This window comes from Erpetoichthys calabaricus, chromosome 15, assembly GCF_900747795.2.
Source record: "Erpetoichthys calabaricus chromosome 15, fErpCal1.3, whole genome shotgun sequence".
In the NCBI taxonomy this organism is placed as follows: domain Eukaryota; kingdom Metazoa; phylum Chordata; class Cladistia; order Polypteriformes; family Polypteridae; genus Erpetoichthys; species Erpetoichthys calabaricus.
Window position 1 is genome coordinate 55,932,084 of NC_041408.2, and position 112,092 is coordinate 56,044,175.

At 37.3% G+C, this 112,092-nt stretch overlaps 2 protein-coding genes across 3 annotated transcripts; one reads left to right on the forward strand and one right to left on the reverse strand.

Moving 5' to 3' along the window:
- Nucleotides 1-5,023: 5,023 nt before the first annotated feature.
- On the reverse strand, nt 5,024-82,515 carry spast (spastin). 2 transcript variants are annotated; one of them, XM_028821014.2, is made up of 17 exons: nt 81,976-82,514; nt 63,314-63,397; nt 52,967-53,050; nt 50,150-50,242; nt 39,350-39,531; nt 35,017-35,159; nt 32,661-32,754; nt 32,479-32,553; nt 32,080-32,151; nt 27,176-27,251; nt 26,602-26,693; nt 19,496-19,575; nt 18,788-18,830; nt 14,335-14,414; nt 13,087-13,157; nt 12,761-12,801; nt 5,024-12,101 (listed from the first exon to the last, which is right to left on the reverse strand). In XM_028821014.2, exons 1-17 carry the CDS (start codon nt 82,319-82,321, stop codon nt 11,976-11,978), a joined length of 1,782 nt encoding a protein of 593 aa, XP_028676847.2. In that variant the 5' UTR covers nt 82,322-82,514; the 3' UTR covers nt 5,024-11,975. The 2 variants fall into 2 exon arrangements, with proteins under 2 accessions (XP_028676847.2, XP_028676848.2); XM_028821015.2 differs by lacking the exon at nt 50,150-50,242 and having other exon boundaries at nt 81,976-82,515.
- A 16,334-nt stretch (nt 82,516-98,849) lies between these two features.
- Nucleotides 98,850-107,683, forward strand: dpy30 (dpy-30 histone methyltransferase complex regulatory subunit). Its single transcript, XM_028820563.2, has 5 exons — nt 98,850-99,023; nt 105,341-105,381; nt 105,621-105,668; nt 105,747-105,889; nt 106,921-107,683. Exons 1-5 carry the CDS (start codon nt 99,014-99,016, stop codon nt 106,991-106,993), a joined length of 315 nt encoding a protein of 104 aa, XP_028676396.1. The 5' UTR covers nt 98,850-99,013; the 3' UTR covers nt 106,994-107,683.
- Nucleotides 107,684-112,092: the final 4,409 nt, after the last annotated feature.

A 112,092-nucleotide genomic window follows, 5' to 3' on the forward strand; every position in this document is an offset into this window, starting at 1 on the left:
GGTAGCGTTAAACCACTGATAGTAATCAAAAAATACAATACCAGAACACTCTACATTGTAATGTGTTGGCAACCCTGAACTGGATAAAGCAGACATGGATGAATTTTGTTTTGAGGTTTGATGTACAGTTGTGCTGGAAAATTTGTGAACCCTTTAGAATTTTCTATATTTCTGCATAAATATGACCTAAAACATCATCAGATTTTCACTCAAGTCCTAAAAGCAGATAAAGAGAAACCAGTTAAACAAATGAGACAAAAATATTATACTTGGTCATTTATTAATTGAGCAAAATGATTGAATATTACATATTTGTGAGTGGCAAAAGTATGTGAACCTCTAGGATTAGCAGTTAGTTTGAAGGTGAAATTCGAGTCAGGTGTTTTCAATCAATGGGATGACAATCAGGTGTGAGTGGGACACCCGGTGTTATTTAAAGATCAGGGATCTATCAAAGTCTGCTCTTCACAACACATGTTTGTGGAAGTGTATCATGGCACGAACAAAGGAGATTTCTGAGGACCTCAGAAAAAGAGTTGTTGATGCTCATCAGGCTGGAAAAGGTTACAAAACCACCTCTAAAGAGTTTGGACTCCACCAATTCACAGTCAGACAGATTGTGTACAAATGGAGGAAATTCAAGACCATTGTTACCCTCCCCAGGAGTGGTCGACCAAAAAAGATCACTCCAAGAGCAAGGTGTGTAATAGTCGGTGAGGTCACAAAGGACCCCAGGGTAACTTCTAAGCAACTGAAGGCCTCTCTCACATTGGCTAATGTTCATGTTCATGAGTCCACCATCAGGAGAACACTGAACAACAATGGTGTGCATGGCAGGGTTGCAAGGAGAAAGCCACTGCTCTCCAAAAAAAATACTGCTGCTCATCTGCAGTTTGCGAAAGATCACGTGGACAAACCAGAAGGCTTTTGGAAGAATGTTTTGTGGATGGATGAGACCAAAATAGAACTTTTTGGTTTAAATGAAAAGCGTTATGTTTGGAGAAAGGAAAACACTGCATTCCAGAATAAGAACCTTATCCCATCTGTGAAATATGGTGGTGGTAGTATCATGGTTTGGGCCTGTTTTGCTGCATCTGGGCCAGGACGGCTTGCCTTCATTGATGGAACAATGAATTCTGAATTATATCAGAGAATTCTAAAGGAAAATGTCAGGACATTTGTCCATGAACTGAATCTCAAGAGAAGGTGGGTCATGCAGCAAGATAACGACCCTAAGCACTCAAGTCGTTCTACCAAAGAATGGTTAAAGAAGAATAAAGTTAATGTTTTTGAATGGCCAAGTCAAAGTCCTGACCTTAATCCAATCGAAATGTTGTGGAAGGACCTGAAGCGAGCAGTTAATGTGAGGAAACCCACCAACATCCCAGAGCTGAAGCTGTTCTGTACGGAGGAATGGGCTAAAATTCCTCCAAGCCGGTGTGCAGGACTGATCAACAGTTACCGGAAACGTTTAGTTGCAGTTATTGCTGCAAAGGGGGGTCACACCAGATACTGAAAGCAAAGGTTCACATACTATTGCCACTCACAAATATGTAATATTCGATCATTTTCCTCAATAAATAAATGACCAAGTATAATATTTTTGTCTCATTTGTTTAACTGGTTTCTTTATCTACTTTTAGGACTTGAGTGAAAATCTAATGATGTTTTAGGTCATATTTATGGAGAAATATAGAAAATTCTAAACGGTTCACAAACTTTCAAGCACAACTGTATTTCTGTTTGGGACTAACAGTAATTGATAGTTGTGTTGTCAAAACACTATATAGTTATGTTTACAATATATACTGTTGCAACTAACACAATTTTCCACACCATATATGTCTGTTAAGGATCCAGTGATAATGTTGCTGAATCTGGTAAAGAGGTGCTCAGTCAGCTACTGCAGAGAAGAACATTCAAACTTGTTCGACAGGTAGTGTCAATCAGGCCGAGTATTTATCCCTAGCCAGCGATGAACTGAGAACACAGAAATAGTGCAACTATGCACTTGTAGGGGTCTTTGGTTTAAGGGGGCTTGAGCACCTGCCCCTCTTGTTCCAACTGGTGCCTTCAAGCCATTTTTGCCCCTTGCTTTCAAAGGTGCTAACATCGACATAGTTTAATTCATTTTAATAGAGATTGTCTCCCATGTATTGTGTGCCTTGTTAACATGAATTCAGCACCTGCCTCTTTCAAACTCTCTACACAAATGACACCAAGATTCTACATACAAAAAAAAAAAGTGTCGGAATATTGACAGAGGCCATAATAAACTAGTGTTCAGGCCCGATATAACCGGCAGACCACAATCTGTTGATCCCAGTTGTAGCAAGTTCAGTTTAAGTATGCACATTAAAAGGATCATTACAAATTTGTAACAATTCAGGGGTCAACTGCCAAGCACATCCATATATTCTGCATTGTTTGTTTTTGTTATTACGAACACTGTGAAGGGTACTGGATTTTTTTATACCCCCCACCATGAGACCTGTGACTGAATGTGTGATTCCATTTACGTATAAAAACAAATAAAATTGCCTCTGAAATCTTCAAAAGCAATGCACGGTTTCATCCCATGGAATACCTTGTCTAATGATTACATGAATGCCTGATACAAGATCTTATAAAAAATTTTTGGGGAGGCAAAAATGAAAGGGCTTTAATTAGTTTCCTTAAACAGCCCCATGTCAGCCCCGCACCACCTCCTTCCTCATATTTAGTGAGCGACTGCACATACCAGTCTTGTATCACTCATGTTCATCAGTATCTTCTAATGATGTTTAGTGATGAGTCCTAGTTTTCATAATCTAGAGTCAGGTATGATAACTAGACTATGCATCATTATTATATGGTATCAAGTGTTCTATGTTGATAAAGAAATATGATAACCACCCATTTAAATGTCATGCACGCATAATGTAGCACAAATACATACATTTCAGTGTTACATTACATACCTGCTTCAAGAAGTTCAGATGTACTCAGTTATCTGATCTAAGCATGCTAGTCTATCATGAAGCTGTTATCAGACACAGGGCAGTGAGTAACATTTGCCGCTCAGCATTTAAGGGGCTGATACTGTTCGTCCACCGCCAAAGGAGGCTAAACCAATGCAACCACTTCATCCCATGTCATCTACAGTGGTCCAGACTGTTACAGGTGGGGTAAATTACAAAGAGAAGGTGAAACATTACAGCACAAATAACACAAATGAACACATATGTAAGCATAAACAAAAACTACGGAAAAGTTAATAGTTTACATTGTGTGAAATCTGTCTTGGCCAGAACACATTAAAAAGACGTTTTAAGATAAATAATGAAAAGTTTTATTTAAATACACTCATTATAGAAATGAAAGTGATGGTTTAAAATACAGAAGCATTACTTTCAAACATATATAATACATTTCAGGAACATTGTAAAAGCAGGGCCAACTTTTTTCATGTTAAACAGAGGAAAAAAAAGGTAAAAAGCACAAACATTCAACTTAGATTACAATAATTTCCTCTTTAAATAAAACTGCTCTTCTAACTTTGGTAGTTTTACAAACTTTTTTTCTCCCCCATTTCTAACTGAATTCGACTGTTCAGCTGCTTGCTGTGTTCACTTTGGCTAGATGTAAGATGCTAAGACACACAGGTTTCTCCCTGTGTAATACATTAACAACAGTGGTCCTTAAAACAGATGAGCCTCCATCAGCATTTGGCCACACATGCAATAATGGAAACCAGGATCCACAAAATCCATTCTGGAGGTCTGTAGTGGCTGCAGGTTTTTGTTCCAATACAAATTCTCAATGAGAAGCACTTGTTGCTCAAAAAAATTTTAATGCTTCATTTTAGATGGCTCACTGCCATCTCTTGCTTATTTTAGTGGTAGACAGATGAATGTATGGTTTTAAATTGCTCATTTTAAGCAACAAATGCAAATGACAAATCAGACTGCAGTTCTCCACCTTATTTGTTTCCTCTAATACCTGTGTGTATTCATTATTATCTACCTGGTTTAATAAAACCTTTGGATGGAAACACGAAAGAAAAAAAGTTAAGAACCCGCTTCAGGCTACAAATCATTTGGATGACATCCTTAGAAGGGAAACAATCTGTTATATAAAAATGACCTGATGTGGCAGAAAGTTAACACTAACAAGAAATACATTTTTTTTTAAAGATGTGCTATTGGCAGGAAGTACTTTCTAATTAAGATAAAACCTATAGTCACTATGGCTCTCCGATACCGAGTTTGCAGGCCCCTTATGTAAATTAATGATTAAGGCACCATGTTTAATTTTTCAAACAACTAGACAATCAAAAAAAAAATTCTACTTAAAGTTTTACTCCAATACAAAGTCAAGTGGAAACACAAAACATCTCTGAAATATCTAGGGTAAGACAGAAGCTGGCCCTGAATAAGAAGCCAATGAAGATAACACATCTTTCAGACAAGAGAAAAAGTGAGAGTAGCTTCTGAAAACTTTTAGACAAATGGAGAAATCAAAGCTTCAAACAGAAAGTGGTTGGAAGGGGAAGTGTAGTCAGGTCTGTACCGCTCTGAGGCAGCCACAGCAGCACTAACCACTGTGCAACAAAGCCATGCATCACTACACAGAACATTTTAAGTAATCTGAACAAAATGCTGCTTGTATACTGTAGCTATAAAGTGGTCAGGGATAATGTTCACTTGGTAAAGACAAATGCTGGAGATTTTGATGCTATTCTAAAAATCAGAAAGGCAGTAACACTGAACATTTTAGCAGGGGGAATGATGTAATCAAAAGGACAAATTATCATTTTTATATGTTAGTGTTGGGGGAGTTAAAACCTAACATGGGCATTATGACAAATTTTTTGAAATTTACAAACTAATTCTTCCTTGGAAAATTGGGAAACAGAAGCCAAAAATGTCAACTAGGGATGGCTTGGTGAATGTACACTTGCAAGGTTGTTGTGCCTATAGGTTTTATTGCAAACTTTATTCTGATCTGCTTGCTTAATTAGCTCTGTTATTTTTATTTCTAAATGGCAATTCTTCCCTATTTAATGCTTTGTAGGAACCGAGTGATCACACATCGGAATAAAGCACTTTTCAAAATTGCATATAAACTTAATTTTATAAAGATGTTTCCAAGTAAGAATACTCAAATATACAAACTGTCCACTTTGTCTAGACTTCATGCTTTATCCTTAACAAATGCCAGTTTCCTATGGTGTTAATTACACTGCAACAGGAGCAGAATGACACCTATGATCCTCTATAAAAGAACAGAAAAGGTGAGAAGAAATCTTTTTGCTAAAACTTAGACACCTTTGCTAATGCAATACCATCCCCAACATCTCAAAGAGACAAATATTAAAACAGAGCAAATGGTTGTTGACACAATAAAACAAAGAATGGAGGATTGTTTCTTCCCATTAAAGTAAATAGGGAACATAAACAAGTAAAATAAATCCTGTCACCCAGTAAGGAGTTGGAAAAGTGGGCAAAATCCTACATTTATAACAAAAAAATATGCCCTAAATCACATCCAAACTCTACAATCACTGAACCATGCCAAAGGCTGTAGCTACTAACATCCCTTTCAGACTATGTCCCAGAAAAATAAATACTAGTTTAATTAAGCACTCTTGAGTCCAATAAAGCTATTAAATGAATGTTTTTTTCAGGTACCTGGAACCTATAGTAAATGGGTAATTTAAATATTTCTCTCACAACGTGGGACTGTGCACCAACATTTTACAACTTGCAGGAGGACGACAGAAGAATGGGTATTAATACTGATGTCATGATTTGATTTGATTTCAATTCACAATGTCCCGATTCACTATCGATTCTATCTTGATTGAATTATGCGTGTTCTGATACATTGAAGTGCTGGCTTTTTTAGAGCATACTTAACCATGCACAAGGTACATTAATATACTGTGACAAATTTCAGTAACACTTTATTTGAAGGTGCCTACATACTGACTTCATAACATTCATAAGCATGGAATGACATTTTAGTAATGAACAGTTAACATCAGTATTTGCAAGATGGGGAAAAAAATATCATTGCTGTTTTATATATAAAAAAAAATTCAAAATTTATCATTATTTAATTAACGTGAACTCGCTTCACTCACATACCCCCGGGGTTTGGTTTACCGCATATACAATTTAAAGTGATTGTTATTTTCATGGGAATTGTTACATATGCATTATTTTCACTTTTACTTTAAAACTTTATAGTAAAAACAATACTTGGAATTAACTTTCCTTCAAGATTGCATTGAATTTTGACTTACATCGTGACTATGCAACGTACAACTGCCTGTGAGTGAATATCGTTTCTTTCTCTCTAATAAATAAAATGACTTTTTCGAATGTTTGTCAATGCTCTTTCTTCTTTGCTTTGTTGATGACGTGTCATCTAGAACGTATAAAATTATTGTCCTGATAAAATTTAGAAGAGCTAAGAGCGCAGGATGTGTGTCTGACAAAAGCATTCACACGACTGAGGTTAGATGACCGTGGTCTTGTTTGAAAATAGTTGTAAGTAGGGCGTGACTTGAAAGAATCTCATGTTAAAAGTCTCTGTCTCACGGGACTTCGTACCGCGCCAACATTTTTGGAATCTTTTAATTCTCGCTGGCAACACGAATTAGACGATCTACAAGTCTCTGACTTAAAGTTTAAATCCGAACAATACATTAAATCTCTTTTCACTGTTCCGTTATTTCACTGAGTAATAATTTGTTTGTTTGTGCTAATGTGATCTTTCCTATCCTTTTTATTTGAGACTTTCGAATTTTCTTACTTCCATTATCTCTAGCCTGATCTGCATGTGTTCTGTGCCAACATTTTGGAATTCTTTACGACATTCTACTTTCTCATCTACTCTTTGTCCTTTATTTCCAGCCACAGGCATGGTTAAATCACGCTACTTTATAGAGTCCACAAATAATATGGGGGCTCCTTGTTTTAATACAGTTCAATGGTATCTACTTTATAAAATATCTGTATAATCTTGTGAATAACAATGTTGTAAAACAATCAAATACTGCTTCTTAAATAATAAATAGGTTATTCAGTAACCCATTCTTATGTAATGAATCTCCATGTAGGCATCCTTCAACTGTTACTAAACTGCTTGCCAAATGTATTTACCTATTGAACGATTAAAAAATCTTGAATTAGTCAAAGATATAGCAGGAAGACTCATGCCTTTCTATAATTCTACAAGTTACACATATCTTCAGTTGCTCACATGTACTAGTCACGTTAATCAATCTCGAAATTGTGTCCATACAGTTCCTCCCTCAGACAAAAAGGAAATGTTTTAAAAAAGAGGATCTAGAACAGATGCTTGTTGACAGCAGTGTTGGATGAACGGAACATAAAAGACAAAGAACCAGCCATCATGACTGACAGCGCCGCTAGTATGATCCATGCAATACAGCTAAAGGAGCTACTTCAAGTGTGTTGCTTTGCACACACGCAGGCTTCACTGAAAACTAACAATTGTCTGCTTGCTAGGTTGGGTCAGGCACGATGAAAACTTTTTACCACCATGCAACATTTATTGGACTTGCCAAGACACAAACTTGTGATTGATGTGGTCATGTGATGTAAGAGCACATTAAAGATGCTAAAAAAGTTTTTGGAACAACAGCCAACTACCTTGGCAGCTTCGCAAATAGGCAGAGAGGTTACTCTTGGTGTGAGTGGCAAGCATCGCTCTTGTCTACAACACATCCACCACAGGTGCCCAGTTGTTTTTAATGTAGTGACATGTGATTGTTATGTTGCAAAGCTGCCCTGGATGTCCAGCTGTCATATGTTAAGGCTACTTTCTCTGCTCACCTGAGAGATGTGCCAATGCTTTGCTTAAGAACTTAATAAAGCCTTGGTACAATAACTTCACTCATTTGCTTTTTGGTTTGTCAGTTCCAAAACCTGTATTTATTTGTCGAAAGCCCTTATTTTCAACAAAGTTGTAGGGATTCTTTTTACAGATAAAAACTGCTATAGATTCTGTTTGTACAAGGTGAATTAAATAAAAGCTTGTAGCTAAATGCCATCTGCTGTGTAGATTTAGGCTCTACTCTTTTGGATGTCAACCGAGATTGTTTATGGGTGACATCCAGTTTTTCTTTACCGGCACACTGTTTAAATCCGTACTGTCCACACATCTGATTTAAGTGTCGAAGGCACCGATTTCAGTTGAGGATTGACACTCCATTTTATGTGAAGAAGTAAAGAGTTTTCTTCCACAGAAAAGTCTTAACAGGCGCACTAGTGACATTTGTTGGATTGTATTCCAAAAATGAAGAAACAAAAATCTACATGTAGTAATTGAGCATGATAGAGATTCACAATATCAAGACTTTAGACTTTAAGAATCAATATTAAATCATTTAAAGGTAACGATTAATCAGAAAAAAACTAATATTTTTGCCCAGGTCTAATCTCTATGAAATCTACATTATGTCTGGTACTCCCACAGAAATTACTTGCAAGGAATACACAGAATGCAGGGCCTATCTCCTAGCTGAGCTTCCCCTCTAATCAGCCGGGTGCCTGTGCTAGGCCCGAACCCTGCCCTGTGTTACCTCATAGCCATTATAACTCTGTTACTTGTTTAGCTAGTTTTACAAGGATTATCAAAGTTTAAAAACAAAGAAACATGAAACTTATTCCCCCAGACACAGAGTATAACCCAGCATTGAAACAATGTGCCAAAGCTTGGCAAAAATGGCACACTGATATAATGATCACCTGTTTCACAAATTGTTTTAAAACAGGTACAAAGAAAACAATTAAATATATCATCCAAATTAGTTGCTTCAACAGGTTCTATCTATTGAAAGATCTGAGCTGTTTATTTAAGTATTTCATCTGGCAGAACATTAAGTTAGCATTCTGTTTTTGATGTACATTAAATAAACATTTTCAACTAGAATAATCCATACAAATCATATACAAAAACAGTTCTCTTTTGAACAAGAATTTGTCAGACACATCTTCCATTTGCAACCTGCTTTGGCAGGGTGTATAAAAGAGCAGTTATTGAAAATATTTTTGAACACATTCTCATTGTAAATATACATACACAAGAGAACACATGCTACAAGTACATATGGAAAGTACAGCATCAGTTGGTATAAAAAGTGCACCTTTAGCATCATTTGTTTATTAGGGAAAGATAACTGTCAGTCACACTTTCAGTTAAACTTGGCTTATCAAACCCCAGAAAACCATCTGGTGAAAATGGATATTTATAACTGCTGTATCCCTTTACATTATATTAAGAAGTATGTAAGGTTTTAGATGAAGATGACAGTAATTTAAAAACTTTAAATTGCAAGCTTACACAAAATGACTTTTAATACCAACTGTTTTTTTAAACAAAGATGACATTTAATAATTACAAAACAAATAAATAAGTACAAATACAAAACCAAAAACAAACAAAAACTTGTTTTGCAGTAATGGCTCAGCTTTACCAAAAATTGGATGAAATATACAATAAAATGTTCCACATTTTAAGCTGTTGAAAAAAAGCCACATAAAAAAAATCTGGTAAACCTGAAAATTCTGTGTTACTCAAAATAGGAAGCAAAAACAAAAAAATTTACAGTTTGGCGTAAATTCGTAAGAAAAGCTAGTACCACGTTTTTGGTAATTCTGAAGGCAGGCTTTCAGGCAAACAAAAAAAAAATTAAAAAAAAAAAAAAAAAAGCTTCCAATTACTTTCTGTTAAATAAAAAAATACATTTAGGTGCAGAGATTTCAAAACACAAGTCACTCACTGAAAATGCACGACTGCTGGTGGTAGCAGCGAATGTCAGTAAAGTTAGTAAATGTATCAGAAGCTTAATTTACTTAAAACTTTAATGAAAAGTTAGTTCAAGTGGTAATTAATAAAAAAAAATTACAGGCAGCCAGACAGCTTGTGAACTGTCTGTTGTGCCTGTGGACACTGAATTGGAGACCTTTACTAATAGGATAAATACTGGGATAAACAAAATAATTTAACCCATTAAAGCTATAAGTAAACAAAGAAATAATCAGAAACAGTCTTGCCATTTACTGAGATGTGCATACCAAGTATCACAGAAAAAATATCTATATTTTTTAACTTCCATCATCAAAAGTATGGTTAAATGCATGTAGGCTTTCCCATAATTGTTGACCAACACTGCACAAGATCAACCGATATTAAATAATGATCAAATTATTATTTTTATGCTGCACTTCACACTTAACTTAAACTAATAAAATAATTTTATTTGTATTCAGTAGTAAAAAGCCTCAAGTGTACAAAACAAACCTCAATCTAAACATCATTAACATAAAATTACCAAATTACGTACTTCTCCATAATTATCCAATTTCCTTTATTTTTAAAGCTAAACATAATTATTGCCAGCATTTCGTTACAAAACTATTTACACAAACCTGAATTTGAACTTTGCAGGTATATGAAATGTGACATCAAAACAATAAAACCAGTTTGCTGTGCCTAAGTTCAAGAAACCCCCTTTTTTAATTAAGTAAAACACATACAAAACACTGCTAAGTTTTAAGGGTAATGAGTAACATCAACGGCACCAGATGACAAATCCAGAAATTTCTTTGAAAAATGTAAATTCTTCAACTGGTTATTCAGGTTTCTTCTGCATGTTATTACATGCCTCTAAACATTTTTTATCCAAAGCAATTAGCAACGTTACCATTACCCTAACTAGGCAATTTTGTGTCACAGAGAAGTAATGATATAAATTTTGCTTTTGTTGAGTCTTTATTATAAATTAGATTTAAAATAAGCTACAAAATCAAATGTTTCATTTTATGAAATTATTTTAAAAACTTTAAATGTATCCAAATGCAAGAAAGGCATGATCAAATGCATAGTTGGAAATCAATCTGAAATGATTAAGCATTTCAATCAAGAGCAAAGCACCAAAGGATTTAACCACTATTATGTACTTTGACACAAAAAGGCTGTTAAAAATAAGGCTACTTTTTAAAGACAATGAGCCAATAGAAAATTATGGATCTTTATGTTGAAGGGCACTTCTAGTCTTCATTACAAAATTCAAGTTTACGGTAATGCTCATCGTTTTATTATAAATATTCACACTACGGATCTAAAGTACAACACAAAAACTGTTTAATTAGCAGTGAGAAAATATAAATTTGCATTCTGCCAGAAATGGTCATCACTCACACCCGACCAACTTTATAATATATTGTTGACACCCTACTGTTCTGCCTAGAAGGCAGCAGCTTCACTCTTTTGACAGCTCAGTTGACTTCTCATTCAAAAACACAATGAGTACCTAAGCTGTAACACTGATAATAATGTGCATTAAAATAACCAATGGCAGGTGCGTTAAGGAGAATAAAGAAGACTTTAACAAGGAAAACCAAGCTAGTAAAACAGCCAAGATAAACAATTATCACCTCTTTATGTTCCTGTTTATTAGCTGACTGACATTAACTTACATAAATAAAGAAGGCAGTATGTTTGCAGATTTTATTTCTTCCCCTAACTTAAGGCACAGGTCTTCTTGTAACTGTGCTGGTGCATTTACTGCGTCAAGCTCAATGGAATGATCACGATAGGACCATAATATAATTCTTGACGTCAATATTTTACACTTATTTTTATTTGTTCTTCATTTATTGTGCTGTTTGCATTATTTAAAAGCCATTACTGGGAGATAAAAAAACATACACACAAGGATTTTGCCAAAAAAAAGAAAAAAAATGTAATCTTCTTCTTCCTTTTTGTAAAGACCACTGTAGGGAACATTATTCTGAATGTAAGTGTTTCTAGTGCACTTCATTGAATTAATTTCTTGTGTCAAAAAGTAGAATGTAGAAACCTTCTACAAACATATTTGACCTCAAATGTCCATGTTGTCCCCTTTATTCTCAAGTATGGCAGATGAGCCAACTGTTTTACTGAACTTCCATCATGTGTCAAAAAGTAGTGGTGTCTCCATAGTCCTTATTCCATTTCATATACGCATTTAGTGTCTGGGGACTAACGCTACGTTTAATCTTTTTCAAAGACTCTATAAAATCTCCAAAAGTAATATTTCTCATCTAAAAGCAAAAGGAAAATTGAATCATAAACAGTACATAAATGCAAGATACTTCATTTAAAATGTATGTTAGAATTTAAGCTCAAGAGGGAAAACATTTAAAACAGATGGAAAAAGGGACATGGTGTAATCATAGAAGTATTCAAAACACTAATTTCATATGAGTAAATAATTTCCTTGAATATGACCAAGCTAAAAAAATTAAAGTAGCATTATAGAGTAATTTAAACTGTCTGTTTACTATTATTAGGATTTAACTTTAGTTAAGATGTTTGTAATTATTCTTTAAAGGTAATAAAATCCTTTAGAGGAAAGGGAAAATATTTAGTGTCCCATTAAATTTTGACCCAGACCTACTTAACCTGGGTGCTGTCCTTAGGAACAGTGTTCATCAAATAACACCTGATAAACGGTCCACAAGAAAAACATTGTGCTTCTAACAACCTTCTTATTTTGTTTAGTTAAATGTTATTTTAAGGCTGCTTTTTTCCTTTTAAACAATGTTATATTCATCATCATTATTTACAGTAATAGGCCCCAAAAGGAGAAGTGATTAATGTTCTATCCATATAGAAATCAGCACCTAGTAATTAATGCCCTGATTAATAATTACATTGATCTTTCAAGTGCAGTAGAGAAAGATTACTAAAAACAGCATACCTCATTTGCAGACATGTTTTTAACTTGCTCAGGTTTGAGTTCTAAAAAAACAAATGAATAAATAAAGTTTATTTGTAATCAGAATTTACAGTTTTCATGTCAGAGGTTTCACTATTCACATGGTTTATGGAACATTAATCCACCCTAATAACTGATATTTCTCAGATGTCTACATTAAACCAAACAATGCATCATATCAAAGTGTAGCATAAGCATACACCAAGTAAAATCAATAATAAAATCATCCAGACATGATAAACTGCAAAATGTAAGAAACTATTTCATATAAATCCCAACTGGCAACAGTATTTTAAATAATTTCTTACCCCTAATTGGGCCTAAAGCGGCATCTTTAGCCAGTGCAGTCAGGTCACTCCCTGAATACCCATCAGTCATTCTGTAAAAACACATCAACCACAAAAAAGGCTATCACTATTTTAAATTTAAGAAAGTCTACAGAGTTAAAACCTACTTACATCTGAAAAAAATGTGAAAATGTTTAACATCAACTACGGGGGCATCAATGAAGATTTATCAGACAAATTACCAACTACTGACATACGCTTCCACATAACTAGCAAATGACCACTTTCTCATTAAAAGGTAATTTGGTATCATAAATAAATTCCCTACTCTGCGACCCCCACCTCAAATGAAACATATTATTAATCTATTTCTATTAGACATTGAAACAAAACTACAGGAGATTTTTTTACACCTTTAAATTGTTAGCCATCCCAATATCTCACCCAGATACATTTTAAAAATGGTCAAAGTTTCTATTGTGGATTTCAATATTCCTTTATGTTAAGAAATGTTTCTTGGCTTCCACCTTTAATGCACTTCCCTGTGATCTTCAAACCTGCCCCTGAGAATGTGATTCACTTTACAACTGAAATACTTGTCCTGTTCCACTTTATCAATGTTGTTAAGCATTCGTAAGACTTGGTTCAGCTCCCCCACATAACCACAGGATACAATGGCTTGTACTTTCTTCCCTGTACTACCATCTGGAGGTGTATCATTTGTAGAATGGTGACCAGAGCTGTGCATGGTATTCCAGATGCGGTGTTACTAACTCAATAGAGTTTAGGCATTAACACAAAGGTGTAAAGGGGTAAAACATGTCTCACATTATTTATAAGGATAATGTCAAGCTAACGAATTAAAAATGGGAGCAATTCAGAAGCATTTCATAACTGGGGATACATCATTATGACTTAAGACTCCAAACAACAACTGAAACAATATAAATATGGTGATTCTTCAATATCAAGCCGAAGTGCACAAAAAAATGAAAGCATTTTTCTGTATTGGAGGCGGAACTCCTATCAGCCAAAAGTAGTTTCCATAAAAAGTTATACTAAATTATTTATGTTGGAGACATTGTAAACACATAAAAAAAACTGCAAATGTAGGTTGATGCCGATTGCACAGCCACGAATCATCAGTCCTAATTGCAAAACCTGACAGGTTAAACGATGACACAAGTAAATCATATTATATACCAACGAAATGCAGTTACAAAGACAAGTTTACAATAAAATGCAAATTAGCAACGGGAGATGGAGTACCTGGCCAGCTCTTCCAGATTTTTCTGGCTTAATGGATTACCATGTTTCCCAAGGAGATTTTTCAATAGCCTCAAGCGTGTCTAAAAAGTCGAAGACAAAGACATAATTTATTTGCAACACAAAACTCCTTTTAGTCTCTCAAAAATGGAGTGCAGAGACAGAGTTTAAAACACAGGATCCTGTTCATAAATTTGTGCATCCCAATGAGGTCAGGTATTGCTTTTTTTTTTTTTTTTTTTAACTACTCTCAATCTATTAACACTAGAATTACCAGAGCCTACGAAAAAACTCGTAGATCTGGCCCACCTTAAATTGCTTCTTAAATCAGTTCACACCTCTCCACCACCATCCTTTGTCCTCTAAATGTGCTGATAAAAGGCAAGCTGCCAGCAGCCGGCTATTCCATCCCCCCACCGACTTAGAACGTGCGCAAACTTTTCCCAGCTCATGCCTTGATTGATTATCTGGGAGTGAAGTGGAGTTTTAGAGTGGAAATAATAGATCGTTATTTGGAACACACACATTTCATGTGTGTTCCGTTTCTACAGTAATCTGTGTAAACACATTGTTAAGACAGAAACTTTTTCATATTTTAGTAATGAATGTTACAAAATGTAGTAGGCATAAATTATAGAATGTGTAAAGCCTGAGTTCCAAAGATCAAATAAACACTTTCACAAAAGCTTCAAGGATGATACGACAGTTTCCGTGCCGTAGCGCGCTAAGATTGGCTTCTTAGAGCGCAGCAACTTTGCCGTGCCTCACAGACTTGAGTTCGATTCACCGCTGGGGATAAACTGTTGCTTTTTTTTTTTTTTTTCTTTTTAACCTCAAACGGACATAAAATTTATAAATTGGTATGCACGGTCAGTTAATGAGATCATTATATTTTCATGTGGGATGCTCCTTTTAAAATATTTTTTTAACAATTGAGACTGCAATTAACATGAACAACTGTCCCTATAACTGACAAAAACCAAGTGTAATCAAGAGTCCTGGTTCGATCCCCACTCACTCCTATATTTGCCGTTTTCAGAAGTAAGCTGCTCTTTGTTAATATTATACAGTACACACATGCACTTGATTTGCATCTGTACTTGCGCTGTTACTTAGAGAGTCAGATCAGGGGAGGGGTGATGTTAGAGCGGGTGAGCTTATTCAGTGCTGCAGGAACAACGCACATGTTGATTTTTTTTTTTCTTTCAGTACATGTGCCTTCCCTGTTTATTTGTATATCTCTGCCTGTCTGTCTCTGTATTACGCAGTGCTCTGTCTGTCTGTGTGTTATGGATCTTGAAAAAATAAGTTATAAGGACAGTTGTTCATGTTAATTGCAGTCTCAATTCTTAAAAAAATATTTTAAAAGGAGCATCCCACATGAAAATATAACGATCTCATTAACTGACAGTGCATACCAATTTACAAATTTTATGTCCGTTTGAGGTTAAAAAGAAAAAAAAGAAGTAACACTTTATCCCCAGCGGGGAATTGAACTCATGTTTGTGGGGCAGAGAAAAGCTACTCGCTCTGAGAGGCAAATCTTAGCGCGCTACGCCACGGAAGCTGTTGTATGGCGTGTGAAGCTTTTGTGGAAGTGTTTATTTGATCTTAGGAACTCGGGCTTTACGCATTCTATAGTTTATGCCTACATTTTGTAACATTTATTACTAAAATATGAAAAAGTTTTGGTTTTATCAATGTGTTTACACAGATTACTGTAGAAACGTTACACACATGGAATGCGTGTATTCCAAATAACGATGTATTATTTCAAGTCTAAAACTCCAGTTCACTCCCAGACAATCAATCAAGGCATGAGCTGGGAAAAGTGCGTTCACGTTCTAAGTCGGAGGGGGGATGGAATAGCCGGCTGCTGGCAGCTTGTCTTTTATCAGCACATTTAGAGGACAAAAGACACTGGCGGAGAGGTGTGAACGGATTTAAGAAGCGATTTAAGGTGGGCCGGATCTACGAGTTTTTTCGTAGACTCTGGTAATTCTAGTGTTAAAATGACACACCCAAATAATAATTGGTGCAGCCAGTTGGTATAGAAGTCACAGAATTAGTTAACTATAGATAGATCTGTAGACTTGTTGATGTCGATAGTTAATGGATTTCAACGGACTGTAGTATGAATCCACCTACAATATATCTGGGAGAGCCCTCTTATGGTGCGTCAGTATAGTAGCCTGGCCTACAAAAAGAAACACTCCCAAGCAACTCAGTGAAAATGTGATTGAAAAAGCACAGGTCAGGGGATTGAAACAAGAAAATATCTAAGTCACTAAACTCTCCCTATAGTACAGTTAAAATGGTTATTAAGAAATAAAGGTTATGGCACAGCTGTAAATATGCTTAGAGCAAGCCATCCACAAAAACTGAGCGAATGGTACAAGAAGACTACTAGTGAGGTAGACCGCCAAGTAACCTATAAGAACTCTGAAGGAATTACCAGATACAGTGGTTTAGACTGGAGAGACAATTGCTGCTGAAGAGCTTCAGCATTCATAGCTTTATGGGAGAGTGACAAAGCCTTTGTTTAAAAACACATATGAAGTCTTAGCTAGAGTTTGCAAGCAATCTTGTGGGAGACGGCAAATTCCGCTAGAAAATTGTTCCATTGTCTGATGAGAGCAATACTGAGTTTTTTTGGCCATCATATTAAAACTCATGCTTACTGTAGGTTCATAGCAGACTAGAACAAGTTTCCATGCAATATTGTGCAGTATTTGAATCCATCCATTGCCCCTTCAACTCTGACAAGATTCCCAGTCCCAACACATGAAAAATATCCTTATAGCACTGCCAACACTATATTTTATTGTAGGTATGGTGTTTCTTGAGGCATGGGCAGGTTCAGTTTTACGCCACAAATATCTCTTTGAAGTCTGGCTAGAAATGCTATTTTGGTTTCATCTGACCAACAAACATTTTACCACACCTTAACTGGGTCTCTCTCATGTTTTGTAGCAAATGCCAAAAATGCTTTAATGTGGAAACTCTTAAGGAATGGCTTTTGTCTTGCCACCATCCCGTAGAGGCCTATTTTATAGACAACACTTGAAATTGTGGGCCCATGCACCTTCACTCCAGTTACAGCCAAAGAGTATTGCAGATTTCCGAGACTGATGGTAGGATTTTTAGCAGCCTCTCTCATCAGTCAACATCTTGCTCCAATGTTTAGTTTTGAAGGATGGTCTGTTCCAATAAGAGTCTGTGTGCTGTGATGAATCTTTCCCTTTCAGATGATGTAACGATCAAACAGCGATTAACAGAACATTAAAACTCTTCAATATTTTTTTTTTGTAGCCATTTACTGTCTTGTCCAATTCAATGAGATGGTTTCAAACATCAGCAGAATGTTACTTTGTCTTTATTTTTGCAGTGATAGGCCAACAAAGACTATGGCACTTACAAAGGGTTTTTTATATCCAGAGAGATATAAAGGGCTCACAAGTATTATCTAATTATGTTTAATTAAGACCGTCAAATGACGGAGATCTTTGTGTCATTTGTGATTCATTTGTCATTTGTGTAAACCTGGAGCTTCCAAAGCACAAAGGTTTAAATACTTATGCAAACACTAACATTGTAGTTTTTTTTTCTTCAGTTAAATATCTACAGAAAATCATTTATTTTGACTTTGGAAATGTATTGTTACTGCATAAGAGTTCACATTAAACATACTGAAGGGATAAATGTGTACAAATCTATTGTCATGTAGAAAATTATGAAGACTTTCAAGGGGATTGCATACTTCTGCATGCCACTGTAAATGTTATTTATCAGTGAGTTGAATGCATAAGTTCAAATGAAAATTTCACAAACGCACATGTCAATGCTTGATAAAGTGCACGAAAAAGTGACTAGTTCACAAAACTGAGAAGAAAAGCCTCCCTAAAATTCAGCCTTAGAGAGAAGTTATAAATTAAATTATCCCGAATAATCTCTGTAATTTACTGTTTCATATGACATCAGTATTATGAGTTTAATGTTTAGATGCAGATTTTTGCAATTTAGATAAAACACCATTTTTGAATTACTGAAAAAGATGCAAATTAATAAATTTAATATGTTCACATATTAGGGCAAAATAAGTACTCTGAGATTACATTGTTCTTTTAAAAACCAAAAATTATTTTTATATACAGTGTATATATGAGGGACATTCAAAACGTTTCTGCACTTTTATATTTTCATTGTAAATGGTGAAGGCGGGAGGATAGTAACTGGGCATTAAAAAGTTTGTATGACACTGGGAAAATTGCATTGAAAATGAAGGTGACTATGTAGTGATGTAATTTGCTTTTAAAATTCTTAATAGAGTTAAAAAAGTGTGGAAACTTTCTGAACATCCCTCATGATAAATATATTTAATATATATTTATTATATAATTAGGCCTTATTATCGTAATACTAAAGTTTTTCCTTCAGTTTGTATTTTAAAACTTACTTCTTCAGAAGGCAGCGTTACATAAATTCTTTTGGTAAAACGCCTGCAAAATTCAAATATCAAAAATCAAAACATCATCTGATCAAAAAAATTCTAAGAAAAAATTGTTTAATACATTTTCTTTGCTTATAAAAACAAACATACCAGTCTTCAACTACAGTTCATAAAAGCTACATGAATGTAGAGGTTGCACTTGAAGAAGATGAAGTCTTGCAGTACACAAAAATATATATTTTAATTTATTAAAGATGAAAATATATGTTGCTAAAGAAATTATTTTAGATTGAAAATTAAAAAAACCATCTTTTGTGCTGTTCAACAAAGAAGCTCCTACTTCCAAAAAACTCTGTAAACTGACATTTTCCTTTACTAAAACTACCAATGAGTCATTCATGCAAAAAGTTATTGTGGGTATTTTTCTTACATACAAAAAAGACATTGATTTTCTTCAAAAACAATTAAAGCTTTTAGCTGCATCTGTTTAAAATAACTCATCTTGTCTTATCTTATTCTTTGAATTTCATTCTCAATAATATTGATATTAAAACTACCTGTATCAGTAAAATCAAATCCTGAAGACAAATTGTATTAAAATCTAGGGGTTTATGAATATTAGCAGTCTACTGTTACGGAGAGTTTAATGGAAAATAATACATCTTATTAAAAGAAAAAAGAAGGAAAGTCATGGTCAAAAATATGGTACTATACCTAAGTACTGCTTCATCCAGCTCTTGAGGTCTATTCGTTGCACCCATCACCAAAATTCTGTCATCTCCTGCAGACTGCACCTGAGATTAGATTTTAAATTATTACAATTTCAAGTGACTAAAGTTAGAACATCAAATTTATCTTTATTCGTTTAAACTGAAATGGATCAAGTCATTTAGTCTATTTTCATAGCTCATACTTCTCAGCCACAGAGTTGGCCCAACTGCTCTTCGCTGGACTTGTTCTCCAGAAGAACAACCTCCTTTGCCTTGTATTAACACATCGGGCTACATAACATTCTTTCAGCATTATTAATGGCTCGTGTACACTGTATGGATGTTGAAAGTGACAAGTCCACCATGACTACTAGGTCATTCTTATAAGGGGTACTTTCAACTTCCAGACGTTTCCAAATCTTGCATTTCTACTTCTTAGATGTAATTCTTTACATTTAATTAACATTAAAATTTCATCTGCCACAAATCTACCTAAGCCTACATGCTCTACAAGTCCTTTGTAATGATTCAATTGATTCTAGATTAGCTGCCATTCCACCTAGTTTGGTATCACCTGCAAACTTAACCAACTTGTTACTTACAGTATATTCCTATCCAGATCAGATCATTTATATGTATGTGTGCATGTACTGTATATATATATTTATTAGGTCCAGGCAATATAGCAAAAACAAAACCTCAATTTAAGAATAAAAAAACAAAAAAAACTTAAGGATGATTCATGATTTAAATACTTCACTACAAAAAAATAAATTAAAAACACAAGTGTATCTTTTAAAACCTTAGTTAATTGACAATGAAAAAAGGTGCAAAATAATAAAAGCTTCTTTCTGTGTAATTTGATTTTACATTTGCAGTTCCCATTCTTCTTCCCTTAAATATATAGTCGACCATCGATATGCGACCGGCCTGACATGCAAACAACTTGGTTTTGAATTACGACCAACATCTTGAGTTACGACCCGAATGTGGTCACATGTATCCGCTTGTGCGATTGTAAACAAACAGCCGGGAGCGTTCGTAAGCGTCAGTCGGAGCCCAGATACGTGTGCTTGTGTACATAATTTCGGTCAGTGCAGTGATTTATATAATTTACTTCGATAATTGCTATCAAAATGGCCCCAAAAAAATCTAGAAAAGAAGCCAAGGAAGGAAGAGAAGGTAATGAAGGTAAAGAAAGTGATCACAATCGAAACGAAGAAGGGAATTATGCGGAAATATGAGAGTGGCGTTCATGTGACCGATCTCGCTAATATGATAAGGTAAGACAAAATTTCTCCTGTTGCTAGAAGGAATCCCATAAAGTGCTCTTTAATCCTGGGTACTTCCTCAAGTGTGACAATTCTTATAACTGGTTATTTGCTCCTCATGGCTAGCATCAAGTGTGCAATGCAAAATATGAGAATAATACTTGGTCTGCTTGATGCGACTTACTATATGTGCTCAATTACCTTCTCACTTATGGAATTAATCAGCTCATGTTCAATTATTTTGCCAAGGTAGATTGTGTGGGTGTCACTCTCAAAATGTCCTACATGCTCATGTTCATAAATGCCTTTCAACTCATCAATGAACATGAAAAGCTTGCTGCTAGGGAAAATACAACAGACTTCACAAATGTTAGTGGGAGAACAATTTTTTTAACTGAAAAACAAGCACTAGAAGTCCAAGACATGTTTTGTTTCCCACAAGTCATGAGTTGTCCCTCATGGAGATTTTTACCTGATTATTTAATTATATAATTTGCAGATCAGGTCTCTTTCATGCAAAGAGAGACATTGCTTTTTCTTGTAGAGTATTCTGTCACATAAAGAAATCCCTCATGTGGATTACCTAACAAAATAATTTAATAGTTAGCAACAACAAGTTAGATATTATTAATCCAGCCCCACTATCCTAAGCATGTGCACTTTTTATTTTAACACAGCTACTTCTCTCATATAGGCAAGCACAAGGCACTAGCTGTCACTGAAGTGAGAATATCACTCTTTAAAAATGAACCAAACAAAAACCTTTCAACTAAATATAAATTCTTGTATTGTTCCACCCACCTGTGGCACCTTACTGGCTAAACAAAAGCAAATTGTGTATGAGGGTGGTTGGGGGGTGTACAGGGACTTTGAATGCAGCCAGTGCAGACCCACAAGATGCCCAGGGCCATAGGTGACTGCCTAGGTCATCTAAGCTAATTGGCTGGAAATTACTACAGGTTTTCAGAGTGACCTGCCCATATAGGAGTCACTTAGTTCAAGTGAGTTCTGATAGTCCTCTGACTGTCCATTTCAGACAGCTTACTCGTGCTTCTCTACCACCTCAGACTGGCCATCACTGCAGGGTAAGATAGTGTATACTTTTCCCCAGCCTCAATATTATCACAATGTCTAATGGGATAAATAATGGGAAGTGTCCCTTGTGTGTTGCATGCCAAAGCAGGGTGAAAAACATGCCGAAGCTAACAGAGACAAGCTTATTTTTGTCCTGTGTTTTCTGGCACTGGGTCCATTCTGCTGTTTCAGTTTTTAACTGCCGAAATAAATTATATGTTCTGCCAGTTTTAACTGCTATTGTCTTTTTGCAAACACTGCATTTTATATTATCTTGTTCGACATCCGATCTTTCATATCAAAACCAATTCCAGACAATGACTTTGGAGTTAGCTCATTTGAAAGAGATGTGCCATTTGTCATATTTTTTTGCATTAACATCTTGACTGTACACGTGATCGGTTAATGGAACAGTGTTTGTTGAACTGTTTAACTGTACCATTTGGTTTAAAAAAAAAAAAAAAATCACATGTGAACATCACTTTAAAACAATTAGAATTAAACAATTTAATCGAAAAAGTTGCCAAGCCCTTTTTAAGAATACTGTGCCTATAGAAAGTCCTCATACCCTGTAAAAATCTCTCTTGTCACATTACACCCTAGAAAATAAAATAAGTAAAATGTTTTTAGCTATATGTACACATTTGTTAATGTGAAAATAACATTCTAAAACATTTTGGACAATTATTGAAAATCAATTAATGAAATACCTGTTTTGGTAAAGTGATCATACCCTTAGAATGTACCATTCTAAACCTAATCAGATGCAACCAATCAGCTGCCAGATTAAACACTAGGCTAACTGCCCCTCAGACATCAACTGTATTGCTGTTGATTACCTAGGAATAAAACCAGCTCTTTCTTAAACTTATACTAGTAGTGTAAAGCACTGAAAAAGAAACCAACATGGTTGTGAAAGTTCTGTCAAAAGGCATCCAGGATAGAGTAGTAGAAAAGGATTTCAAAGGTTTCAGCTATCCTTCTGAGTACTGTTCAGAGCATCACTAAGAAGTGGAAGATGTATAGCACTACCAAAACATTGCCTAGACCAGGCTGTACATCCAAACTGGATGCCCAAGCAAGATGAGCATTGATTAGAAAGTCTACCAAGTGGCCAAAGGCAACTTTGAAGGACTTTCAAGGCTTCATGGCTGGGACTGGTTTATCTGCGCATGTGAGAAAAATCTCTCAAGCTTTATAGAAGATGACCTGTAGGGCAAGATAGCAACTAAAAATTCAGTCCTGTATGCTCTATGCAAAATATTCTGCTGCTATGTGGAAAAAGGTATTATGGCCAGATGAGACGAAAAATGAAGTTTTTGGATTGAACTCCAAGTGCAAAGTTTGGTGAAAAGCAAACACAGCACACCATCCCAAACTCACCATACCCATTGTAGAGCATGGTGGTGGCAGTATTATGTTGTGGGGGTATTTCTCTTCAGCAGAAACAGGGCGATTGGTTAGGATTAAAAGGAAAATGGATGCTGGCAAGTACTGTACATCTAAATTCTTGAAGAAGAAAACCTTCATCCCTCTGCTAGAGAGCTGAAGATGGGAAGATTATTCACCTTCCAATATGTTAAAGATCCTAAATATACCACCAAAAGAACAACACAGTGGCTTAAGGATAGGAAGGTGAATGTGGCCAAATGGCCAATTCAGAGCCCTGACTTAAATTCAATAGAAAATTTGTGGATGGACAAGAGAGCAGTCCACTGCTGCTCACCAAAAATTTGACTGAACTCAAATTCTGCAAGGAAGAATGGGCAATCATTCCCCAATCTAAGTGTGCAAAACTGGTAGAAACATTTCCAAAAAGTTTGGTGGCTATAATTACAGCAAAGGTTGGCTCTACTAAGTATTAAACCAAGGGACTGATGACTTGTCCACCACCGTCATTCTTGTTTTTCATTTTTTAATTAAATTTCTGAGCTGGTCACTTTCAATAGTTTCATGTTGCAAGGCAACATTTGTAAAAAATGCTGGTAAAAGTTATTTTGAGAATGGTTATTGATTTCAGGCTGTATGACAAAGTAACTATTTCAAAAGGGCATTGTGACTTTATATAACCACTGTATAACAGCAACTCCAGGACTGACCGCTGAAGGACACCGTTTTTACTACCTAATTCTGATAAGGTTCCTCATACTATATAACCTTCTGCTTCTTGTGTTTTAGACAGTTTTGCACCAATCTACATACTACATCTTAAATTCCCAGGGAAATTTCCCCAGTATGCAGTGACTTTCTAAAAATATGAACAAAAGGTTTTTATATGCATTCACTAAACTACTGAAGCACTCAAAGACAGACCTTATCTTTGTGATTAGTTAGATCTCAGCCTGTTTAATCTAAGCAGTATTTTTTTCTCTACAATTTCCAAATCACTAAGTACATTTAGCAGGCCCTATTATATCTGGGAGGTTATCTACTTCAAATTTGAAACCTTTAGAAAAATGCAAGTTTAGAGCATTAGCTATTTCACTACTTTTATGTTTTAATTTGCACTAAAAGGGCTTTTAAAGGCGGTGATCAGCATGAACTCAAGCGCGTGCAGAAGGAACTCCGAGTCCAGCTCAGGGCGGCGAAGGAGCAGTACAGGAGAAAGCTGGGGCAGAAGTTGCAGAATAACAGCATGAAGGAAGTGTGGGATGGGATGAAGATCATCACTGGCTGCAGTTGAAAGTGGGGTGCCACCATCGAGAGAGACTTGAAGAGAGCAAACCAAATGAACAACTTCTTTAACAGGTTTGACCACCCTAACCCATTCTCACCACGGAGTATTACACCATCCACCCATCCTTCTGCTGATACCAGCATAGGAGAGACATCCCCACCCACAATTACAGCAGCGCAGGTGAGCAGAGAGCTGAGGAGACTTCGTGCCAGCAAAGCAGCGGGTCTCGCTGTAAGGTCTGTGCGCTGGAGCTGGGGAGTCCTCTACAGCGCATCTTCAACCTGAGCCTGGAACAGGGGAGAGTCCCGAGGCTTTGGAAAACATCTTCTATCACCCCAATCCCAAAGGTATCACGTCCTAGTGAGCTGAATGACTTCCGGCCTGTCGCTCTGACGTCACATGTGATGAAGACCATAGAGCGGCTGCTGCTTCACCACCTGAGGCCACAGGTACACGCCCTCGACCCTCTGCAGTTCGCATACCAGGAGAAGGTGGGAGCGGAGGATGCCATCATCTACATGCTACACCGATCCCTCTCCCACTTGGACAGAGGCAGTGGTGCCGTAAGAGTTATGTTTCTGGACTTCTCATGCGCCTTCAACGCCATTCAACCTCTGCTCCTTAGGGACAAGCTGACAGAGATGGGAGTAGATTCATACCTAGTGGCATGGATCGTGGACTATCCTACAAACAGACCTCAGTATGTGTGTCTTGGGAACTGCAGGTCTGACATTGTGGTCAGCAATACAGGAGTGCCGCAGGGGACTGTACTTTCTCCAGTCCTGTTCAGCTTATATACATCGGTCTTCCAATACAACTCAGAGTCCTGCCACATGCAGAGGTTTGCTGACAACACTGCTATCGTGGGCTGCATCAGGAGTGGGCAGGAGGAGGAGTACAGGAACCTCATCAAGGACTTTGTTAAATGGTGTGACTCAAACCACCTACATCTGAACACCAGCAAAACCAAGGAGCTGGTGGTAGATTTTAGGAGGCTCAGGCCCCTCCTGGACCCCGTGATCATCAGAGGTGACTGTGTGCAGAGGGTACAGACCTATAAATACCTGGGAGTGCAGCTGGATGATAAATTGGACTGGACTGCCAATACTGATTCTCTGTGGAAGAAAGGACAGAGCCGACTATACTTGCTTAGAAGACTGGCATCCTTCAACATCTGTAATAAGATGCTGCAGATGTTCTATCAGACGGTTGTGGCGAGCGCCCTCTTCTACACGGTGGTGTGCTCGGGAGGCAGCATTAAGAAGGACACCTCACACCTGGACAAACTGGTGAGGAAAGCAGGATCTATTGTAGGCATGGAACTGGACAGTTTGACATCTGTGGCAGAGCGACGGGCACTCAGCAGGCTCCTATCAATTATGGAGAATCCACTGCATCCACTAAACAGTGTCATCTCCAGACAGAGGAGCAGCTTCAGCGACAGACTGTTGTCACTGTCCTGCTCCACTGACAGATTGAGGAGATCGTTCCTCCCCCAAACTATGCGACTCTCCAATTCCACCCGGGGGGGTAAGCGTTAACATTATTCAAAGTTATTGTCTGTCTATTTTTACCTGCATTTTTATTACTCTTTAATTTAATATTGTTTTTTGTATCAGTATGCTGCTGCTGGAGTATGTGAATTTCCCCCTGGGATTAATAAAGTATGTATGTATGTATGTATGTATGTATGTATGTATGCATGCATGCATGCATCTATCTATCTATCTATCTATCTATCTATCTATCTATCTATCTATCTATCTATCTATCTATCTATCTACCTACCTACCTACCTACCTACCTACCTACCTACCTACCTAAAGAGTTCCAGATATATTTCACTTCCTCTTTGACCAAAATGTTGTGAAATGTAACATACTGTTTATTAAATAAAATCTAGACAGGAATCCCCCTCTTGCTTGGTTTTAACATGCAGTGAAGAGAGAAAAAAAGAAAAACACACACTGATTATGTCCACACCTCGGGCACTGATGGGGAAAATAAAATACAGCATATATAAAATACTGATATGATGATTTATACATGCATAACAAATATTTTTATTAAAACATTAATATTACTTACTCCATCAAACTCTATTAGCATTTCTGTCTTTAATCGCCGACTGGCATCATGTTCACCTTCTCTTCTTTCACATAGGAGACTGTCAATTTCATCTGAAGAGGAAAAAAAACATTAAATTTACCATAATGAATTAATTGTTTTCACAAAATGAAAGATTTGAGCCATCCCAAAAGGTTGAAACCTTTAGCTATCATCTGCAAGAAATGGTATTCAGCATTTATTCATTGGCACCAGCAAAGCAAATATACAGTAAGATCCAAAAACTGACTTATGCCTTTCAGTCACAATCAGATTTTACATGGTCTGACAATTAATATTTTTAAGACCTATATTTATAGTTAAAGTAGAACATACAACTTATTTTAAAGATAAATAAAAACCATGTACCAAAAACAAAAAAACTTCAAATCCATTATTTTCCATTTATATTTTTCTTACATAGTTCTCTATGCTTCTTTTCAACAAATATACATTACAAAAATAATCAGTTATATCAAATTTCGGTCTTGGGCTGTTTTCAGTAGGTTTAAACATATATGGATAAATGGTTTCCAATATACAACTACTTACTTACCAATAAAAATAATGGAAGGTTGAAGTTCTCGTGCAACCGCAAACAGCGCTCTTACAAGTTTTTCTCCTTCTCCCACCTTAAAATGAAAAGCGAAAGGGATAGAAGTAAATAACTAAAGTTCATACAAAATAGCTTAAAAGACTTATAAACATCAGCTGTACTTCCTATTTGATAGGAAATACTGAACATGAAAATGTGTTCTTAAGAATTTTGACTGTATCATAATCCCACCCACCAAATTACAAATGTTCCTCTGCCCTTGTATGTTGAGCAAAAGCAATTTGAAGAGGTGTATGGAGTTGGAAATCATAATGTATTAATGATGGTAAACAATATTCATTTTATATTTTGAAGAAAACATCATGAAGGTGTTGTCCATTTCTCCGTACATATTCTGACAGCTTGTTATGGAAATCCTGCATTAATCAATGAAACACGCCAAGAGGAATGTCAGCAATTTCCTCTTCAATTCTCCTTTTTAGTTAAGCAGTATTTGCAGGATGTGTACATTACACTTGTCTTTTAAGATGTCCCTACAGAAGAAGGAGAGAATTTTTTTTTTTTTTTTTTTTTAATTAAAAATAAATCACAGCGAGATCTGGGGATCTCTGAGACCATGGAATGTCATCATTGTGTGAAATGACACGTGTTTCAAACAATCGTCGAATAGCTCCCATGGACTGTCTGGCAGTATGCCAGGTGTTCTGGTTATTTAATTGATTATTTACTAATTAGCAGGTTTGACACTGAAGTCTTTGCTGCTTTCATCATCCTGGGTATCTACTGTGCTGGCTGTTAATTGTCACTATTAGGGTTAAATGAAGGGAGCAAACTACACAGGGAAGGGGAAAATAATAGGAAAACAACAAAAGAGAGTTAAGCATTTACAGCTTTAGAAAAAAATAGAAATATTTCTAAATGTCCTATAAATGTAAAAAACCATACTGTTGTGTTTCTCTGAATGCAGAATAAGAGTAAAAAAAGACTAGCTAATTAAATGAGATCTGTTGTTATCAATTATAATCACTGATTGTGAATCTGGTTGGAACAAAAACCTGCAGCCGCAGTGGGTCCTCAGGACCGAGTTTGGGAACCACTGCATTATACAATTATGTTTGTTAAAAATATGAGCACATATTATCCTGTATATTAAAGATTGGATGGTGGATTTGTTGTTAAATATGGTACTAAGAATGAGGGAAGGATAGCACTGCCTAGAGTTGTGTAAAAAGTGATGCATGTAGTTTTAAAATCTATGAAAAGCTCTTTATCTGACTGAAACTGAATACTGAACAGAGAATGAAGACCCAAAAAAAAAAAAAAACGTTCCAAAAAACTTTGAACAATCTGATGACTGGAAATCCATCCTGATGCTAAAAGTTTTTTTTTTTTTTTTTAAATAACTCATTGTTTAAGCACCAGTGATCTACCTCTATTGTGTATACAAGCATTTTCTGTTTATTTCTTTGTTTTACAGCAAAGTAGCTTAGTGTCTTTCTAGGCCCCACATCAAGGACTGCAAAAGTAAAAAAAAAAAAAAAAAAAGGACTTTCAAGAGGAATTTGATGGAGTTACACAGTAGAATGGCTGAAACTGTGTGCATATAACTACTATTGCCCAGATGCTTCACCAATTGCAGCTTTATAGGAGAAGAGCAAAGCAGAAGCCACTGTTTAAAAAGAAAAGAGAAAACCCCAGCTAGAATTAGCCAGAAGGCACAGGACATGCTATGAAGTCAGCTAGAGCATGTCAGCTTTTTATCAAGCGTAAATGCCATATTTACCTTTAGCCAAACACTACACATTATCAAAAATACATCACCTCCATCATGAAGCATGGTGGTGGAAAATTGAAGCTGTGGAGTGCTTCCTTGCAGTAGCCACTGGAAGGCTTGTGAGGGCTGAATGTAAAATGAACAGGAAATCTTGGAGCAAAACCAGATGCTGTCTGTAAAAAACCTGTATCCTCAGAGAAAATGCATTTTCCAGCAAGACAATCACTCCAAGAATAAAGACAAAAGTAGACAGACATGGCTTAATCACAAAATGATACCGTCCTGGATTCCAGATTCTCAGAAGTCTACATCTCAATCTGAGAGTTTGTGACTGAACTTGAAAAATGCCATTACAGTACACCCCCAAAATTCACGGGGGTTACATTCCTAGAGCACCCACGAATTGTGAAAAACTGCAACTTTTGGATGTGGTTAAAAAATGCCTTTTAAATGCCTATTTTTATAGTTTCAACCCTAAATACAGTATGTCCCCAAAGCACTTTAATTTCGTTGCAAACTCAGCTTAATACATTACCTAAAAAATTACCTTAATACATTACCTAAAAACAGAATGTAAAGGTAAACCCATCTACTGTACAGTACTGTACTGCTTTGTCTCCCGCAGTGCTAGAATGTAAAATACCGATGTTACCGCTAATATACTGTAATTCATGTAAGCACGTTTTCTTTGGTATGCGCTGTCGTTTTCTTTGCTATAAGTAGTGTAAATACAGTAAAATGTACGGGTACTCACCAATGATGAATGATATTGATTATGATGATGATGAAGTAGCTGTGCAGTACGATGCAGAGGATTTAAAACTCCTCGGGTGGCGCCTCTTCTTTAGGCGCTTCAGGAGGAGTTCTATCTTTGGATGGGTCTTCTTCTGGTGGGGTTTCATGCCTGCTTTTCTTTATAGGTTTCAGGAATATTGTGATGGGAAGTTGCTACATTGTCTTCTGTAGGGAACTGCTGGTACAATTTCAGTGCTTTCTCATGGATGATGTTACCGTCCAAGGGGATGTTCTTCTTCTTGCAGTCGGTGATCCACAATGCCAAGGCAGATTCCATCCTGACGATATTTTTAGTCATTACGGTCGTTACCTTTTTGGCACTATCGCAAAAACTTACAGATACGGTACTCCAGATCACTGCTTCGTTCTTCTTTATGCAGCGTGAGGTGCTTTCATTAATGCCATAGTGGCGCGCTACTGCAGCATAACTTTTTAGTTCCCGGAGCAAATCCAGTAGTTCAACCTTCTCCTGGAGTGTTTTAAACTTCTGGCGCTTAGGCTCAGTGCTGGATGCCTTAGAAGGTGTAGGGCAATTCAGTGACATCTTGTGCGTTTAAGAATAACAAAATTAATACAATAACAAAATGGAAAACACGAGGACAGTCAGCTGGAGTCGCGTCACAGGGCAGCAATCAATCAGCAGCAAGGAGAAATGAATAACGCTCTCAACTTGGCTACTTTCACCATCTCAAACCGCGTTTCCCTCAGCGGTGGTAAACCCACTCACCTGGAGACGCGTCACAGGGCAGCAATCAATCAGTAGCAAGGAGAAATGAATAACACTCTCTGATTTGCGACTTTCACTATCCCAAACTGTGATTCCCTCAGCGGTTGCTTCATGTTCTCTCTACAGCACAGTATTGCCATGAAAAAAGCCATAAAAATTTGCAGAGGATATTTGTGCTTTCCGCTAACAATTAATAGTTCGGTTCTAAGGAAAAATCCGCAAACGACTGAATCCGCGAACCCTGAACCATGACTTCGCGGGGGTCTACTGTAATCTGATCGAGCATGAGGAGTTCTGGAAAGGAGAATGGAGGAAAACCTGCAGTGTGCAGATGAACAAAGCTGATAAGAGAGCGATGAGAGATCTGTTCACACTTTGACATTAAAGGGTTTTTTTCAGTTGATCAATGTCAAACAAGCCAAATTACATGCACTGTGATTCAATGTGGTATAGAAATAAAATGTGAAGTCATTGTTAGACACAGGTGAAGGTCAAAAACAGAAAAGGACAGAAGAAAAATTTTTACAGCTAATGGCACAATTCTGTCATGCTCCCAAAAAGCAGCTGGTCACAACAGTAAGGTTTCCCAGTAGTCAAAACAATAGGAAGGTTAATTTAAAAATAGTGTCAACAATTTTTGTTCAAGACACAAATAAAATACCCCAAACCCCAGAAATATTAAAGTATCACCCAGAAAAGTTATAGCACAATCAAACTGATTCAAAGAAATAACACCCTCGAAAAGAGTTAATCCAACTTAGGGCCACGGGAAGCCCAAGCCTGTCATGACAATGCTTGGCTTTAGATAGGAAAACATCCTTCAACAGGACACCAGTCTATTGAAAATCCAGCTCATCCACACAGCTGCATTCACACAGAGGGCAATTTATAATTGCATTTTAATCTAACCTGCAGGTACTTGAGAATATGGAGGAAGACCCAAATACCTGAAGGAAAACCTAGACAGACATTGACAGAATATGTAAAATCCATGCAGACATCATCTGGGTACAGGGTTCACTCCTAGGGATGGTGGACCTAGGAGGTGGTAGCACTACCCACTAAGTCAAAATGCCTCCCTTATTTAAAAAAAAGAAAAAAGCATTTTAAATATGAAATACTTTACATTACTGGGTAATATGACACCATGCTGAAAATGGTGGTGTCATTTCACAAGGCATTACATTGAGAGTTATGGATGCGTGTTATGCACAATAACTAAGTATTTCAATCTTAGAAATAATTGAGACACCTGAAGTCCATTTTGTTTAATAGTGAAAGGCTAAAGTTTTTTTGTCTTTAATAAATGAAAAAGTTCAACATACTTTTTACTCATAGGGATATTACTACAACTAATTTGGTAAAATAAAAATAGGAAAAAAATATCCTCTAGCCATGACGTGTGTGCCCTTACCCTTTTCATCTAACAACATCATTAAACTATAATCACTGTCCTTAATAGATTGGGCCACAGAAAACATTTCATAAAGCAAACCATACAATTACTTTGAAATATTCATTTAGACAGACTTTAAATACAACAAAATTACATAACAGAGCAAACTACTGAAAAAAGTTAGTTTTTTTAGATATCATAAAAAAACTTACATATTTGGAAGTCAAGCTGGCAGCACTTATATTGAAAAAGGTTGCATTGGACTCTGTGGCTACTGCCTTTGCCTGCAAAATTTAGAAAATGTTTTTGAGTGCACCAAAATATATTCGAAATCTTTACCAGTTATATAAAATACAACCCTCAAGAAACACCAAGTGTAAGCATAGTATGGCTGGGTCCTAAAAACTTGGTCAGGGAATTGTGGATTTGGGAGGTGAATGGAAGTAATTTTCTTCCTTTTCAAACTCACAGTAGTGAACTACTGATAATGACAGAACTGTATGCAACTTTAAATGGGGCTACTATCCAAAATAAATGACATGAAAAAGTGAAACAGCGTTGCAGGCATTGTAACATAATGCTTAAAAAAAAAAAAAAAAAAAAACACATACCAACATAGTTTTTCCATTGCCAGGAGGGCCAAAGAGAAGCAATCCACGTGCTGGTGCCCTCAGTCCTGTAAACAGCTACAAAAGAATATTTCAGTTAACAATATTTAACTGTGTTCACTATTCATTATTATTGCAGTTCTTTAGAGACAAAACTTGTTTTAGGTTTAACTTGTTCTGCTTACTTCAGGTCTAAGAGCAGGAAGAATCACAATCTCTTGAAGTGCTTGCTTAGCAAGATCTTGTCCAGCGACATCATCAAAGTGAACTGAAGGTCCACTGAAAAATCATTATTGCGAGATAAAAAAATTGAAGGTAAAACGGCAGAAGGCAAAAATGTTGAAAAGGCAGACAAAATAATATTTACTCACAGTACAGTAGCTTTCACTAGCTTGAATTAAACAACACATAAAATTGTATTCTACTTAGGATTATTATTATTATTTTTTTTTTTTTACCAACAATACAAAAATTTTGTTCCAAAACAACAACTAAAAAAATTCTAGAATTTCTGTCCATTACTCAATCAGGGGAGATATTTGATATGCAAGCTCTGTTTAATGTGGTTACTCATATACAGTGATGTAGCAAGGCTACATAACGGACATTCGGGTTAGCCTTCTGGATTGTTCATCACTTTATAATGTTGGCTGGGAGGGTGTTTTAAATAGCCCTTCAGGCACCTTTGGTGACGTCCCAGTCTGGGAGGATCCCGCCCAAGTAAACTTTCCAGCTGCCTGTTGCCGCGTCAGGTTGCCATAACAACCGAGAGGGGCAAGGATTTTCAGCGGGAAACTTTCTTTTTAAGGGGAATGGCGGAACAAGTAGAGGAGAAAAAAAAAAGGAAGAATAAGGCTGAAAGGAACGTAGCGACTATCCACGCTCAAAGAAGTTTTCAGGATCATATCTCACCCAGGGACGTCTGCTATTCATGGGTGGCCACCCCGAAGAAATATTCAAGTGACGAATCCCCGACAAGAGGCCAGGGTCTGGTGTTCTCCGGGTGCTCCCGTCTGGTGAGTCGGATACCTGAGTTTCATTCTTCGTGATAGTTTCCGCAGAGAAACCGTTTCGCCAAAGGACTGTTGTGCTTCCTCCTGACTTACAAGAGAAACTGAACTGCAGGGTTTCTTGTTTTCTTATATGGTGGACTAAGCTAAATCTTTCTTTTGCGTTCTCAAAGAACAGTTTTTCTTATTATTTACTTTTTTCTTTTTATTGTCTGTGTCAAACCAGGGGTTAGGATTTGGGCGCTAGGGAGGGTGTCTGGGGAAGGGGTTCACTAATGAGCACTAAGGCACCGGGCAAGTTAATGTAAACAGCATCTGTTAATATATTTTTTCCGTCCCACATCCTGTTGCGCTTTATTTTCTGCAAATTATTTAGAAGGGCATAGTGGCAAGAGGGGACAAGGACCGAATGTGGTTATGCTATTGTGCGTTCAAACATCGTCCACCCCCCTGTCGGGTTGTGAAGTGTAGAAATCGCATCCCGTATTTTGCGGTTGCTACAGTGAAACAACAAAAAAGGTCTGGCAACAACATGGCTTTTTTTATTTCAAATTGGCAATAATTAATTCTTTTCAATTCTTGAATTATTTTTCAAAGCCAGAGAGAGCACTGAATTATTCGCAGTTTAAGATAACGTTCAGACATCACTTTCCCTTGGAGCTCTGGCAGGTGGGTTACGATTCTTCCAATTGAACAAGGTAAGTCTGTACAAACAAAGAACACGGCACCACAACATTTTCAATGCATAATCTTATTCCACCATAATCAACTGTAAAACTGTCATCACAGTTTTAAATATTGTGTTTGCAGTTAGTCATAGCCTATCAAGATTTATTAATGCAAGAGCATCTGTCATGAATTCTTTATCATGTGCATATATATATTAGCCACAATCTACAGAATATTTAAACTTAGTCCTGATCGCCTTCTGTTGTTCATTCCAACAACAGTTAAGCCTGAAGTTCATCTACTGCTAGTACTGTACTATGTGGACTGGTCTTAATCTGCATTAGTATGGCACTATCTCAGGTACACTGTAACTGACCCTTTACATTTTCTTTTAGATACTAAATAGTCCTGTTTGCACTGTGCACACTTTATATAGCATACATGTACTCTGTTTCCACAACATTTCTGGTGCAAAATAATAATGTGGCAAAGGAAAAACTGGACAGTCTCCTTTGAATCAGGGAACTTCTATCAACTTTTAAACCAGTCCCAGTGATTGGGAGGTTTTTAAGTTTTTTTCAACAACTGTGCACTCAGAATATCACTTTTCAGTTTTGATTACTTCTTACTTATCACAGGCTATTTAGAGAGTATTTTCTTGATTTAAATATAACAAACAATAAATTTGCAAACTCTTACATAAGATGCAATGAACCTGGTACACAGGCTAACCACTTAATAAGAGTTTGAAATATAGCACTTAAAAATTGCATATGTGGGTATTGACAACATGCGTGTTACAGGGCCATGTTCATACATAACAATGGCAGTTACCTTCTTGATAATTTTGCCACACTCTTACCTGTCTACAATTTCATTAAGTATCAGGTGGGCAAGCCTAGAATCAACATTCTTGAAATTCTTTAAATCCTTCTTTTTTCGGGGAGCAGTTGTTGGAGTTGGAGGTCTGTTGATGGACCTGTTACTGGCTTTTGCTGCTGGGATCTTACAATTTTCAAACAAAACATATATTAGTTTATCATCAACATTTAAAAAATGTCACTATTAATAAACTGAATCAATCTCAAAAAAATAACATGTACAAACTCCAAAAACATTTACAGTAGTGGTCTTGGAAAAATGTTATTTTTTCTGTTATATTATCACTTACTTTAAAATTAGCTCTGAAAATACTTCTACACATACAGACAAAATGGTAATTTCAAATATAAACCATTGAAACTACAGGCATACCATATACTATCAGCTGGGATACACAAGGTGGGGTCACCTGTAAGTTGCAACTACTATATATTATATATACATATACTGTATGTACCACATTATAAAAGCTACAGTATATGCAAGTGTCTACAGTTTTATTATTATAGTTTCCTTGTTGAGTAAATTTAACAAAGATGTGAAATCTAGCCTCCTTTTTAAAGTACTGTATTTCTATTTTGATCTAGTCTGTAGTTTTCAGCATCAAAGGTTTCTCCAGTTTTTTGATAATCATTGAGTTCTATGATTATTCACAATGTTAATATTCAAATCTTACAGTAAATTCATCCCATTGTGAAACAAACCATTTTAAATCATTATTTGATTACTTTAGATTGTTGCTTTACTAAAACATCTTTCTATTATAAAAGGAAATGTTGGGATGAGACATTCTCGGAGATAATTTCAAGTCCCACGAGAGAAGACTTTATGCAAAGAGATTTTAAAAAGTCATGCCCTCCTCTCAAACATTTAGAACAGCGGTCCAATCACTTCTCATTCATGTGAATGCTACTGACAGACAGTTCCTGCGCTCTCGGCTCCAAGCGGGGTCGGAAATGAAAGAAAGAGTAGAAGACAAAGTACGACATCCTAAAGATGTTCAAAAACATTGGTGTGATACACATGCAGGGCAGGTTAGAGATTATGAAAAGTACTAAAATTCGAAAGTCTCAAAAAACTAATAGTAAAGATCACATTAGTGCTAACACATGGACATTATTACTTGGCGAAATAACCAAACAGCGAAAAGAGATCGAATATATGGACATTGGTGATATGACAGAAGTATGTAGATATTGTTTAGCTTTAAACTTTAAGTCGGAGATTTTTAGATCATCTAATTTGTGTTGCCATCAGGGAAAAGTAGTGTTTCTTCCCAATGAAGAGGTGTATCTGCGAGAATTAAAAGAAATGTTGTTTGGCAAAAGAGTAATCCACATACGAGATCGTGTGCAAGCAGGGGGGGTTGGTGAGTGAAGCAAGCAGGGGGCAAAGCCCTCTAGTAACCATTAAAGAAAAAACTATTAGCATTGTATTAGGCTAATGTCTATTTTGATGATTTCACACGTAATAACATCTGTAATGTATAGCCAGATTTACATAAAACAGCTCCTTTCAGGAAAAAAGAAACTAAAGTGAAGATCACAATAACAACTTACTTATAACTTCGGATTTTTCTAAGGGCACAAAGAGGGACTGAATGATTCGGTGGCTTTAGCAGATGGATTCTATTAAAATAGTCCTTTGCTTTTTTCAATTTTTGCTTTCCTTTTTCAATTTAGGTATTACCTTCCAAGCACATTAATAAATTACATTGTAATCAACGTAATTATATAGGTTTGCCATATTTTGAAATCACACTTGTGATTTTTTGACTAACATTATACATTTACTAGCCAACCTGTGGAGTAGCATACACCGCATAATTATGTATTGATGGGTGAACACTTCCTGAACGACACAGTTGTACAAATGGGGTGGGTTTGAGGATACCTCTGTGAGTGAATGAAAAGATGGACCTCTGGAGAGAGCAACATACAATTGTCCGTGACTGAAAGCAGGATCGTCTGTGACGATGGAGGCCACGCTGGTGAAAGTTACTTTGTCGGTAGGGATAAGTTTCAGCACTTGTTCATTAAGGTGTAGCAAGTCTTTGCTGTTGACACTTAACATAGCTTGCATACTGAGTTGTTCCGGAGTCACAGTTGAGAAACACTTTTTTAATGTCTTTTAAGCACAGGGAAAAAAATGAACATGTGAAACATCCGTAATGTAATTACCACCAAGAAAAGTAACATTGCAATAATGCACACTACGACCCGATTGCTGTAAACAGAAGTGAAAACAAAATCGAGCCCGGTGCATTATTTACCTGCCTTGTAACGCAGTGGTAGTGTTGCTACTTTGCAGTAAGGAGACTGTGGAAGATTTTGGGTTCGGTTCCCGGTTCCTCCCTGTGTGGATAGCACTTTGAATACTGAAAACACCGGTATATCAGTGTAATGAAGTATTATTATTCTTATGCATCCAGCGCTCTCTCGCACGCGCCTGTGTGTGTGTGTCTCTCGCTCGCTGCACGTGTTCCTGCAGGCATACGCCGTATAATTATGTATAGGCTCACCCGCCTTTTAAGGCGACTGACTTTTAAGTCGACCACTTCTTAAGGCAATTCAATATGTAGATCAATTTGATATTTTATACCCTGTACAGTGAAAAATAAAATTCATGTACCACAACTCATTCATTTGGTTACATTGAGTCTGAGCCGCATTACTTTAATACTCGTAGTTTCTGTTATTTTTTCGACGAAATTTAAACTTTTGTTCTATATAATTTCGAAAACTTCCTTGAATACTATATTCGGTGTGAAAACTCTATTAGTGCCTTTTATCAGTTTTCCCTGTTGTGGAGTATCCACTACATGGACAACGTCCTCAGAGCGCTTTGCTCTTGAAAATGTCATGTCGCAAAAGTCAGTGAATGACTGCTAATAAAGTGACCAAGTTAGAAGAAGTAAGGCAGGACAAAATTTCTTTGTATACAAATCTAAAAATAGCCTACCTAATCTCTAAGAATGCGCACAAAAGCAAGGAAACGATGGGAGCACCAGAACTCTGCTCACATCGCGTCGTACCACAAGCCGCACGTAGTAAGTCTGTGATAAGCGGAATACTGCTACACTTTGCACTCACGGGATGGAAGGACAATCCCGACCGCTTTTATATAGTGTTTTGATAATATACCAAATCTGTATATACATTTAGCTTTCTGGGTCTCTTTATGAAGTGTGATAAATCCAGAATTTACTATAAACTAAGGACTTTTTCCTGGTGGAAAGAGAACTGTTTGTAAACATCAGGAATACCAAGAACTGGTTACTAACTTTCACTATAGTCACTATTCAGTCACTTTACAAGTACATGGGGGCCCACATCAATGACTGGCTGGTCTAGTCTTGCAACAATGAGGAACTATATAAAACAATGCCTTCCTTCAACGTGCATAGTGACATCAATTACATCCTCTACAGCTCTATGACTGTCAGGGCAATTTTCTAGACTATGGTGTGCTAGGCTGGCATCAGTTTAAGACCAGCCCCCAGACCAACAAGCTAATTATGAAGGCTGGCTTATTTATGAGATGCACTCTTGATAACACTGGATGTAGTACCAAAGGAGAGAATGAAAACCAAATTGATGGCCATTATTCACAATGCTGCACATTAGGTACTTTCAGCCAACAAACTGTTCAGCAGACAATAATGGGGCTCCTTCATACCTAAGGCAATAGGATTTTATAATTCCAGACATTCTCTTTCTTTTTAGTAATTCTGGTATGTATTTGAGAATGGTTATAATATTTATTCAGCTTCTGTAAAAAGCTAAATTTCCTCCTTGGGACAAATAAAAGTACTACCTTTCAGAATAGCAGCATCATTTTTGGAAAAAATAATAAAAAGGTGTGATCAATAATCACTAAATATGTGCAATAAACTTTCCCAGACATGTTTATATTTTAACATATAAGCATACAAAAAAATTCTTAAAATAAGCATTTGCATCTAAATTATTTTTTTTTTAAAAATACTGTTTTAACCGTGTAACCTGAAAAAAAGAGCAGAGTTTACTCTGCTGCTTAATGTGTTAAAGAAGTATTTTTTCATACGATGTTTTTTTTGGTCAAAACCTTTATAAAATTTTAGCATTGTGTCACCATAAATAGCATCTACCTTGAAGATACGTCTCAAGGCAGATGTGCCTGGCAACTCATTTTTTTTTTTTTGGTCAGGATGTTGTTTTATTTTTAAAAAACTATAGCCTTGACTGTTCAATATAAAAACTGACAATCATAAAGAATATACAATGAGTAGATACACAAGAAAAACACAAGTGCAAGACCGCTTCAAACCTCACCTTGGTCGCTGAAGAAGACTGAGCAGGTGCCCTGGAACTGTTTGAAACAGAAGACCCACTATAGCTGGGTGAACGATGATGACCAGTAAGTCCTGTTGCATTTTTTGCTGCAGTTTTGGATCGTGGAAGAGAGTTGCTTGAGTGAGTTAAAGGGTCCTTCTTCTTTGGAACTGCACCACTCTCTGTAAATTGAACAAAAAAAGTGTTATTTACCTCATTAAAAACAAAACCAACAAAACATCTTCAGTAGAGCTTCTAAAACTATCACCTTACATCATTCCCAACTCCTGGAAAGAAATTTTAACCTTGATTATGGTGCTGTTGCATAAATGTGGACAAATGAATAAAGCCTACAGCTACACTATCCCTTCTCAGGCTTGAATTAACCTATTCCTTATATACATTATTTTGATAACTACATACAGCAGAAGAGAAGCCTTGACAACATAAACTAGAATAGGACATCTTTATACTCTCTCAGACTGCCACCTCAGAAAGTTGCTACATAAGATCAAGTAAAGGGAACAATAAAGGATCAAAACAAAGATGGTCTGCATACACAAGCCGATATGGGAATAAGCATTCTTCCAAATGTGGTATGTAAAGACACTTGGTTTTAATTTGACATATTAAAAAGTGTAAAATGGCAAACTGCAAGCGTCTTAGGCCGGATTTATACTTCACGCGACGCGATGCATGCTGCAGCGGACGCTCCTGCTACGCAAGCGTTGTAGTGTTCATACCTGCGCGCGTACTTTGTGTAAATCTGGAGGAATCCACCAGGTGGCAGTGCAAGATATGATCACGGTGAGAATAGGTTCGGCTTCGCTGTGTTGTGGATTGCCTGGAACACCCATTAAATTCCGATGATACCTTACCGCAATATCTCTGAAAAGGATGTTTAATGATTAAATCCATCAGTCCAGGGATTTGTCCATTTCAGCTAGCATTGGGCACGAGGCAGAAACAATCCCTGGACAAGGCATCAGCTCATCGCAAGGTGAATACAAGCACTCACATACACACTGGCATAATTTTAGTGTAACCAAATCTGCATATCTTTGGAAGGAAACCGGAGCACACTGAGGAAACCCAGCAGGAAAACATGTAAACTCCAGGCAGGGAATATCAGCGACGTGACTCCCTGCAAGACAGCATCGCTAACACTCCGTCACCGTGTAACCCCCATGTGTGTAATTATTAAAAGTATTCATTATTTAAACAAAATTACCGATTTATCTGTAACATATAACATACACACTTTAATTCATTTCATCATGAAAGTGATATCAAGTATAAATCTAAGGATTCTAAATGTGCAGAGAGTTAGAAAATCATACTTTTAATGTGCTCGATGTGGCGATCTATAGCTGCCGATCTGCTGCTGTCAAGACCGGATGGAAGCCCTAGAAAAAAAATGACGGCACAGAAGACGGTATGTGAGACTTTTAAAATGTATTGTGTCATTACGATCTGGAATATGCGACGCTTGAATATAAAAGCACCACGAATACATCTGTATGTCAGCATTTTGCTTCACCACATCGAACCATTCATCAAACATTGAAGCGCGCACAACAATCTCGTAGGATCCGCAAAGCTTTCTGTCACATGTAGATAGTAAACAGAGACTCTGACGTCACATTCCAACTTTTAGCACACTGCGCCCCCCGACTTTTTGCTGGTACTGCAACTTGCACATGCGTCACGTTAATTTTTGAGGACCTGCTCAGAGGACGCATCAAATAAATGCTGAGAACGCGTGGCAGCCATGATGCGGGCGCGTACGCGTTCTGAGCGTGAAGTATAAATGAGCCCTTATAGGCACATGTCAATTCTCAACCTATCAAAGGAGTTGATGTGTAAAACTAAGCATTGTAAGGATAAACAATACAAAAAGAATAATCCGATTAGAGGTGAAAAATTTAGGATTAAGAAACCATTATCAAGCTAAAAATAGATAGATTAAAAATGTCTAACAAACAAAAACAATCTTGACTAGATTTCATTTATACTACATTAACATACTAAATGCATTTGGAGCATAAATTCTTTATCTGCACAGATGCAGTCAAAGCAAAGTATTTGTAATCCAAAATCTGACATTTTTTGAGTACCACTTCCCTCTAATTTTTTAATTGCTGAGTGGATGTAAGCAACCCTACATGCAGATTTCAAACAGCTTTATTAATTCTGAGAGTAGGTAGTGTCCAGTCATCCATGAAGTATCAAGTGCCACAAAGCTACAACACAAAATTGATGCCCATGGATGGAGGTGGAGGTGTTGTCCACCAATTAAAGTCCTGTCCACATGGATGTTCAGATCTTGGTAAAATGAATGTGCTCTGAGTGACCTGAGCGACCTAAGCATTTAAGTTGCATTTTGTTGAGGCACGTAACTGATTTCAATCTGACGTTACATTTGCGTTCATTTGCCCCTAATAAACATTTGTCAGTTTCCCTGAGGGGGGGTTATCAGGCAGTCCAGAGTGTGCTGAACCTGTGCGATTCAAGGTTTATCCTTCATTGTATTCACGAAATATGGATCACTTAGCTTTATTAGACATGAACACTGACTGCCTCCTAAAATTCTTCCTGACACGTTGATGTAGGCAGAGAAAACATCGCCGCTGCTATTGGGTTAACCTTCTGACTGCCCAGCATGCATGTGTAATCTATGAAGACATGCAAGTAAGAAAAGCTGGTACGACACCATATTACACGACAGTCAACCAATGTGTGTGTTAAACCTGAAGAGCAGCCACTTGTTACTCTGAAGTACGCAAATATACAAGTATTACTCGCATATGCACTCACCCATCAGCATTAATAACTCATAGTAGCTAAAGTTACATCATTACCACAAACCTACAAACTGTTTCAAAAAAAAAAAAAAAAAAAGAAAAGCTGCATGCAAAGTTTTTTTTGATGGCATCCGACTGAACACAGTTCACAGAACACGGTGAAAGCTTCTGAGGGTCTGATTCACTGCAATAATCAGAAAAACATTTGCCGTTCATGCTCACCCGACACTATAGACAGCAGAAAAACGCTCAGTTCAGACAGCCGTGTGGACAGGGGCTAAGTGACATGAAGTCAGGATTCATGATCAATGACTGGGGTTGGGATCACCCATGAAGCAGCAAGTGGCATCATGTGATCAACTATCAAGGGGGGGAATCCCCAGGTAAGCATTGCAGAGCCAGTCACATCAGGTAGCCTTGGCGGTTATTTGAGGGGTGCCTTTTAGGTAAGCAAATGGTGGCGCACCTTGTACATCAAGTGGGATCCCCCATCCCCTACTCCTCATGTTTCATTGGACTAACTGCCCGGTCCGATCTCTAGCCATACGGTAAGGGGCATGCGCGCTCTAGACATCAAGGAGGATCAAAAGCCTAGGGCTCCTTATGGTCTTCTATCATCCATGACTGGGAGATAAGTAAAAAATGCGTGGCAGTTTCAATATGTTGTGTGAGGGACGAAGGAGAGAGAGACCATAACACCTGAACAGCAGATTTAAAAAAAAAAAAAAACCCACACACAAGATTTAGAAAACTGAAAGTTTCATCACATGTTGCATATGCATTAGTGGTGAGAAATGATTAAAAAAATGAATCAAAAGGTTGGAAAACACTATTCTATATAAACCTTTGCTCCTGGCACGCTAAAAATGATCTCCATAGCTTCTAGCTCGCTTAAAAATTGACACTGTGCATTACATGGTTGGTTATGTTACATTCAGTCATTTTCCAACCTGCTATATCCGAACAAGGTCACAGGGGCCTGCTGGAGCCAATCCCAGCCAGCACTGGGCACAAGGCAGGAATAAATCCCAGGCAGGGTGCCAGCTCACCGCAGGGCACACCCACACACCAAGCACACACTAGGGACAATTTAGGATCGCCAATGCACCTAACCTGCATGTCTTTGGACTGTGGAAGGAAACTGGAGCACCCAGAGGAAACCCACGCAGACACGGGGAAATATGTTACATTCTTTTTATAAGTTACTGAAGATGCTGCAAACTGGAATAATGGGTAGGGACAATCGTTTCACTTCTATTTCGTATGATTTTGTCATGATATTATAGCAGTCAGCACTGTAAGCTGCCTGGCAGATCAGCAAGTGAAGTACAGTGGTACTAGAGACTTATTTTGGTTTTAGTGCCACTCAAAGATAACTTATTTAGCACTTACGTGATAGGACATTGACTCGATCTTCTTACAGAAGCATTAAATGGGGGGAGGAGGAAAGAGTGCAATTTTTTAACTTCGCAACTTTTCTCTAACATTGCTCCAGGACTGCCATAAACTCCTCCTCCCTACTCCTTTTCCATCCACTCCCCTAAACCTATGTCAATATATATAATATTTATATACAGTATTAAGAAAATGAACACCAGTGCTACTGACATGTGGCATATCATCATTTCATAAAAAGAAGTATATAAATACAGTACTAGATGTGTATGTAATTCTTTAGGTTCACATTTAACTTTTTTGTTTTATTGTTTTGTAATCCATCCATCCATTTTCCAACCCGCTGAATCCAAACACAGGGTCACGGGGGTCTGCTGGAGCCAATCCCAGCCAACACAAGGCACAAGGCAAGAAACAATCCCGGGCAGGGTGCCAACCCATCGCAGTTGTTTTGTAATGTTAAAGAAAAAAAAATTATATGAAAATGCCGCCCTGACCAAAGCACTGCCTGAGGTGTTCGTATCCTTCCCAGTCGTGGATGTGACATTTTTTAAGGTGTTAAAAAGGCCACATTAATTGTAAAAATGAATGCATTAACTTTCCCAGGCCTATTTCAGTTCTTCAGTGCCAATATACAACTGCAGAATTAAAATCAACTCATATTAAACACTTTTAAGGTTTAATATGTTTTTCACATTAACACATATTCTAACAACAGCTCATTGATATTTAGCTAGCTGGGCTGCATTTGCCTGCTTGATCAAGGGTGTCAACTAAGCTCTCATTATTCATATACAGTATATATGCAAGCATTGCAAAATCTGAAAATATCCAAAATACTTCTGGTCACAGGAATTTTGGATTAGGGATACCTGTATTACGGTGTAGTTAGCATTGCATTTATAGTAATTTTTTAAGGAAAGCTGGAGTTTAACTATATCATTTTCTAGCATTTAAACAACACACCTGCACTAAGGTGTCACAGTCTCATTGATCACTTATCTACATTTAAATATAAATAAGAACTTTCAAATGATACAAGTGTGCTTCCCTTAGAGACATTACTCAACTTTTCAATTAGTATATCACGGTCACCGGCTTTTCTTTTAAACAATCTTAAAAAAAAAAAAAAAAAAAAAAAAAAAAAAAAAAAAAAAAGAATCTGATGTAAACTATGAAGATCTGGTTGAAGTCCTCTACATATTTTTCCAGAAAGAACAATTTTATATTGTCAAGTTTTCTAACTGTTAAAATGTGAAAAAGGAAAAAGAAGATTTATGAATATAATAAAAAGCATGAATTAAACACAGAATAAAGCATACAGAACTACAAAATTGGACAGTTACTTTAATTTTGCAGAACCATTAACACCTGACTCAGTGAAAAAACTGAATATATCTACTTATTCTTGTTATTTAGCTCCCTTAATCTTGCATGTGATATCCTGTTTGTCATGTGCAGGATACTCAGTAAGCCTATGGACCCAAGATTTCCTCAGATTCAAACTTCCTTTAATAACGGCAAGTTTTTAAAAAAGAAAAATGTAAAAATATATCCGTTCCATCACCCTCTTCTCATACCAGGTAATGCTCTCACGGTTGGGTGTGAAACAAAACTGACAACAAACAAATCTGAATATACCACACTGGGTCTCCAGGACTAAGTATGAGAACCACTACAATATATAACACAAAATACTCTAAAACAATAGATATGTACAGAGTAACGGGGATTGCGAAGACAGGTAAAAAAGAGTGCAGGCAAGGTGGAATGGGTGGAGAAAACTGTCAGGAGTAAATTGTGACAGATGGGCATCAGCAAGAAGGAAAGGGAAGGTCTACATGACGGTAGTAACCCATGTTATATGGTTTGGAGATGATGGCACTGACCCATAAACAGGAGACAGAGCTGTAGGTGGCAGAGTTAAAGATGCAAAGACTTGCATTGGGGTGTGACGAGGATGGATAGGATTAGGAACGAGTACATTACAGGGTCAGCTCAGGTTGGACGGTTGGGAGACAAAGTCAGTGAGGTGAGATTGCGTTGGTTTGGACATGTGCAGAAGAGAAATGCTGTGTATATTGGGAAAAAGATGCCAAGGATAGAGCTGCCAGGAAAAGAGGAAGGCTTAAGAGAAGATTTATGGATGTGGTGAGAGAGGACATGCAGATGATAGGTTTAACAGAGCAACATGCAGAGGACAGGAAGATATGGAAAAAGATGATCTGCTGTGGCAAGCCCTAACGGGAGCAGCCGAAAGAAGCAGCAGCAGCTCTAAAATAACAGATGATTCAATACAAGTGCAAGTTAGGATTTATTCTGAATTCATGGAAATGAATAACAAGAAATCTTGGAACAGCTCACTTGATTCAGCAAGGTGGGTACTGCTTGGCTTTTGCCAGTCACAGAAACTAGACATTTATAGTAGTTGGACATATAATTGATATAGTGTCATTAAGTACAATTTGCAACATTAAAAAAGGTCTTCCATGATACTCTCTTATTGAAAAACAGCAAAGAAAGTGATATGATAAACAGACATCCAAATAAAGGAGCCAGTTCATGTACTCTATTATTCACTTTTACTAAGAAGTAAAAATATATATGATTTACATCTGTAGAATTTCAAGCCAGCCGATTAGTCTTAAAAGCACATTGAGTTAATTTCACGTGATTTTTGTGTGAAAGGCAATTTGACTTTCTTCTATACAAAGAAACAAGAATTATGAAAGGCATTGTTTCTCAAATGTGCTCTTTCCACCCCCATGTATCCAGGCTGAGATCCGTTAATCAGATTTCTGTAGCCACTTAACATTTACTTAAGGTCACAAAAAAATAACATTTATAATCAAACTTGCATATCAAAATATTTGGGGTAATTATAGCACATCTTAAAAGTATTTCAATGTTTTCAAATATGGACAGATTACAAAAGGGTAAATTATATATCTAGTTTAAATCTAGAATAGCACATCTTAAAAGTTTTTCAATGTTTTCAAATATGGACAGATTACAAAAGGGTAAATTATACATCTAGTTTAAATCTAGACTTTCATTGCAAATTCATATGCTTAGGTAAAAAATAAATAAATAAAAAGACAAAAATTAGTAATTTACCTGAACATATCATCAGTGTAAAATGAAGAATGCCCAATGAATTGGCCAAAGCATCAGTATCAACCATTAATGGAGTGAAAATAGCAAAATCACATTGAAAGAAATACTAGTTTTGATATGCTGGACATGTGACACATAATTTACTGCTCACAAGTATTTGCCAAAATAGTAGGGTGGGAGCAAGATAAAAACACAAAACCATATGTGAAGTCCAAAAATACTGTCATCCTGACAAATACTATCTCAGAGCACAGTATAAAGAAAAAAAAATCTAAACTGCTTGTATTGTAGTATGCAGCAGCATTGCCAGTTGGTTACTTGTTAGATAACATTAAGAAATCTTATAGAAACATTTTGAAACAAATAAGCATTACTTGGAACAACACAATGTTTAGTTATTGATTTCAGGATTAGTCACTCACTGTTGAGAAAGATGTTGTATTTACCAGGCTTCAAAATGCCCAGTAAGCATTATTCTCCTGATGTTACATAGGTGTTAACATAGCTTGCTGCACCACCAACATATATAAAGCTTTACAACTTAAAGGCAAAATTCCTGTGCCTTTTCATCTGTCACAGATACCACTCCATGGCATTTGACAGGGGGTTGGGGGCACTAAAGCTGCTCATGTTAATTAAATCCTCCATAATATCCACTGCAGTTTAAATACTCACACAATGGGCACAGACTTAGCAGGGACAGACTATGATTTGAACAGAGAAACAGGCATTGCAAATTAGTCTACTCTCTCTCTCTCACCACCATACTTTAAAGCTTTAACTTTAAAAAAACTTTAAATAATTTCACCTTGCTAAAATCAACCTCTATTTCTGAAACCGTGTAAGTGAAATGTTTATTGATGCCTCAAGCAATCATTCTCACATCCATAGCTCGTGAAGGCTACAGTAACTGTAGCTTGCTCCTCCTAGTACTCTTTGATTATATCATGAGAACTGTTACAGTAAGTTAGAGCTTTTCAGTTCCAATGAAAATCAATTTGAAAACAAGTCTATTGATGTAGTGGTGCATTTATAAAAAAAAATGTTATTTGCCATACTACTCTGAGGATGCACCTCATTAAATTAAGTGTATGTGCAAAACAATTAAACTGCCGTCCAAGACTATGATCAAATATGGTCATGCATTTTTTCACCTTCACATTATTACACAAGCCATGAATAATGGTTCTGCAAAAGGGCAGTCAGTTTGTCTTAAATCTTAGCTCTGGTTTTTCAATCAATTTTTTAAAATTTCCTGCTTTCAACAAAAGATCTTTTCGTTTGCCCTTGTGTTTCATTTAAGTCATGTGGCAATGTCATACAATATATGATACAAGGTTTTGTACTGCAAAATTCAATAAAACAATTTTGTGTCATGCCTACAAGACAAAAAACAAAAATGTGGAACTTATGAAATATTACACCTTTATATGTGAATGCAGCTTCAGCACAGAAAATATTATAATCACAAATACGCTCATTTACAGACAACCAAATAGCTTGCCAATAAGTTTGAAAAATTACACCTCTAACAAACTTCAGCCCAGAATATAAGCAACAACCATATGCTAACTCTACCTGCTATACTACTGTGGCACACTACATATGAATGTATACAATCAAAATCAGTTAGGCCCATTAGTATCTTTTGCACTCACAGTTTGGCGCAGAGTATATAAACATGTAGGCCCACTACTCCGTCCCCTAGTCTGCATTCTCAGACCCCTACATTTACAGTAATAACTATAGAATGTAACCCTATCTTATTTATAGGCTGGGATAATTGTGACATCATTAACCTTTGAAATATTTTGATTGTTCTAATCAACACGTTTCATTTGCTATGTGCACATTTCCCATCTTTTTCTGTTATATCCAACTCTAGTCTGTTATCAGGCCTTCTGTTATTTCTATGTCTTCTTCTCCACTTCTCTCACACTCTTAACATTTTCTCAATTTCAGATGAAACCTGTCTTTGCTACTTACATCTTTTTATGCAAGGTCGCCTCCAAGCTCTAACCTATTAAATTAGTCTGGAAATGGGACCGATCACTGTCTATTCCTCTTGACTGCATCTTGATTTGTAAGAATATCATTCCTAAAAATCCTAATCATCAATACACTCAAATCTGTGCATTGTCTGTATTTAACCATTGCAAAGGTTTTGCTATGGGCCTTAATACTGTTTGATTTTGCTTTCTTCTTCTAAACCCCCAGTACTTTCAGACATTTAACATGTACTGGGAATGTTTTAAGTTCTCGGCTTTATGGAGCGGTGATGCAATTTCTGCTTAAAACCACTTTGCTTTTCCACGTTTTCATTCTCTTGGACCTGTCTGCTCTTTCTCTTCCTTCTCTCCAGTATAGATTGTACTCTTTGGGCCTAGTTAGCCCAAACTATAAATTGGAAAAATTCTGACTCTATATATTTTAACTGGTAAATGTGGACACTCTTTTATCCTTTAGGATGAGATTGCACTAGTTAAAATAGCCACAGGTGAGCAGACACTATTTGCTTAAACTGTAAACCTAGCCACTCTTCACAGGTCAGAAGAGAAAAAAAAAAAAAAAAAACTCAAGCTGCTTTCAAAATCTGAGCACTTGCAACAATATCCCATGCCCATTTTGTGTTTAGCTGCTAGATTTCACTGCCAATCCTAACAGAATTCAGAGCTTCTTAACATTAAGTGAAGCTATTAAGAAAACCCACAGCTGCTCTTCACCATGTTTATAACACAAGCAATTTGTGTCTCATGTTTTTATTCTGAATAATTTATGTATGTAAATCAAGAATATAATGTATGTTGATAAAAGGTCTTTTGGGGTAACAGCAACACTTTTTGTTTTACCTTTGGCTGCACAAGATCAGAATATGTTAGAATTGCTCATATGCGTTTTTCTATTATTTGTTTAACTGTTTAACTGACTGAGATGGGGATTACGCAGGGAGGCAGGAACTTGTATAAAGCCCATATCTAAGTCATCACAACGTCATAAAATGTGATTATCATGTAATCCAAAGTGATTTTTATTAATTAGAATTATAAAAATACACAAATTAACTTCCTTAAATCATTTATTTATATAAATAAAAATTACTAAAATAAGTCATATCTGTATAACAATGTTTATCTTCATATTGGCCCACTTTCAAGTACAAATACTTTTCCAAATGTATCACAAAACTAAAGCTCTGCACTTCTAATTATTTATATGACAAATGGACCCAGTCCCTTAACTACATTTTTAATAATATACATTCATTAAGTATACAGTGCCTTGTAATGGATGTGAAATTAATCTAATATTTAAGCTTCAGCAACTTACTTTAAACAAAGCAATGACTTTCATATTATTTACGATGCACATTATTTATAGACTAGGCTCATTACCTACTGCTACTACTGCTAATTAAATCCTGGTCAATTTGTTCATTGCAATCCTCTAAATGTGTCAAACTATATATGTGCATTCCTACACCCACCTGACTGAAGGCATCCATTACTGAAGGACTGGTTTCTATTTTCTTTATAGATGTCTCTCTGGGACTCGCATTTTGATGAACCTGACATCTTCACTACACCACAGAAGCATGATAACAAAAACAAAAACAAAAGAAAGTAATAAAAAGAATGTAACAACAGCTTAAAAATAACAGAAAACTAACTAGATTTTAGTTAAATCTCTTAAAGGGTCCAATTGAGAACATTAATTTAGAAAAAGGATACAAATCTCTGAAAAGCTGGCATTTTTTTCATATGGTTGCTTAAGCATTCCACTCTTGAAAAGCAAGCCACTGCTAAGCATTATATGTTATTCATACTTTAATTCTAAATTAGCCACCTGATCATGATGCAAAAATCCAGACTAGAAATGCTATTATCAATCAAAATGTGAAAATTTATTGCCCAGTGCAACATATGTTTAGATAATAGTACTACTAAAAAAAAACTCTTTAAATTCAGTATTAACCCAACATAACGTGATGAACAGTGGCAAAGTGTTTCATGTTTGTAAGACATGTAAGAACTTCACATTACACACGTGACAAATTTATAACATCAAATTGCATACAAAAAAATGTTTTATTCTATTACATATTTAACAGCTAGATATGTGTCCATTTTCAATATCCATGTAATCCAATTACAGGGTCAGTGGAACAGGAAGCAATGATAACAGCACTGTGCAGAAAGAACAAAACAAACCTATACACACTCATTAACTCTTAACTACTCACACCATTTCTCATAACTATTTGTGCAGTGTACTTTATGCACCGGTGTTAAAATTGGTATTTATATACAGACTTTGAAGTTGTAATATAAAATATTGCAATCATTTAAAATTGAACGCGTTTTTAATGAATTTTAATACCATATTACTGAATAGTATGACACAGTCTAGAACTATCTGAAAATAAACCTGACTCCAGTACTCATTAATCACTGGTCACACTTTGATCCACTGCAGGATTTGCACATGTATCACATTTCACTTCCGCTGTTGAATGTTCTTTGCAGACAAAGTCGTTGGAAGAAGAACATCTCATTGTTGTAATAAATATGCAAGTACCCGCAAGGTGTACCAAATGCAGATGGAACTTGTAACTGTCCATCCACTCATAAAACCAGCTGGGTGCACACTGGAGGGAAACCACTGGAACACTGTTCTTGTAGTGAAGCAAGCAGAGGATAGATGGCGGATGCTGCTGGTAGGTTCGAGTAAAAGGACATTGTACAAAAATAACAGAAATTGATGTACAAAATAGACCAGAGCGCGTAGTTAAGGAAAATATACAGTCACCTTCTTACTTAACCTCAGTTAGTCTAAGGTTTATGTTAATTACCCTAACCTACCCTTTTGCTTTTTGGAGGAAAATTATACAAACCAATCTGATATCGCTCAAGACAGAATTCAACCTCAGTATCTTGCAGCTAGTACAGTGCCACTCAATATTATGTGAGAAACATAACTCCAATTTTTGTGGAGTAATGACTGAAGTAGGTCAATAATTACAACTGAGCAAACAACATTAACCCTATACTTGAGTCATGATACAATACTAACTTTTCATCTGATGCTTCAATTCTAAATCATTAGTGAAATGGGAAATCCTTTTTCTACAGAGCAGCAAAAGTGTCAAGCTATTCTGCTCTTTATTTAAGTGTAATCAGATTATTAGGTTTGGTCTGCATAAGCTTACCATGCATTTACCAGTTCCAGTGTGGTACCTATGTAAAAAGACCTCAGCACAGACAGTAAAGACCTGCTTAGTGCTGAAAAAGCCTCGAGTAGACAACAAATTGGCAAAGATTTGTATTCACAGAGGAGTGTCATTGTTGTTATGGGGACAGTGATGTGAGAGTTCAGAATCACAAAAGATAGGGAGAAAAGGAAGAGACCACTGTTTTTCAAACTTTGCCTTACCTGGGGACCATTGAAAATGGGATCATAGAGCACAACCACATACTGCAACCATCACTAGGAAAGCTGGTCAAAATATTGCAATTAGTGAGTGGCCCTAAATGTCCCCAACCTGATTCTAGTGTAAACTGTATGGAACATAACTGGATAAGGTATAGAATACAACAATGGTTAAAGTGACTAAAAACATTGTGGACTGACATCCCACAGGAGATTATTCACATCCGTGTGTTGCATTTAAGCTTTAGTTCTCCACTAAGGAACACATACTACTTATACACATCTGGGCACTTGAAATTTTAACAAAGCTTTATGCCTTATGCATGTAATATTCTGCTGCATATTATAAGTGACACCATTCTTGCCAATGTTGGTGAATTAACTATATTAATGTTATGAAAACAGCTGTTCCATGTAGGAATATTGCAGCTATTATTATAAAAAAAAAAATAATTAAAACTTACATCTGAGTGGAAAGTTTTAAAAAGAAGTACTCCTTGTTATAAACAATACAAAATTATTCATCTGATCTATAACAACTTCAAAATGTACATTGACAGCTAATGCCAATTGCTATACTTCATTTGCCAGTCCCTAGGACATTTAAGTAACACTTGCCCATAGGGCAAAAAAAGAACTCTACACTATTGAGAAAATAAATTCAGCCAACCACTAAAGACTAATTATAAAGGACAAGGAATGACAACCTTTATAATACTATTATAACATAAAATAATGAACAGCAAGCTGCTTAATAAGATAACATGTAGTAATCACCACTAGGCCTTTAAACAAGCACACATTAAAAAAATGAATTAAACACATTTGTAAAATATGAAACTGGAATTCATCCCCCCCCCCAAAAAATGCTTACGTAATAGGTCTAAGCGATCCTTTGCCATTATCAAATTGGTCTTCATTTTGGCTTGTAGCCTCCTGGCTCTATCAGCCCGTTCACCTGAGTAGAAAATAGTTGAGATGTCAGAAAAAAAAAATGGTGGAACAAAAAAGACTCAATAGTAAACCGAGATTACTAGTTCAAACACTGGAGCATATTGCTCTCTTCTGATCTAAACTTATTTGATTTCTAAATCTAAATATTTTTTATGATCTTTTCATGCTACTAAAACTGTGTACAAGTGGTGATTATACAGTGATCCCTCGCTATATCGCGCTTCGCGGCTTCACTCTATCGCGGATTTTATATGCAAGCATATTTAAATATATATCGCGGATTTTTTGCTGGTTCGCGGATTTCTGCGGACAATGGGTCTTTTAATTTCTGGTGCATGCTTCCTCAGTTGGTTTGCCCAGTTGATTTCATACAAGGGACGCTATTGGCAGATGGCTGAAAAGCTACCCAACTTACTTTTCTCTCTCTCTCTCTCTCTTGCGCCGACTTTCTCTGATCCTGACGTAGGGGGTGTGAGCAGGGGGGCTGTTCGCACACCTAGATGATACGGATGCTCGTCTAAAACTGCTGAAAGATTATCTTCACGTTGTTATCTTCTGTGCAGCTGCTTCCTGAAGCGACATGCTGCACGGTGCTTCGCATACTTAAAAGCTCGAAGGGCACGTATTGATTTTTGACTCTCTGTCTCTCTCTGTCTCTCTCCCCTCCCCCCTGACGGAGGGGGTGTGAGCTGCCGCCTTCAACAGCTTTGTACCGGCGGTGCTTCGCATACTTAAAAGCCAAACAGCCCTATTGATTTGTTTGCTTTCCTCTGTCTTTCTGACAGTCTGTGCTCCTGATGCGCACTCCTTTGAAGAGGAAGATATGTTTGCATTCTTTTAATTGTGAGACAGAACTGTCATCTCTGTCTTGTCATGGAGCACAGTTTAAACTTTTGAAAAAGAGACAAATGTTTGTTTGCAGTGTTTGAGTAACGTTCCTGTCTCTCTACAACCTCCTGTGTTTCTGCGCAAATCTGTGACCCAAGCATGACAATATAAAAATAACCATATAAACATATGGTTTCTACTTCGCAGATTTTCTTATTTCGCGGGTGGCTCTGGAACGCAACCCCCGCGATGGAGGAGGGATTACTGTAAACCTCTCAATCTAACATATTAAAAGACACACTGGTAAAGTTTTTTTTTTAATATTAAAACCACTATATTTTGTTAACACTGTTATACTTGTTACAATGTTTACAAAGCTTTTCTGCACAATTTGGATAAAACCTTTTGTCCTGTATGTGCAACCACTCATCTGTAGCTAATGTGACATTTTCATCACTGGCATGGCACATACCTTAAAGGGTAACCCTTCATATTAAGGAAAAAACTAATATCGGATGGGTCAATGTCTAGAGAGTAGGTGGGTGTAGCTTCTCTTCAAATACAGTTTCCCAAAACAATCCCTGCAACCAATGCAATTGCAAACACGACATGTATGTGAATATCGCTGAACATTATTATTCAAAAATAATTTGGTTTTGTTAAAAACAAGGTCTTAATTCAAAGGTAAAAGCTGACATCCTATTGTCCAAGAAGGTTGTTTTACCTGAACTAATTTTAACATCAAGTTACGCCTTGGGATTAATAAAGTATCTATCTATCTATCTATCTATCTCTAGATGTACTGTGCAAATCTACAGTATTTTACTAATCTATTTTGAGCTTCACTTTCTTGATCAGCCTTTTCATAATTTTTGAATGGTTATCTTACCTTTCTTAGTAAATCATTATCCCATTAACCTGCACTCTGATCTAAGTGTACTCACAGCAGTTTTTCTAAGCACTTCACTTATGTCCTAAAAGAATCATTTTGCATCCGATTCTGTCCCATTCACTCTTAAACCTCAGATCCTGTTGTTTAAGGTTAAGACCTTCTTATTAAAGCAAATAGAACATAAAAAGAAAATCACAATTATTACAGTTACTGTAATTCTTTAATGCTCCAGCTTTAAACAGCCTTGTCAGCCAACATGCAGTGTCCCACAATTAGTCTATGTCTTACATGGATGCTGCCTTGACCCATACTGCCTAAAACAATGATGTGTAGTTTAAAATATGCAGGCTACCTTTATTAAAATACTGCTACATCTGTAGAGGAGAAAGAAGTACTGTAGACCGATTGTGCAGACTATGATTTGATGCCATGAGGATTTCATAAGCCATAGAGAAGCTGCTTTTCCGAGCTAGTCCACACTTACCAACTGGCTTTTTATTTTGAATGCCACAATATAAAACGCTACCCTGCCTATAGGAAAACTACAAAATAAAATAAATAAATAAAAACACAGGTCCACCTTCAACCTGCCTGCCTTCTGCTTGCTCTTTTACTTGGCTTGCTACTTTCACCCTGTTGCTGTCTTACTAACCAACTAGTAATCCTCCTGATCTTAAACCACTCCGCCTGTGACTGTTTGGCAGCAAGACATGTCACAATACATTTGCACCGCAGGACTCCAGCGGAGTGTGTCAAAACAGACCAATGCAACAGTGTCATAAGTGCTTCATGATTTGCATATGCACAAGTAAAGAAAAGTACAAATATTGATAATTTGGCAAAGTGTAATACTAGCATGAGTCACGTAAAGATTTCAGCTACTTTCTGTGGCTGATTTTATGGCACACTGTCCACAGAAAGACTTCTGAATCCAGCTGTCAGTACCAGACAATTAAAAAGATGCAAGTACAAAGGCTCTGGATTTGATGAGTCTTGTATTACAATAACACAAGGGTGATTTTCTTTAAACTGTTGGTGCTGGTTTTTGCTGTGGCCACCACTAAGGGCCATTACCATAATAATAATAATAATAACAATAATAATAACAATAATAATAAATACTGTATTAAGAAAAAAAACACAATGTAATGTTCAGAATCATTAACCAAAGTTCAAATATTTGGTAATTTACTTATTTTTAATCTGAATATACAAACCTTACTTTTTGGCTAATCTGACAGCTCTAGCTGTGAAAAAGAAGATGGTCGATTCCCCTGCCTTCTTCAATGATTTTCCTTCGCAGACTGCCACAAACACCAAGGCAAATAAGTGTAATATTAATATTAACTGGTTATGTAGGCTTTTTGAGGCATGAAATCAATATGGATTGCAAGCCCAACCTCATTCAAAAATTGGGGTGTGTATGGTTGGGGGAGGGGAGTAGTGGTTTTAGAGTTTTTATTGCGAGGGCACTTTGTCTGTGGTATATTTTTTGATGAAGATTCATGATGAATTTAACACCAGGGTCCTCATGTATAACGCCGTGCGTAGAACTCACACTATAACATGGCGTAAGCACAAAAGCGGGAATGTGTGTACGCACAGAAAAATCCAGATGCAAGAATCTGTGCGTATGCAAACTTTCACGTTCTTCCACTACATAAATCCCGATCAGCGTGAAAAGTAACGGACGTGCTTGCACCTTCTGTCCCGCCCCAACTCCTCCCAGAATTATGCCTCTTTGAATATGCAAATCGATATATATAGCCTTCTGTGAAAAGACAATGGAAAAGCACGGGGGAAAATATAAGAATTTCAGCGAATACCAAGTGGAGGCAAAGGAAAAACATATTATTTGTTGGTTTAAACAGTGGTATAATCAACAAAAGAAAGTTGATGTAGTGACATAGTGTCAGAGAAACTCGAAAGATCAAGTTCACAAAGTCGCACAGTGCCCGAAATAAAAAAGAAGTTGTCACATATCAAAGTCGGCGTGAAAAAGCGACTCGTAGCGGACCGTCTGAGTGTCATATGAAAGCTTATTAGGGTACAGAGGAAAAAAAAGGCACACAGTGGGGGGAAAAAAGCATGAAATGTCAACTTTAATCTCGAAATTTCCACTTTAATCACGTAGTTTATTTTGTCATTAAAGTAGATCATAAACTTCATCTTAAAATCGTTTATTTTACTAGTTTCTCAAATCCCATCGTAACTAAAGTAGGACGTTAAATGCTTTGTTCTGTGTTTGATCTTCTATGTGCTCTGTGTGTGTGAATCACTACGTGCTTCCATTCTTTCTCCGACAGGACACAGAATCCATTACATTTGTGATATTACAGCTCTCTGAATAATTAAAATACTGAGATGTATACGGAATATCTTTTTCATGATAGGAATGAAAGCATGTTATTAAACATGGGATCGCGATGGCGCAGTGATTGTTCGTATTAACGCAAGAGGCTTGCTGTGCCATGCGCGACCTTCAATGAAATAATTTATTACAGAAGTACTGTCTCTTTCAAACGTACTAACCTCCAATTCCTGTCCTTACTTTTCTTTCTCCAAATACCCAATCACCACACAATCAGCTCTGTAATAGACGTTAAGCCATCTGTAAGCTTAGAACGCCGATTCTTCAAAACTTTTAAGGAACATTGAAATATCTTCGTAGTACATGTTTAATTATTCTATCCATCTATCCTTCCAAGTGTCGCGTCAGTACCAGCAGTAATACAGTGCAAGGCAGGAGCTATCCGTGAACTAGCTAGCGCTGTGGCACCGTGTCCTCACATGTTTAATTATTAACAATACTGATTATTTAAATGAAGTTAAAGTTTTATCTGTATACTATAAGCAACACATTTTGCTGCATTTCATCTTAAAAATGATATCGTCATCATACGCGCTTTATAAAGTGGCGCAGGTTGTGCAACATTATAACTGTAGTGCAAGTTTACAGTGAGGTAATTGTACTCATAAGTACAAACAGTTCTACAAGGAGCACTTGATGGGACTGATTGAGTGCGTTTATAGTTCTTTGGATGAAACTGTTTCTGAAACGCGAGGTCCGTACAGGAAAGACTTTGACGCGTTTTGCCCTGGCTGAGGTAGTGTGTGCTTGAAACTGTATACCGATAATTCTCTTTCCGATCAGCTGCTGCTGTGATTCACACTCAGATACAGTGATATAAACAATCCGAGTGGTACAGTGAGAGTAATATGGAAAAAGATGGATCTGCTGTGGCAAACCTTAACAGGAGCAGCTGAAAGAAGAACAAGATGCAGTGAGAGTAACAACGCTAAAAGCAGTTATGGTATTTGGAATACTATGGCTATTCCCTGGACCATTATATTGCTACAGGTTAATTACAATCAGATGCATTACACTAAAACACAATATGCAGTTAATTTCAGTGTATTTATAAAGCCGCGTCAGGAATGTGGGTCTAAGAAAGAAAGGATAACCACACAGGAACAGTAGAACTGCTTTGATGCTGGGTGCCGCCAGTCTGCAAAACCGAGCCGAGAAATTGCGTACGCCAGGGTATGAGGTACCGTGGAAATGTGCGTGGCTTTACGCCAAGTTTAGATTTTATACATGCCGCTTTGAGTGTGGAAACGTTCGTACGCAACATTTCTGTGCGTACGCACCGTTCATACATGAGGCCCCAGGTGTTTATTGTTGAGGTGCAATTCTGATATCGATAAATAGGTTTATGTATTTAAGATATTGAGAGGATTCTGAACTCTTTTGGGACACAACGAAATGTGTCCCGAAGCGCAATTGTATCTGTGGAAGATTGATTGTCTGTTGCAGGGGCAACCGCAGGCTCACAGCACTGCAGCAGCAAATCCAAGCTGATCACAGTCGCACTATAAGTACCTATCATCGATGGCTGATGCAAGGAACATTATAAATGCAGGGAACAGTATTTCTTGGCCACAACCCTGCCTGACTACTGTGTCTGTGTGTAGGAGAGTGGTAGATCCCACTACAATAAATAACCAGGCTGTCCCTTTTTCAAGCTGAATAAAGCTGGTTTTTCTAAAGTACTGAGACTCGGCCTCGTGTTTTGGGTTGAAAGACAGTGACTCACGCGTCACATGGTACCAGGAGTGGGGTCCTTGCACCAATGGATCACAAAGAAATACAGCAATCCCTGGGGTAAGATGAGCTCCTGGTGGCTGCCCCTGCCCTGGTGCGGCCACAAGATGTGCTGCCGAAGATGGCACCCTGAGACAACCCTGAGCGTTTCCTATTCTGCTTTGAAGGCATGGCAACGTTGATGTGCTGGGACAGGGGAGTCTGGGAATCTATTTTGGCCATGTTATTAACCAGAGAAGCCCTCCATGCCATACAGAATCTCCCTCCCAAAAGACTTGATGATTATGACTTCCTGAAGCAACAGATCCCCGTACTGAGTGTCCAGTCTGTGGAAGCTGCTGGTGCACACGACAGTGTGGAAAAGTCTGCCAGCTGTCATGGGTTATCACTTGAGGATTCGTAGATGCCATATTGTAAACACCATAGTGCGGACTGAACGTAGCTGCTTTTGCTGTGATCAACTGGGATATCTGGCTCAAGAGTGCCACCTCCCACTTGTGCAAACAATGGCCATCGGTCTGGCACTTTGAGCTACATTTTTTTTTATGAAAATGTGCTATATAAATAAATGTTCTTGGCCCAGGTGTACAGCTCGTAAGTTTCCCCCAAGATGTTAAAGGAGGACAATTTTAAAGTCTCAATTACATTGGCTGGATGGGAATTCTTGGCACCGTTGGACTCTGGTAGCGATCTATGAATAGTCTGCCATGACTTGCTCCGGCAGACCTCTATAAGACCACAGACAAAGTGAACATCTGCTGCATCCATGGGAACATTAAAACATATGAGACTACATTACTCCCTCAGAAATTTAAAGGGAAGAACTTTAAGTTTTTTTTTACTGCCATGTCAGACATCTCACGCTGGCCACTCCTAATAGGAAAACGGAATGCCTTCTTCCCACAGGTCTTGGCCATCTGCACAGCACCTTCCCCCATAGTGGATGGAGAGGAGCTCACCACAGACAATGTCAGTCAAGGAACCAGAGTTGTCCAGCGAGGTGGGGGATAAATCCTCAAGTGAAGATCTGGGACAGCTGGCAAACTTTTCCATGCCGTTGCTTGGACTAACAGCCTCCTCAGTCCGGACACTCAATACTTGGAAGATGCAAGGTTTTTATGAATTCTTCTGAACAAACCCCCCAAAATGGGATGACACACCAAAGTGTGCCCCAAAGTGAGACTGCTGCGTCTGTGCAAGATTGCTTGTCCGTTGCTAGGGCACCCACAGTCACACAGCACTGCAGCACAGCACCGCGGAAACAAATCCAAGCCTATCGCAGTCATGCTATAAGTGTCTGTCATTGATGGGTGATGCAAGGAACATTATAAATGCAGGGAACAGTATTACTTGGCCACTAACCTGGCCATGACCCTGCCTGACTGCTGTGTCTGTGTCTAGAAAAGTTTTATATCCCACTACAATAATCGTGCTATTCCTGTTTCAAACTGAATAAAGCTGGTTTTGCTAAAGTACTGAGACTCAGCCTTGTGTTTTGAGGTGCAAGACAAAGTCTAACGTGTCACAATATAAATAATAATTGCACTGGTTTATTCCTTTAACTGACCAGCTTAATCTAACCTTAACAGTTAGTGTTACTGTTAATTTAATGATACAGTATAAGTTGATAATAATTTCAGAAGCCAACACTCTAGGGATGCATTATGCATAAACTCTGCTCATAATTTAACTGTTCATGTAGAATGAATTCAATTAACTCATAATTAATCCCTATAGTGTCTCCAATCTCATGCACAGATTTGCCTTGCATAGCAACATTTTCTTCAGTCTTTAACACTTGTACCTTTTATATACTTGTACCTTTTGCGAAAGTGTTTATCTGATATTTGTACTTCGGTCTTCACACATTATACACTTAATTTATACATTTTATCAATTACTAAAATATGAAAAACATTTCTTTTTCAGTTATGTGTTCAACAATTCCTGCCTCGCATTTCATCCTACATTTACACAGATTGCCGTAGACATGGAACACACATGAAAATGTATGTATTCCAAATGACGATATATTATTTACCATATACAACTTGAGCTGGGAGAACTTTTTGCCCAAGTTGAGCTCCATCAAGGGTTGGGTTTGGGGAATAGGATAGCAGGCTGCTTGTGCTGATTGACACATTTACAAAACAAGAGACGCTGATGAAGACGTGCAAAGGAATTTAAGATGGGCCGGGATTAAGAGTTTTTTCATAGGTTTCAGGGATTCTAGTGTTAGGCCTCACTTAACTTTAGATAAGTTTTTAATAAAATCTGTAGAAGGGCATCATTTAATGCTGCATATAGGTCTCAATGGAAGATCTCATTTATAGTGTCTTCAAGAGAAGTATTATTTGAATTATGAATAGACTGAACCGTCTTGATCTCTACTCATACTATTCAGCAGTACTTCTGCTCTTCAGAATCCATTCTATTATTTTACTTATTTAACTAACAATCTCTTTAATTTTTGCCAAGAACATTCCCTCCCATACAAATTAAAATGTGAGAATACAGCAATTTATTTATGTTTTGCAGTATATTCAAGAATTGTAATTTGATTATACAACATATTGCAACTGACTTTCCTTTTTTATTTTTTTTGAAAGATTAAATCATAGGCATATGGGCAAAAATGTTTCAATCCATAACTTTTTTTTTTTTTTAAATTGTAGAAACCAAATTAAAAGTATCTCAATATTGTTTATAATAACAAAATACTCATGTTATAGTGCATAACCCAATATATCGGTATCAGTCAAATGAAAAAGTTTGGGAACTTTTCCCCTCTCAGTCTGCATAATAATTTATTCTACTTTCAGCAAAAATGATAACAGTGGTATGTCTTTCATTTCCTAGGAACATCAAAGATTTTTAGTGAAGCAGTATTTAGTTGTATGAAATTAAATCAAATGTGAAAAACTGGCTGTGCAAAAATTTGGGTCCCCTTGTAATTTTGCTGATTTGAATGCATGTAACTGCTCAATACTGATTACGTGCAACACCAAATTGGCTGGATTAGCTCGTTAAGCCTTGAACTTCATAGACAGGTGTGTCCAATCATGAGAAAAGGTATTTAAGGTGGTCAATTGCAAGTTGTGCTTCCCTTTGACGCTCCTCTGAAGAGTGACAGCATGGGATCCTCAAAGCAACTCTCAAAAGATCTGAAAACAAAGATTGTTCAGTCTCATGGTTTAGGGGAAGGCTACAAAAAGCTATCTCAGAGGTTTAAACTGTCAGTTTCAACTGTAAGGAATGGAATCAGGAAATGAAAGGCCACAGGCACAGTTGCTGTTAAACCCAGCAGGTCTGGCAGGCCAAGAAAAATACAGGAGCGGCATATGCACAGGATTGTGAGAATGGTTACATACAACCCACAGATCACCTCCAAAGACCTGCAAGAACATCTTGCTGCAGATGGCGTATCTGTACATTGTTCTGCAATTCAGCGCAATTTACACAAAGAACATCTGTATGGCAGGGTGATGAGAAAGAAGCCCTTTCTGCACTCACACCACAAACAGAGTCACTTGTTGTATGCAAATGCTCATTTAGACAAGCCAGATTCATTTTGGAACAAAGTGCTTTAGACTGATGAGACAAAAACTGAGTTATTTGGTCATAACAAAAAGCGCTTTGGATGGAAGATGGTGATCACCGCATTCCAAGAAAAACACCTGCTACCTACTGTCAAATTTGGTAAAAGTTCCATCATGCTGTAGGGCTGTGTGGCTAGTTCAGGGACTGGGGCCCTTGTTAAAGTCGAGGGTCGGTTGAACTCAACCCAATATCAACAAATTCTTCAGGATAATGTCCAAGCGTCAGTCACAAAGCTGAAATTATGCAGGGGTTGGATATTCCAACAAGACAATGACCCAAAACACAGTTCAAAATCTACAAAGGCATTCATGCAGAGGGAGAAGTACAATGTTCTGGAATGGCCGCCACAGTCCCCTGACTTGAATATCAACGAAAATCTATGGGATGATTTGAAGCAGGCTGTCCATGCTCGGCAGCCATCAAATTTAACTGAACTGGAGAGATTTTGTATGGAAGAATGGTCAAAAATATCTCCATCCAGAATCCAGACACTCATCAAAGGCTATAGGAGGTGTCTAGAGGCCGTTATATTTGCAAAAGAAGGCTCAACCAAGTATTGATGTAATATCTCAGTTGGGGTCATTTTTGTGTAATTTTGCATATTGCATATTTTCTGTTAATCCAATAAACTCAATGTCACTGCTGAAATACTACTGTTTCCATAAGGCATGTTATATATATTAAAAGGTAGTTGCTATTTTGAAAGCTCAGCCAATGATAAACGAAAATCCAAAGAATTAAGAGGGGTTCCCAAACTTTTTCATATGACTGTATATATACATATACACACACGCACACACAGAGATATACATAAATTTAAACAGATAGATTTTTTTTTTTACCTTGTCCGCTAATTGGAATAGCAATGCCCTTTTCCAGCTCAGATATACCCTTTCTGTACAGCTGAACAGCTTGATCTTTGGATGCTGAAAACAAACACAAAAGTATATAGTCATTTAGTTGGCTAATGATGTCAAATGTGTGACACATTATTTTTATATAATATATATATATATATATATATATATATATATATATATATATATATATATATATATATATATATATATATTCATTGCATTCGTAGTCTGTGTCACAATCTGATTGTATGAGTGGTTACCTACCAGGTAATGCTTGTGGTTGGTCAGCAAGTCAGCTAACATCCGCCACGGTGCCCTTATTTCAGTTGTGAGAAGCAGATCATAGGATGGTTGAAATAGTTTACTGTCAAATAATGCAAAGAGTACGCGACACGTGTTTCGCCCTAATTCTGGGCTCATCAGGCGTACAAACTCACTGCACCCCCCTCTCGGGGAATTGAACCTCGGATGTCAGCGCCAGAGGCGAAGCCTCTAACGCTGCGCCACGGCATTCATTGCATTCGTAGTCTGTGTCACAATCTGATTGTATGGGTGGTTACCTACCAGGTAACGCTTGTGGTTGGTCAGCAAGTCAGCTAACATCCGCCACGGTGCCCTCATTTCAGTTGCGAGAAGCAGATCATAGAATGAATGTAATTACCCCGATCTACATGCTGTCAAATGAATGAACCACAAGCCGTGGCGCAACGTTAGAGGCTTCGCCTCTGGCGCTGACGTCCGAGGTTCAATTCCCCGAGAGGGGGGTGCAGTGAGTGTGTACACCTGATGAGCCCAGAATTAGGGCAAAACACGTGTCGCGTACTCTTTGCATTATTTGACAGTAAACTATTTCAACCATATATATATATATATATATATATATATATATATATATATATATATATAAACTTTTTAAGTATTGCGTATTCACAGCTTGTCACATAAATCAGCACTGGCTGGCTACAGGAAAATTAAAATGGGCACAGCTGTGACAACCATGGGTGGCATGCTTGCAATTTCTGTGCCACTTATTGAACAGTTAGGAATCTAAGTGGACTTGCTTGTGTGATTCACTAGAATACCAAAAATATTTTTATTTTTTGCTTTGACTCACAAGCTTACCTTCTCCTCCAAAAAACCACAGTAAATACAGCACATTTATGCCTTTGTTCGTTTTATGAAATAAGAAGGCTAAAATAGTGAAATTAGCACGTTATTTCAAAGAATTTTCATAAATTCAGAGTCTCATACTTCAATGTTTCTTCAAAATCAAAAATGGTGATGCAAAGGTCATCTGATGAGAATTAAGGGAATGAATGATCCATGATAAATAAATAAATAAATTTAAAAAAAAAACCAAAAACATAAGCATCTGTGATGTTAAGTATCTAAGTATTTAGGTAATTTTAGATCATCTTACCATCATTTTACTTTATTTTCATTGTTTACTAAATACTGCTTGATAAAATTATTGTTTGGTGCTGCTCAAATAAATAAAATAAATAAATAAAATAGCATTGTCACAAACCAAGTGCCTGCTTCCTGGCCTGCAAATATGAAAGCTAAATTACCAGGGTAACATTAGTATAGTATTTAGACAGATTGCGAATAGTACCTACAGTAGCTACATCTTACCACCTTCTGTTGAAGAGTCTACAAATTATGTTTAATGCTTTCTGAATAACACCCGTATGTGAAGCATTTTCTTTCATAATAGAATATCTCAGGCCTTGTCTTGACAGGAATTCAATCCTCGTGGTCCACTTGGCATGTCATCATTAATAAAGTTCCACTATGTAAATTCTAAACATGGACCCTTTCTCAAATTGACTTCAATTACTTAATTAACCTAACACTCTAAAGTTACTTCATTACAAAATATGTATTTTAAGATTGCTAGTTTCTCAGGAAAAAAACTAGTTTTTACAGTTAATTAATAGCAGTGAAATGTTTACATTTCCCAAAATTCCATTTACTTGGATGAAAAAAAAAAAAAAGCATACATAAATTTTGTTCACAGGACTTTCTTTATTATTCTTGAGTAGTGTTAATCAGCAAATTTCGCCAAGGCATTATTCGCAGAGAATTCGCTGCGTTTGCCCTTGTTCGTCTAATTATTTACTGATAATTCGACCAGTTTAGGAGAATTATTCTTTTTATTTATTTTTTTTATTTTTACCAGTGGCCTTGGGAGCTGTAACAGACAACATTGATGGGACCGCCCCCCGGGTATATATTGCTCATCATTTGCATTACAGACTCTGTGAGAAGAGTTATCTGTGGTTATAGCCAGATCTTCGAGTTCCACGTCAATATAAGAGAAGGGGGCACATGCCCTATGCATGCATAATATTTAGCCGCGAGGCAAGAGTGAAAACAAACCTTTGCTCTGTTTGGGGATGTCAGGGTCCTTCAGACTATATGAAACAATAATAAAAATAAAAGATTATATACAAGACATTTTTATCTTTTGGATTGAATAAAAAGTGCAAAGCATCAGCACAGACAGTTTGGAAAAACCTTCAGGGTGACTTCAAAAAACAGAACAAAACAGCAGCTTCAAACATGACAGACCAAATTGAACTTTCTGCCTTTAAAAGACCTACATACTTTTCCCCTGACTTTTGACTACAATTTTGGTATTTTCACTTTGTTTTGACGTAATCTAGGATTGCATCTCTTGGACTGTGTTCTATCCTCTTTGATCTCACGGAGGTACAGTGGTGCAGTGGTTGGGACTGCTGCCGCACAGCTTAGGTCAGCTTTCTGGCCACAATAATCGGTCCAGTATAGTTGGCAGACGTTTCCCTAGCTCTCAGGGACACTTTAGAAATGACTGCACCATTATAATCCACTGAAATATAATTCAATTAGCCTTTGACTTTAATGCAGTTCGCCAAATTCGGTGAATATTGCAAACATTTCCGTGATTTCGGGGAACTCAAGGTGAAGTGAATTCTGCAATGTTCACTCATCACTATTTTAACAGTATCTAGACAATTACAGTATTAATATATTTGTTTCTTTTTTTTTTACCATTAAAACAATTTACCGTTTATACTCTCCTATAAATAAAAATTTATGCCTAAAAATTCATTCAAAAAAACAGGGTCGACTTATCCACGGGGCAACACTAATTTCATTAAAATAATTCTTTAAACTGTGAAATACTTGAATTTGAGCATTAGCTTTTGCAGGTTTTGGATAACAAACATACCATTAGCTGCCAGTTTGGATTGGATAAAAAATAAGTCTTCTCTACAAGCAATGCAAAAGTCTAAGAAAGCATTGCGTTTTGGACTTTCGCCTTTTAGTGGACTGGAAAAAGACTTGAATGACTGGATTGTGGAATGCAGGCAAAATGGATACATTGTGACTCGTTCGAGCATTCGGAGACGGGCACTTCAATTGGCAAAAGAAGGAAAGTATTTAACGATCGATGGTAAGCCTTTGTTGGAATTTCAATCATCGGCTGGCTGGTGTACGCGATTTATGAACAGATATGGACTGTGCCTTCGTCAGCGAACAAAAATAGCACAGAAGCTGCCGAAAGATCTAGAAGGTCAGTTCTTTTCATAAATTTATTATCAAGCAAAGACAAAGGCATGACTTTGATCTCCATAACATTGGTAACATGGATGAAACGCCAATGACATTTGATATGCCGGGGAATCGAACTGTAGCAGGTATTGGTGAGAAGACCGTACTTATTAAGACAACGGGCCATGAAAAAACAGATTTCACCGTTGTCCTCTCTGGCTTGGCAGATGGTACAAAGCTACGCCCAACGATAATATTCAAGAGGAAGTTGTTCCCAAAGAACATAAAATTTCCTGCAGGCATTACTGTTCGTGTACACCCCAAAGGCTGGATGGATGAGGCTGGAACGAAATTGTAGCTTCAAAGATTAAAATGTTGAAAGTCTGGGCCCAGGTACATTGGGTATAATTATGAAATTCAAAGAATTTGATAGCTGTCAAGTTTTACCCTCGACTTATACGCGGGTTATAACAAATTTCGTAATTTTCGGCTTAAAAATACACTCTACTTATCTGCGAGATCGACTAATACGCGAGTATCTACGGTAAATTTGAAACTAATTAATCACAGTGTAAACTGAGCAAATTTATATTTCATTAACCAAACAAATCATGGTTGTGTTTGTAATCATTTAACAATACTAATTTTTAAATAATTTTAATGGTGAAAAATAAAAATTGGTCTTTGTTTAAAAGGTATTTAATATCATGGTTCATCTTAACTGGGAGTGAATTGAGGGGTTTAGTGTTTTCTGTTGCAAAACAATAGAAATATTGCAAAATATTATAGAATTTCTATGACTAGAAGACCTCTGTTCAAATCAGATGTCAGATATCTGCGCTGAAAAGTATGAAACATGTAATCACTACTACTGTAGTCAATAGTATTTGCAAAGTACTTTTTAGTTTTTAAATACTTTCAAAAAGTATTTGCTTCTGAATATATTAAAAAACACAAAATATAAACACACCACAAATACTGTAAACAACGGAAGTTTTTTTTACTCTGTAAATTTATTTCTATTATGAATAAAAATGCAATGAAAAATTAAATAAATGTAAACATACCATGCTCTCAAAAAGCAAATACCTATAATGACAAAAAAAAAAAGAGGTTCTGAAAATGTATGTGAATTGCTAGCCACTTGATTTATAAATGCTGCTTTTAATCTGCTTCCACATAATGGATACACCCTAAAACATTACAATAATATAGTACTCAATTGTATGACTCCTTTCAAAATTGTCTAAAACCTCTTGTGACAGACTGTCCAGTAATGTACATTGTGTCAGCTATAAGCATGCACTTTAATTTGTTAAATGTGTGCAACCTTAATTTAAATTTCCTATATGAAATTCTCCTCACAGTAAAAAAATCTTCCAGAATCATTTAGAAAATGTAATTATAAAAGGGCATAACAAAATGAATGTGCACATACAAGGATCAATTCCCAGTTAAAATTTCTCATTAATAGACTGATGATGTTTAAAGCAAACAAAAAACTGGGATCCATGAATAAATGACAATCCGAGTTGTTTTTTTTTGTGTTTTTATATAAAATGTCCTCCCACTGTAATTTACTATCTAATAAATACAATGTTTAATGCTCAAAAGCATGTACAAGATAATGAACAATTCATTCCTTTAAATATTTTGTGACAACATTGAACATAAACAGCTGCATCACAGCATGTATGCCAGAGGCAATATGGCAAAATTATCAGCTGTCACATCAATTATTCTTCCTGCTATGTGTTGTTCTGTTCAAGATTATTTCAGCAAACTGAATGCTTTATTCCTCGTTACCTTGTTCAGCACAATGGAAACATCCACATATTTACATTTCCAAACAATAAGCAAAGAAAAATAGAAAAAATGTTACTAGATTACCAATGAGAAAATACATACAAACATATATACAACAACAATGTAATTTTTACAGCATACCTTATGAAAAGGCTCAAATGTAATTTAAGTCAGAAACATTCCCCAACATTTTATAAAAAGGTTATAAAATATGATGAAGCTAACAATTCAATTTAAAATACTAAGAGCCTGATACAACAATAATAGCCAATTTTACTGAGAAACATGGAATACCACTCATGCATACATTATTAAGCCACTTAATTCAGCTCTGGATCATGAGACTGAAACCTACTCTTGTAGCACCAACACAAAGCAAAAACCAATCCATCACAGGACAGACCAGACTCAAACCAACTGACGTTCATTCATAAAGTGTAAACATTGAGTAGCCAGTTAAGTTGGTAGGGGCATATTAGGGATGCATAAAGAAACCTCAGATGCCTGGGTGGACATCTGTGAAAACATGCCAAAAAAAAATACAGCTTGAATAAGAATTATGGGCAAAATGTTATGAAACCTTGGTAATGTCACATTTGACATGGGCAAAAAAATATCTAAACTGTAATATGAATTGTCTGCATTTCTTAAATAGTTTACCACTGTTCAATCAGGACCTATTCTATTTACGTAAAAAGGCACTGTAATCACATGCTGGCTTTGGCAGGTCATCTTGAATATAGTTTTACACAGAACTGATAAACAGTTTTCACAAAAAAAGGGTGATGGCAGAATAATTATTGTGCATCCAATTGTCTACATCTTACTATTACACATCTCAGAGGAAGTAAAGCAAGTAAAAGCAAAACTCCAAATCATTTGCTTTAGGGCATTGAGCTGAACAACAATCAATTTTCCTTCATGTAGTTGCCAACTGTATACTCTAGTGTCAGTGTCATGAAGTGTTCAACATAGAGGGCATGACCAGAATTTATTTAGATGATAAAGTCTGCATAAAAAAAGTAGTAGAGGCTAGAGTAGTGAACCAAGAGACACATTTCAAAACTGTATCTTATGTCAGACACGTGATATGTAGCCCCAAGCCTAAGTAGGGTGCCACCTGAAATACCACATAACCAGAGAGCTTGACTTATGTATTGATAGTCACCCATGCATACTTATAGAAAAGTCAAGGATTTGTGGTTTCAGGAAAAAAAAGAAAGATGATAAAACTTACTAATAATGACTTCTGAACATGACCTAGAATAGACAAAAAGGTTGCTCCCAATCTGCAAATACACAACAGAGACTGATAGGAAGGGGGGCAATAAAGAATGGAGGTGGGAAAAGGCAGCCTCACATATCATTTTAAGCTGAAAATCCAATATTTTAAAAGGTCTAAGTAGGGGAATCTAGGTATTTGTGCACTGATCCAGAGTTACGTAATCCCCACTTCATATAGGGTACCATCAACATCTATGCACAGACAGACAAAAACACACTCAAACATATGCACATAAAAATATGATGTTGTAATACAAATGAAAAATAAAAAATGGCATGGACTGTTAAAATAGTTTAGCCACAAGTGTGTGAGTGCTTATAAGACAAAACTCAGCCATTAAAAAAGGAAGAAGGTACACTTAAGTCTTTACAACAATAAACACAGATTTGCTTAATATGACACTCAAGATGCAGAACTAAAATATTTTTAGCAAATGATTTTGGAGCAAATCTGTCACAGCTTCTAAGTCAGTCTGGGAGTTAGACTACTAAATGCTTACTTGCTGACATCTATGAAAAGGTGATGATCTCATTGCATCTTTGGGGGGGATGCTGAGGGAGCACACACCAGGCAGTAGTATCTGCCATCTGTAATTAAAAGACCCCTTTAAATAATACACAGTTGTACTGATGCAGTTTCTTTCTAACTAAATAGAAAATTGTGTAAATGAGAAAAGAAAAAAACAAATGTATTAAATTGACACTTCCAAATAGTCTAACAAAGTAAATGATGAGAAACAATTCCTTATTCCTTGAAAACGAAAAAAAAATTATTTTGTGTAAATTTAAATTACGTTTCTACTTCAGCAAAGAAGCTACTGCATATATTTGTATAAGCTAATATTTCTGTTCCTATAAAAAGCAACAATAATTGTTGGATATCACAGATTTCAATTAAAGTCTAAGACTAATTTTATTAACAATTTCGTATTCAATTATCAGATTTGGCTGCATGTTTAAATTATTTACATGATACACATGAAAGAACATTGAGGGTCTCAAATCTTCTACTCTAAACCAGGGTATGGCGAACCTAGATAGGTTTTTACAGACCATCAGAAGTTACCTAAACCAGTGATACATCCATTTGCCCACTCTAGACTTTATCAGCGTCCTCAATTTAGGTTTTTTTTTTTGGTTTTTTTCTTTAATCGGTGTTATTTGATGTAACTAACAGTGTACAGTGTACAATCAGATAAACTTTGGAGAACAGCTATATCAAAATACTTCAAAAATCAATCTAGAGAGAACACAAGTTAAAGAAGAAAAAAAAAAAAACAAATGAACAAAACAGAAATTCAACACCCACCTGATGCTTTAATTTAAAAACAAAAAAGGATGGACAAGTAACATCTTTTCCAAAAAAAAAAACAAAACAAAAATAAAATAAAATCAGCAAATTCTTAATCTAATTTTGAAGCCACACAATATAACGTAGTCCGTCCATTTGGTAAGTGCAATTGCCACTAAAAGGAAGGATACTTGCAATGAGTAAACAGTGGTATAAATCAGTGCTCCGCAACCTTTTCTCACCTACGACACACCAAAGTTCTTCCTAGAATTCCGCGGCACATCAAAAGCCAAAATATATAGCAGTGGCGTAGCTAGGGCGGGGAGGGGTGGTCCGCTCCGAGCGCCAGCTATTTAGGGGCGTCCAAACTATGGTAGTTTCCTTTTTTTTTTTTGTTCCTTGAGGAGGCGCAAAAAAAAATTTCTTTCAGCTTTGGGGCGTCAAATTTTTCACCGCCCCGGACAACATGATCTCCAGCTACGCCACTGAGATATAGATATTAATTTAATACACAAATTTTACAATAAATTTTCATTTTTTATTATAAGTATACATTTATTATAAGTATACATACATAAAAACTATACTATATTTACTTTTATGCAATCTTAATAATTATTATAACATGCTGACTGATTAATGTGATACCTGCGCTTGTTTCAATGAACACAAAAGTTTTATATTCGGCTCAATATTTTACAGCACACCCCGAAGTTCTTGGTCAAGATCTTTTAAGCATGACCGCTTATCATTTTTAATTAACACAAGAGTTGAAAAACTTTGCTCACATGAATATGTCGTCGAAAATGGAACTAGTGTTAGGATGGCCTTGTCGGAAATGCGAGGATATTCTTTCTTAACGGAAATCCAGAAAACATCTAATGGAACTTCGGCGAAATGAAGTTTTAACGTCCCGTCATTACTTAATTCTATAAATTCCTCTCGAATTTGCAGTGACAGTGCTTTCGTAGAATTTATTGCATTGGTTGCAAAAGGATTTCGAATCCAATCATATTGTTCCGTATTAATAGAATAAAAATAGTGATCAAATTTCTGCTGAAGCATACTTAAATGTTGTTGGGCCAAATCCACAATTAATTGCTTGTTTTCAATCGTACTATGGTTGGTCCTTTGGTACATTTCTAAACATCCTTTTTGCAACTCTTCCTGCCAAAGTTAGAGTTTTTTTTTGAACCCCTGTAATTTATCGGAGCACGTCAATATATTCTCATTCCGTCCTTGCATTTTTTTTATTAAGTTCATTCAGATGCTCGAATATATCAGCCATGTATGCAAGTTTGGCTATCCAGTAATCATCATTGAGGCGCTGGTATAGTTCGGGCATATTTTGATCTAAAAGAAACTCACGCACCTCGTAGCGAAGCTCAAACAATCTAGCCAAAACTTTGCCTCGGGACAGCCAACGAACTTCAGTATAAAACAATAAGGATTCATATTCGGCTCCCATTTCTGCACAGAGTATTCCAAAGATTCGCGAATTTAGGGCTCTTGATTTAATTATGTTTATGATTTTAATGCATTCATTCATCGTGTTCAAAAGTTCCTCTGGCAAATTCTTGACCATCAATGCTTCTCGATGTATGCGGCAGTGTGTAATTTGTATTATCGGATTTTTTTGTTTTACACAAGAGACAAAACCTTTTTCACTACCTGTCATTGCCGCAGCGCCATCCGTGCAAATAGCAATGCAATTGCTCCATTGAATATTATATATTTTGAAGAAATCATCGGTTACTCGGAAAATTTCTTCACCTGTAGTTCGCTCTGGAACCTCCTTACAAAATAAATAATGTTCTTTAATAAAGTCCTCGTCGACGAAACGTACAATAGCTATCAGTTGTGCTTTATTTTTAATATCGGTTGATTCGTCGATTTGAAGCGCAAATTTTTCAGCCAATATCAGTTTTCTAATCAGTGTTCCTAAAATATCGCTTGACATGTCGTGAATACGTCTTTTAACAGTATCGGCAGACAACGAAACTTTATTCACTTCCTTAACTTCATTGGGCCCAAGCATAAGTCGAACAACTTCCATGCATGCTGGTTTAATAAGTGTTTCACCGATAGTATGTGGTCTTTTCTGACGTGCAATTAATTTTGCAACATGGTAGCTATCTTCTAAGGCCTTTTCAGAAACCGTAATGGCTGATTTCATAAATTGCTTCTGTTTTTGATTTTGTTCTAAGCGCCTCTGAAAATATTGTTTGTCTCTTTTGGCCTAACTGGGATGGTTTGAATTTAGATGGCGATTTAGTTTACTGGGTGCCATTGCCTCGTTTGATAGCTGATCGCCGCAAATGATGCATTGTGGCTTTGGAGCCGTTTCGTCACCACACCACGAAAATCCATATCGAATGTAGTCTTCGTTGTACTTCCTTTTCACAATCTTTTTTGTTTTTTTTGCAACACTTGTGCTGGGTTCTTCATCATCTGTACGTGAAGACGAATCTTTTCCACGTAAAAATGTATCCATATTTAAAGGGGTATAAAACTAAATATGAATCACATGAAGAACGTTAACCATACACAACTCAGCAACACAACTAATAGTAATGAATGATAACTACTGTCGCAAGACGAGTGAATGCGACGTAGCACGACTAATACGTCGGCTTGAATTGAATCTAGGTGAGGGCACGGAGCGCTCTGCCTATCAAAGCATACTACGCAGTTGTCTGGCGACTACATAGGGCCTACGTCGTAGGTGACAGGCGCCAGGCGATGGGATTTATTATTTCAGAGAAATGACACAAAAAATTATGAAACCTTTAAAAGGCTATTTATGTGAATATTTCATTGCACGTATTCTCGTTATTGTGTTTCTAAGGAGGACCGTTGAAATATTATTTAGTTAGAAAATTGTCTTATTTGACCACGTCACACCTGTATCGGCTCAAGGCACACCAGTGTGCCGTGGCACACCGGTTGCGGAGCACTGGTATAAATCACAGCAAATAATTCATAATGTAATCATCACACTAGATCCTGCTCACTGGGAATACATCACTTTAAAAAGGTGTTGTTGTTTAAAACAGCACTATATTTTAACCAGAGTAGTGACCAAATTATCACACCATGAAAAAATTGCACTTAGTCATGATTTAACTGGTCAACATAAAAGACTGGCCTAAAGGCAAGATTCAGTAAAAATGTTTGTTTGTTTATAATTTTCAGCAATCACCACTCCATCGACCCTTCACAGATCCATTACACCTTTACTAAAAATGCAATTCCAGATCATCACTCCCTGCAGACTGGCATCAATGTGCTTCACACCAACGTTTCATGTGGCATGAATACAAACCAAAATCTTAAATTAGGACCTATTGCTCCATAAGACTATCTACCACTCCTCTTACCATGTCTTATTGGTGTTTCACATACTATAAATTCTGCTTGTTTCCCTTCAGAAAGAATGACTGCTCAGCTGCAACATGACCTAAAAACTTTTTATTGGCCAGATTAACACATTGACAGAGTGACTTGAAGTCAAATGTCTCTGCCAGACACTGAGAAAGTATGTAAGGACATCTCATTTTGTCCTTTAAGGATTACAAATTTAAGTAAATTTTCATCAGATGCTTTGGCTGACACAATGGTCAACACATCGTCTTCTTGGCAGGCCACATTGTCAATGTAAATTAAATTAAGACATAATTGAGAAATCATAATTTGAAACATTATCAAGTTCACCCCCCCCCCCCCCACCACCCCGGTTAGATATACTCGATTTTCTTAAAAATAAATGAAGCCGTAACAACGCTTCCAATGTTTTTCATATCATAAAGAAGTTAAAGTGTATGTGCCTTCTTTTACACACTAGGTAGGTGATCTGTAATGGACAAGCACAGCAGCTCCTAGTGGTCTCTGACCACTGTAATTTAGCCCATAATTCAACATAGAGTTGAATGTGAGTATTGCAAACAGTGCAATTAAAAAACCATCTAAATTAAGCAACTAACACAAGTATTGTGAATTTTGATGTAAAGTCAATCGGGAGATTTCAGGGAAAAACTGAGCTTTTCAGGTTGATAAATCATTTAAAAAAAAATGTCACAAGCATATAAATGCTCTGGACTGTGTTACTTGTCAAGAGAGGAATTATCAAGTACATAGTTTAAAAGTTTGAGCAAAGACCAGTAAGCAGTCAGTGGTTGGCCATAATGGAGAAAAGTGTCAATCAAGCTATAAAACAAGCAAACAACCTACAGGCATAGAACAAAGGACACAGCCAACCTACAGGCATAGAGCAGAGGACACAGCAAGTCTTTTTATGTTAATATGAACTACTCTGTGTAACTTGGCTCCTGAATGTTTAATTTTTGGAGCCATTTGCTCCCAACTAAATTTTTTAGTCTAGAGCCCTAAGGGATGAGACAGAGTATGGGAACCAGGTGGAGAACTTTGCTTTATTGGTTCAGAAAGACTTGTCTACAACTCGTTTTTGACTTCTGCAGCACCAAACAGCATCTATACCCAAAGACTATTCAGAGAATGGATGTGGAGGTGACACACTACTACAAGTACTTCGGGGTCCATTTCAAAGACAGACTGGGCTGGGCTGGTCTAGTAACATAAACTATATATGGAAGAGCAGAGAAGCCTTTTTATCCTTGGCCGACTGCACTCCTTTAATTTGGGTAGTGACATTCTTTAAATGTTCTTTACCTCTGAGATGGCCAGTGCAGTTTTCTACTTTGTGGCGTGGCGTGCCGGACTGGTAACATCATTTCAAGAGAGGCCCTCTGAATCAACAAGCTGATTAAGAAGGCAGGCTCAGTTATGCGACAGACTTTCAACCCACTGGAGGTAGTAGTGGGAGAAAGAAAGTAAACTGGTGACCATTATGAACAATGTGGCTCATCCGCTCTACGACACACTAGCAGGTAGTATTTCTAGCCAACAAATTATGTGTCAAGAATTTAGGGACTCCTTTAGACCAACGGCATTGAGGTCTTTATAATGACTCAATGTGACTCCTCTTTTACCATTAGCAAAGTCAAAGGTTCTCTTTTCTGTAATTCTTTGTGTGTGTTTGGGGAGGGTTGTTGTTGTTTGTTGTAATGTTTCTGGAGTTTCTGTAAAGAGTTAAATAACCCTTGTGGCAGGAGGCTGGGGGTCAGACGCCTGGAAGGACCGGGAGGCAGGCTATATATCCCTTGGTCCATGAGGGGGCAACCACCCTGGTTAGTGTGGGGACCACGGGAACGGAGCATGGGGGCTCAACCCCACTGGGGCCCGTGGCCACCGCCAGGGGGCGCCCCGAGCTATATAGAGCCCGGGATGTCTGCACTTCCGCCACACCTGGGAGTGCGGGTGGAGGAACTTCCAGGGACACCTCTGGTGCTTCCGGGTGCTCATGCGGCATTTCCGCCACATCAGGAAGTGCTGCCGGAAGGACGTCAGCGAGCACCTGGAGCACATCCAGGTGATTATAAAAGGGGCTGCCTTCCTACAGTCGAGGAGTCAAGAGTCGGGTGCAGGAGGGGGACGAAGCTCTAGAGAGAGGAAGAAAGGAGGCCCACAGATGTTTAAAGGCCCGTGTAAGGGTGACTGGTGCGGTGCACTGTGTGTGTGTGGGGTAAATTAACTGTGTGTTTTATAGAACTGCCGGTGTCTGTCTGGTGGTGTTCGGGCTACATCTCACACCCTCTTGGGACAAATAAAATACTGTCTATCTACCATGAATATTTCAAGAGCAAATACCGGCCTACTTCCTAAAAAAAATTAAGTTTCACAATAATTTACTTGTTTGGAATAAGACTTTTGTACGAATATTCAAAGAAAAAATACTTTTGCTATGGAAGCATATTTGGGCCACAGAGAAGAGAAAAAAAAGTCAATTTTTGAAATTAAAGTCGACATTTCTATTTTAATCTCATTGTTTATGTTGTTATTAAATTAGAACATTGTAAACTTCACTTTAAATATTGACATTAAACTTACTTGTTTCTCAGACTTCGCTGTAACTAAAGTAGCACGTTAAATGCTTCGTATTCTAAGAGCTCCCAGACCCAGTCACTAATTGCTATGTGCTTCTTAAACAGACTTCCTCTTGTCTGACAGGAGCTGCAGGCAGTGATCATCACACAGGATAGATAGATAGATAAGATAGATAAGATTAGATAGATAGATAGGATAGATAGAGATACTTTATTAATCCCAATGGGAAATTCACATTCTTCAGCAGCAGCATACTGATACAATAAATAATATTAAATTAAACAATGATAATAATGCAAGTGAAAAACAGACAATAACTATGTATAATGTTAAATGTTAACATTTACCCCCCCAGATGGAATTAAAGAGTCGCATAGTTTGGGGGAGGAACGAATATGATAACTTCATGATATAACAGCTCTCTGAACATTTAGAATGTGGGGGCACAGTGGTGCAGCAGTAGCACTGCTGCCTCACAGCAAGACTGTCACGTCCCAGGTGTTCCCTGCCTGGAGGTTTTATGTTTTCCTGGTGGGTTTCCTAGGTTTCATTCCAAAGGCATGCAGGTTAGAGGATATGATGATAATTAATTGACCTTAGTGTATGTGTGTGCTCGTATTCACCTTGCAATCCCCATGGACTGTTCCTGCCTGATTCCCAATGCTTGCAGGGATGGATGGATTGGAATGATTAACCATAATGAAGATTTCTTAGTAGTGGCTGCGGTGGGCTGGCGCCCTGCCCAGGGTTTGTTTCCTGCCTTGCGCCCTGTGCTGGCTGGGATTGGCTTCAGCAGACCCCCGTGACCCCTTAGTTAGTATATAGCGGGTTGGATAATGGATGGATGGACTTAGTAGTGTGCAGAAGCATACAGGCTTATTCTTTTTTAAAAAACATTTAAACCAAGTAATATAATGAACATACACAAAAATGCTTTAAACGTAATGCATAAAGTTGCAAAAAAAAAAAAAAACACCATATACTAACATAACTATCATATACCAACATACACTAAACAAATATTCCTTGTGCAATATACTGCCAGAATAGGTTCCTACAACTGTGGCCTAGGTTATATGGGTATGAAATTGGGGGAAAAAAAGAAGTGCCATGCTAAGTCAAGTCAAAAAAAGGTTCTCATGAAACAGTACTGGATTAGTTTCTATCTGAACAGCAGAGAGGAGTTGGTGGGAGCATGATTTTGGAATAAAAGTATAACATTTGAAAGAAAACATCTGAAAAGTAACAGGAATGAAAAATATGGACAGAGGATTTACTTGATGAGGAATGGGAACAAAGAAGATAAATAATTCAGCAGAGGAAAATTACAGAGAAGGTAACGGTTGATACAGTGTGCAGGAGTAAGAAAAAAAGCATACGAGCAGAAGAAATTAAACTGTTGAGAGAGCAACAAAAGAGGGATAGAGTTGAAAGAATGATACCAATAAGTCAAGGAGGAAAAAATATTCATAAAATTGTGTTTTACACTGATAAAATAAAGGAATCTGAGATTAGATCTGAGTGTGGTTCTAAGAAGATGAAGGGAACACGTTTGAAAATGTATAGGTTCAGGGAGGGGAGGAGGAGGACACTGTTGGAAATAATGAGGGACTGAATGAGATGGGAATGGGAGAAAAGGAAGAACAGCAGAAAAAGGGGGAAATGGAACTGTCCTGTCCTGCTCCACTGACAGACTGAGAAGATCATTCCTCCCCCAAACTATGCGACTCTTCAATTCCACCAGAGGGGGTAAACGTTGAACATTATTCAAGTTATTGTCTGTTTTTTTACCTGCATTTTTTATTACTCTTTAATTTAATATTTTTTGCTGCTGGAGTATGTGAATTTCCCCCAGGGATTAATAAAGTATCTATCTATCTATTCAAGTGCCAAAAAAGGATAAAACACCTGGGCTAAACTGAGTGGTAGCAGAAAATCTAAAATATTGGAAGAATACTTTGAACAGAAAGGTCCATCAGATGGTCAAAGAAATTTGGGTAAAGTATGAAATGTTAGAGGAGTGGGCACTGTGCTCCATCCATAAGAACAACAAATAGATGAAAATCACTCCAGTAAGTGGTGTGTACAAAGTATTTTACATTAGGTACTAACAAGGAGATAAATATATTCAAGGTGAGTACCAATATTGTTATAGGCACAACAGATTTACAATTGATCTGATTTTTACACCCCAACAGATGCTGGGCAAGTGTTACACTTTTAACAAAAGTTAGACCTTTATCAATTGTATCAAGACAATTTTAGACAGACTTAAGGCACAGTGACCAGATTAAAAGTGCATTGAGCTTTGCAAGAAATTGGTGTCCCAGCAAAATAAATGCAACTAATAAATGTTACACTAAAGAATAGTAAATATTTGGTCATGGGTAGAAGGGAGGCAGGATATGGGTTTGCTATAAAGTATGGACAGCAGCAAGGAGATACACTTCAAAACAACTCTGACTTGGTGCTAGAGAAAGTAAGGAGACCAGTAATAAGCAGAAATGAACAATCTCCAACAGAATGCACCACTACCTGGCATACACAGTCATAACTGCAAGAACCAAAACATCCATCCATCCATCATCCAACCCGCTGAATCCGAACACAGGGTCACAGGGGTCTGCTGGAGCCAATCCCAGCCAACACAGGGCACAAGGCAGGAACCAATCCTGGGCAGGGTGCCAACCCACCGCAAGACACACACAAACACACCCACACACCAAGCACACACTAGGGCCAATTTAGAATCGCCAATCCACCTAACCTGCATGTCTTTGGACTGTGGGAGGAAACCCACGCAGACATGGGGAGAACATGCAAACTCCACGCAGGGAGGACCCGGGAAGCGAACCCAGGTCCCCAGGTCTCCCAACTGCGAGGCAGCAGTGCTACCCACTGCGCCACCGTGCCGCCCGAACCAAAACATACCTAGAAAAAAACATGAAATCAATTCTAAAGCAATAGTAGGAAATATGAGCTGGAATTGCATTCAAAAAAACTAAAAGCACAATAATTATTATCTTCTTAGAAAGTGAGGAAAATATGAAGATAGGATTGTATTAGTAAGAAGGACTTAGGAAAGGGCGGCACTTTGGTGCAGTGGGTAGTGCTGCTGCCTCGCAGTTAGGAGACCCGGGTTCGCTTCCCAGGTCCTCCCTGCGTGGAGTTTGCATGTTCTCCCTGTGTGTGCGTGGGTTTCCTCCGGGTACTCCAGTCCAAAGACTGGTAGGTTAGGTGCATTGGCGATTCTAAATTGTCCCTAGTGTGTGTGCGTGCGTGGGCTGGCGCCCTCCCCAGTGTTGGCTGGGATTGGCTCCAGCAGACCCCCTGTGACCCTGTAGTTAGGATATAGCGGGTTGGATAATGAATGGATGGACAGACTTTGGACAGCACTGTAAAGGTCAAGCACTTGAACTTGGTGTGGTCAAAGTCAACACTACAGTCATGTCAGAGGAGCAATTACACCAATTCAAGCCAAACTCAATGCACACTTGGAAGAAAGTGAATTTCAACAGTTTACTTTGGGGATAATGGTTAGCATTCTCAAGGACCAACGACACACAGAAGTGCAGCACATATTAACTAAAGCATGAGCATTAGACCTACAATTCATAACACTGGCAAACATGATTAGCGAGGGAAATATTTTAAAAATGAATTCTACAAAGCTTTTGATTATTTCCTTAAACTGTATCCCATTAACAAGTAGTGTTTTTTTTTTTAATTCGTTTTCCTTTAATTATCACTTACTTAAAATCTTTGAATTATTTGAATCTTGCATGCACCTTTACAACAGTTAATGTTTTGTGATTGCATACTATGTAAAAAAGGTTAATATTTTGTGATTGCATACTATGTAAAAAAGATCAGTTAAGAAAGAATCTGCATTGTATTCTCTACTATTGCGCTATATCATATTATACTGTATTACATTTTAGTGCATGAAGATTCACTGGGAAAACATTACTGTTTCCTCATGCATTAACACTGTATTGTATCATTTGTAGGCCAGGACCTTTCACCCCCCAGGATCAGCACCACTTGGCGCCTATTCAAAAAACAGATGGGTGGGATGACTGTCCTTATATTCTAGCATGCTCTTTAACCTTGCTATGCATTCCTGACGTGGATCAAGATTTATATACACACTAGTCACCAATCAGAGCAACTCTTATTAGCTTCTTGCCTGAAGCAGAATTAGACGGGCATCCATGCTTCTGATCTACATCTTAACATTAGACAAGGAAGACTCTCACTTTATGAATAACTGGGAAAATCAATTCAAATCTGTTCCTTTTACTTTCTAAAAACTATCCTGCAATGTGCATTTGACTTTAATCTGTGACCGAGATAGAAATGAATTTCGATAAAATAGCTCGGCCATACTTTTTATATTTCTATCATTTGTTGTTTCTGTTTGTACCGCGGTTTTAATTTGTATTATAATTTTGTGTCTAGGCTCCAGCGTCCCAGCTACTCTACTCAGGATTATATCAGATCTGTAAAACAGATGGATGGATGTTGTGTCTTTCATGAAAATGCTTTGCAATGTCAAAAGGATGACAGCGTTACATTAAATAACAACACATCCTTCACTCTCATTTTGTAACAATGTCTGAACACCCTTATAGGAGTTCTTCTCATAGATAAATTCCGATGACATTACACAAGCAACAAAGCATAACAACCACTGACAAGCCAGAAACAACAACTGCATGGACAATTCGAGTCGAACTCAGAACAACTGCATGCCCACCTCCATCATCTTCGTCGATCCGCAGCGCCGAGGAAATGTACCCGAAGGCCTGCTTGTGATGGCGCTGCACCCGCTCGTTGCTGGTATCCTCTTCGTCCGCGGCCAGATTAGACGGCTGGTTTTTAGCCGCCATGACCCGGGACAAGCGCTCGCACAACCAGGCGAACAGGATCCCGAGATGGAGCGCAAGAAAACGAAACAGAGCGAAGACCGCCAGCAGTGGGTAAGAGGCGTAAAACAAGTTGCGTTTATGCGGCGACACCTGCTCGAGGTGCTCCCCTTCGAGCCTGGCGCCGACGGCCGCACTGTCTCTCTTCTTTTTCCCTCTTCCGCCTTGAGAACTCATTCACCTGGCACGACGTCACGGTCGCCGCCATAACCCAAGAGCGGACAAGCAAATCCGTATGATGAGCTTCCGAAAGACGGGCGGAGTAAGATAGCACGACACTCCAAACAAACACTACCACAGTGGCAGGGTCATGTGAGATTCACAATAAAAAGCGGTGGTCGTCAAGAGTACTTCCCATTTTCACGTCCGCACTCTATGTCAAAATAAAAGTCCTCTTTTAAATTTTGAAGTAGCCACACTATTGACTTGTATGAATGAGCACTTTCGGAGGAACGGACCAGCATCCAGTCCAGGTAAAGCTCGTAAAGGGATCGATCAAGAATCAAAGTCAGTTTAAAATTCTAGTTAAAAAAATGGACGAATGAATTGATATGATACGATATGATATGGTTTGCCCAGCCAAAAGTATGTGTCAGCATAAATTCTGTCTGCTATCACTCTGAAATGAAAAGGCCAGCTCAGAAAACGATAAATTGATGTTGAATTTGTTTGATCACAGTCGTGACTGTGAAATCCTAGAATGTCTAAATCTACATTTTTCATCTTTTTAACCATTTAATGTGTCATTAAATAATTCATTTATAGCACTTATGATGCCGTTTGTTTTTTGAATATGGCTTTATAAAATAAAGTCTGCATGCCTGTTTTTTTTAGCTTTCGACGCAAATAGCTAAGATAATACCAAGGATTATTCTACCGTCTGTTTCACGTTAACAAATATTAGAAATGAATGTATAGGCAATACAATCAGGGTGCTGAGAGTAATGGGTTACAAGTTGCAAGAAAGAAAAACAATTCAAATAAGAATAAGAATGAACAACTGACATGCCAAAATAATACATAAGGATAAATCAATACATACATAACATAGATAAACAAGTAATAGAAAAAATAAAGTTTTTTCTTTGATTTACACCTCCACTTCACAATTTAAAATTATAAATCAAACAATTCATATGTGATTAAACTGCATACTATATACTTTAATTTGAGATTATTTGCTTACATTTCAGTCACACCATGTACAAATGACAACACTTTTGGTCTAATTCAAAACACCATAATGTTTGGGGTAATTGGCATTACAGGCGTTTATGAATCCTCAGGTGGGTTTCATTGCTTCATAAGATACCTCGGCCTGCTTCTACCCTTTCAAGTCTGTAGTTGCCATTGTTCAACATGAGGACAAGAGCTGTGCCAATAAAAGTCAAAGGAGCCATTATGAGGCTTAAAACCAGGAGAGACATCAGTAAAATCTCAGGATTACCCAAATGAACTGTCCGGAATATCATTAAGAAGAAATAATACACTGGTGAGCTCAGTAATCACAAAGGGACTGGTAGGCCAAAGAAGACCTCCATTGCTGATGACAGAAGAAACCTCACTATGGTAAAGAAAAAGCCCCAAACGCCTGTCTGATAGATCAGAAACAGTCTTCAGGGGGCTGATGTGTGTGTGTGTCAGAGACGACTATCAGCAGAAGACTTCATGAACAGAAATACAGAGGCCACACTGCAAGATACAAACCACTAGTTAGCCACAAAACTGGATGGTCATATTACAGTTTGAAAAACAGGACTTAAAAGAGAATTTTGGAAAATGGTCTTGTGGACAGACAAGATAAAGATCAGCTTGTATCATAGTGATGATGAAAGTAAAGTGTGGAGATGAAAAGGAACTGCCCAACTGCTCAAGATCCAATGCAGACCACCTCATCATTGCATGTAAGGAATATGCAACAAAGTCCTAAATATGACAACGGCTTTAACATACCTGCCATTGCTGTGTCCCCAACATTATGATGCACTGAAATGTGGGGACCATGAAAAAGTGTTGTCATTTCTACATGGATTGACTAAAATGTATGCAAATACCTTAAATGAAAATTGAACTGTGGAGCAAAGCGGTAAATCAAGGAAAAATATGTTTTTGCCTCAAACATTCTGCAGGGTTCTTAAATATATGCAGGAATGGTTAGACAGTGCAAGCATCAAAAGCAACAGAGAAAAAAAAGCAAGAGGGAGCACTACTACTACTGTATAATTATACCTGCGATGAGACTAAGACACATATCAGCATCCTAATGTCAAGAAAGGAGAAGCATTGTCCAGTCTTGGCAAATCTGACAATAGAAGGGATGATCAGCAGACAACTGGAGGCAAAACATAGTTGTTTTGAAGGAATATATCAAAACACCATTTACTGGGGAAATTGAGGCGTAGAACCATTCAGAGAACCATACACTCTTAAACATTAAGGTACCAGAGTGGTTCTTCAGAGCGATGCCATAGGGAAACAGCAGAAAAAGAGGGAACCATTCCCAAACAGCACATCCACATGAAGCTTCCAGAAAGAACTCCATGCATTAAATAATCATAAATAGATGGTACAGATTTGTAAAATACCAATGGATCATGATTTTAAAAGGACTCTCGCTGCTAATAATAACATGTTTCCCTAATCTGTTAGTGTCCTGCTAGGTAGCCTGTCATACATAACAAAGCAAGATTTTGTTTTTTTCTACATATTTGAAAGTTTTTCAAAGTAGAAAGAACCAATTTCATATGCAAGGGACCCTTCTCACAATGAAATGGTGCCTTGTCAGCCAGCCAACGGTTCTACAATGAACCATGCACACAACCTAGTAAAAAAGCATGAAGTGCCATTAAAGAACCATTATTTTTAAGAGTGGGTCATGACAAGAGTTTTGAACTGGATCCTTGCAGCAACAGAAAGCCAGTGTAGAGACCAAAACAGAGGAGTAGTATGAGTGAAATGAGGCACAGAGAGTGGCAGTCAAGTAGATGCATTTTGGAGGAGGTGGAGGGGTCTGATAGCAGTTGAAGGAAGTTCCACCAGGAGGGAATCGCAATAGTCCAGCCGAGAGAGGCCCGGTTACTGAACAAAGAGTTACATGGCATAATTAGTGAAGAAGGGGTGATTCATCTGAATATTATAAAGAGAAAAGCAGCAGGATTAGGTCACTGAAAAAATACATATTTGATGAGTGAAAGCGAAGAGTCCAGAGATTACTGGCCATTACTGATGGTGAAATGGGGACATCTTCAAGAGCAATACTTATAGTTAAGCCTGAGGAAGGAAAATCAAAAGGTAAGTACAAGATACCTGATATATATATAAAGACCTTCTTTAAAAAGCCAAATTTACCCCTGGGGACAGATAAAGTTTTATTGATAGATCAATCAATCGATTGATCTATGTAATTACTTCATGAATTGACTTCAGCTTCTCCCAGCGCTTCCCTATTACAGTCATACCAGTCTGCTACATGGGCCCTTAAACTCAGACACCTGCCCATAGGCTCTGACTATGTCTTTGGACAGATGTCAGTACTTGATCTCATGGGCAGTATGCTAAATACTGTATACTGAAAAAGATGCTTCTAAAACCCAACTGAAAATATAATTCCAAATACAGTCCATTACCCTGTGCCCAGTTGGGTAAACAAGCACAGATTTGTGGGACTTTTAATTTTTTTGGTTGTGGAGAGAGGGCGTGGCTTACAAGAAACAATTCTCACGTGTCACAATCAAGAGGCTCTGGGCAGTGGGCAGTAGATGATGCAAAGGCACTGTAAAGCTGCTCGCTTTGTTTCTCATTTCTGTGGTAAAGAACATCGGTACCGCCTTTGATTACAATTTGCTGCAGTTCTAATCTCAACCTGGAGAGGATTTATTATATCCAGAGCATCCTATACCTTAATCAGTGGGAAGCAGGCAGCAATTAATACAAAAGGCTGGTTCAAATGTAATTACGTTTCAATGTATGAGCCATCATTATTACTATACGTGCTGGAATTACAATATTTATTTTCTCAGAAGCCATATATTTTAGTATAAAAATATTCCCATGTTCTAAGAATCAGGTTTGATCTTCATCCATTGGAGACCATCCACAGTTCGGCATCAGTCGGGGATCACTTCTGAACACCAGTCAATTGCAGGATACACAAATTCACCTGCTGAACCAGTTTATTGTCATCAGTTATTCATTTTGCTTGTGCCATTCACAGGAGATGATATGATTTGGCTACCCACAATGATGAAAATTAGATTAAACATTTTTTATAAAGTGAAGTTGGATGGAAAAAAATGCAGATGAGATCTAACAACAACAATAACAACAACATTTATTTCCATAGCACATTTTAATACAAAGGTTGGTCAAAGTGAACAAGATAACAAAGAAAAAGTCAAAAGAAAGAAAAGCAATTGAAATAAATAAGAATAAGAATGAATAAATGACTTGCCAAAATAATACACAAGGACAGAGCCGGATTGACGTTTATAATCAGCTAGAGCTTTCGCTGTGGCCTGGCCAGGCATTCAGAGCAAGAAACTAATGGTGAAATTATATAATGTTATTATACTGGAAAACGAGCAGACGTTATTGCTCTGTAGTGGGCACAAACCCTTTCGGTTTAACTTTGGAAGGTTTCTTGTTTTTGTTCAAGTCAGGTTTTGACTTTGCGTGCGTCTCGCGCTGACAGTTAAACAGGAGCGCTGTGATGAGAGGTGCGTATACGTCTGGTGCTTTTGTGATTAAAGTTACATATGAAGAGTGTTTAAAAGTTTATAATATACTTTGAATTATCTTTGGATGTTGTATGGGTTTTGTTATTTGTTACAGTGTATTTATTTTGTTTTATTTTTGTTTCAAATTTTAATGAAGTGTAGCGTATATGGTCATATTTTTAACTTTTTTTGTTTCCTTTTTCCCTCAGAGTGACTGAATAGGCTACACGAATTTTTTTTTATTTTTTATAATGAAACACGATTTGTGAGTAGAATGATTTGTGTTTTTAAATGTACCTGTTGTTATTTATTTCATGATAAGTTTGTTAATGAACGTGTCTTGTTTTTACTTTATTTTAATATTTTTAAAGTGCGTCTCTCGCGCTCTGACAGTTAAACCTTAGCGCTATGATGAGAGAGTGACTGAATAGGCTACACGAAATGTTTCGTAGTTTTTTGTTTACTAAGTGAATTCTTTAAAAAATTCTTGACAGAATAATGTGGCACTGAGACATTTTTTGAGTCTTTTGTCTATTAAAGAAATTCAAAGTGGTCTTTTGTGACCAACACTTCAAACTTTGTGGAAGAGTTGAAGAGCATTTCCATCCAGACACTGACAGCGGCTGTGTAGATTCCAGACTCACAGTTGAAATTACAAACATGTGCACTGTGGATTTCACTGACAACTACTTTTTGTGGATCAGTGCTTTTTGCACATTTGTTTTGATATAAATATTATAGAACTACATGTTTTATTTATTTATGAAGTGTTTACATTTATGAAGTGTTGCTCCACACTTTATCAAAGGTTGTCTTGAGACTAATATTTAAGAGTGAAATGTATGTGTACAATATGAATCTACTGTTTCCTCATTCATAAAAAATTCCAAGACAAAGTGGTGTTTGTTGGTTTTTTGAGTCTATGCCTGTACAAGAAAACTGATGTATATTGTGTGGCCTGAATTGGGATTTCCGGCCTGAATAAGCTTCCCAGTCCTGCCCTGCACAAGGATCAATCAATATATACTTACATAACATAGATAAACAAGTAATAGAAAATGTAAAATCCTTATATATAGGTTTGTTTTCATGCCTCTAAAGATAGGTCCAATGCTATGGTCAGATGGCCAGGGAGGACAAAAAGAAATAATAATAATAAAAAAAACTCCAGGGGTGAGATGTTAGAGAAAAAACAAACTCTGCAGAAATTCAAAATCAAAAGGCCGCACAGTCTTCATTGGGGATTCTACCTAACAAAAATGTTCTTAAGTATTCTGTATTTTTTTTTAATCTTCATTTTAGAGGGTTCAAAGCAGTAAGTCTCGTCGACAGTTGGAGTTTCCACTTTTATTCCAGCGTTCCCAGGCTGCTGCACAGTACTTTGATCAGGTGGTGGTGGCATTTTAAAAAACAGAAAAGAAAGCAGGAAAGGTAAATGTTAATAATGATTGAAAATCCATGAAGAATATAATCTGCATGTATAATCTATTAGAAGTAGAACAAAAATGCAGCTATAAAAAAGCCAAATTAAAAAAGTGGGTTTTTGTGGTGCAGGGACAACAACTTGCAACTCAACATTAGCAAGACAAAATGGTGGATGTCCAGCATGCCAAGAAGACTCTGAGACCTGTCATCATTCTGAGGGAGTACATGGAAGTGGTGCAGAGCTACAAGTACCTGGGAGTTCACATGAACAACAAACTGGACTCATCTGACAATACAGTTTGCGCTGTACAAGAAGGATAAGAGCTCCTAAGGATAGTCAGGTCTTTTGGTGTGTGCAGCAAACCACTGGAAAACATTCTACCAGTCCATAGTAGCCAGTGTGGTGTTCTATGCTGTGGTCACCTGGGGAAGCAACTTGAGCTCAAAAGAAGCCCAAGGCCTGAGCATAACATTATCAGGAAAGCCTGCGCCATCACACCACAAACCCTGGACACACTGAAAGCTGTTATAGAAAAGAGGATGGTGACAAAATTGCATTTCATCATGAAAAATGCCCTCCATCCCCTCAAGGAGGTGTTCCTCTAACTACAGGCTCATTCCACCATGGTATGCAAAGAAGTGCCTCTGGGGGGTCTTTTCTGCCCACTGTTATCAGCCATTTCAGTGCTTCCTCGGGGGGCACTCATTGAATTTATTTTGAAATACCATTTTGAAGTATCTGAACAATAAACATTTATTTCTCGCCAGACAATTCGCATCTTTGCCACTTGCGTATGTGGATTTCACTTTCACCAAACAACAAATCTTTTAATTCTCGTAGATACGCCTCTTCATTGGGAAGAAACACTACTTTTCCCTGATGGCAACATGAATTTGATGATCTACAAGTCTCCGACTTATTATTTAAATCTGAACAATATATTCGATCTCTTTTTGCTGTTTTGTTATTTCACTGAGTAATAATTTCCATTTGTTTACACTAATGCGATCTTTACTATCATTTTTTTGAGACTTTTGAATTTAATAGTACTTTCATTATCTCTAACCTGCTCTGCATGTATATCACACCAACGTTTTTGAATTCTTTACGACATTCTACTTTGTCATCTACTCTTTGTCTTTTATTTCCGACCCCGGGTGTGGTTAAATCTCATGGCACAAAGTCTTGTCTCGTGGGACGTGAAAGTGTCTCTCTGAAAAAGACATGTCTTGTTCCAGGCTAAAAGTCTTCATTTGTCCCAGGATTTTTCTTTATAATAGAGAGATTTATTTATTTATTTTTTTACATATCAATTGACTGACTAGCTGTATTAATTATACTGTGAGTCTGAATTCTTGTTTTTATGTTTCTGTTGTTGTATGCATGTGCATTTCTTCTTGGGATTAATAAAGTTTTTCTAATCTAATCCAATCTCATACAGTCTAATATAATCTAATCGACATTATTAATACTGTTAGTCCTGGACAACAGTGGTTCTTACTTACCTGCAATATCATTGCTATTTATTTTGTTGCAAGTGTGTGTTTGTTTTTCTTTAAAATAGAAATTATTCAAAAAGTGAGTCTAGAGGAAACTGACAGTGTTCTTCTGCTGAGAGTTGATCAGACCTTGCAGACGACTGCTCTTGTTTATGGTAAAGTGTTCTGATATTAAAGGGAAAGATTAATTTTTCACTTTAAAGATGGACCAGTAACTAAGATTTCAAAACAGCTTATTTTGTTATCTATTTATTGCATTTAAATAACAAATGAATAGTTAATTAGACTCATATCAAAAGGTAATTGCATACAGTGCCATCACTATATCAACTTTCGACACATATTGATTGTATACTACAGCATCACGATGAGAATTTTTAAAAACTGTATTAATTTTTTTTATTTATAATTTTATTGTAATCATTCCATACAAATAGATCAATTTTTACAAAAAATAGGATAGGAAACAAATCAACCCCCACCCCTGAGAAAGAGAGCATGGCCAACAGAGTAAAACATAAAGCTTGTAAAAATACATAAATTGATGAGTTTAATGGGCAGATGAAGATAATGGAGAAGAAAAAGAAATGGGAAGAGAGTTACTACCTCAGTGCTTTAAAAGCTTATATTATTGTTTAGATCCTGCCATGTTTTGAAAAAGTTCTGCACAGATCCTCTGACTGAGAGTTTGATTTTTTTCCAATTTCAAATATTATAAAACATCAGTTTCCCACTGACTTAAAAGAGGTGGGCTAGGATTCTTCAGGTTGAACAAGATGAGTCTACATGCTAGTAATGAAGTAAAGGCAATTACAGTTTGTTTGTTCTTCTCCACTTTAATCCCATCTGGAAGTATACGAAACACAGCTGTTAGTGGATTAGAAGGGATTGGGACACCAAGGCTGTCTGAAAGGCACTTAAAAATGTTTGTCCAGAATTATGTTAATTTGGTGCAGACCCAAAACATGTGACCCAGTGAGGCTGAGACTTGATTGCAGCGTTCACAGGTTGGATCTTGCCCTGGTAACATTTTGGACAGTTTTAAGCAAGACAGATGTGCTCGATATATAATTTTGAGTTGAATAATTGTATGCTTTGCGCATATGGAGCTCGAGTGAATTCTCTGCATTGCCACCTTCCACTCCTTTTCTGATATGTAGAGTGAGAGATCCTTTTCCCATTGTCCCCTTTGATATTTGAAAGGGAGGGACTGTAAAATAATTTTATATATTGCAGAAATGCTTTTTGAGTCCTCGAAACTGAGCAATATTTTTTCCAGCATAGAGGAGGGTGCGACATGGGGAAAATTGGGCAGGTTCTGTTTAACAAAATTTCAAATTTGAAGATAGTGAAAGAAATGTGTTGTGGGAAAGTTAAATTTGGAATGTAATTGTTCATAGGATGCAAAAATAAGGAAATAATCAGTACAACGGATATTTAAATTAAATAAAGCAGAAAATGTCAATGAGATGTGTCATCTCAAAAAAAGTCGGGAGTCGCAGTGATATTTTCATAACGAAAACGAGAGCTAGAACTAAAAATATTTCTCGTTTTACAAGAACGAGAACTGAAATTAAGGCAAACAGGGAAGCTAAAACTAAACAAAAATAAAAATTAGTGATATGTGAACGAACTAAAACGAGAACGAAAATTGACTAAAACGAAAAATAGCAATAGCATTTACTTTCAATCCGGTTCAGTCGTGCATAAGGGTCAGTTACGTTTTGCTGTTCAATTTGCGGTGATCTTGTACCTTAGGCTTACTATAGTCACGTGGCGCAACTTCCGTTAACTTCCGTTTATTGCGCACATTTGGATCGTCGACTTGAAGCAATAAGCACGTGTGGGTAACGATGGCGAGTTTTGCACAAGTGTTTGTGGGTAGAAAGCGAAAAGCGAAAAAGTAACGTGTGGAAATACTTTAATTACAGCGCAGATGATAATAAAAGCAAATGTAGCGTGCGAGAAGAAGAAGAGTCTCGGAGTTTCAGTGTAGGACCAGCTGGATCAGTGCTTAGTGGAAATCTGGCACTTTTCTGGTACCATGACTGCACTTCATACAGGGACGTGCGGTCACACCTATCATCATGAAAGTAAAAAAAAAAAACTAATAATGATAACATAAAATAAACGTGTCCACTGTGCTGTATGGTTCTAATAATTATGATCATTTTTATACTCAAAATCGTTGAATTTGCGTATTTCCTGATCAAATACATAGGAGAAACGCAAGGTACTGCAGCGACTAGACGAGCCGGCCTCATCTCGGATAGCGCTATCCCTCAACGCTGGGTTGATGCATGCAATTGGCGCGTGTCTGTTGCTTATGAGGGGCCAAACAGGCCATAAATCATATATTTCTGTGTGTAATCTATTGGTTTACGTATCAACATTATTGCTTTATGGATGATTACTATCGGTTTGCGTGCATACTTAATTGGTTTGCGTGCGTATAATACTGGTTTCATTCATATGAACTATATTGGTTCGTGTCCGTATATTATCGGTTTGTGCGTGAACTATATCCGTTTGTAGATGCATAGCACTGGTTTGCATATGAACTATATTGATTCGCGTGTGTATATCAGTGGTTCCAGTACGTTTGTTATTGGTTTGTGAGTGAACTGCATTGGTTTTCGGTTGTATGTTATCGGTTTGCGTATGAACTATATTGGCTTGCGTTCTGTGCCGGTCTAACGATGGATTTGTGTATGCACTATATTGGTTTCATGCACGTCTTATACTGGTTTCATGTGGGTAACATATCGGTTTTGCGCTTGAACTCTATTGGTTGTATGTGTGTTCCATGTCGGTTTCTCGTACGAAACATACTGGTTTGCGAACGAACACGATTGCAACTCTGTGTATGAATTATATCGGTTCTGCGTACGAACTATATTGGTTGTTCACGTGATCTTCAGTGAAAATGGGCGAGGCAAGAAACAGGAACTCAGGGGCCGGTAGTGTCATGGAGCATGTAGAGAAGCTGACAGGAGACAGATCTGGGTTTACTTTAAACAGTGCAGTATTTTTTTCCACACAATAGGTTTGGGAAAGGACTTGGTGGTAGTTAAATTACTATTTAATAGAATCTGCCATTGAGTGTGTAATGAACACAAAGCTGAAGTTAAGTACGTATTTGGTCGTCTTTTTATTCACTTCCAGCTACATGCTCGCTTGCAACTCGCGACTGTACTTTTTCACACAGCTTTTGCAAGCTAGTTACTTATTCTAAAGGCAAAATATTCTACATTTACGACTGACGCCTTTATCCAGTATAACATTTAGTTACTACTGGTTACATTTCTTATGCCCAGCGATCCCGCACCGTGCTGCCTATTCAGGTGAAGTGACATGCTCATGGTCACACAGTGTCACTATCAGGACTTTAACCGAGAAATGTAGGATTTAGAGGGCAAAGCCCTTACCACAATGCCCCAATGCTTGCACATCTGCAATGTGTATATTATTTGACATAATATAATCTTGTCCAGGACAGATTCCTTTGTTAAAGTTGAGTGTAACATTTTCAACCCGTTCAAGAGCTAAATCTGGGATATTTATTCTTTCAAATAACATATCAGTTTGCAGATTAATGTACACGCTGTATAATATTTTACCATGCACTTAACATTGAAGAAGAAGCTGGTTTGTGAATAAGTTGCTGACTACAAGCATATGTGTAGCTAGGAGTGAATAAAAAGCCACCTGAATGTGTACCTAACTTAAGTCCCGTGATCATTTCAGATGTTAAACGTTAATCATCACCAAGCCCTTTCACAAACATTAAGTGGCATACAAAAGTATTCAATCCCCTTGAAAGTCATAATTTTCTGCAAGACAAAAGATTTATACACATTTATTCATTCAGTATTTTTCTTATGCTGTGACAAAACATTTCCAAAGACAAAATAAACCATTTTCTGTAGACGTTTAACTGAAGAAGAAAAACTCCAAAGTTAATGTTTGCATAGGTATTTAAACCTCAGTGCTTTAGAAGCTCCATCATTACACCAATGACAAATTAATTACAAAGGTGACAGTCATTAAACAGTCATAATTAAACATGATGAGGTGCTACTTGTGAGTCCTTTCTGTCTCTCTGGATATAAACAGCCCCCTTTGTAAGGGCTGTAATCTTTGGTGGACAGTCACTGCAAAAATGAAAACAAAGGAGCATTCTACTGATGTGAGAAACAAAGTTATTGAAATGCACAAGACTGGGAATGACTATAAAAGTATCAAAAGAGTTTGAATGTCCCATTGCGCACTGTTGCATTCATCACCAGAAAGTGGAAGGTTCGTCAAAGTACACAGACTCTGACTAGAACAGGCTGTCCCTCAAAACTCAACATCAGAGTGAGACATCAACTGGTGAGAGAGGCGACTAGAAATCCAACTGTCACTCTCAGACGTCTGCGATGATCTTTAGCTGGAGTAAAGGTGCTGGGGTCCACAATTTCAAGAGTTCTCCATAAAACAGGCTTCTATGGGAGGGTAGCCTGAAAGAAGCCATTCCTTAAGAAGGTCCACATAAAATAATGTATGGTGTTTGCCACAAAGCATGAGAAAGACCCAGTTAAAATGTGGGAGAAGGTTTTATGGTCATATGAGACCAAAATAGAAGTTTTTGGACAGACGTAAGAGGTATGTGAAGTGTAACACTAACATTGCCCAGGCCTCAAGAAACAACATTCCTACAGTGGAATATGGTGGTGGCAGTCTCATGTTATGGGGATGTTTTTTAATGTGCTGGGTCTGAGAATCTTGTCAGAGTTGAAGGGACAATGGATGAACACATATACTGCACAATTTTGCAAGAGAACTTGTTCCAGTCTGCTATGAAAGCTCAGGAGAAGATTCATCTTTCAACATGATAATGACCCTAAGCATTAGACCAATGTGACACTGGGATAGCTCAAAAACAGAAAGGTGAATGTTTTGGAGTGGCCAAGTCAAAGCCCTAAGCTTAACCCTGTTGAGAATCTGTGGCACTGTTTGAAAACTGCTGTTCAGAGGTGCCATCTCACCAACATAGAGGGTCTCTAGAAATCCTGCCAAGAAGAAAGGGGCAGAATCACTCCTGAGCAGTGTGCAGAACTGGGGCCTTACAAAAGAACGAAGGCTGTTACGGCAGCAAAAGGGTTCTTGACAAAGTATGAATGTGTTGGGCTTGAATACTTAATGCAAACATCAACTTTGGAGTTTTTCTTCTTCAGTTAAATATCTACAGAAAATGGTTTATTTAGAAATGTATTGTTACAGCACAAGAGTTCACATTAAAAAGAATGAATAAATAAACGTGGAAAAATCTTTTGTCATACAGAAAATTAGGATGACTTTTAAAGTGATTGAATACTTTTGCATGTCACTGTTTGTTTCTGAAAGGGCTTGGTGGTTATTATTTTTAACAGTATTTTCCCGTAATTCTGAAATATTCACGGGGCTGACGTGAGGTGCACATTCTGCTGGCTTTTTATTCAATCCTAGCTACATCCAGTATATGCTTGCAGTCAGCTACTTATTCATACAGCTTTTGCACACCAGCTTCTTATTCTAACAGCATGGTAAAATATTCTACAGCATGTACATTAATCAGAATCATTACAAACTGATCAATTATTTGAAAAAATAAATATTCCACATTTTGGTTCTGCACAGGTCAAAAATGTTAAACACAACTTTAATTTAACAAAGGAATCTGTCTTGTCTCAAAACTGTGAAAATTAAGGTGGCTGAACGTGATTTAACACTTTACAGTGCCCATGATAGCACAGTAAATCCTATTTATCAGATATTGGAGTGGAAATACGCAGGTACTCGTACCTGGCAGGGCAAAAATCGGCTGCATCTTAAAAAACGCATATGCCTTGTCACAAAACTGTGAAAGGTAAGGTGGCCCAATATGATGTAACTCACATATACTGGTCCTAAATATGGAACATTTAGCTTTTCAAAGAATGGACACGATCATATCATGTCAAATAATATACACATTGCAGATGTGCAAGCAGTGGGGCATTGTGGTTAGGGCTTTGTCCTCTAAACCCTACATTTGTCTGTTCAAGTCCTGATAGTGACACTGTGTGACTATGAGCATGTCACTTCACCTGTCTAGGCAGCACGGTGCGGGATCGCTGGGCATAAGAAATGTAACCAGTAGTGACTAAATGTTATACTGGATAAAGGCGTCAGTCGTAAATGTAGAATATTTTCCCTTTAGAATAAGTAACTAGTTTGCAAAAGCTGTGTGAAAAAGTACAGTCGCGGGTTGCAAGCGAGCATGTAGCTGGAAGTGAATAAAAAGACGACCAAATACGTACTTAACTTCAGCTTTGTGTTCATTACACACTCAATGGCTGATTCTATTAAATAGTAATAATTACCACCAAGTCCTTTCCCAAACCTATCGTGTGGAAAAAAATACGGCGCTGTTTAAAGTAAACCCAGATCCATCTCCTGTCAGCTTCTCTACTCGCTCCATGACACTACCGGCCCCTGAGTTCCTGTTTCTTGCCCCGCCCATTTCCACTGAAGATCACGTGAACAACCAATATAGTTCGCACGCAGAACCGATATAGTTCATACACAACATTCCAATAGTGTGCGTTCGCAAACCAGTATGTTTAATACGCAAAACCGATATAGTGCACACATAAATCCAGCATGTTACTTTCACAAAGCCGGCATAGTACGCACACATAAAACCGGTAGAAGACTGACAAGGACTCAATGCAGAGCATACACAAAACCAATAGCGTTCATATGCGAAACCGATATATTACCCACGTGAAACCAGTATAGTGCATATGAAAAACCAGTGCTATACGTAAGCAAACCAGTAGTATACGAACACAAACCAATATAGTTGATACGCAAACCGATTGCATACGCACGCAAACCAATGCAATTCCCTCACAAACCGATAGCAAACGCACGTGAACCAGTAATAAAGTTCAATTCAATATAGTTCATATGCAAACCAGTGCTATGCATATACAAACGGATATAGTTCACGCACAAACCGATAATATACGGACACGAACCAATATGGTTCATATGAATGAAACCAGTATTGTTCGCACGCAAACCAATTAAGTATGCACGCAAACCGATAGTAATCATCCATAAACCAATAATGTTCATGCGTAAACCAATACTTTACGTACAAAAATATATGATTTTTGGCCTGTTTGGCCCCTCATAGTTGCTGTCACTCTGTCGGCAATATAATGTTTTCACGTGCATTTATTATACACCTGACTTTCCACAGTCTGGCTAATATCTTTAATGAATGTGTGTGACATATTTAATCCTGCTGATAGGACATAAAACCGCAGTGAAAAGGCACAAGTTGAGACAGCCAATACTGTGCCGCACTGAAGCCCAACAGGTGCTTGTTGCTACTGTTCCACTCAGAGACTGTCTGCGCCAATAAGTTAGCGATATCAGAAAGTCAAGTGCACTGCAGGGGTCCGTTTATTTTTTATTTCGACTGACTGCCAAAATGAAAGATTAAGACTTTTAAAACAAAAGGAAAATAAGGAGGACTTCTACAAAAAAGTGACGGAGATCTTCATGGAGAAGGATAGGCGCATGGACTTCATTTACAATTAAAGGTAAGGCCATAAACGGTTTTCAATTTTATAAAAAATGGGATCAGACTAAGAAAAAAAATCCAATATTTAAAAACTAAATTTTGACCTTAAATAAAATATTCTTTTGTTTTTCTTGTTATCCACCCATTGCATGGCTGCACTCGAGTCCTAATCTGGATCCTGAGTTGGTTTATCGTGTGGTGGGTGCGGCAATGCGCACCTTTTGTTGAACAGTCTGTATTAAATTGATTAAAGCATCAGAATTAAAAGATTTTAAAAACTAAATATTTCAATTAAGGTCAAAATTGAAATCCATTTTTGCACACCTCTCTGTATTTTCACTTGTATCGAATGAGTTTGAATTGTGAAATTGCAACGACAAATTTAGAACACATGGAGGGTACAGAGCAAATGGGCTCTCTCGTCGCTATAAATGTAACGTTCTTTCTTAGTCAAATATGTACCTTACCTATTTGTGTGTAAATAATGCTAATGAGATATGAAACATAACCAGTAGTCAATGTGCATGCTGCCAATTGAATAGTGATTAAGCCACTCTTTTGGGTTCATATACCATCCATCCATCCATCCATTTTCCAACCCGCTGAATCCGAACACAGGGTCACGGGGGTCTGCTGGAGCCAATCCCAGCCAACACAACCTGTATTTGTAAATCTCACTCTGAAAGGAGTTCATGCCTCACCAGCAATGAACGTCACCGCACGTCAGTGCTTCAGTACTGGCAACAGAAATCGTCCAACATACAGTCTGCTGGCGCCAGTGGATAGGACCTTGTCTGTGCACTTGCATTACAGACGCTCGTCAAGTGAATATTTTCACTGTGTGGCTATCTGCGCTATGGACGTCGTTGCAACTTGAAAAAATCACTCGAAATGCGTGCTTGTTTAATGCGTAACAGCAACGTTCTTGCTGTTTTCATGGCTGGTTTCATGGGCTGAAACATTTGATCTTGCTGGCAGTACTCTTTAGGCCACTTAATTTGTTTGATCATTGATAGTCAAGCTGTGTTTAACGGCATTATGAACTATGAGTGTATATTGTTGTCTGAAACATAACTGTCATTGAAATATGTGTAGGCCAGTATTTGTGGTCTTGCAACAGAAAAAAAACTAAAATTGTACTAATATTATGTAAAAAAGCCAGAACTAAATAAAATAAAAAAAAAAAATTAAACACAGAAGTAAATAAAAATTGTTGACTCCACTGAAAACTAGAACGAAATAAAAATTAATTTTATAAAGTAAAATCTAAATCTACAATTAATATCAGAACTGAAATATCACTGGAGTCTAGAGGCTTGCGATATGTCCATCAAATACAAAGAAGCAATCGGGTTTCAGCGATTAATGAAAATTAACCAATCACTAACACAGAACATGACTCTGGGGCGTGGCTTTGCCTTGACTTGTACCCACCCACAAGTCGCAAAGACCCAATGTAGACCACCTCTACTTTGAAAGACAGGCTGCAGTTTTTCCTTTTTTTTCTGGGTGGGTTTGGCTTCACGCGTTTGCGGGCGGCTCAGTTACGTTTGCTGTCCTCGTTTGAACGATCGATTGGGCGGTTTTTTTCTACACGGGCCTGGCAACGGTAGGAAAACGACAACAAACATGGCGGAAGGTACGTACTAGTGTGCGCTTTCTCCGGCTGACGAGGGCGCACTGAATTATTTTCTTTCAATGAAAGTTATTTTATCATTTGGACATTCAAAAGAATTTCATTTACCAGACATTTAGCCTTTGCTTTAAAGTGTTGGGATAAACAGGGTAACGGCTGTTGTCCAGGCGAGTAATGTTTTTCCTTAAGCTAATACCCAAAAAGCGTCTCTACTTGCTTGAAATTCTTAAATAATTGGATTTCTATCGTCGTTTTAAATGTTTATTTAGTAAGAATGTGTAGAAGCGCCGGGACTAACGTACTTTGACCACCGGGATTCTCGCTTGGGCATGGAAAACCTGCAAGTATGACTGAGGGATTTAGCTCCGGCTACTCGTACAGATTCCTTGTGGAGGTTAAAAAGCCACTAATAATTGTGCATGTTAAAGCGAATATCGATGCTGATTGTTATTTAACGTCATAAAATGCATATTATTCTTTATATTAAAGCTCTATTCATAACAAATCGTATTGTTCCTGCTGCGAAGTCCATCAAAGCAATTTATGTTTTCTGAGATAGTGTGTAAATTATCGAGAAAGGAAAACAAGCGTATTTGTGAATTTCTTTGTAATAAGTTTCGTTTTTGTGTGTTTTTACTGATAGTTTTATGTATATTTAACGGCGGTATTTATCCGTGCTTTATTGGGGAACCAGAGAGGGTAATAGCTGCAAGTAACTGCATATTTATACATTTTGCTTCCATTTGCAACCGATGGATTATACTTTTTACCCGTCACTTGTATCTGAAAACTTACAGGCCCCTCAAGGTTTGTCTGTCATAGTTGTTTTATAGTAAAGGTTATGTCCACTCTGAAAAAAGAAGTTTAAAGACAACGTTTTGGCTGAAGAGCCAAGGTGTGCAACTGAAATGGTTAGAGCAGTTACAAATAGAGACGGGGAAGGAGGGAACAAAGCCAGGGCAGGTGAAAAAAAGCTGCTATTGGAGAAGATTAGGGAGGGAGAGATTGAGATACGGAGAAACGAGCGACTCCAGTGTAAGAATGAGACGAACGGAGATAAGCGTGGTTATGATGAAGCGATGTGAAGTGCTCTGCAGTACGTTTTGCAAGGTGTTTGATCTTAATGTGCTCCCTGAAGCAGTCAATTAGCCATCTCCCTTATTTCACCTTTGTATATGGCTGGGCAAGAGGGCCATTGTTTAATACTGAATTTATCAGTGGGACCAGCTACAAATGGTGCGATATTGTTGATGACATATTTGAAAGGATCAGCATACAAAATGGGGAAATTTTGTTTAATGACCCATGGGAAAGTTGGAGTGTTAGAGTGGAATGGGAGGACTGGAGGGGTGCAGGTTTCCTTATTTGGGGTTCCTCATAGAGTGGCTGTTTCAGTGTCTTCTCATGTCTTGATTTTGGGCTCTGGCCACAATATGAGAGGGGCATATATACTCTGAAGAACCTAATTATTCTGAGTATTTCATTAATTGTTGTATGAGGCCATGTGAAAGTTTAAGTTGATTTTGATTTAATTTCTAATGGGACATCAAGTGGGCATGATCCAGCAATAAACTTTCAACTAACTGTTCCTTGCAGTATGTCACTACTATTGCAGACAAACCATTGCAGTCCTCTAAACATGGAACCCGTGGCCCACAATGCAATGCAGTGTAATGTGTTTATTTCCTTTAGAACAGAATGCACAGTTTGAGAGCATCACCCATGATTGGTGCAGGAAACAAATGGAAAGAGTTTTTCATATTTGACACAAAAGCTCTGCATTTTTACTAATTTGGCCGAATACCTAACATTCCAGTTTTGACAAACTGTATTACATACTGTATGTTGTTTTTGTTTTAAATAAATTACTTTCCAAAATTATACAGCATACTACACTTTGATCCTTTTCAATCATGGGTTCAGAAGAAGGAGGTCGTTTTTTTACTAACATGCTGGAATTCTATGAGGAGGCGACAAAAGGATACCATCAAAGCAGAGCATATGATATTATTTATCTTGACTTTCAGAAAGCATTTGATAAGATGCTACATAAGAGGTTGGGCATCAAATTAAAAGAAATGGGAGTTCAGGGTGATGTTTTTAGATCAGTGCAGAATTGGCTCAGATATAGGAAGCAGAAGGTGATGGTGCGAGGAACCTCTTCAGAAATGGCCAATGTTAAGAGTGGTGTTCCACAGGGGTCAGTGCTAGGGCCGCTGCTATTTATAATATATACAGTGTGTGTATGTGTATATATATATATATATATATTATATAAATGATTTAGATAGGAATATAAGTAAAAAGCTGGTTAATTTTGCAGATGATACTAAGATAGGTGGATTAGCAGATAATTTGGAATCCGTTATATCATTACAGAAGGACTTGGATAGCATACAGGATTGGGTAGACTTGTGGCAGATGAAATTTAATGCCAGTAAATGTAAAGTATTACGCATAGGAAGTAAAAATGTTAGGTTTGAATATACAATGGGCAGTCGGAAAATCGAGAGTATACCATATGAGAAGGATTTAGGAGTCATAGTGGACTCCAAGCTATTGACTTCCCAACAGTGTTCAGAAGCCATTAAGCAGGCTAACAGATTGTCAGGTTATATAGCACGGTGTGTGGAGTACAAGTCACAGGAGGTTCTGCTCAACCTTTATAACACACTGGTGAAGACTCATCTGGAGTACTGTGTGCAGTTTTGGTCTCCAGGCTACAAAAAGGACATAGCAGTGCTAGAAAAGGTCCAGAGAAGAGCGACTAGGCCAATTCCAGTGCTACAGGGGTTGAATTATGAGTAAAGATTAAAAGAGCTGAGCCTTTACAGTTTAATAAGCAAAAGAAGATTAAGAGGTGACATGACTGAAGTGTTTAAAATTATTAAGGGAATTAGTACAGTGAATTGAGACTTATTTTAAAATGAGTTCATCAAGAACTCGGGGACACAGTTGGAAACTTGTTAAGGGTAAATTTCGCACAAACATTACAAATTTTTTCTTTGCACAGAAAACCACAGACACTTGGAATAAGCTACCAAGTAGTGTGGTAGACCGTAAGACTTTAGGGACTTTCAAAACTTGATCTGATGTTTTTTTGGAAGAAATAAGTGGATAGGACTGGCGAGCTTTGTTGGGCTGAATGGCCTGTTCTTGTTCTAATCAGAAGTGAGATATGTAAGAATACATTTTAATAAACTTTATATAGCATTTTTAATAGCCTGCCTCATCACAAGGCACTTCAGAAAGCCATCAATTTAATCAGTGTTTCTTATACTATGGATTATGGCCAAAATTGGGTTGCGAACATGTTTATGATGGGTCTCAACATAATTGTGTAACAAAATTGGCAAAGGTTGTCCAAGTGCGGCACTGCCCACTATTTGGTTGTGGTTATATGTGATCTGACATGTGGCCTATAAACAACACTGTTGACACATAATGGAGAACTTGCCTTTTTATGGTCCAAAAATACATGAACATTCCCTGTGATACCAACCTATGAAACACTTAAACTGAGATGACTGACAGCAAATATATGTTTAAGAAAGGTGAAAGGAGGAGGTAATGACAGGTGAGCTTGTGAGTTGATGGGATAAGACACAAAGATGTGACAGTTTTCAGGGTGTTGTGAAGGCTGAGTCAATGTGGTGAATGTATATATAATGACTTGGCAGTGTTTTATGTTAAATGCATTTTCAGTAGTTATGTAAAACTGATTGTGTGTTTGCCATTACGGCATACATTGAATCTACAGTAAATCTGTAACAGAAGGGCCACAAAGTGGTTCGATAAATTTCAATTTTATGATTATGCAAAGGACTTGTTTGTTGGACCACTGAGAACTGTAAGAACACTAGAAAATATCAAAAGTATAAGACTGACTGCATAGCATACTTCTGCTTTCAGCACAATGTCACTTGGTGGCATTAAACATCTTAAACTGCACTGTTTGAAGATATCATCAAGGTTTATCCTGTCATCTGTATAAAGTACACATGGTGCATACATTTTTAGGAATAATTAAGCTATGCATTTCAATCTTTTGTGCTCATGGTTTTAGATAAGTGATTTTTTTTTTTTCATACTACCCTTTCAAAAACCCTCAAATCCTCATGCTGCACCCATTATAAAGAAAAATGTATTTTTGTCAGCCAAACTAGACCTTAGGCAGTGATAAACCTCAGAAACATATTCCCTGTTTTGAATGGTAATTATTTTTAACAATGTTTGTTTTTCTCTATTAGTTAAATTTATGTGAGAAATACACTAGAATGGAAACAAAAACCTTTACAGCTTTTTTATTATATGGCCATTGTTTATGTGTGGCTCTGCTGTCTTTAAAGTTGAAATTCTCAACTTGGATGCCAGTATGGTGGCTCTTTTCCTGTTTGGGCACTCAGATTTAAAAGTTAAAGAATTCCTTAATTAAGTACACAAGCGGACTGAATTCTGTATTATGATTGGATAATGTTGATGTCATAATACAATCCTGACTACTCTTAATCTGCCAATAATGTGTATTAAATAAATGCCTATGGAATATTGTAGAGAATATTTATTTTTTTAACAGAGAAAGAAACTGCTGTTAGCTTTTTAATAAAATTCTGTGTGTATGTTTCAAAGATTTAGACTGTCTAAGCCTGTGTTTAATTGAATTGTTCCCTGTGGTGTCAATTATAAAAAGTCAAAAGAAGCTTGGTGTGTGCCGTAACATGCCTATGACAGACCTCATGGGATAAATGAGGTAGAAACCATTAAAAAGAAAGTGCCTAAAAGAACTGTACTATACTCTCTCAAGTCCATTTTTTTCTTATAAACATTTTTAATTTTATACAGCACCATTAAAAGCATTTCAGAATTGTACATCGTTATATACATTTTTTAAACTTATGTGGACATGTCAAAGTCTGGTCTTTAAATAACGGTGATGTAATTATAAAACAAAAAGTAAAATTTGACTTTATTTGGCAAAAAATGAACAGATTTCCATCTATGGAAAAAGTAAATTCACTCTTGGCTTTATTGGTTGTATTGACCCCACTGGGCAGAATTCTTTTAGCCGAGTGATGCTTGAGGGGTGTCTTGCGTGTATAGCCCATTTCAAATTCCTCCCACAGCATCTCAAAGGAATTTGACTGGGCCATTACAGAACCCTAGATTTCTTTCTTTTTATCCATTCCTTGGTGACTTTACTGCATTTAGGATCAGTGTGATTTTGCAAGGCCTACTTTTGGTTGAGGTTAAGAATTTGTAGTGGATTCTGTAATAGTGATGCAGCAAAGCTGCCCCAAACCAAAACATTTCCACTGCCATGCTTCACTGTTGATATCCGGTTCTTCTGGTCAGATGCTGTCTTAAGTTTCACCAATAAGGTCTTCTGGTACTGTGGCCAGATTAATTTTGTCTTTGCCTCGTCTGTCCAGAGCACATTGTTCCCGAAGACCTGGTCTTTGCTCAGGTGGTTATAGGCAAACGTTAGTCTTACCATGACATTCTTTCTGGACATCAAAGGTTTCCTCCTTGCACACTCCCTATGTGATCTGTATTGTGCAGCCTCTTTATAATAGTAGACTCATGTACTTCTGCATAAGCAGTCGCAAGAGAGATCTGTACATCCGGTGATGTAATTTCTTGGAGACTTCTTTTAGCATCATGCATTCTGCTCTTGGCCTGAATTTTCTGGGGCATCATGGTCTGGACAAGTTGCCAGTTATTTGAACAACTTCTCCAATTGTAAATGACTGTCTGGACAGTAGAGTGGTTAATTTTCAAGATACTCTCTTCCCACTCTTATAGGCATCTGTAACCAACTTTCTGAAAGCCATTGATAGCTCTTTTGATCTCGGCATGAAGATGATAAACGCCAACAACAAACAGTAAACAGACTAATTATCTGAGGCTTTTCCTCTTTCATGATTTTCTTTTCATTTGTGCCTGATCTGGTGCATCTGAATCGACATTGAAGTATTTGAGGTAGAGATAAATGTACTGATCTACTTGTTTTTCCACATGCAAAATTTCTATTTTTTGTTTATTTAAATTATACAATGGACTACAAAATGTAAATGTTTCATTATGCTTATTTTATGTTGTTTTTATGTATTTTTAAATGAAGATCAAATTTTGATATGATTTTTTAAAAATATGTTAAAACTAATCATTTCATGGGATGTACTTTTATATAACAGTAATATTTGTAACTGTTTTTATTCTACAACTTAGTCTTGTGTACTGTACTAATGTTTCCTGAAGCTGTATGACCTCATTCATGGTTGTTTGAACCCATTTAATTAAAATTTTCCTTTTCTGTTAAGATCATGCAGATGCTGAGCAGACCCTAGAGAGTCATACATCGGTAAGTATTGAATTTTTGCACATTCACTTTTTAAATTATTGCATTTCTCAGAGTTTTGATCTAACCACAAAATGCAACGACTTTAATATGTGTATAAAGTTACATCTGACCAAAACTAAGTTAACAATGCATAGTGTATGCAAAGTTTAAAAAAAAAAAAAAAAGTATTTTTACTTGTTACAAAAATAAGTTATTTATTCATTTTTAACACTTTCATATTTTTTGTGCTTGAATTTTAGGTCCCAGACAACCCACATGCAGAATATGGTCTTACGGAGAATGTACAGGTACCATCAGAAGGAGTGCAAATGTTAAATCATGTAACTGTGTTTTTGCCACCTTGACTGTGTTGTTTTTATTTCCAGAGGATAGCTGAAAATGAAAAAGCCTGTGCTGAAAAGGTCTCAAAACAAAAAGTGGACTTGCAGTCTCTGCCTACTCGTGCATACCTGGATCAGACTGTTGTGCCCATTCTTCTTCAAGGACTGTCCGTGCTTGCAAAAGAAAGGTATGTGTGGTATTGTAGACCAGAACAGAAGAAAACATAGGTACCTTTCTGTCATCTTTAAGTCATTCATGGTATAAGAGAATTATCACTAAGCTTTATTGATAAATACAGTGGAGTATCAACAGTATATTTAATGGAAATTAATATTGTTATTAAATTACAACATATAGAGAGTTCAGTTAGTCCCACCACTGAACCATAAACATATGTAACTGCTGAAGAGGATGTGACTGTCATCAGCCTTCTACATTAAAAGAAAACAATTTACTTAGAAAGTGAACCTCTAACGACAGTGTCAGGTTGAATAATTCACACAGAAAACTTAAAAATAAACCATTTGCACAGTACATCCAATTATTTCCATTAGGCCATTGGTTCTTCTTTACTGTTGTTCAGTGTAGTCAGGTGTTTTTGTATTCATAGTTCATTTATTATTCAGAGTTCAGTTCATTAGCTTAATTTGTTTATTCTGTGACACAGAATTTAGCACGTTGAACATTGTCATCTTGCCACTGACTTAAGATAAATGTATAGAGTATGGATAGCTTTTGCAGGTTGCTGTTGGGTAGATGCTTTTATTAGATAAATTTGAGTTGAAAGTGAAAGATGAATTAAAAACCTGTTCATTTAGCTATGGACCCATTAACAGATAAAAATGTCTTCAGTGATTTCTAAATCAGTAGCCACAAGTGACATGGTAGGACTAATTTTAGGAACTTCAGACAGATCTAATAATTATTGAATGAGTACTAATGTCTTTGTTTCCCCACAGATAGTATTTTCATTTTTTAAATTATAATTCAGTATATATTTAGATGTGAGCTATACTCTGACCTTTTTTCATTTGTCTTGCATTCAGGCAGGATTTCTTTTGTGCTTTAAATATTGCATCAGTCAGTTCATCTTTTTGCTTCTCATCTAGTTCAGAGATGCAGGAGCTGAAGCCTGTGCCGTTTAACATTGTAGGTGATTGGTACTTTTAAGCATCATCTGGTTGTTGGTTTAATTTTTGTTTGGTTTTCTTCTCACAGACCTCCAAATCCAATAGAGTTTCTAGCAGCTTATCTTCTCAAGAACAAGTCACAGTTTGAGGACCGGAATTAACATCTATTTCAATAATATAGCAAAGGATTCAAGTATAGCAGTTAACCCTTGAGGACTTCTTCAGCTTTTCAGTACTGGCTAAATTGCTGTTCACCAACTGAAAATGCATGCAAGTAAATAGAAAACATCTGACTTACTCAAACCTTTCTAGGAGCCACATGTAGAAAATGAATTAATATTTAAGAAATGGTTTTCAAAAACACAGGGCCATGTTTCCTGTTGTTCTGCTGTAAACATGTTTAATATTTTTATATACTAATACAAAATTATTGTAATTGCTTTCTTAGTATTGAATTTTATTTAAAAATAAGGTTAGACTCACAAGGAATTTGAAAAGGTACAGGGTAATGTTTTAGTTGCAACTGTATGAGTTGGTTTTTTCTGTATAAGTTGGTTTTTAAGCCTGCTAATGCAAGATGGATTAAACTTCACTAGCTTTTTTGCTTTTGTCATATAAAGCAAGTGGAGTAGAAAAGTAAAGCATGCAGAGAGCATGGCTAAAAGCCATAGCTGTAGCCAAATGTTCCTAAAGTGTTTAGTTTTTCTACTGTAGATTTCATTTTATCATCATGATCCAGATTTGACTTGAAATAAACTATAGGGTTCACAGCATTTATTGCTACACTCAAAGATGAAGCATTTAAAAATAAGAAAATATTGTAGAGGGAAAATAAATATGTATCATCACCAGGTTGTGTGAATTTTTTTTTTTTTTAAAGAGTTTTTGAAAAGGATTTTTTTGCAAATGCAGTTGGTGAACTCCTTGCTGGACCATGGCAGTTTACATGACATGTCAAACTGAGTGTGTGCTGATCTTTTAGCAGGGTTGTGCTAAACCCTTTCTGTGATAGTCAATGCCATGCAGCCTGCTGGTGCTATACAAATGGTTAACAGGTTCTGCAAGTTCATCTGCAGCCTCTGCCCCCCCCACACGCCGCCTTTTGTGAAATGTAAAATACAGAACAAAACATCAGACAGGCAGACTTCTCTTCTGTTTGTGACATCAAAAACACCAGTGTTCCTTATTCTTTGTCACTGCATTTTATTAACTGTACTTGCAGGTGAGCATTCAGAGCCCACCTGCGTGAGTGAAGACAAAATCAAACCTATTTAATTTTTGTCTGAGGTAGTTGTGGACTGGTTGGAACGTGTTGATTGGTATATTAAACTAAATGACTACAGTTCATGTGAGTGCACCAGGAAAACTATGACTGAAAATCGCTGGCTAAGTCATCTAATGTGACATGGCCTTTAATCACAATTTACTAATTATGTGTTCTATTATGAATGTACTGGTGAGTCCAATTAAAAAGATTCTAAATAGAATCTTTTGTGATAGAACACTATCCATAAGTGACTTAAAATGGAATTGTTGCACATATTAAGAAAAGCCAGAGGTGCCAATTGCCATTCAACTGGCATGTGTCAGGCAGTGGTCAGTAACAGTGTGAGGCATAGGCACTATAGACGTTGAGTTTTGTGTGGAGCCTGCTGCCCAATATCCTGTTAAAGTACTATTGATAATCTGCTGAAAGTTTAATCCTCTTCCAGTCTCAAATATTTTCCTGTATTATGAGTTTTGCATTTCCTTTACTGATGAGGTGCATGTTGCTACCCAGTGGAACAGAGGCAGTATTCAGAGCTCACCACATTGAACTTTAGCCAGCAAGGTCATTGTTGGTGCAACTTGACATTCCCCCAAACCTTTGCTGGTTCATATTTGATCTCTTGGGCAACCCTAAGACTGGTTTTACATTTCTAAATGTTTTTCCTATTCAAAAGAATACACCTTCCTGTAAAATTCTGTTTTGCAGCGATCATCAACAAAAGCCAAAGTCATTCAGTGGAAAAAAGGAGGAATTGATCTACAGCAGAAATATTTTGCTCCAGGACAATTGTATGTACAGTGGATCCGGAAAGTATTCACAGTGCATCACTTTTTCCACATTTTGTTATGTTACAGCCTTATTCCAAAATGGATTTAATTCATTTTTTTCCCCAGAAAAAACACCCCATAATGACAACATGAAAAAAGTTTGAGGTTTTTGCAAATTTATTAAAAATAAAAAAATTGAGAAAGCACATGTACATAAGTACTCACAGCCTTTGCCATGAAGCTTGAAATTGAGCTTAGGTGCATCCTGTTTCCCCTGATCATCCTTGAGATGTTTCTGCAGCTTAATTGGAGTCCACCTGTGGTAAATTCAGTTGACTGGACATGATTTGGAAAGGCACACACCTGTCTATATAAGGTCCCACAGTTGACAGTTCATGTCCGAGCACAAACCAAGCACGAAGTCAAAGGAATTGTCTGTAGACCTCTGAGACAGGATTGTCTCAAGGTACATATCTGGGGAAGGTTTCAGAAAAATTTCTGCTGCTTTGAAGGTCCCAGTGAGCACAGTGGCCTCCATCATCTGTAAGTGGAAGAAGTTTGAAACCACCAGGACTCTTCATAGAGCTGGCCGGCCATCTAAACTGAGCGATCGGGGGAGAAGGGCCTTAGTCAGGGAGGTGACCAAGAACCCGATGGTTACTCTATCAGAGGTCCTCTGTGGAGAGAGGAGAACTTTCCAGAAGGACAACCATCTCTGCAGCAATCCACCAATCAGGCCTGTATGGTAGAGTGGCCAGACGGAAGCCACTCCTTAGTAAAAGGCACATGGCAGCCCGCCAGGAGTTTGCCAAAAGGCACCTGAAGGACTCTCAGACCATGAGAAAGAAGATTCTCTGGTCTGAGACAAAGATTGAACTCTTTGGTGTGAATGCCAGGCGTCACGTTTGGAGGAAACCTGGCACCATCCCTACAGTGAAGCATGGTGGTGGCAGCATCATGCTGTGGGGATGTTTTTCAGCGGCAGGAACTGGGAGACTAGTCAGGATAAAGGGAAAGATGACTGCAGCAATGTACAGAGACATCCTGGATGAAAACCTGCTCCAGAGCGCTCTTGACCTCAGACTGGAGCGATGGTTCATCTTTCAGCAGGACAACGACCCTAAGCACACAGCCAAGATATCAAAGGAGTGGCTTCAGGACAACTCTGTGAATGTCCTTGAGTGGCCCAGTCAGAGCCCACACTTGAATCCGATTGAACATCTCTGGAGAGATCTTAAAATGGCTGTGCACTGACGCTTCCCATCCAACCTGATGGAGCTTGAGAGGTGCTGCAAAGAGGGATGGGCGAAACTGGATAGGTGTGCCAAACTTGTGGCATCATATTAACAAGACTTGAGGCTGTAATTGCTACCAAAGGTGCATCGACAAAGTATTGAGCAAAGGCTGTGAATACTTATGTACATGTGATTTCTCAGTTTTTTTATTTTTAATAAATTTGCAAAAACATCAAGTAAACTTTTTTCATGTCATTATGTGGTGTTGTATGCAGAATTCTGAGGAAAAAAATGAATTTAATCCATTTTGGAAAAAGGCTGTAACATAACAAAAGGTGGAAAAAGTGATGCGCTGTATAACATTCAAGAGTATGGAGCTCTGGGGTGTTTTAAAAAAAAAAAAAAATTATATACACACTAGGGGGCTCTGCCCCCTGCTCACTTCGCTCGCCAACCCCTGGGCAGGCACTATGCGCTAGCCACTTTGCGGCTCTGCCGCTCACCTATGGGGAAGTGGATGTACAATTTAAACAGATTATTTTCATAGTGATTATTACATATGCATAATAGAACTAACTAACTTACATTAGAGTGAGTAATTAACCACAGTAAAATAGTAAAAAACAATAAATTGAAAGAAAATTATGTTTCATGTTGCGTTAGAGGTATCGTTGCGTTATAAGTTTTCATTCCGTTTAGCTTTGAAATTAAGGCGCAAATACTTTTAAAACTTACACTTTTACTGAAAAACCTTCAGTAAAAACAATATTTGGAATTAGCTCTTTGTTTATCGCATTGAATTTTGATCCTGTGTTTGAACTTGCATCGTGAGAACGCAACTGCCCGTGACTGGATTTAGTTTCTTTTTCTCTAATAAATAAAATGCCTTTTTCGAATGTTTGTCTCTGAGATTTGTTAATTGTCTTTGGAAAAGCTATTCTAACGGGGAAACTTAACATTTTAATACGAATGGCATATCAAGATCTCCTTTGGTATCTAATGTTCGTCTACAGCAAAGCACTTAGTTACATAATAGTTGATCAGATGTATCAGAAGTACTGACAGTATAACTAAGGCTCACTGCTGTATAAAGTTTCCTGGGGTAAGTTGGGTGACACAGCTTGCTCAGCCATTTAAAATTAAACCTACAACACAATAAGTGTGCAGAAAGTGAAGGGCTCTGAATCCTCTCCGACTCCACTGTAGGCCAGAGTAGCACAATGCAAGTACAGTCATGTGGACTTACATTTCCATTTGGTTGTACATTGGTCACTAAAGTGTACAGCTCATTGTGCCTGAGGGTCTGGCGTGTGGGACCGGTGTACATACTTGAGTGCTGTTATGGAGCAGCACAAATTGATCTTTGTGTCTGTGGCCTTATACTTGGTCTGTGCAAGGGAAGGCAGTGTGGGCTGAACGCATGTGAATTTGCCACATGGAACAGTGCCAATCAAAACAAACGAGACCCTGTGAGATAACAAATAAAAATGCTCCATTGCATAGGCACTTTTTTTTTACTTACTGCTATGTTGTGGCCATTTATTGGTTGCAGTATCGGTACAGGAAAGATGACAGCTGAGAGAAGTCTACCGCTGCAGCTCCACTACCGTTTCCCTCAATGTTTCTATGCAGGGTGTATCATTCTGTGGCTGGCAGTGCTGCTGAAGTATGTGATAAACAAAAAGCATATGCCCTTAATGCTGTTTTGGCAATTTCTAAAACGTTATCACCCTACTGCCTTGCCATGGCCCTCAGACGTAAGTCTGAAAGGCCACAACTTGATGTGCCGATTATGTATAAAAATTGTATCACCTTTCTAATAATTATTCACACGTGCATAATGGTCATTACAGAGCATACACAGTCAGATAAAGGTCCCAGGTAAGTAGAAAGTGTAAATGTTTAAATAAGAGTATTAAAAAAAAAAAAAAAAGAGAAATTCAAACTGTTTTTAGTTTAGCAGCATAAAGGTGGTCTCAGCTGCAAAT

What these genes read in the sequence shown, in the direction of transcription:
- spast (XM_028821014.2), bottom strand. Translation starts at nt 82,321, where the DNA reads ATGAGTTCTCAAGGCGGAAGAGGGAAAAAGAAGAGAGACAGTGCGGCC. An exon ending in TGCTAATAGAGTTTGATGGA is followed by an intron (nt 19,576 to 26,601) that starts GTAAGTAATATT and finishes ATCTAATCTCAG; the next exon opens with GTGCAGTCTGCAGGAGATGA. An exon ending in TAACGCTGCCTTCTGAAGAA is followed by an intron (nt 14,415 to 18,787) that starts GTAAGTTTTAAA and finishes TCGACTTTTTAG; the next exon opens with ACACGCTTGAGGCTATTGAA.
- dpy30 (XM_028820563.2), top strand. An exon ending in CCCTAGAGAGTCATACATCG is followed by an intron (nt 105,382 to 105,620) that starts GTAAGTATTGAA and finishes CTTGAATTTTAG; the next exon opens with GTCCCAGACAACCCACATGC. An exon ending in TCCGTGCTTGCAAAAGAAAG is followed by an intron (nt 105,890 to 106,920) that starts GTATGTGTGGTA and finishes TTCTTCTCACAG; the next exon opens with ACCTCCAAATCCAATAGAGT.